Here is a 142372-nt window from a genome sequence, read left to right as displayed (position 1 = left end):
CATCTGAAAGATCTAGGATTAAACCTTGATCCATCAACTCATGTACTTCCTGAATCAACGGTCTCTTCTCTGCTGAAATGTGCGCCAAACTGCCAGAAGATTTTCTGCTTAAAGCATCTGCTACTACATTGGCCTTCCCAGGGTGGTACTGGATGGTGCAATCATAGTCTTCTAGAAGCTCCATCCATCTCCTCTGTCTCAAGTTTAAATCCCTCTGTTGGAAGATGTACTTCAAACTCTTATAGTCGGTGTATATCTCGCACACTTCACCATACAGGTAGTGTCTCCAGATTTTTAGTGCAAAGACTACAGCCGCCATTTCCAAATCATGGGTGGAATAGTTCTGCTCGTGCCTCTTCAGCTGCCTTGAAGCATAAGCCACTACTTTTCCATTCCGCATCAAAACACACCCTAGGCCAACTCTGAAGGCGTCACAGTACACGGTGTATCCTTCACCGCTCATAGGTAGTGTTAACACAGGGGCAGTGGTTAGACACTCCTTATCCTCATCATTATAACTGACTCTATCGAGCTCTCTTCCTGTCCTTTGCATCTTATCCACTTCCCTTTTCCTATTTTTGGTATTGTTGGTATCTTTTCAACCTGCTGTACTTATTCCTTAATTTTAGTCCTATCTCATCCTTACACCTTTTCCTTCAAATATGTCTATCCCATCATCAACTTTAACTTTCTTTTTATTTCTTAGTCTTATCTTGATTACTAGTTCCATTACTTCGGGGATTCTAACCTTACGATTTTCTCCTACCAGCACATTCTTCACCTTTTGTAACACTTGTAATTAACCATAGAAAATTCATTTTTGTAACCCCTTTCCCAACTTAACTATCAGAACATTATCATTCCCTACCAGCCTTAGTAGGAAATTGCTCATCCTGGATGGATAGGAGCTCCAGAAACTATAAGTTCCATCTGAACTAACACGGCTGTGGGAAATGTGTGTCATGCCTTAATTCTAAATAAGATACTTCACGTGTTTATTCTCCTTAATATAATCACATATACTGCCCACAACTTTCCAAACTTCAACATCAAATTACCCATTAGCACTAATTTCATCTATTGAAACTCATCCACAATTAGTATTTCCTCCAGCTCATAGTTTAAAACAGTTGCAAGCCTTAGTAGCTAACTCAATTTAACTCCTGTCATTACTCTGTTCGTCCTTTCATACTTAATACTAGGTATGCACTTACTGTCATTCTCATATCAGGAAATTATGTATGAATTTGTGCCTACCAAACTCTCAATAACTAGGTCTCCTTGACTCAGTTTCTGTTCCTTATATAACCTTCTAGAACCAAAAGCACAAGCTAAACTTGAAAAGAAAGAAAATATCCTCTTATATTCAACTACACCCGATTGTCCATATAATAATGTTTAACCTATGTTTCTTAGTTTTTCTCTTCAAATTTCATCATCTCCTAGCACAATTGTGCTCTACCTATAAGGTATCATCTGCATGAACCCTTTACCGTACCATTTTCCTTCTTGACATAATATTTTATAATTTATTAACTTTACTTATACTCGACCTATGATTCATATCTATCATCGTTTTTATTGTGCCCTTAACTTTTGTTGATTCCTGAAAGATTTCTCTCACTAATAAATTCTTCCAACACTAATTCCACCCTTATCTAGGGTCATTAACTTGATCCTTGAACTTTCTAGTGATTTATAACCATCCAGACTTGTCACTTTTCATTATACCCCTACTATTGTCCTGTCGTTATTGCTTCACTACAAAGTGATTCTATTGATCACACTAAAAATGTTTGCCTGACATTCATAACGAACCTCTAACTACCTTCTCACTATCTCAAAAGTCTAACCTAAAACCTATGTGTCATTATCTATCATTCTTTTCCTCTCATCATACCTATTTGATCCCTTAGACAGACTTTTATTCAACTTACTGCTTACTAACTTCTCTTTCTCTACCTATTTAGGTAGTCCGCAATACCATCGCACACCTTCTAACATTTACTCATTATTATTGTATTCCATACCTCCATCACTTTTCTCACTAATGTGGTCCCATTTTGGGTTTTCCATCCTTGTCATTCTCCTTGCCAAGAATAACACTTAGCCTATCCTATATCTTAACTTTGTTCCTTTTATTATACACTCTTTAGGTTGTCCTTTCATTTATTTCCTTTGTCTTACCCAAAATAGAACTTGACTATTCTATCCCTGGTTCCATTCTTCTTCCTAACATAATAGCTGTACTTGCTAACTATATCTTTCAGAGTTTCTATCGCGTTATCATATGTCTGTGCTACTCAGATTTGGTCCTTTGACCACTCTAGCTAGTACTTCCACTAGCATTTAGATTATATTGCATCTGCAATCAATTGTCCAAACTTTCATTCTGCACTTTCTTTATCCATTGGCCTTCTGTGATTTATCTTCACTAATTTATTACTCTTAACACTATTATAATTAGATTATACTATTGTTTTGAATAATTTGAAATTTGAAAGGAACTCAGCAAATTACAGTCATACTTTTATTGTATGATCTCTATTCTTATCCCTTAGCTTACATAATACCCTTACTACCTCGAGAACTAATTTTGCAGTAAATTTATTATTATTATTATTATTATTATTATTATTATTATTATTATTATTATTATTATTTTCCATGTTTACTCAACTAGCCAAAACTTAAGATTCCGGGCACCCAAACCTGTCATCCAATTCAAAGGATTTACATCCATCATGATCTGATTATATATGATTCCTATAATGGAATTTGTATCCTCTCCAGGATACCCGAGCCAACTACTCTCTACCACACTCTACAGTCCCATCTAGGACACTATTCCATAAGTCATCATTATCAATAATAACCTTTGATCCATTCTGAAAAGATAGGACTTTATCCTAACTTGCTGCAACAAAGGTACTACATCTACCACCTTGCCATAACCATGTCAAGTTAATGACTCTTTTATCATATCATAGCTCTATAAATCATCAATTCATAGTTTCGACCTTCTCTAGGTAGTAGAGTTGTACTTTATTCCATACTGATACACACAAGGTATACTATTCTCACTCTATAAGTGTCACCTTTACTTTGCAACTAGTCCGAAACCTCTGGTCTGATGGCAACTCTTGATGTAACTCTAGCTCATGCTGGGGTAACTGAGTCACTGACTCTAGTTATCACCCAACTGTGACCTTTCAATATTCTAATAGACTCTTAACCAGGAGTTCCCAACTCCTCTGCAAATATAGAACTCGCTCGCATAACTGCTTCAAAATGTAAGCCATCTCAAACACCCTCATTATGGAGCACCACGGGGATGCACGCACTCTACACAATAATCTCATGTCGATCAGTAATCTGCACTACAGAGCAGACATCGAGAACATTGTATAGTTACTACGATACGTCCTGTCAGACTAGGTCTCCTAATTTCTTATCTCTCCTGAATCTTCTATTATCACAAACTTATTCTGACAGGGTCATCTACTGATGACTGCCAGTAGTGGTATCCTCATCCTTATCTAGGGCAACTGTACTTTTAAGACTCACTTTTATGTACTCGTGCCTTACACGAAATGGGCACACCATTTAAACCCATACTGACAAAAATATAACATTTCTTGGAGTATGTATCCTCATGATAGACCTCACATGTCTACTAACTCTATTTCACATTTCTGTGTACTCCACGAAAATCAAGACACTAACTGAGGTAATCTTATATTTCCCGAGGTATAACGTAGAATCTAGAAACAAAGAATTACAGAAAAAGACGAAATGTAATCCTATACTGCATGTGACTCTAGTAGACTCTTCCCAACACTTAGATAATTTTTCCCTATGAATGGAGCCTAAGCTCGATACCACATTAGTAACGACCCAACCTATGGGCCTGACCAAGACTAGGACCTGGGCCAGCCTAAAGCCCCCGAGGCCCGTAGTAAGCCTAACTGTTCATTAACCCAACTCTAAGGCCTATTTGGGCCCAATTTCAAGAAACCAACCGGACAGAGTCCGGCCATAAAGTGGACCTTTCAATGGGGAGTTTTTGACTCACCCGACCTGTAAACAAAATATATCATCAATTGGGGAGCTCAGCTCACCCTCCACATACTCATATCAGCATAAAAATAAATGGGAGCTCAGCTCCCTCATCCAATCCATCAAACATGCATATAATTTTACAGGTCCACATGACAATTTATATTACAGACCCGAATCATTTAAATATTTCTAACACATGCGAAAATTCTAGGAGTAAATAAAATTACAAAACTATTGATAAACAACCTGCGAAGGAGAAAAGCAGGTTAACCACAATAAAATCCTCCTGTAGCCTGAAAAAAATATTGAACAGGAGTGAGCGTTCGACTCAGAGAGTAAAATATCAATTTTAACCATAATCTCTATAACTATCTAAAACTAATGCAACCTGTGGAATGAAATGCAACATCAGCAATAAATTCACATCATAGCATCAAAAAGGTAATTTGGAGCACTCACGCACCCTGTAGCATCAATCATAATATATGGGAGCTGATCCCCTATACAGCTCTCTTAAATCCAACCTGGTGCCAGCGAAGAACTCAGCTCGGACTTCCACTTAATAACCAAATCGAGGGTCCCAGCGAAGAACTCAAGCCGTGACTACCCCTCGAAGGATCGGGTCCCAGCGAAGAACTCAAGCCGTGACTACCCGTCCTATCCATAGTCCACACCACATCACACGCACGCCAACGCACGCACACTGCTCCAAATTACCGCAACAACATTCATGGCACTTTAACAGTTATCAATGCAACATAAATCGTGCCTAGAGTTTAACTACATAATTATATGCATATAAGTGATGCATGGGCATGCTGAACATATAATAATATCGAAATTACAATTAAAATTAATATTTTACTCACAGACTTGACGACAATCACTGTGGCGGCTGGGCGGAGGAAGAAGGCTGTCCCGGCTCACCTGACAATTTTATTACAATCATTTAATAAATTTGACTCAATACAAACAAAGAAAAAGACCAATACGTCCTAAGTCGTGCCGAAAATCCGGCAGAGTCTCCTCTATACCTAGGACCTACCTAACCTGCAAAAGGGCTCAAATAAGCTCTAAAAATTATAAAACTCTGTCCCGCAGTCCTTAGAAATATTAATAAGCTATCGCAAAAAGAATCGTAATTTTCTAAACTACCACGAATATTTTATGGATTTAAGCACTAGAAAATTACGAAAAAGCAAGGTTCGGGTTTACCTTTGCCGATTCCGACTTCGGGAACGCGCTCGGGATGCATGACAATGGTGGGGTAGCCAAAACCTCGATCCAATTCGGAGACTTTTCCGGTAGCTGGTCTGTCTGGCCGAAAATTCATAGATCCGGACAACTGTCGAATTTCCGCGAATTGAGGATACCTACACGAAGCCCAATAATAATATATAAAAAAAATCAGGGGTGTTACATTAATTTATATTAATTATTATAATAACAAAAAAACAAAATTAGTATGTGCTTAGAGATAAATATTTCGTCATAAAAAGTTATCAGTAACAATATAATATATAGTAGATTAGCTTTATAAAGGATTTAGTGATAAATTTTTATTACTAAAAAATTAGTGACGATAATATTTAAAAAGCTACTAAAATTATTAGCGACGAATTTCTATGACTAGCTATATGTTACTGTCTTTAATAAGTATTATTGGTAATAAATTATTTATTTATCATTATAAATATGTTTTTTTATATTTTAATAAATAATAGATAAATTAATAATATTTTATTTTTTATTTATATATTTCTTATTTGAGTAATTATTTTTTATAAAATTTTATATTTAATGGAAGTTAAGTATAAATAAGATTAAAAATTTTAAATTTATATAAATTTTAAAATTAATTTATATTATAAATATATAATTATAATTAATTTTAAAAATAAATAGTAATTTGAATAAACTCAATGTTTCCTCATTATACATACATATAGAGAGAGATAAACTAAATAATAGTGATAATGATAATAATAATAATAATAATAGCAGTGTTTTAAATAAATAAGACTGCGTGACATGAGATAATTGGTTAATTGATCAAATTTAAAACAGTAATGACAAACAGAATATATAAAATATTTTATTGTCCCTTTATTATAGTTTTATTATTTTACCATGGGATGGATTTTGAGCAGCGTTGCATAGTTGGGCAGCAGATAGGAGGTTGAAGTTAAATCTGAAATGGAGGCAAAGGCAGGTGAAGTCGCCATGTGCTTCCCAATCAGCAAAATAAATAATATGATTCCGAAGATTGTGACTTTTTTCGGTTTCCCCCAAAATTAGAATCATGATCATTAAAGTCTTAGGTTTAGTTAACTGCCAAGAATTGAGAAAAAGACATTGTCTTTTACTCCAGAGTAAATCTTGCTCCAACAACTTCCCTCTTCTCTATAATTATTTATTTATTTTTTAATATTATCTACAAAATAGCACTCCTATGTGCCTCTTAATTGGTTTTTTTTTTTTTTTTAAGATAGATATATACATATAATTTAAAGATAAATACACTCTTTAAAAAAATTATTATAATTTTATTAAGACATATTAATTTATATAAACTATACGTATACACTATCTAAGATCAATGTGAGAGTTTGAAAATTTAATCTTATAAAAAAATTTATGTGAGTTGAATTATACTCACACACACCGACTCACTTCTTTTCATTTTTCTTTTCAAAAATAAATACACATATAATTAAAGAATAAAATATATTATTAAATAAAATTATAATAATTTTATAAAAATATATTAATCTATGTAAATCACGTACTCACACTACCTACCGTCAATAGCAGAGCCCAAAGGCCCTAATTGATCTATCTTACGGGCTTGTTACGTGCAAATTTTACAGTGCAATTTTACTTAAAAAAATTACTTTTTAAATTTAAAAATATAAAATTGATAATTTTATAAGTGGTAGTGCACGTATATCAAGAGCATACTATAATTTGTCGTTATCACTAGGCATGCAAACTTTTAAAAAGCCTGAATCAGGGCTGGGAAACTTCTAATCAAATTGGCAACTTTTTATCACTAGGTCAAACATAAAATTATTATTCTTTGTTATTCGCTAAATATCAAAGTATTAATTTTCATATATTTTTAAAATTATAATTAAATAATATAAAATAAATTATTTTTATTATAAAATGTTTTTTTTTTGAAAAATGGTTTCTATATAAATATATTTTTTTAGTAAGTTATTAATTTTATTGATTAGTAGAAGAAATGAAACCATTCAAATCATTGATGTGTTGTAATAATTGTATTTAAAAAAAAAAACATGGGTTTATTACTTAAGACTTCTTGTTTTTGTTAATCGTCATTGCATATGTCATATCATCATCATCAGTACTAAGCAATTAATGATGTGGGAGACATGAAAATGACCTTTTCTTTTTTCAGTAAAGTGTGTAAGACTGTTAATTGTTGAAGTCTTTTTATAATTATCAAAATTAAGCTTCGATTAATCGTACAATTTTTGCGTAAAATTTACATTTTTTATTGCAACCAATAATGGATATATGCGTAATTTCAAAATAATAATAATAATAATAATAATAATAATAATAATAATAATAATGGATATGTGCTTCTCTCTTTATCAATGTCATCAATTGTTAACAAATTCCAACTGCATATATGAAATTGTGTAATTAAAATAAATTGATTAATTATTTAATAAATTAAATAATAGTTTATATCCTCGTGATTTTTACCTTTTATCTTTAATAATAATTAATATTTTGGTTTATCAAAAACATGAATTTTAGGAAAATTTTAAGAGAGAGATATTCCTCAATCTCAAATTGATTTATATGTAGCAATTAATCAAATTAGGGTTTTTATAGAGAGAGATAGAAATCAATTATACGTTGGTTCACTACAAGTAATTAAGATTTCACATATCCAACTTAATTAAGAATTCAATTCTAAACCTAGCTATGACCATAACATAGATGAGGAATAAGGAAAAAGAAGGGGTTTTGTTAATTAATATGTACAGCTAAGTAAAAGCGAGATTAATTTAGAAAAAAAAAAAAGAACAGATAGAATATGTTTTGTGGTAATGAAAAACAAGGTTTTCAATAAATATGAAAAAAAAATTAATGAGAAAATAAAAAAAGGAAATGAAAATAATTTAAATTATTAATGAACTAATTATTAATCCATTATTCAATTGAATTAAAAATAAAAATTTACAATAATCAATATATTATGAGAACACCATTTTTTCTCTTTATTTCAAAATTCAAGGTTTCATAGTCACAAAGACGACTCAAATACTATTTTGATATTCTCTTTTTTACCTCTTATTTGGATTACCATTTCGCTATATACCTATAAGAGAGATTATTTAGTGCATAAACTATTAAATTAATAGTTTATTTTAATTTAAATATTTATCTCAAAATATAAGGAGTACAAAAATTTTTAACAGTAAAAAATGGCCTCTAATAAATAAATTCTAATATTTTATTGTTAAAGACAGCAAATAGGTCAAGTGGAAAGGATTAATTTGAATTATTTTAAATAATGCAAATTATTCATTATATCCTTATAAAAAATAATATATTAAATTTAAACATATTAATTTTAAGTCACATTATTAAATAAACTCTAATATTAAGAGTCATTTATATTTGAAATATATTTTAATGAAATGTAAATTTAAATAAATTAGAAGTTGAGAGCAGATGGGTGAAAAATTACTTATAAACGGGCAAGTGTAATAGCGTGTTGATCTGTATATGTGCTGTTAAAGATATTTCACAGTGCATTACTGCAACCATGTGGAGAATTTATCAAGAGAAATCCTTTATTAGCAAACTATTGTATGCGCAGTGTAGTATTTTTTTCATTTACAAAAATATGAATTTTTCTTAAATTAAAAAGAGTGTATTTCACAGGGTGAAAATGCATGTGCATTGAGCACATTGAATAATTCATCTCCATGAATACAGTACTGGTTCCTATATATATATATGAGTAGAAGAAGAGAGGTGTGTCGTTTTGGGGTGGGGTTGATGATAATTATCTCGATGTGAAATAAGGAACAAAACCATCAATCCTTTCTGAGAAAGAGCAAGCAAATCTTTGGATTTTTATCACTTTATTCAGGCAAAACCATCATGTCTTTACTCTTCTTCCCTAACTTCCATCATCATCGCTTCTTCTTTTACTATTTACCACCCCCACCAGAACTACCTTCCACCTCAAACATAACAAGAACAAGAAAAAGAAAGAGGAGGAGAAACAAGGAAGTTAGAAGATGAAGAAGATGGCTTCGCTCAAGAAGAAAAAACCCTTCTCTTATTTTCCACCTCCAATAACTTCACTTCTGCTTTAGCATGATGAGAAAAGGGTCTTCTTCTTGGAAATAATTTGAGTACTATATCAGTTTCTTCCCTTTCTACGTCTCTCGGGGAATCGAAGCGTCATGGTCCGATTAATTGTTAATTTGCTAGATCGAGCACGTATCTATCCATATTTCAAAGGTTTTTATCCATATGGGTTTCTTTATTGAAGTAGTTAGCTAGTAATCTTTGCAGGCTTTGCCTTGGGTGATTGAAGATATTGGCATGATGTTGCTCGATTTGTTTCAGTATGTTGTGTTTTGTGTTGTATGACAAAATAATCATGATATGAGCTCTCTCTTTCTCTCCCTATCTTTCTTCTGTTGAATATTATCATGATATAGTTGAAGTGGCTGTTCTGTTTTGTTTGTTGGGAGACTGTATTGCTGCAGTAAGTTTCTGAAAGCTGAAGGAGGTAGCTGCAGAGATCTGGATTTTCTTCATAAAATTACACACACACACACATATATATATATATATATGTATGAATGGCAATAAATTTTGTTCTTTCAGAACATTTATATATAGATATGAACAACTGAGTCATGTCTATGTTAATATAAATATACATCTATTCCCGTGAAAACCATGTCAATCATACACTCATGCATACATGTGTGTGTGTGTGTGTATATATATATATATATATATATATAATTGAATTAGGGCTTGACTCCATGTGTGTGCTTTTGAACTCTGACATATGTCTCATCTAAAATATTTATTTCTTCAGGAACCCTAGCTAAGTTGTATTAAATATATGAAGATATGAAAGCACTTTCAGATGTTTTGTGGTTTTTATGCTGCAGAGGCTTCAGACATATATATTTATTTTTTTGTTTAAGCCTACGATATAGAAAATAATTTGCATGAAGATAAATTTTATTTGACTGCAATTTCAAGCTTTTTTTTTTTGTAATTAATGATCAAAAACAAATTAATTTTTTGTTATTTATATCCTTAATAATAATTTACTTCTTTCATTGATATTGAATTTCAGAATATAATTTGATCCCTCAAAAACATCAATCTGACAATATACAATAAACTTCTGATTAAAATCTTAATTCATATGAACACTAAGAAAAATTACTTAATAACTCCTTTTTATGCCTATATATATATAATCTTCTTTTAATTTTGTTGCTGTGATCAATCCTTTATTTCAACCCTTTTTTCTCTTTCAAGTATATTTTCAAACTCCCTTTTTGTTTAAATATATGATCATTACCTTGTGTCAAGCAACTCGCAGACAAGTCAATTTTCCTCTTTTCCCTAGTACTATGCAATAATTGCAGGATTCTTTGAGTTAAAGTGGTTAGTTTTCTATGTCTCTTGTTGCTACTTTAGTTTTCTATGTCTCTTGTTGCTACCTTGACTACTGCTATCTAGGATCACCGCACTCCTTGGATAACATGCCATGTGAGCTGGTAAGCATCAGGACACATGCATGTAGTCCATAATTAACCTATCACCGATTTAATCAAGTCAACTACATATTCTAAACTATAGCTTTTTGGTGTGCAATAAATAATGGTTAATGCATAACTTGAACCCAATAAAACTTCAGAAGTCGAGCCTTTGCAATTGCCAGTGATTTTATAAGGCCATAAAATGAACAATTGTACGTCAACATGTTTGAAAGTTTGATGTGTAGGTTAGATCTCCCTCCTGTAAGTAGTAGCAGAAGAAGAAAGGGCTTTGCTCATCTTTCATCTTTCACTTGAATGTTTAATCGATTGAGCTTATAAAACCTGTTGGTTGTGATAAAAAATGAAAAGAGCCATTTCTGTTTATGGCTTGTTCATCTCTAACCAGAAGTCCATACATAATATCTTTGCAACCTTTGATACTAAGCTTCATCGAGTGAAGTAGTATTTCAAAACCCACAAATTGTATCATTATTGATTAGCCTGCTTGGTTATAAGATGCATGGATCATGATATGAGGAAGCACATATTTCAACCTATTAGCTACAACTTTTATGTTAATTTATTGACAACATTACATAGACTGCTATGCAGAAGATCATTCAGAGATACAGGGGGCTTGACTTTTAGTATCAAAGTAATAATAAAAGGACTACTTAAATTAGGGGGCATAATACGAAAATTTCGGAAATATAAAATCAAATATGGAGTACATAGTTTTACCATTTACAATACCTTTAAGAGACAGTTAAGAAAACAATAAGTAACAGTTAGGATTAGGGCGTTTGAACTTTCAATCAAGGTGTAATAATTCCTGAACTTTTCTTGTAGGGTTAAACATCATCATATTTTAATAAAATATTACATTTTTAATAATATTAAAAATATTTATTATTTTTAATTTAAAATAAAATTTAAAAAAAAAAAATCAAGAACATGAAAATCAAGAGCACCTAAAATCATAAACCACCAACTCAAGAAAATAAAAAACTCTAATCCATCAATCCTGTGTTTAGAAGAACCCTATCCCAATCATTCCCAATAATTCAAATAAAAAATATCCTAACCCAGCAATTAAACACAAAAATGAACGCATTGTTTTCCCTTCAACCATTGCCAAAGCAAATTAAACCATAGCAACGTACGCTAAGGCTAGTTTCAATCTCTTCTCCCATCCGCTAGTCATACACAGTCCCCATAGGCTCTACTCTCTGCTTTCTTCTTCTCCTCTCCTTTACATAACCAAATCTTGTTGTTGAAATTTCTATACTTCACCACAATATTACAAAAAGTTATTCTTTAATAATTTGTAATATATAAAAATTACAAAAATAATATTTTATTAAGTTAAATTAATTTGGACTTATATAGAAAGTTGAGAAGTAATTTGGGGTTTTTTTCAAAAGGAGGCAAATGGAAAAAAAATTATCAAAAGGGTGACTTCAAAAGTATTTACCAAAAGGGGTTGTTTTAACTGGCGTGGAAGAGAGAGAAAGAGCTGATCCCTATAAAAAATTAAAAAAAAAATGACAATGGTTGAAAAGTAGCTAAACGCTATTTAGAATTACGTTTGGCTATTATACGCTACTTTAAGAAGCATCAAACTACTTTTTGGTCTTTAAAAATATTAATTAATTGCTTTAAGGTCCTTTAAAAAAATTTAATTACAAAATCATTCATGTATTTTACAAAATAACCCTAAATATTAATATTATTTGCAAATAAAACTTTACATTTTTGTAATTAATAAACAAATGAGGATTAATTTGTAAAATTTAAAAAAATTAATATTTATTGTGTATAAAAATTTGAAAATTGTGCATAAAATTAATAACTATATAATATAAAAATTTTAAAAATATAAATATTATTTATACGTACAAGAACATTAATATTTATTTAGCAAATTAATAAAATTATTATGGTGAATGAATTATATTAAATATTTTATAAATATTTGAAAATTGGTATTATTTAGTATTTATTAATTTAATAAAATATTAAATTAATAAATATTATTAATATGAATTAATAAAAAGCTATGAATAAATAATTGTTGAAATAAATTAATTCAAAATAAATAAAATAATAAAAGTAATATATATATATATATATATGTGTGTGTGTGTTATTTCTTTAATTTATAATTTATCAGATTTGGGCAATATCACAATCTTATGTAGGAGTTTAAATTATAATATAATTATAATTTCTATTAAAATTCTGGGACGAGGGGTAACTCAATGAAGCCTCATAATCACAAAATATTAAATTATCTTATAAATTTTAATATATATAGATTTGATGAAATTTGCATTTAAAGAAAAAAAATGGAGCATTTTTTATTGAATTTCAGGTGGATTTTCATACATTTTCATGCTTTTTCTTTAAAAGGTGATAACTTAAAAGAAAAATAATATAAGTAATATATAAATATTTTAGTAATAATATATTTAATCAGTAAGAATATAAAGAATAAAATAAACAAAATAAATTAAAAAATATAATTAAGTGCCACAATTCTATTGTCTTTTTTTTGCTAGAGGATGCAAAAAATTGTCCCACCTACTGTGTTAGTGATGTTCTGTTTAATATTGTCAGTATGTTCAAATTATTTATCTAATTTTTTATATTTTTACTTAATTTTTTGATAAATGAATTTCTTATGTTAATTGTGTCACATTTATTTATTTATTAAAAAATAATTAAATCTTAATATATATAAAGATAATTAATGTAAATATTTATTTATTTTGTTTATATTTTATTATCTAATTATCAATTTTTTCCTTCATATAATTCGTTGATTAATAATTATTAAAAGCTGTTTATTATAAATTAATTATAAAAATTTATGTTATTAAATATGGAAACTATATTTAAAATATTTATATATTATTTTATTTATTTTGATTTTTAATTTTAAATTTCACAAATATTAATTAATATTTATAAATTATTTTATTTATTTTTAATTAATTTATTTCAACAATTATTTATTCATATATTTTTTAGTAATTCTTATTAATGATATTTATCATAATTTAATATTTTGTTAAATTAATAAATACTAAATAATACTAATTTTTAAATATTTATAAAATATTTAATATAATTTATTAACTATACTAATTTTATTACTTTGCTGAATAAATATTAATGTTCTTTTATATATAAATAATATTTATATTTTTAAATTTTATATATTATAAAAAAAAGTTTAAAATGAACTTTTAAATCAAAATACTTGGCTTATTTTCTAAAAGGAGGTAATTGAAAATAAAAATTATCAAAAGGGGATAATTTGAAAAGTATTTTTTAAAAAAAGTGTTTTAGTTGACGTGAAAAAGAGAGAGATAGTTAAAAAAAAATTACTAAAAAGTAAAATGACGTTATTTAGAGTTACGTCTGACTATTGAACGCTACTCTAAAAAGCACTAACTTACTTGTTAATCCTTAAAAATATAAATTAATTACTTTAAAATTTTTAAAATTTATTAATTACAAAAATATTTAAATATTTTATAAAATAACCTTAAATATTATAAGTTTCTATAAATAAGTTATTATATTTATATAATTAAAAAATTTAAAAATTGTTACTTGAACTTATTTCGAAGAGAGAGAGAATCCACAACAGAGTTAAGCTTAAAAAAATAATTTATTTAATTTTAAGGTGTGACTTGACGTATTTGAATGTAAATACAATTAATATATATATATATATATATATATATATATATATATTTACATCATAGTTAGATAATTTTACAGGCTCATTTTGTGCAACTAAATTAACTACGACATGGGCAGAAAATATGAACCTGTTAGCCCAATCTAATTCAACTAATAAAAATAAATAAAATTAATAAAAATTAGATGCATTCTGTAATCACATTATTTTCTCTTTATTTGATTTGTTTTAGAACAATACATATCTTTTTTTCATTTAAAAGTAATTAATTGAAATATAAAATTTACTTTATAAAAAATAAAATTATCTTAGAATCCGCTGGAAATTAATTGAGATATTTCTTAAAAATAATTTCTAAGCCCCAATTGGAATTGCGAATTACATTAACTAAAGGACTTCTAAAAAAGAAAAACTACAAGTGGCATTTTTCCTCTCTTGCAAGTGACGGAGTAGAAAATTTTGGGGGAAAAAAAAAAAAAAGGAGGCGGTCTCGTGATCGGACGTCCGTCGTTGACCCTGATTATTGTTTAGCTAAATATCCAGCGGTTCTCTCGCGCATTTCCTTTTTCTTCTCTCTCTTTTATTTTTCTTTTCATTTCCTTCGATTTCTTTTTCTATTGTAAACGCAAAACTTCCACACGCTCTCTTTTCTCGCTTTTCTTAACCCATCTGATACCAATCTCTTATCTTTCAGTCTTCCATTATTTTTCTTCCTTTGTTATACTCAAGTTTCTATTCATAACGAGGTTAGGGTTCTTATTCTTGGGTTAAAGTTCGATTATGTATGGATTACCGCTTGATTATATAGAGCCTATTAGTGAATTGATTATCTAGGGTTTTGGGTTTTGTCATGGCCGAAGCTTCCAAAGGTCGGGTCACTATTACTCTTGGGCGTACTGGTCAGGTATTTTAGTATCACGATTTGAATCCTTTAATCCTCATTTTTTTTAATGTCAATTCAAATTGGAGTTTTGCTGCTTGTTTGGGATTTTTTATTTTTTTCGGTTGATTCCGCAGTTTCCTTAAATATTTGTTTGATTGTTTTTCTAATGCTGTTTGGTTGCGAGAAAGTGTAGGAAAGAATAATGAATTTATGTTTTGAAGACATCTACTTAAATTGAAGTTCATGTAAATGTTTGGCCTTGTGTTGGTGTCCTTTTCTTTTATTAATAACAACTGCTTATTTCTAGAATATGGAGTTTATATTCGTCTTTATTGCCAGATAAACCAAGTTTGCATTGACTTGTAAGTGTAATGTCACAGGTGGTAAAGAGAGCTGCAGCTGTATCAGAGGTTGACTATGCTGATCATCTGCCAAGTGCTGGCAATAAGCGGTCTGTAAGAGATAGATTAGGAAGTAGTTTGGATAGTTTCTCGTCGCATGGAAGCCTAGCTAACAACAAAAAGTGCGTTTTACTTTCATCTTTTTGTTTCAATTTCGTAACTTTGAATTTGATATGAGTTGAATATTGCCCTTTTTTTTTTTTTTCTTGGTGGTTCAAAGAAATTGTTAAAATATTACACAATCTTTGGTGGTTTGCTGACTTTGAAATGACATTTTACTTCCTTACATTTTCTAATTTTTTGTTGATTGTAGTAATTTTTGGAGAATTAGAGTGTTTAAGTCATATTAGCCAATTTGTGCGTGGGTGTAAAATATAACTGCTGTACTCTGTGATATGTTTCCTGGCATGATTTTGTGTCATTAGCGTATGTTTTTCAGGAGCATGCTTTTGTAATGACATTAGCTATGGATAATGTTATTGTTATACTTCATCTTCTTGCAGGCAAAGAGTAGACAGTTATTTGACAAGTTTGAGGGTTAATGGTGCAGAAGGTAATAAACTTGCTGTCCAGCGTCCAGCATTGAAATGTAATTATTTTCTCAGTTTTTTGGGCCCATTTTCGGAGAAACTGACCTTGGTGCCTTTGAATAATCTAAGGTGTTCGCATTGGTAAGGATGACCTTCGATTCAAACTCATGCAAAAAAATGATCGTAGAAGAGCTCAGAGTGATTATGACCAAAAAACCATGGACCTCCGTGAAAAGTTGTCTAGGGCAGTGCATCCTTCAGGCCCTCCACCCAGTAGTCTTGATGCATGGCAGCGCATGCCTGATACTAAGGACAATAGTATCTTGGGTCGAATTCCGCCTACAAGAAGTGCTGATAATTTACCACGGATAGATTCATCAAGAAATTCTTATTCTCCGTGGACATTGGATCATATACGAAGGAGATCTCCAGATAGAATTATAGGTAGTTCTAGGGGCTTAACCCCACCCAGAAATGTGGAGGAATTACAAAGAAGACAATTAAACAGTACGTTTGATGATGCAAGAACAGTTTCATACATGAATAAGGATGTTCTCGATGCTTCAAGGCCTGTGAACAGTTCCACAGCTTTCATGACTAAGTCTGTGTTGCCTGCAGCATCTACAAAGCCTGCAGTGCCTTTTGTGGGCCAACTTCGTCCTCCAGCAAGTGGGATTCTACATAAGAGCTCATATGCGGTACAATTTGCTGACCTTTTTCTTTCACATGTACGTAAATTAGCAGGCACAGAAGTTTGTTGTGTACATTATCCTGACATGCTTCAAAGTTCAATTCAATATTGATTTGATAAAGTTCACTTACTGACAGGGTTTTTTTTTTTTTTTCCTGCTTCTTTTCTTAAGTTTATTTCCAATTATTTATTATTTGCTGGTGAAAGTTCTTTCAATCATTAATGAGATATATTCTTTACAATTGTTGTCTAAGGGATGCACTGCTGTCATACATTCTGGTAGATTTCTCAAAGTTGTCAAATCAAGAATCGTAATCTTCATTTTATGAATCAAGAATCGTAATTTTCATTTTTGTGAATCGAAAATCATAATCTTCATTTTGTGAATTGAGAATCGAATTGAATCGCAAGATTCGATAAAAATTCTCAAGATTAATTAAAAATGATATATATTCTGAAAAATAAGTAAAAAAAATATCATAATGATATATTTAGATAAATATAGAACTATCATTTAGCTAATAAGCAGGATGCTTATGATAAAACAATATATTGTTATTATGTTATAAATTATGAACTCTTGAATGTAGACAATGATTACCATTGTGCTTGTACTGAAACTCTCATTTAAATTTGATCAAATAATTAGATAATAAAAGAGGATAGTGTTAAACTAAAAGGTTAGAATATATTAATATAAAATATCATAATTTGACTACTATAATTAGAGAAGTAAATTAAAAAAAAAAAAAGAAAAAGAAAGAAGAGGGAAGGGAAAAGAATTGCTAGTGGAAGAAAATAGCTAAAGGAAGGTTTTATGTGCACTTTTCACAATAAATTGAAATGAAATCTTAAATTTTGAAGCTATAGAGTCTAGCAACTCTCTAAAAAAAACAATCAACCAAATCGGTAGATTCATATCGATTTGTCCGATTTACTATCGAATCATAAGATTTGGTCACGATTTAGGTACATTTGAGATTCACCTCATAGATTCGAATCGTTAGGATGAGAAATCGAATCGAATCGAATCTCAAGATTCTAGCAACAATTTCCAGGATCGTTTAGTTTAAATACTAAGCTGTACGTATCAGAATGCCTGCTTGACGGAAAGAAGAAAAAGATCATGGGAACTGTCCTGAAGACCCTTAAATGGGGGAAAGCCAATTTTGGAAAATGGAAAAATATCAAAGCAGCAGCAGCAGATTCTGTTTCCCATGCTGTTGGCATTTATTTGATTCTTCAGCTACAAAACTCAAGGTCCATTTTTCTTCAACGAGGGGAGAATGATGTAGTCAAGGAAAACTAAATTTAGGAATTATTTTGATTTAATGTTTCATCTTAAAATTAAGAAAATGAATTCCTTTTGCAGAAAATTTGATTCTGTCAGATATTCTGATGCATTGTATCTTTACTATTGATTAGAACAACAGGGCAACTGATCTTTCTTTATCCTAAAACAAGTGGATTCTGCCATTTATGGATTTCCAGGGTTTTATTTTGAAGGTTGGCATTAGATTTGGTCATGGAGGTGCACATGCTTAAGTTGCAGAATGAATTTTATTACCTAGCAGAGATTATTGCTCCTTTAAGTGTTGCCAGCCTTCAAATGGAATATGATTATAAATCTATGATCTGTCATCTATTATTTCTGAGTCACACAAAGAAATTATAGAGATTTTTCAGTCAAAATCTTGCATTATCCATCCTTTACTCAGTTGTACTTTCTTTTCCAGCAGAAGCAACAAATGCAAAATAGAGATGGTATTCTGTTAGCAACTTCTGAATCTAGTAATGTAGTTGGATTGCACTTGCCAAGCTTAAAATAACCTTCTTAAGACCAAAAGGTAGTTAGGCAAGTGGGTTCATTCTATTCAGAAAAATTATTCAAGTGATGACTGGCAGATTGAGATGGATTTGAGATACACTTAAGGATGTTAATGGCATGACATGAATCAAACTTCTGTTCTGCAGATTTCTGCAAATGTCACGATTTGAACTTTTTTAACTTCTTTTAATAAAGTTTGTTTTCTTTATGCTTATTACTTAATATGGAATGATTTAATATTAGATTGCTTGACCCTACTATTTTGTGTCAGCTTCCTGATGGTTGATACGATATAGAAGAGTTTACATCTTCCTCTTTCATCCTTTATATACAGCTTTTTGTGTGTATGTGTTTTTGGTTCAATGATTAGCCAATCCCAATTGTGAGCTGATATTCATCTCAGGTTTTTGGAATAATGCCTGGAGACTTCATTAGTCAAGCTAGTTGACACCATCAGCAACTGCTAACTGCTGTATTTATGGCAAGCTTTAGGTGTCAGAACACTTATTTCATAGTTTCATAGAAGTTTGATAAACACTTATTTCATAGTTTCATAAAAGTTTGATAAGGGCATAAGTTAGATGGAATGTGTTTGTGAAGGGAAAAGGCCAAATCGTTTAGTTTTGTTTGAGCCAAAGAGTCATAATTCCGATAGGAAGCATCTTGATAGATCATTAGCAACCATGCTGCTTTTGTAAACATTTGTAGTTCTGTTTTACTCAACTTTTTTAGTTTTATAGTAGCGTTTCTTGTATTTACATGAATTCCATGAATCCATGCGACTTATTTATTGCTATCAAGTAAAACATAGAAGCTAATTGCTTCTTTCAGGAGAAACCTCTACCACAGACGAAGTGTGTGTGGTTGTATTTGACATGTGATGGAATGATCAAAATTAGTTCATTTGTGATTTAAATTTAATTGATTCCTTGTCTTTTGTTCTTGAAGAGATCCTCTTTCTCTTTGAGACCATCTTCAATTTCTATCTGAAATTTAGTTTTATGTTATTGAGATAGTTTCTACTTGACCTATATGCCTATGCTTACTGATTCTCTTTATTGCCCTTCCAATCACAAGTCTACCTTCTTTGATTAGTAGCTCATAGCATTAATAGCTCTTTTGCACTGTTCTATTAAGTGCTTATACATAATCAATTCCATAGTTTTTGTGTGTTACTGCCCTTCTTGTGCTTGGGAGACAATTTTTAGCTTCTTATGTATTTAAGATATTCATTCAGAACATCTGCTAACCTCCTTACTCATTTTTTATTACCATGTAGGGTGAAGAACAACAGACTGTTGAAAGCCTGTTGCATTCACTGGGATTGGGGAAATATGCCATTATCTTTAAGGCTGAGGAAGTACGTTAAGTTTTCCTTGCTCTAATGGAATTGCTCGGAAGGATAAAATTTGTTTCTTTCCCTTTATAATCTTCTTAAAAAATGTATTTTAATTTTGGTTGGAGCATGAAAATTTATGCAGTTTGACTGCTATCGGACTAAGGCTTCGTTTGTTGGATTGATTTCTGTTCTTTGTAGAGTTTTGTTTTTGTTCATCTTTCAGTTTCACACATGCATACCTGCGTAGCATATGATGCCCAGTACTACAGACTGTGATATCTGAGGAATTGCAAGATTCAAAATTCAAAATGTCAGAATATTTTCAAAGAGCATATAATAACATATAATGTGGATTTTTGTGTATGTGTGTGCGTGTTTGAGATGTCTCGGAATATAGGTTGTGTGGTGGCTGATATGCTCCAGTTATAAGAAAAAAGAAGGAATGGACATCCGTTAACTGTTATTCTTCATGTGTATATCTGCAAATATTTTTTTCTTAAGACGCATTCTCAAATTTGTACTTGGAAGTAAACTGAGCAGTAATTTATCACACCACCATAGCTGGATTTTCCTTGTGACCATTATTGAAATTTGTGAAGATTTGTTGGTCTGGTATTGATTGCTTTTTCCCCCTTCACTTGGTTCATGATATATGTGTTCTATTAAACAGGTGGATATGACTGCATTGAAGCAGATGAGGGAAAATGACCTCAAAGAGCTGGGAATACCTATGGTAATTTCCTCCCCTCCTGCTCAGTATTTGGTTGCATTTTCTATGATGTTGAACTCCATTTTAATATAGCATGTGCTATTTTTCTACTTTGTTTATCTACATTTATTTGATTTAGTGCACTTGACTAAATCCAGCAATCAGCATACTGTAAAAGGTTGAGGAACTTCTTTTTTAGAAAAAAGAATTTACTCTTTTTTTATTTTTTAAATTATTGGCCTCAGCTTTAGGTGGTAAATTTCTGTGATAGATATAAAATCTATCCTTCTCAATTTGGAGTTTGATTTTTCAATTTAATGCAGCCATTCATACTGGCTATTTATAGATGCATAAAGAGAATACTCATTAGAGTAGATCTGGTAGAATCTTCTTCTTCTTCTTCTTCTTCTTTGTCTTTTCTTCTTGGTGCATATCAGAAACTATAAAGGGCGTAGGGGTGAAGACGGTGAAATGAGAGATTGTAGAGGCTGTGGTACCGTATTGTGGCCCTAAAACTGCCTAGAGTTTATTTTCAACAAAATCAAAGCTTTCTTTTGTAGTTAACTAAATTCCCAATTTACTAGTTGCATGTGGTTTTCCTGGTTGAACAGCTGAGGGCCTGTGGTGTCACATGTGATTATTAATTGCGATTGAAACACTAATAAAATGGTTGGCGGTGTGTTTTAATGAAGGGTGTCTGAATTGCAGGGACCAAGAAAAAAGATTCTTCTGGCTCTCCCGGCTCGTTCCAAGAGACAACCTTGATGATTGTACTACCATAGCAAAACTGTGGTGGGGATTTAGGTCAAATTCTTTTTCTCGAAGTTCCACCCTGCATTTCTTCTCAGATTAGATTGGAAGTGCTCTATGAATCCGTAGTGAAATTTTTGCGTCCAACAATTATTCGGTTACTATTTTGAATTTGATTGAATGCGGCAAAATACTTTTGAGATGTAAAATATTGACTATTATTGTTAGATTGCTTTTCATGTATTCTTTTTTCACATACCCGATTATGCTTGTCGGTATTCAAGCTGTATCCGTAGAATTCGCTCATGATGTAAAGAATAAACTTGGATATGGATGTTGTATCAATTTTTAGGAGCATCTGAGTTGGATTTTTGTTCCTTCGTAGATTTTCCACATATTTTAAGCAAAGCTGAATTAGCAAAAGCCAGAGCGAAGGAGGATTTTTCATGTTTATATATTACTTTGATTGCCAGGAGTTCAAAATTGAATGATAAAATTATCTTTTTGCCCAATTGTATAATTTTTTTTTTTGGCTTAGATATCTGGAGAATGAAAAAGCAATTGAAATCATTGCTATAATGTCTGGCGTCTACAATTTAGTCTAAGCTCTACACTTCGTCTCCCTCTCCATCCAATCTTTAATAAATATTTTAAATGTTTTATCATAATTTATTGGAGAACATAAAGCGGCGGGGAGGCTGGGCAGCAGCAAAAAAACTCTCATCTCTCTGTGGATGAGTTACAGAGCAGCGAAGCAAGCCGGGCATGTATAGAGTGCGAACTTTAAACTTGTATTGGGGTCCATTTGAACAAATAAACCTGACCCATCTCTCTCATAACATTGCAAATCCAATAGGGTTTTCTTATTCAAGAATTGAATCAAACCGACTTTTGAATGATTTGTCAAAACGTGGTCGTATCGACGAGGCACGCCACATGTTCGACAAAATGCCTTGCAGGGACAAGTTTGCATGGAACACTATGATTGCTGCTTATGCCAATTCAGGGAGATTAACTGAAGCTAATCTACTTTTTCATGAGACTCCATTGAAGAGTTCAATCACGTGGTCTAGTCTTATATCTGGCTACTGCAAATATGGCTGTGAAATTGAAGCTTTTGAGTTGTATTGGCAAATGCAGTTCGAAGGACAAAAGCCTAACACATACACTTTAGGGAGTGTCATTAGGCTGTGCTCCACAATGGGCTTTCGTCAAAGAGGGGAACAGATTCACGGGTATGCGATAAAAACTCGACTTGATGGTGATGTTTTTGTTGTTACCGGTCTAGTTGACATGTATGCCAAATGCGAGAGCATTTTGGAAGCTGAATATCTTTTCGAAATAGTGGCTGATAGCAAAAATCATGCTACTTGGACAGCTATGCTTACTGGGTATTCTCGTAATGGGGATGGGTTTAAAGCAATCGAGTGTTTTAGGGACATGAGAACTGAAGGGGTTGAGTCGAATCAATTTACTTTTCCTAGCATTTTGACAGCCTGTGGAGCAATTTCAGCTCGTGACTTTGGGGTTCAAGTACACGGTTGTATAGTTAGGAGTGGTTTTGGTGCCAATATATTTGTTCAAAGTGCATTGGTGGATATGTATTCAAAATGTCGAGACTTGAATAGTGCAAAGAGGGTTTTGGAGAATATGGAGATTAATGATGTGATTTCTTGGAACGCCATGATAGTGGGGTTTGTGAGGGAGGGCTTTGAAGAGGAAGCTTTGTCTTTGTTTCATGAAATGCATGCAAGAAATATGAAAATTAATGATTATACATACCCATCTGTGTTAAACTGTTTTGTATCCGTGAAGGATATACAAAATGCAAAATCCGTCCATTGTTTAATTGTCAAAACTGGATTTGGGGCATATAAGCTCGTGAACAATGCTCTTGTTGACATGTATGCTAAACAGGGAAAGTTAGATTATGCGTTTATGGTATTTGACCAGATGCCAGACAAAGATGTTATCTCATGGACTTCCCTGGTTACAGGATATTCATACAATGGCTCTTATGAAGATGCTATCAAGTTGTTTTGTGACATGAGAATTGCAGGTGTATGTCCTGACCAAATTGCCCTTGCCAGCGTTCTGAGTGCTTGTGCAGAACTGACAGTTATGGAATTTGGGCAGCAAGTTCATGCAACGATTATCAGATCTGGTCTTGAATCATCCTTATCAGTAGATAACTCTCTTCTGACAATGTATGCAAAGTGTGGGGGCATAGAAGATGCCAATCATGTCTTTGACTCCATGGAAACTCGGAATGTCATTAGTTGGACAGCTCTAATAGTTGGATATGCAAAGAATGGTAGAGGAAAAGATTCTCTACAATTTTATGATCAAATGATTGCTACTGGCACAAAACCGGACTTCATTACATTTATTGGTTTACTATTTGCCTGTAGCCATACTGGTCTTGTGGAAGAAGGTCGCCAGTACTTTGGATCAATGGACAATGTATATGGGATCAAGCCAGGTCCTGAACACTATGCTTGCATGATTGATCTTTTGGGACGCTCAGGAAAACTTGATGAGGCCAAGGAATTACTTAATCAAATGGTTGTAGAACCAGATGCAACTGTATGGAAGGCACTGCTTGCTGCTTGCAGAGTACATGGGGAGCTGGAATTGGGAGAGACAGCAGCAAAGAACCTCTTTAAATTGGAACCCATGAATTCTGTGCCTTATGTACTATTATCTAATATGTATTCACTTGCTGGCAGATGGGAAGATGCTGCAAGAATCAGAAGATTAATGAAATCCAGGGGGGTTAATAAGGAACCAGGATGCAGTTGGATCGAGTCTAACAGCAAAGTGCACACATTTATGTCCGAAGACAGAAGCCATCCAATGATGAATGAAATTTATTCAAAGATCGATGAGATAATTATATTGATCAAGGAAGCTGGTTATGTGCCAGACATGAATTTTGCACTTCAGGACATGGATAAAGAAGGTAAGGAGATTGGTCTAGCTTATCACAGTGAGAAGTTGGCTATTGCTTTTGGGCTTCTCACTTTGCCACAGAGAGCGCCAGTACGTATTTTCAAGAATCTCCGGGTTTGTGGGGATTGCCATACTGCTATGAAATATATATCTAAGGTATATCTTCGCCATATTATTTTGAGGGATTCAAATTGTTTCCATCATTTCAGAGAAGGAAAATGTTCCTGTGGAGACTACTGGTAGGAGGTTGATGTTTTGATCCTTTATTATTCTCTCTGCACCTGTCTCTCATGGACTTGAAATCAAACAGATGATTCCTGATACTATTTTTGCCAGATTTTAGTAGTGCAGCTTCTGCACATTCAAGGTTGCTATTGTCAAGCTTATTTGTCATATTGTGTATAATTTAGAAAGAGAAGTATATAGCAGATAGTTGATCCAGAAGCAGATGTTTTCACAAAGATTTCAATATGATGGAGCTGTAACAACAAATAAGGAACACTGACATAACAGAAAATCCAACACAACCTTCTAGAGGAGTGCTTGAATAGGTTATTGAAGATATTATAGGATATAATGATAGCTGTCTTGGATGATGCTTCCTAGAGGATCTCCCCATCAGATGGACTGACATTCTCAGGTATTGAAGTCAGCCTTCAAAATTAACACATCATGTGTAAGATTTACTGATCTAGCAAATGCTGCAATTTTCTCTCTCTAATTTGTTGCTGTACAAAAGAAAAAAAATGTGGGATGCTTATTAGTGTTGAGACTCATCGGTACCTTTCAAACAAGTTGCAAGTGTTGCAATTGGTTTTTGTAATTGGACATGATTGATCAACTACATTTTGTTGTTACTTCTATATGAGAATTGAGATGAATTATCCTTTTGAGTTCCGCATTGTGCGTTAGAGAAATTTGTTTTGACTTTTCTATTTTTCTTATCATTTGGAGGAAATTGGAATACATGAAATTGAAACCAAAGCTAGGTATGATTAATTTCTGATTTTTCCAACTATTGGAAACTTATTACACATACAAGCCGCACCAGTGAATATTGATGTAGAACTGGTCTCAAGCAGAATTGAATGGCAAAAAATGATCCACATAGCAGGCCCCAACTAGTTTGAGATTAAGGCATTGTTGTTGTTGCCAAGAAAATGTAGGAAAGAGAAATGAACATATGTTTTAAATAATATATAACTAAGCAGATACAGACATCGACTTAAACTGAGGTTCATGTAATTGTTTAGCCTTGATTGGTGCCTTTTTATTTTATTAATAACAATTGCTTATTTTCTAAAATATGGGGATTATATTTTTTATTATTGCCAGATAAACCATGCACATCTGTCATTCTATTATTTAATTGTGTTGACTTGTAAGTGTAACATCACAGGTGGTAAAGAGAGCTGCAGCTGTATCAGAGGTTGACTTTGCTTATCCTCTGCCAGGTGCTGGAATTAACCAGTTAGTAAGAGATAGGTTAGGAAGTAGTTTGGATAGCTTCTTGTCACATGGAAGCCTAGCAAACAACAAAAGGTGTGGTTTGCTTTCATTTTTATGTTTCAATTTGGTAACTTTGAATTTGATATGAGTTGAATAATGTTCTTCATTTTTAATATTTCCTGCTGGTTCGAAGTCATTGTGGCACTAAAACTAACTAAAATTTATCTTCAATGAAATCGAGACTCTTTTTGAGTTAACTAAATTCCCAATATACTAGTTGCACGTGCTTTTCCCAGTTGAAGAAAGAGCTGTGGGCATGTGGTGTCACTTCTCTGTGAGATGTCACAATGCTTTAAATAATTCTTCTTAAATTTGTTTAATGTGATTATTACTTGCATTTGATACAATTATAAAATTGTTGCCGGTTTGTTTTTAATGAAGGGTGTCTGAATTGCAGCCAGAGACCGAGAAAAAAAAAATATTCTACTTGCTTTCATGAGTCATGCCTCATTCCAAGAGACAACCTTGATGACTGTACTTTCAAAGCCAAGCTGTGCTGGGAAATGAGTTCAAATTCTGTGATGGTTGGCTCATGTACTATCTTTTTTCAAAGTCCCACCCTGCATTTCTTCTCAGATTATATTTGAAGTGCTCCATGAATCAGTAGTCAAATTTTTGCATCCAACAAGTACCAAATTGCTTAATATTTTGATAGATTGGAGCACAAAATTTTTGAGATGTAGAATATTGGCTAATATTGTTGGATATAGGATTTGCTCATGGTGACATTATGCTAATGTAAAGAATTAACTTGGATATGGATGTTATATCAATTTTTAGGAGCAACTGAATTGGATTTTTGTTCTTTGGCAGATTTTCCCACATATGATTCATATATTTTTAACAAATCTTAATTCACTAACAAACGCCAGACGGTGGATTGCAACTTGGTAAAGAAGGTTGGCGTGTTTCTCCGTGTGGATCTAATTGTTTTTGCATTTATATATTTACTTTGACGGACAGCAGTTCAAATGATAAAATTATCTCGTTTGCCAATGTTGCCCACCAATTGTTTGATGAAAAAGCCAAGGAAATCGTTGTTCTAATGTCTTTGAAGTCTGTCTGGTGTCTCCAACCGAGTGTAAGCTTTACTTACTCTCTGGCATCTCCAATCTTTACGTGTATGTTTCCTTGAGTTCATAGACTGCATTATCAAATTCTATTCTGCTTTTTTGATATTCTGAAGGCTATTCGTGCTTCTCAGAAGCAGAGTGCCTCTTGTACTATTCAAAGTAAGAAATATATATCACGATATGTAATTGGTCCCTTGACCAGTGACTTTTTTATGTAAATGTATGAATGAACGTTGATATTGGCTCCATATGTTTGCAAATGGGTTTGATCGAGATTTAAATATCTTGATTTTACTGTGGGTTTGTGTCGTTGCATTTACAGTTCACAAAATTTAGACTCAAATTCATTTCTATAGCAAAATTGAGCCCCGATAACAACATAACAAAATCCAAACAGTATTAGTTCATGAAAGGATATAGGAAAAATTTGTGAATTTTTGTCCACCGAACTGAGAGCACAATTTGATGTGATTGCTGGTTAAGAACAATATACTAAAACATTATACCACTTCCCTTGTTCACCAGTAGGACATCAGCTATGAAATGTATAATTCTTGAATTTTGATGATATCTCTCACACCCTTGTTTCCTCATGTAAAATTGCCCTCAAGATTGGCCAAATTGGGTTGAATTCACTATTTACTAAACAATATTATATAGTCTTATCCATTCTCTAATATATGCACTTCTATGGGATGGTAGTAACATGTTCATACTACTTTTAGGTAGTTTTATTATATCCTAGGGTCCTGGAAGTTCATGGTGCCTCTGTAATCAGTAGAATTGACGTCTGCACTAAATGTTCGAAGTGGCAAGAGAGATGGAGAGTGGCTTTGTGCTGGGGGTCATATTCTTTCAAAATATATGCCTTTTCAATTCTGTTGCTATTGTAGGTAGCAATCATAGGATGCCAAGTCATTTTTTGTCTTTCTTTGCCAAAAAGAAGATGCTGGGATTGGAGTTTGGTAAATAATTATGAAAATAAAAGCCATTTGCTTCCCTGTTCTCTGATTTCTAAGAAACGGGATGGCCTAAGTTTGTCTTAGTCAAGATTGTACTACCATCTTTGCCAATTGCCATGTAGGCCTGGTGCCATACTTCTATGGGGTGCCTAGCTTTTCACCGTTTTCTTAATAATCAAATACGATTATTTGGAAGATTTATGTTTGATTTTTCCTCTAAAAATCAACATTGTCTGAGTCTATTGTTAATTTCTTGCGCAGTAATCAGTCACCAATAGTTTAACATAGTCTCCTTGTTTTACTTATGTTTGTATTTTCCAAGTTTCCTAGGAATGTGATGGTTGATAAATGAGTCAATATGGGTGTGTGTTGTGTTGTTGCAGGAGTATGAATTTCCTAGTTCCTTCCAATGTTCTTTTCCTGGTTTCTTCCACTGTTTTTGGCCTACCTGATATGACAGCATATTATACAAGTGATGTTTCGTGGAAGCTTTTTTTTTCTCCTTCTTGAATTGTCTACTCCATCTTTTCTCTGTGCTACCAAACAATATCTAACTACTAAGAGCAAAATCAAGACAAAAAAAATGATGTAACAACTCTAGTCACTGAAAACTTCCTCTTTATCCAAACGTTCAGCTAAACCGAATATGTTTGCATTTATTTTTCTGTAATAGTTTCTTTGCTTTTGCAGTTCTATTTTAGCCTAGGAAGCCCTTAGATGGAAATACAGTGAAGCAGGTACAGAAAGAAAGTCTTAATCCCAGACCCAGATATAGACATGCAGAGGAGGAGCAGATTGCTTGCAAACCGTCATATTTTGATCCACAGCAAGGTTGTTCAGATATGCCATAATGAGGTGTGGGAAATACATATATACATGTTAATCATTCCACAACAACCCAAGCCTTTCTTCCGTAGCTATGGTCATTTGCTTTAATCTTAAACAAATGATAAAATTATTTTTTCATTTTGGCTTAGTCAATCTTGGCATTCTCTGCGGTTTCATAATATGGTTAAAATTCCATTGGATTTGTCCTGAATGGAAGTAAAATATATATAAGATGGGAGGTTGGCTAATGGTAGGGACCACGTTTTGATCCTCTATCAACACATGGATAAATGAAATGAAATGAGCTAAAATCAATCAATCAATCAATCAACCCACCCACCCACCCACCTAGTCACCATGAGCCAATCTCCCATCTCTGGTTTCATTTTATTCCACATGTTAAGATGGAGAAATGCTTGATGACAACATGCCTGCTTGGAATTCTTCTCCTAAAGCAAGAAAATGATTTGAATAGATGAGAAAAAAAGTGGGAACTGATAAGCATGAGAGATCCATTGGTGCAAGGAAGTCCACCAATGGAAGATTTAGTTGGACACAATGGAATAACAACACAATCTAATAGTTTTTAACATTGTCTCCAAAGCTACAAAAAGTGGGGTCCAACTAGAACAACTGTCCAACACAAATGCTTTGCCTTTATATACAATAATATTAATTGATGACTTGATTCATCTTAAAATATATGCTTTTGGGTATATAATATAGCGTTTTGCCTGCTCTAAGAAGATATGCCTAGATCTTATTGAAGACCTTAATTAGTATATATGCTTGCATCATTGCCCACTTCTTTATATTCCTTTGTTTAGCAACTACTCTCCCCTACTATTTTAAATTAGCATTCCCAAAACATGGACAAGATAGACAATATTAAAGCATTCTTTTTTTTAATTGTAGGTGGGGGGATAATTACAGAGAAGCTTCATCGAATGCTGAATAATCACATTTCTACAGATCTCAACATTTTATAAATTTTATTTGGAGACTTGCAGTGATGGGACTGGGTACCCACAGCTATGATATATGGATAATTTTTTGGTATATTATATGATAGCTCGGGTAGATGACAATACGTGAATCCACTGACTCATTAGTTGGTTTACTAAAATAATCTTAGATACGCAGAGCCCCTCCCTTCCAGGTGATTTCATCCCTTCTTTCTTTGACTTTTTGTTCATTACAATTAATATAATGCCTTTATCCTCTCCTTAAGAATGGAATATTTGTTTTAAATATCCAAGTGGTACTATAATTGCATGCTTTTATATGTTTAATATTGCTTATAGACCATGGAATTCCTCGTTAATAAAGCACACTGAATCCTCTTCGATGGCGAACCTTTGATATGTATCTATTACAATATGGAAAATAATTTTTTTTTTTTAAACCAATATTGCATGAGACGGCTCTCTGATCTGACTTTTCTTTTCTTTTTTTCTTTAAAAAAAAAAAGGTTTTTATTATTGACCCTTGGGTATGTTCATGATTATAAAAATAATCCTGTTTTGAGATGCAATGCATCGTTGGAAACCATAGAGTTTACTATAAAAGGAAGAGAAGCAAAACAACTAGACGGTGTATAAGCACTGCGAAATATCCTTCTTTTCTCACTTCCAGATAGATGGATAAGGAAGCATCTACAATTCTTTCTTCCACATTGGATGGAGAAAATTGTCTTTCTGCTGAATCCTGTGTTGAGAAGAAGCTCAAATTATTTGGGTTTGAGCTGAATCCATACAGGAATGATGAGAGCTGCCTGAAAGGGTCTGCAGAAGGAGATGAAAGTGTGAATTCATCAAACAATGTTTCATCTGAAAGGAGGAAACCTGTCAAGGAGAACAGTTTCACAGGCGAGCCTGACGATAAGAAGTTTGAGTGCCAGTATTGTTTCAAGGAGTTCGCAAATTCACAGGCTTTAGGAGGTCACCAAAATGCCCATAAGAAGGAAAGAATGAAGAAGAAGAGATTGCAGCTTCAAGCCAGGAAGGCTAGCATCAGCTGTTATCTTCAACCTTTCCAGAACAACCTCAGTTACAATTGCCATGGCTCAACTCAATGGTTCTATGATCCCTCCTGCTGTACTCCTGAATTCACCTTCTATGAGGAGTCTCAGATTAGTTTCAATCCCTACGATCATGATTCCCATCTTAATGGGTCTCAAGTACCAAAGTGGTATGCTGTACCTGCTCAGGTCCCTTTCCAACAAGAAACTTGTATGTTCACTTTAACTCATCCTAGGAGATCCAGAGAGAACAGGCCTGTCATTAAGAAGCCTTCACCTTTGCCTGCTTCCAAGCAATCCTGTAAATCTTTGGATCTTCATTTAGGCCTTGGTTTGCAATCAAATAGAACTGGGATATAACATGTTCCAGTTTAGATTAAAAGCCCCACACGTTTCTTTCAACTCTCGACGGGTGGGAGACAATACACAAGAAATTCGTGATCTTGATTGGCTGGTAATTGATCTCAATGATTGCTGTCAAAGACATCAAGATGATTTTCTTGGATCATACACACATAATGTCATCTATAATTCAATTTCCCTTAATGAAATTAATCATACAAACATGATGTACTTTCACTTTGTGGATAAGGAGAGCTCGCAGATTGGATGGTGAGACATATTCAGCTGAAATCATTCTTGAGCTGATAAACGCTTGCTAGAATTTGAGCGCTTGAGCTTGGTCAGGACTTAGGAGTCAAGATTTTAATGTATTATACTCATAGTTATTCATTTCAGTTTATTTACAATTATATATTGACGTAAATTCTGCGACTTGCTAGCAAAATGAGAACTAAATCCCAAGATTGTAATCTCCGTGTGTCTCTCTTGTTGGTTAGAGAAGGAAAGACTTGAAATTACAACTTGTATGCTGGAGAGAGGTGTGACTGAAAATTAGTCTATGCCTCAGCAGTGCAATTGGAATCTTCATTGCCGAGCATGGATCAACAATGTACATCTACGCAAACGCACAGATTATTCCACATAATTCATGTTTGGTTGCGCAGGCATCTGCTGCAGGAGAGCTCCAGCCAACCTCCAGGCCCTAACGTTTTTCTTTCTGCCTGTGCCTGCTCCTGCACATCTCGAGACTTGAAAGATCTGCAAGGTTGTAATTAAGCTCAGACTTTTCTGTTTTTTTGGTGAAATTTTAGTCATTCTATACATGGGCATAGACTGTGCATGCTGAAAAAGAAAATATTGGAAACTTATATTTGTCATAATATTAACCAACCTAACCCCTTGAAGATTAAACGTATAACCTTTAAGAATATTAATATTAATAAGGTAAAAAGTTATAAAGTAATATTGATTTCTGATATGATAATTAATTAATATTTATTTAAATTTAGTTTGATAATTGGTGGCAGAGAATACTAGTCCAGTGAGAAAGACATGTCCACCCGTTTCTTTAAATCAGGTTTGATACTCTCATTCACATCCTATTATATATAATATCTAAATATAAACCCCATATTGACAACAATTTTGAAATTAAAAATTAATAATCGTTGTAATCCTATAAGAAATAATTTATTTATCAACAGTACTTAATTTTTTTGACAAATCTTCAATTAGGTGACAATCTTGAAATTTGTTGAAAAGTATAATGACTTTAGAATTAATTATCCCAATAAATATTGCCACAACTACCTAAAGATCAAATTGAAGAGTACAATCACTAAGAATGGAAAAAGTGGAAGAGTATGTCGATACTTGGATGAATTTTAAACATTTATATATTGGGAAATTAATGTGCAAAAACTTTACGCATGATTAAATTAGATTAAATTCATTAATTATTTGCACCCAAATGCAATGGTGCAAATGATCAATACTAGCATTAGTTTCCTAATCACAGAATAAAGCTTGATTTAGGTGGTAATGCTAAGGGGGGAGAATATTAGGTCTCAAAAAATTAAAAAGCATTTCCACTTTCTATCTCATGATGGACTTCTTCCAATATGACTTAAAAACCTTCATGAATTAATGTTTGGTGGTGTCTTCCACTGAGCCTTAATTGTCCAAAGTGCAAAACAACTAACTCATATCATCAAAAATTTTTGCATCAAGATTCGGGTTTTGACCTATTCATTTTATAATATTAATTGGACCGACCTTCCTTTTATAATCAAGAATCATAATCTTATTTCTATACATGTAAATCATTACCATTACCATTAAAAAAGAATCTCAAGTGTTTGATGACCCATTAATGAAAACATTTATTTTTATATATTAAGTTTTTCTTTTCCTAAGATTAATTTATAATATTATTAATGGATAATCTTTTTTCATTATTAGTTTGAATGATTCTTCATCAAGTACAAACTTCGGCCGATGGCTTTTTGTTTGGACTATTTGCCATATTAGCCGATTTTGATAGATTTGTTTTCCACTTTATTTACTTATCGAAGGATTTGATTCAGAACCGATTGAATTTTTTTATAAAAAATTATGATTAGTGTCAACTAGAGATAATCTCACCGATGTTACTTTATTTTTAAAATATAAAGAATAAGAACTCTTAATCGCTATTCACAATCAATGTGAAATTTTAAATAATTAGTTCAACTATATTATTCAAAAATAAATGGACATTGACAAATGAAAAACCTAACTCTTATTAGTAAGTTTCTCTGCACCGTGTGTATACACAATTTCTTGAAATTAATTTTAAAAAAAGAAATACAGTTGTGATGTGGATATGTGGGTGCTTTTGTAGTGTTCATGTTTTTGGTCTTGAATCCCACATAGCCTAAGTAGCGCGCGTGTGTGTGTGTGTGGTATATAAGCGTGTGCATAACTGCCTTCCAATCAACAATTGTCTGGAAGTGTAAGTATGCACAGTAAGTCTTCCTCATATCTTGTGTGTCCATTTTCTTGGAATTAATTTAAAAAGAAAAAAAAACCTAACTCTTATTATATTTGTTTATGAAACGTGACCCATTGATTACCCAATTGCACACGTGGGCACAACATCTATCCATCTCTAAACTACCATACTATAAGTTTATTAATATTATTAAACTTTCTTGTTTGTTCAGCATTCTTGGTACTTAGACAGGTCAATAATTCAATGTCTTTGCATAAATATATAAACATTCATCTAGGAAAAAAATAAAGAAAACAACATGATAGAAGAATGTTGTATTTAATTATATTTAATTATACATATGTTATTATTGCATGGATTTCAAAACCATGTTAATAAATTAGTGTTATATACTGCCATAAGTTATTGGTAGATCATGGACCTGGAAACTAGAGTTCTGCTAATATTAATGAAAATGAAAAGTATTAATTAATTAAAGATATAACACACGTGCCGTGTTGGAATGAGCATAATACATCATTATCGATTTTATTTTAGTTGAATGAATACTGGCTTGCTGTCTCCACCATGCAAAGATTATTGAGTTTTAATTGAATAATCTACGTCAAAGTTAAAATCCCATATTGAAAGAACACATAAAACAATAAATATTTAATATAATGTCTAAATCTTACAATTCATTAATTTAGACTTTATAAAAAAAGGTCTCATATTTTCTCAATTTTAAATCCTCTAAAATGGACAAAATTCTATGGCCCATTATGTTTCTAAGCTTAGGGCCTTATTTTCAAGGTTGAAATGGCCTCTTTCAGATTATACATATGATATATCCAATTGTCATTTTCAATGGCCAACACTGGTTGGTGTTGCTGACATGAAATGAAATGAATAAAAAGATAAAACTAAAATGAAGTCATTAGGAAGAACAATGAACAGGTGTTATATCTTTGTCATTTGATGTCAAGAACAGGAAAATCAGATCCCATATAGATATAGGGCTTGGTTAGGTGTTGAGTCACCTTCCTGCCCTAGTTTCAAGGCAAAAGCACTGTTAGAGCATGTCCATGCCTATTATCAATTCAACACCAGACAACAAAATTTAAGACAATGGAAAGATACCTCTTTTTTTCTATACTCCACATTGCCCCTTTGTCTCTATTCTTCGTTCGTCTGATCATAATCACATCTTACAAACGAGTCCAATTTTATTTAACAAAATCCCATGAAAGTTTTGATCATGATTAAACTTTTCTTTGATAATTCGATGGGGCAGGGTTTTAAAGTAAAATATTCACGTTTACATGATCTCTCCACCCTCTGTTGTGCTTACTTGGAGGAAATGCTGAGGAGCTGATACTTAGAACACACTTCAAATTAATATATGCACATAGTACCACCCTTAAATTGTTGTTTGCATACAATGATTTTTCCTTTTGGATTGCTTCATCTTCTTGACAATGACTTGATACTTTGTTAAAAGGGAATGCCCATCTTATCTACAAAGTAGAATTTGTCTTCCCACATTGTCAAGCATAATATTGCTTTAGCCTTTTTTTTTTTATGAAATAAAATTTTCATTGGTAGAAAAAAAATTATATATTTATATGTATGAGACTTTAAAATATTATTTTTCTAAATAAGGGAAAGTGCATTCAACAAAAAATAAATAAAAAAGAAGAAATTTATTTGCACAACGATGTTATAACCATGACCTAATAATAATAATACTCAATTGACATAATATTGCCAATTGAGATTACAGAATATTACATTTGGAAGAAAACAAATCAATCATCCAAGTTATTCTATTATATTTGTTTTAATGACAAAATTAACTTTTAACTTCTTTTACTTTTGAGCATTCTATGTATAAAAAATAAAGTGGTGATAATAATGATAATGATAATTAAAATGACCATCAACATCCTCTAATCCCCAACAATTAATTTTATTTTTATATCATTGAAGGTTTATGATTGAGGGATGAACTACCCAAAAGTTGGATTAATGAGAAAACATTAGTTTAATATTATGAAATCATTTTTAAGCAACATTTTCATAATTAAGATCCTAAACTTTACAGGAACACACTATCAATGCCTCCAAATTAATGCTTGTCAACATTGGAAGGGACAAATAATAACGGCAAATGCAAGGACTTATGCTATTTTTTTTTTTTTACACATATAATTAAGGAAAAAGCTTGAGGGATCAAGTGGATTCGCATTAAATGTAGAATAATGAGGTTATTTGTGTAATTTCATTTATTAAAAATTTGTGATTTTATACTATTATCCTTGTAGAGATTTTTCTTAAACAATGTGCATAATTTGAAATTCAAATTACAAATTCTCTCTCATCCATTAAGCATTATAACTCTCAATGCACTAATTCTCTCTTATTTATTAAGCATTACAAGTTTAAGATTAAGTTACTACTTTTTATACACATGCCTATTAATTTTGAATATTATGATATAGTATTATAAATTAAATAATGTGATAAATCTTAACCTATGATAATTTTTTATTAGCAATTAAATAATACAACATATTTAATTTTAAAATTTTATTAATTCATAAATCATATAAAATTTATTTGTTAACATATATTGAGAAAAAAAATACATCCTATTAATTTATATGGCACATACTCTTAAATTAAATTGATTTTATGTACTATATACTATATGTGAAACTTAACCTATGATTATATGGCATATACTCTTATATTTAATTGATTATATATACTATGTACAATATGTGAAATTTAACCTATGATATCTAGACATCAATTAATTAATATTATATATATATAATTATTTGTAAAAATAATATATATATATATATATATATATATATATATATATCACATGCTTAAATGTCTCGTTAAATTAAACTTGACTCTATAAACTACATGACACATACTCATCTAATAAAAAATTGACTATATATACTATACATAATATATGAGACTTAATCTTTGATCTATGTTACATGCCATAAAATCACTTATAGATTGACTCTATGTATTATAAACTATATAAGCCTTAACTTATGATTTATGTGACATGCCACATAATCAATTATAAATTGACTCTATGTATTATACACTATATGAGACTTAACTTATGATCTATGTTACATGCTATAGATTAAATTATAAATTGACTTTATACACTATACACTCATTATATGAGGCTTAACCTATGATATATGTGACATGTCACATAGTTAACTATTAAATTGATCAATTTAAAATCAACTATATCAGTTTTAACCTATGATATGCTACATAATCAATTATAAATTGATTTTATATATTACACACTATATGAGACATAACCTATGATCCATGTTACGTGCTACATAATCAATTATAAATTGACTCTATACACTATATACTATATGAGGCTTAACCTATGATCTATGTGACATGTCACATAGTCAACTATTAAATTGATCAATTTGAAATTAACCATATGAATTTTAACCTATGATCTATGTGACATGCTACATAATCAAATATTAAATTGATCAATTTGAAATTAACTATATGAACCTTAATATATGATCTATGTGGCATGTCACATAGTCAATTATTAAATTGATCAATTTGAAATTAACTATATGAGTTACATGCCACATAGTGAACTGTTAGATCGACTCTATGTAAAATTAACTTAATGTAATATAACCTATGATTATATTTACCATGTAATATAAATTGACAAAAAAATAATTAATTAAAAATTATAACTTATAAATTAAATTAATTATGTTTTAATATATGGTATGATTAAATAATTTGTTAATAAAAACCTTGTAATATATTTTTGATAAAAATTCTCTTCATATTATTAAAACTGCATCGTTTAAACATTAAGTGCACCGTTTTAAGACTAACTTGGAAAGTTTCAAGACTAAGGGAAAGCAAAATATTCAATACTAAAACACGTTTTTTCACACTCTTAAATGCATAAATATGAAAGATCACAAGATTGCAATAAAAGAATCGTTTCCTTTATTCATTTGACACTTTCTCTGTGTAATATCGATTCAATATACTCCGAATATCTTTGATTACATCTCTCTTCTATGATCATGTCAACTTCTTCTCAATGTTTAGATAGATAGAAACACATTAATCTGGTTGCTTTCTTATAGTTGACTTTGGATTAAAGTTCCTCATTCTTCTCTCTCTAGCAAAGATAACATCTCACATTTTAGAAACAATTTGAAGGTATGCTTAACAGGTATCTATATTTTAATATTTTGAAATCAATTACGTTCATAGTCATATTCTCATGACACTAGATATCTATATTTATACTTAATGGATAAACATGTTATAAAACCTTAAGCTAGGATAACTTTTTCCTCTTCGAGTAATAGATCATGAAAAGTATTCTTTTAACGATATTGGACTTAGAAAGCAAGATGTTTGTATTTGGCAGGCTTTGTACAATAGTGGATAACTTTAAGATCAAAGTAACAGAGGATGTCTATGAACAATTTATCATTATGAGTTATCATTTACACTTGAAGTTATATCGATTATAATGTTGGAGGCATATATAATCATGCTTATAATTAATACATTTTTTTTTGTACAAAGGAAATACCATTTCATATATTCATGTGGAGTACAATAGAAAATGAAGCAACTTTTCAGTTGTGTATACCGAATGGAGAAATTTGGGAGGTCTTTGTAATTGAAGAAGATGACAGTGCATACTTGATGGATGGGGTTTGGGAGTTTTTGATTCATTTTCAGATTGGATTAGATTATGAGATTGAATTCAATTTTGTTGGCCTGAAAAATTTTGCAGTGAAAATTTGCAATAATGAAGGACATGAGATCACTTACCCTTTATGCTCTCCAGGTATGTGTTTTTAGAATTTTTAATAATTTTTGTATTTTCATACATTAATTTTAATTATTATTTAAATACAAACTGAATAGGAATCGACTTACCTCTGTGTACTTGGACATTCACATTTGTTTGCAAGAATTATGACTAGAAATATAAAGTGGTAATTATTTACAAACTTTATATTAAATGAAATTATTTTATGATTTAAAATATTTATTATAATTTTTTCTCAATTTATTTATTTATTGTGGATTTTATAGTGCATTCCAATTCAGGAAGCACTGAGTCATCTTGGCATAAGAAATTGCATAATCAACCTTAAGCATGCTAAAAGATTAATTCCATTTCGAGTAGGGTATGTCTACAGGCAAGTTTCAATAAGAGCAACTGAATGTAATAAGTGGATGACTGGGTTTGAGAGTAGATGGATGTCATTTGTTCAATGGTATGTGTAACACCCCTATATGTATAGCCTAATATATTTCACTGTTTCGGTGATCGGTATCGGTTCGGATTAAGGGGATTAGAACTACATCTAAGACAACTAGATAAGCCCTGAATAGAAATAATTAGTAATTGCAAAATAGTTAAGTATATAGAAGAAAAACAGAACATAAAAGGTTAAATGAGCCGGGAATCACAGCGATGGGTGACTTTCCCGAGAAGTGACTGCGAAGGCCATCGTAACCCTAATTATGAACTGGAAAATGTGACGCCGCGATCCTTAGGACTATGGCGAACCTAGTGGAAAAGAGAAAATCACAGAAAAGAATTGTTAAGCAGGTCAAAAATTAGATAAGGGATTCGGAAGAAATATCAAATAACTTGCGAACCGGATTGAGCCGATGAGGGGCAAATTGGTCAATTCACCCCTAAAGCTGACTTATGACCTAACTGTTCAATGAAATCGGAAAAACAAAAATTTCAGAATTGAGAATTAAATTAAATAACTAATGGAAAAATAAATGCAAAAAAAAAAGAAAATTTAGAAAGTTATTACATCATGCTTATCTCACCTTTATGACATCATAATTGATATTTTTTATTACCCACCAATATTGACCAAGTAAAAAATTGTTTAAAGAAGAAAAATACATAAAAATTCAAAGAAAAAAAGTCACTCTTCTTCCTTCATGAAATCGGCAGCCCCTCTCTCTCTTGAAGATCTCCATAGCCAACCTCCATTAACAAGCTTTTAAAGCTTGAATTTCTTGATTGTGTCCCATAAATTCCAACCCTAAACCTTAAAAAGCTTTTAATCTACACTAGAGAAGGTGATTGAGCAAGAAAGAAAGAAGAAAAGAGGAGTAGAATTGAAAATTGAACTTCAAAGTTCAAGGTTAGTGAGTTAAATTGAAACTTTTAGTTTAATTCTTATGTTCTTAGCTCAATTAACCTATAAATTAACTTAAAAACAAAAGAAAATTATTATGGGGGATCAAAGAGGATTTTCCACCAGCTTATGGTAGGGTTTAGATTAAATAATTTTGATGTATTTGAATGGTTGTTTAGGTTGACTTATGTATGTAGACCATGAAAATATACTTTGATTGCATTGTATTTTAAATTTGTGTAATTAGGGTTCTTGAGCATGGGAAAAATTGGGAAAAATTTTGAGAATTGATCAATTGATGTAATTGACCTTACTTGAGTTGAGAAATGGTTAATTGTGACCATTTGTGGTGTGTGTGAATTGCTATAACCAAGTTACAATTCGGATTGCTTAGTGATCAGATTCTAGCAGCTTGACCTAGGTCCATTTCAGGGACCAAAACTGAAAATTTACCAACTCAATTGGTGTGAAACTAACTGGGAATGAAACTAGACACATAATGGATCATTTTTAGTTGAGGAAGCATGCCCAGAAAATAACCATAGCCTAGTGAACAATTAGGTCAAACTCGGGTGTAGTGCACTACCACTGTACCAAAATGACCAAATGAACAGTATTTGTTCATTTGGCCATAACTTGGGCTATACAGATCCAAATGATCTGATTTTTGTGGCATTGGAAAGGTATGACATAGCACTCCTAAATTCTATCCATAACCCAGTTATTTTGCCACTCAAAGTTAGTGATTCAAAACTACCTGAACCAAATTAAGTGCCCAGAAATTCTGGGTAGACCAATTCGGCCAGTCCTGTTCAAATGGCCATAACTTGGGTTACAAAACTCCAAATGGAGTGATTCAAAAAGAGAATTAAATTTAAGACAATAAGGAACAAGTTTTATGCAGAACTCTTTGCCAAATTCTAACAGCAACATAATCAATAGAACAGTACAAAATAGGACACCAAATCTGAAAATTTTAAAATTGTGCTTAGGAAACCTAAAAATCTAAGGTGCAACTAAAACCAACAAAATTGATAACTAAAATGTGGTATGTGAGTAACAGTGAAATTCCCATGCCTATTAAGCATAAGAAAGTCAACAATTTGACTTGAATAGTATCATGAATAGTAACCCCGAAAGGGAAAATTTTAAGAACGTTAATTTAAGCATATTATGACTCGAAATAAGTAATCGTGAAATTCTTTAATGGATTTATGATAAATTGTGATACTGAAATACTGTAAACTGTATATTCTTTACCCGGTGTAGGTAAAGTTAAGACTGGAGCTTCAGTCAAACATCTCTTCAATTCATCAAAACTCTGCTGGCATTTGTCCGTCCACTGAAATTTCACGTCTTTTCTAAGTAACTTGGTCAATGGAGATGCCAACATGGAGAATCCCTTCACAAATCTACGGTAGTATCCAGCTAAACCCAGAAAACTACGAATCTCTGTGACATTTCTGGGTGGCCTCCAATTAAGGACAGCTTCAATCTTGCTTGGATCTACCTTAATACCCTCTTCTGATACTACATGCCCCAAGAAAGATATTTCCTTCAGCCAAAATTCACATTTCGACAATTTAGCATATAGCTGTTTCTCCCTCAAAGTTTGCAGTACAATTCGCAGATGTCTATCATGCTCTTCTGCATTCCTCGAATAGACCAATATATCATCAATAAATACCACAACAAACTGGTCGAGGTATGGTCTGAAGATAGTGTTCATCAGATCCATAAAAGCAGCCGGAGCATTAGTTAACCCGAATGGCATGACTAGGAATTCATAATGGCCATAGCGGGTTACGAAGCGATTTAGGAATACTCTGCTCTTGTACTTTCAGCTGATAATAACCTGATCTCAGGTCAATTTTGGAGAACACAGCTGCACCCCTCAACTGATCAAACAAGTCATCAATGCGGGGCAATGGATATCTGTTCTTTATAGTCACCTTATTCAACTGTCGATCATCAATGCATAACCGGAGAGTGCCATCCTTCTTCTTTACGAACAACACTGGCGCTCCCCAAGGTGACACACTAGGGCGGATAAAGCCCTTGTCAAGCAATTCTTACAACTGCACTTTCAACTCTTTCAATTCTGCAGGTGCCATTCTATATGGCGTTATGGAGATTGGATCCACACCAGGCATAACATCAATCTCAAACTGCACCTCTCTTTCTGGAGGTAATCCTGGCAATTCATCAGGAAACACATCCGGAAAGTCACATACCGTAGGGATGTCCCTTAGTGCTGGACTCCCCACCTGGGTGTCTATCACATATGCCAAGTATGCTTCACACCCCTTTCTGATCATCCTTCTGGCTAGTGCAGCCGAAATGATGTTTGATGGCAGTAAATGCCTCTCCCCGTGTTACCACATCACCGTATAAAGGGAGACCAAAAGTGATCTTGATCTACGATCCAATCATGGCGTGATGCCTGGCTAACCAATCCATGCCCAAGATGATATCATACTCTCTGAAGGGCATTTCAATCAAGTCGGACAGGAAAACATGTCCTTGGATCACCAAAGGACAGTCTCTATAAATTCTGTTGACCCGGACCTCTTGTCCCAAAGGACTAGTTACTAGCACTTCAAAACCCATTTGCACACATGGAACAGCAAGTGAACTGATTTTGCTAGCACTAACATATGAATGGGTTGAACCCGGATCAAACAATACAAATACATCTTGACCAGAGATAGAGAATGTACCAGCTACCACATCAGAAGTCTCAGCCTCTTCACGCTGTCTCATTGCGTAGATTCTGGTTGAAGCACTTCCTTGTCCTGACTGACCAATTGTGCCTCGATCGCACAGGCGGTGCCTCTACCTCTGCCTCTTCCTCTGCCAACTGACTGTGAACCTCTGGGAGCAGGACTCTGAATAGATCCCTCGGCAGTAGTAGGAGCTGGGCTATATCTCGGAGCACCAGTACAGTCTTTAGCTATATGGCCCTTGCCTCCACAGTTAAAACAGGCTCCAGTGGCCCAATAGCATTCCCCCCCATGAATCTTGCCACAAGTCTCACAGGGGCGGGCAGAATGTGAACCCTCGCTGATCGGCCGACTGCACCTAGGGGGTCTTTGTCCAGTGAATCGGCCCCTACCAAATCTTCCACCTCGACCCCTGCTGGGTCCACTAAACTTCTTTCTCTTTCCAGAGGTAGCACCAGAACTCTGTTCAACTGATTTTTCCCCCTTGTCTTTTTCTAATTTCTCGACTTTTTCCTTCACTGGGTTTGCTTCTGTTTCAACTCTCTCCAGTTCAAGTGCTTGAGACATAAGTTCTGAGAAGTTGCTGTGTCGAAATCCCACAACTTGCATCCTTATGCTGGGCTTCAAACCCGTCTCAAATCTCTTACATCTTGCTTTGCTGGTAGTAAGGAGACTCTCCGCATAGTGACTTAGGCGGGAGAACTCCCTCTCATACTCTGCCACTGATCGATTTCCTTGTTTTAAGCTCAAAAATTCTTGCAGTTTCTGATCAACATATGCATCTGGGATGTATTTCTGTCTAAACTCTCTGATGAAGTCATCCCAGGTCAGCACTGGTGGTTCAGCCAAGCTGTGGGGGATGGTCTTCCACCAATCATACGCATCCCCTTGCAGTAGCGACACAGAATATTCAAATTTCAGCTCATCTGTGCAGTGCAATTTCTTAAACACTATGTCCATTCTCTCAAGCCATTGCTCTGCCTCTAAAGGGTCCACTGTACCCTTAAATTTTGCAGCCCCATACTTCAATAACTTGTCGTACTGTCTGGCTGAAGGCAGTGGTTGTGCCACAGGTGGTTGGGGTGGAGCTTGAGCAGGCATACACCACCATTTCTTTGAAATATCGCGACCATCTGGCGGCGAATTGTGCAGGAATCGCGGCATTTGTGGGGTGGTGTTCTGACCCACTAACATTCGGTAAAGCCGGGCTTCCTTGTGCCTCGGCTTCAACAGATCGCTGATCGAGCGATCCCCTTCTTCCATTTCAGTCTGAAGTTAGGGTATCTCCTGAACAAGTAACACATGGAGATTTCCCTCCGTTAGTTCATATTCATGATGTAATGCACTGTATGTAACAATTATGGACATTGAGCAGTTATACTTAACAAAGAAATACACAAATTCACAATTTAAAACGTACTTCAAAAACTTGCTCTGATACCACTAAAACATGTCACACCTTACCCCTCTGTAAGGCATAACATGATCCCGTAGAATACCTAATGAACTACCGAACTTCACCTACCGATAACTCATTAAGTACCCTACAAGGGATTTTAAAACAATTTTCTTATTTTTGATAAGTGGTGAGCATTTTCTAATAGGCATTTAAAACATTTAGTTAAAATTAAAACTAGTTAATATTTGTGATCCATTTTAGTTTTCCGCAAATTCTATAAAAATTTTGACAGAGTTTCCTCTGTATTTTGAGAAAACCGTTCTTCAAATACCTGTAAAAAGCACTTCTAAAAGTTTTTTTCAACCACTACTTCGGTTTCACAATCAAACTCAATCAATTTCTCAAAATTCACAAGTTCAATAGTTCTCAAAATACTGTCAATCAATATCATACATATTTCATTAAAAACAAAATAATTTATACACAACCTTACAAATTTATATCAAAAGAAACACAAACTAAACTTTATTACAAACTTCATACAAATTTGTGTACAAGCTGCTTAAGACCCATGTTTACATGTCCATATATTTATGTGTAATATATACATCAAAAGAAGTATTTACAGTTAGGGTATAAATTATACCCGAAGACTTCAAAGCAGAACGATCCTCAATTCTCAAGACTCGATCTGCTTCCTCTAGTCTCTCAGATTCTGACAAAGAATAAAAGCTATCGCTGAGTACTAGGACTCAGTGGTGCATAATATATTAAAATAATCTTTATGCAAAACTTAAAGCACATGCATTCAAAAATTTGGCTAAACATGAAAATTAAATACAATCATGCATTGTAAGATTTTTCATGTAAACCAAGTTCATTTCAAAGTATCAAATACATTTCATAAAACCCACAGTTAGATCACGCCATTCGAAATAAATAGAATCTCAATAGCCAGAGGCTAAAGAGAAATCACATGAATCTCAATAGCCAGAGGCTAAAGAGAAATCATATCACAGGCTAGCTAGCTCAAATATATGGATATCCATTCACATCCTCTTCTACGGGCACACCTCAACACTTCTCCAGAGAAGGAATCAAAATTCGAAACTAATTACCCCCACTAGTCGTGCTAGTGAGGTGTTCAAATATATGGTCATGACACTGTGGTTTCAAAACTTATCTTAACAATTTGCTAAACATTGTCATTTCAAATATACACAATAACTTTTACAATTTAAATCAAACATCATAAAAATACTATAATCCAATATTTCACATTATTCAAAACATTATGCAAAAGATGATTATAAAAGTATATGTTGTGCACAAACCTCAAACGAGTCGCCTGTTGGCCTTGACTCGACTCCTCGGGTTCTGTCCCGGTATTCTTTTCCACTGAAACACGAAATTTTCCAATGTTTCAGTACTAAAACTTAACATAAATCCAAAATAAACTTAACTTCACATTTACCTAGCTCTAACGTGTTAAATTCAACGTTCTCGAAATTTTTGTGTTTCGGGTTACTATTCACTGCACTATTCAAGTCAAATTATTGACTTTCTAAGGCTTAATAGGTATGGGAACTCCAACTTCACCCACATACCACATTTTGGTCACCAAACTTGTTGGTTTTGGTCATTTGTTTAAAGCTTAGGTCATTTTGGCAAAATTGCCAATTTTCAGTTTTGGTTCTCCGAAGTTGCACTGTTTCATTGGTCGGTCTACTGTTGGAATTTGATAAAACTTCCTTCATAGAAAATGTTCCTTATTATCTTAAGTGTATTCTCATTTTTGGATCACCTCAATCGGAGTTTTGTAGCTCAAGTTATGGCAAAAATAAGTTTACTGTTCACGCAATCGCTCATACTGCATTTTTGGGTTCTGGCAGATTTTGGTCCAATTTTGGTCAGTAATTTGATTAAGTTAAGTTCATAATTTGGTCTAACTTTCTTCATATGAAATGTTCTACTATGTCTTAGGTTTCCATCGGTTCAAGAATCGCCTAAATCCGAGTTTTCTAGAGGGAGTTATAGCCATCCAAACATTGCTGCTCAAATGGAAATTCTGGAAATCTCAGTACAGTAAATTTCACTTTGCTCAATGATTTGATTATGTTAATGACATAATTTGGATTGGTGTCCTTCATGAAAGTTTTAGATCTATATCTTATCTAATTACGGTTAAAATTTCAGATCAATTTGATCTACCTAGCTCGAGTTATGACCAAATGAACAATTACTATTCATTTGGTCAGTTTGGTGCAGGGGCAGCCTGCTATCAATTTACTTTGGTCAATTGTTTCACCAAGTTTTGGTCAGTTTTTGGCCATGGTTCCTTAATGAAAATTGTGCTCTTTTATGTCTATTTTCATCTCCAATTGGTGGCATATCCATTAGGCTTGTAAAATTTGAGTTTTGGTCCTTCAAAGTAGGTTTGGTCATGCTGCCAGCAGCATGACCATTGACCTACGAATTTGATTTTTATTCCAACAATTCCCACACAACTTATTTAGTCATAATTGACCATTATTTCATTTCACAATAGGTTAAACATGCCATTTATGTATTTCTCCAAATTTTGGTTCATAACCCTAGCATTGAAACCCTAACTCACTCATTCAATCACAATTGGTGCATTTCCATCTTAACACCATACTAATGTAAGTTTATTAACATCTTTAATTCCCTTTAAACACATCAAACCATACCAATCATACTCCCATCAACCAGGCCAAAATTTCAGTTTGTCCTTCACAATTTTTTTTTTTATTTCATTTCTTTAGTTTCTAGTTAATTAGACTAATAACACAACTAATTCAACAAAAAAATCAAATTTAATCTACTAACCTTAGTGCAGAATTTCTTTCCTTCAAACTTCTTCCTTTCTTTTTTTTTTTTTGTTGTTAAGTCCTCTATCAAGGCTTGAAATCAAGGTTTAATATTGGAGGTTTAACTTTCTATGGTGGAATTAGGGATTTGATCAAGCTCAAAATGAGCTTTAATGGAGGTTTTGGGTGAGGGAGAGGGAGAATGAAAGTGAGCTACGGGAAGAAGAGCTTTCAAATTTTTTTTTCTTTTATTTTCTTTTATAAATTTTTAGTTATGCAAGACCACAAAATTTAATTAAATAAATATTTAATTAATTCTTTTATGACATCATCTTTGACTTTTCTAACTTCTTTCCTTTTCTCTTTTTTTCATTTTTTTTTTCTATTTATTTTTCTATTAGTTCTTTAATTTAATTCACGATTCCGAAACTTTCTTTTCTCCGATTTTATTTGACAGTTAGGTCAGGAGTCAGCTCTCGGGGTCAATTGACCAAATTGCCCCTCGCCGGTTCATCCTGGTTTGCAAATAATCCAATATTTCTTTCGGCTCCCTGACCTAATTATTTGGTAGCTTAACGCTTCTTTTCGTGATTTTCTCTTTTCCACTTTGTGTTCATAAGGGTCCTAAGGACCTGCACGTCACTTTTACGGTTCGAAATTTGAGTTTGAAACGACTTAGCTGATCGTTCAGGAGGTCACTCATCGCTGTGACTCTCTGCTTTAACCTCTTATGTTCTGTTTTTCTTATTTATAGTTAACTAATTAAACATTACTAATTATTTGTATTTATGGCTTCTCAAGTTGTCTTAAGTGTGGCCCTAATCCCAATAATTGTCCGGACCGACACCGGTCACTGGAACAGTGAAATCTACCAGGCTATGCAACGGGGGTGTTACATTGATGTCATGCCTAGTGTGGACCGAATCTCTATAACCCCACACAGAATGGCACCAGCAGAACTGAAAGAATTAAAAGTGTAGTTGCAAGAGCTTCTTAACAAGGGCTTCTTAATAAGGGCTTCATTCGCTCTAGTGTCTCACCATAGGGAGCACCAGTACTGTTTGTTAAGAAGAAAGATGGCACTCTCCGTATATGTATTCACTATCGGCAGTTGAATAAGGTGACAATAAAGAACAGATATCCATTGCCCCGCATTAATGACTTGTTTGATCAGTTAAGAGGTGCAGCTGTGTTCTCCAAGATTGACCTGAGATTAGGTTATTATCATCTGAAAGTGCAAGAGCAGAGTATCCCTAAAACTGCCTTTAGAACCTGATATGGCCATTATGAGTTATTGGTCATGCCATTCGGGTTAACAAATACTCCAGCTGCTTTTATGGATCTGATGAACACTATCTTCAGACCATACCTCGACCAGTTTGTGGTGGTATTCATAGATGATATATTGATTTACTCGAGGAGTGCAGAGGAGCATGATAGACATCTGCGGATTGTACTGCAGACTTTGAGAGAGAAACAACTATACGCTAAATTATCAAAGTGTGAATTTTGGCTGAAAGAAATTTCCTTTTTGGGGCACATAGTATCTGCAGAAGGCATTAAGGTAGATCCCAGCAAGATAGAAGCTGTCCTTGATTGGAAGCCACCCAGGAATATCACAGAAATTCGCAGTTTTCTGTGTTTAGCAGGATACTACCGTTGATTTGTGAAGGGGTTCTCTATGTTAGCTTCTCCACTGACCAAGCTACTTAGGAAAGATGTGAAATTTCAGTGGATGGACAGATGTCAACAGAGCTTTGATGAGTTAAAGAGGTATTTGACTGAAGCTTCAGTCCTGACTTTACCTATACCGAGTAAAGAATACACAGTTTATAGTGATGCTTCTCACAATGGGTTAGGTTGTGTACTGATGCAAGATCGAAATGTTATTGCATATGCATCACACCAGCTGAAACCGCATGAGAGGAACTATCCGACACATGAATTGGAGCTTGTAGCTATTGTATGTGCTCTTAAGATTTGGAGACACTACTTATATACGGAGAAGTGTTACATCTACATAGATCATAAGAGTTTGAAGTATTTGAGCACTCAGAAAGAGTTGAATTTGAGACAGAGGAGATGGTTAGAGTTGATAAAAGACTATGATTGTCTGATAAACTATCAGTCAGGAAAAGCTAATTTTGTAGCTGATGCCCTAAATCGCAAGACTATGGCAAGTCTACGGGTTTCTCATTTGTCTATGGTACATGAGTGGAGAGTATTGCATACCAACATAGAGATTAATGATGAGGGGCAGACAGCAGTTGCATAGCATGTACAGTCAGTGTTGATTGATCATATCAGAATGGCTGCTCAGAATGATCAGAAATATCAGAAGCTATTAGAAGAAGTTAGACAAGGCAAGAAACCTGAGTTCTTAGTGAGAGATGACGGCCTATTGTTACACCAGGGCAGAATGTGCGTTCCTAATGATGTTGACTTGAGACAGATCATTTTGACGAAAACACATGAGTCTCCTTTTGCTATGCACCCTAGTGGCACAAAAATGTATAGATAGCTAAAAGAGTACTACTGGTGGATGGGTATAAAAAGAGATGTAGCTGAATTTGTTTCCAAATGCCTAACTTGTCAACAAGTGAAGGTAGAACATCAAGTACCAGTTAGTTTGTTATATCCACTACCAGTTCCGGAATGAAATGGGAGAGGATAACTATGGATTTTGTGATGGGACTTCCGAGGACACAAAAGAGCTATGATGCAGTATGGGTCATTGTTGACAGAATGATCAAGTCTACTCATTTTCTGCCAGTCCGAATGGATGATAGCCTGGAAAGATTGGCCAAATTGTATATAGAAGAGATATTGAGACTGCATGGAGTACTAGTGATGCGTCCCACATCAATTCCAGAGGGAGGTCTTGGGTGTTATATATATGAGTTTGCAAACCTCCCCTTGTGAGCTAGCTTTTGAGGCGGAGTTAGGTAGGTTCATATCATTTGGTATCAGAGCCTCACTCTGTATGGGTCGATGGGCCATTTACAAAGGTTCCCTGATGTTATTCGGGAGAGGTCGGGGTGAACAAGTCATGACCCCGGTTGCTTCACGAGGACGTTCAGTCTAAAAGGGTCGGGAATGATGCATCCCACATCAGTTCTGCAGGGAGGTCTTGGGTGTTATATATATGGGTTTGCAAACCTCCCCTTGTGAGCTAGCTTTTGAGGTGGAGTTAGGCAGGTTCATATCATTTGGTATCAGAGCCTCACTCTATATGGCTCGGTGGGCTATGTACAAAGGTTCCCTGACGTTTTTCGGGAGAGGTTGGGGTGAACGAGTCATGACCCCGGTTACTTCACGAGGACGTTCAGTCTAAAGGGGTCGGGAATGATGCGTCCCACATCGATTCTGCAGGGAGGTCTTGGGTGTTATATATATGAGTTTGCAAACCTCCCCTTGTGAGCTAGCTTTTGAGGCGGAGTTAGGCAGGTTCATATCAGCTAGTATCCATCGTATCAAACAGAGATCCTAGGTTCACTGATAGATTCTGGGATAGTCTTCAGAGAGCCCTAGGAACTAGATTGAACTTTAGCACGACATTCCACCCACAGATAGATGGCCAGTCTGAGAGGGTAACTCAGATCTTGGAGGACATGCTATGGGCTTGTGTAATTGAGTTTGAGGACAGTTGGGACACACACTTGCCTTTGATTGAGTTTGCTTACAACAACAGCTACCAATCAAGCATTGGGATGCCTCCATATGAAGCTTTGTATGGCAGAAAATGTAGAACCCCATTGTGTTGGGATGACGTGGGTGAAAGAAAGATGATTGGGCCCGAAATTGTTCAGCAGACTGAAGAGAAAATCAGATTAATCAGAGATCAACTCAAGGCTGCATCAGATCGTCAGAAGTCCTATATTGATCTGAAGAGGCGAGATATTGAGTATGCAGTGGGTGAGAAAGTATTCCTCAAGGTTTTATCTTGTAAGAAAATTATGAGATTTGGCAAAAAGGGGAAACTAGGTTCTCGTTTCATTGGGCCATATGAGGTTCTGGAAATAGTGGGTCCTTTGGCATACCGTTTGGCACTACCTCTAGAGTTGGAGAAGATACATAACGTCTTCTATGTGTCTATGTTGAGGAGGTATAGATTTGATCCATCGTGTTACCAGTGGAAGAAATTAAAGTAAATCCAGACCTCACATATGAAGAAGAACTCATAGAGATTCTGGTTTATGAGGTGAAGAAGCTACGGAACAAGCAGATACTATTGGTAAAAGTGTTGTGGAACCATCATTCGGGCCAAGAAGCTACTTGGAAACGTGAGAAGGACATGAGGAGACAGCACCCATAGCTGTTCAGAGGCTAATGCTAGGTAAAATTTCGAGACGAAATTTATTTTAAGGGGGGGAGAATTGTAACACCCCTATATGTACAGCCTGGTATATTTCACTGTTCTAGTGATCGGTATCGGTCCAGACAATTAAGGGGATTAGAACCACATCTAAGACACCTAGATAAGCCCTGAATATAAATAATTAGTAATTGTCAAATAGATAAGTATAAAGAAGAAAAATAGAACATAAAAGGTTAAATGACCCGAGAGTCACAGTGACTTTTCCGGAAAGTGACTGTGAAGGCCATCGTAACCCTAATTCTGAACTGGAAAATATGACGTCGCGGTCCTTAGGACTATGGCGAACCTAGTGGAAAAGAGAAAATCACAGAAAAAAATTGTTAAGTAGGTCTAATAATTAGGTCATGGATGTGGAAGAAATATCAAATAACTTGCAAACCAGATTGAGCCGGTGAAGGGCAAATTGGTCAATTCAATCCTAGAGCTGACTCATGACCTAATTGTTCAATGAAATCAGAAAAACGAAAATTTTAGAATCAAGAATTAAATTAAAGAATTAATGAAAAAATAAATGCAAAAGAAAAAGAAAATTTAAAAGTTATTACATCATGCTTATCTCACCTTTATGACATCATAATTGATTTTTTTTTATTACCCACCAATATTGATCAAGTCAAAAATTGTTTAAAGAAGACAAATACATAAAAATTAAAAGAAAAAAAGTCACTCTTCTTCCTTCATGAAATCAGCAGCCCCTCTCTCTCTTGAAGATCTCCATAGCTAACCTCCATTAACAAGCTTTTAAAGCTTGAATTTATTGATTGTGTCCCATAAATTCCAACCCTAAATCTTAAAAAGCTTTTAATATACACTAGAGAAGGTGATTGAGCAAGAAAGAAACAAGAAAAGAGGAGTAGAATTAAATATTGAACTTCAAAGTTTAAGATTAGTAAGTTAAATTGAAACTTTTAGTTTAATTATTGTGTTCTTAGCTTAATGAACCTAGAAATTAACTTAAAAACAAAAGAAAATTATTATGGGGGATTAAAGAGGATTTTCAGCCATCTTATGGTAGGGTTTAGATTGAATGATTTTGATGTATTTGAATGATTGTTTAGGTTGAGTTATGTATGTAGACCATGGAAATATACTTTGATTGCATTGGATTTTAAATTTGTGCAATTAGGGTTCTTGAGCATGGGAAAAATTGGAGAAAATTTTAAAAATTGGTCAATTGATAAAATTGACCTTACTTGAGTTGAGAAATGGTCAATTGTGACCATTTGTGGTGTGTGTGAATTGCCAGAACCAAGTTACAATTCGGATTGGTTAGTGATTAGATTCTGACAGCTTGACCTAGGTTGTTTTCAGGGATCAAAACTGAAAATTTACCAACCCAATTGGTGTGAGGCCAATTGAGAATGAAACTAGACACATAATGAACCATTTTTTGTTTAGGAAGCATGCCCAGAAAATAACCATAACCTAGTGAACAATTAGGTCAAACTCGGGTGTAGTGCACTGCCATTATACCAAAATGACTAAATGAACAATAGTATTTGTTCATTTAGCCATAACTTGGGCTTTACAGGTCCAAATGATCTGATTTTTATGGCATTGGAAAGGTATGACATAGCACTACAACTTTCATGAAGAACACCAACTCAAATTTTATCCATAACTCAGTCATTTTGCCATCCAAAAGTTAGTGATTCAAAACTGCCAAAACCAAATTAGGTGCCTAGAAATTCTGGGTAGACCAATCCGGCCACCCCTGTTCAAATGGCCATAACTTGGGCTACAAAGTTCCAAATAGAATGATTCAAAAAGAGAATTAAAGTTGAGACAATAAGGAATAAGTTTAATGAGGAACACTTTGCCAAATTCTAATAGCAACATAACCAATGGAATAGTATAAAATAGAATACCAAATCTAGAAATTTGAAATTGTGCCTAGGAAACCTAAAAATCTAAGGAGCAACTAAAACCAACAAAATTGGTAACTAAAATATGGTATGTGGGTGAAAGTGAAATTCCCATACCTATTAAGCATAAGAAAGTCAACAATTTAACTTAAATAGTATCGTGAATAGTAAACCCAAAAGGCAAAATTTTAAGAACGTTAATTTAAGTATATTAGGACTCGAAATAAGTAATTGTGAAATTCTTTAATGGATTTATGATAAATTATGATACTGAAACACTGTAAAATTTTATGTTTCAGTTGAAAAGAATACCGAAAAAGAACACGAGACATCGAGTCAAGGTTAAGAGGTGAGTCACATAAGGTTTGTGCATAACATAAAATGTTCTTTAAATTTTTCTTACAAAGTGCATGAAATGAATTGTGATTTATTTATATTACAAAATGATTATTGAAATGTATATTATGCTATTGACCTAAATTATTGAAAATTTAATTGCATGTATTTTAATTGTCAGTAAATGTTTGGAAATTTATTGGGATAGTTTTGAAACCACAGTGTCATGACCATATATTTAAATACCTCACTAGCATGACTAGTGGGAGGAATTAGTTTTGAATTTTGATTCCCTCTCTGGCTGAAGTGTTGAGGTGTGTGCCAGTAGAGGAAGAAATTGAATGGGTACCCATAGATTGAGCTAGCTAGCCTTGAGATTCCTCATAAGCCTCCGGCTATTGAGATGAACATTGTTCTGATGGCATGATATAACTGTGTGTTTTTATAAAATCTGTTTTGAGACTTCCTAAATGAGATTGTTTGGACTAATAATTTATAAATTATGTTTTGTATATGTTTTTCATGTTCAGTACCATATTTGAATAAATGTGATTTGATTTATGCATAAAATGTTATTTTAGTATTTTGTGCACCACTGAGTCATAGTACTCAACGATAGCTTTTTATTGCTGTCGCAGGTAAAGAGACTGGTAGAGTAGCTGAGTGAGCTGCTAAGGACTGCTGTGCTACTTTTGGATATTTTGTCGAGTATAAATTTTATACCCTGATTGTATATATTTATTTTGATATATGTAACTGTATGTACATTTGTAAAATGGTCTTGAGCAGTTTGTACAGATTTTATAATAATATTATTTTGAATTTTCTAATGTAATTTTTTAGATAGATGAATATAAATTAATTTTCCTTTAATACAATGTGTATGAAATTAATTATTACTAATTTTGGAAATAAACAAATTGAAATTTTGAGTTATGACCTATTTAATTGAAATGTGGAGTTGAGCTAAATTTGTGTTAATTGAGTTGAATTGGTGATTGAGTTGAATTGGTTGAAGTGTTATATTGGGAGTGTTTTCCACAAGTAAAATTTTCCAGTTTTCTCAAATACAGCCGGCACTCTGTCAAAATTTTTCTAAAATTTACTGAAAATAAAAATGGACAAAAAATTTTACATGACTTTTAAACCTTAATTAAATATTTTTAATTCCTACCAAAAATGCTCATAACTTTCAAAAAATAAGAAAATTGTTTTAAAATCCCTTGTAGTGTATTTAATGGGTTATCGATAGACGGAGTCGGTAATTCATTAGGTATACTACGGAATCATGTTACGCCTTACAGAGGGGTAAGGTGTGACAATATGAATTGAAAAAAGGTGATGTGTGCAACTTTAGTAGATCTGTAGTAGAGCCTACTACATTCTTTGTGTCTGTAAAGCGTCGTGGTCAAGAAATTTAGACATATTCTATACTTTTGAAACATGATTATAGCCCATATTACTATTGGTTGTTTAAACATTGACAGTTTGAGGTTTTTTTTTATTTTTTATTTAATTTCATATTGTTAATTGACTAACATATTTCTGCTATTTATATCATGATTGGATTTGTAAAATTTAGAATCCAAATTTCATTTATGCATTTATAAAGTTTGCATACAGGGTAAGAAAAACTACAAGAAAATTGAAATAAGAACCAGGATTGAATAAAAATAGCGAACATGCCTAACAAGATAAGACAATTATGAAAGTAGTCATTCCTTATTATGAAACTAGCTAGCTAAAAAATGAAACTAGCTAAGTAGAATTAAATATGCTCAAACTCGTTGAGTGATATGAATTTGGCTAATGTAATAAAGCATCAACAGGTGACAAATGCTTAAAGTAGTCATGAACAGTATGTATAGCTGTTCAACCTAATGTAAAAATAGGATGAAAATTAGTTAGCTAATTTAACAAACTACCTACACTATTACAATGCTTAAAGTTAGAGTATGGTGTGTCAAATTTACATTAGATTTCACTAACGTATATCATAATATACATATATATATATACATATATATATTATTCCCCTTTATAATCATCATAAACTTTATATAAACAACTGAATAATTGTTATGATGCTCATCTTCCATTTTTTTGAATTGCAACATTGAAATAACTTAAAACTAATCCAATTTTCGGTAGCTTGACTAGAAGAAACAAAAAACCCTAGCTAGAAGAAACAAAAAAAACTATCGTTGACATTCAATGTAGGATTTCTTACATCAACATTTGATGCCTGCAAAGGGGAAATGAAAGAAAAAAAATGTTACTAATATGTCTTTAAACTGTTAAAAAAATCTCTGAGTGAAATAAATATAAGAGTGTATGACGCATACTTAGTATTGAGATTATTAAGTTAAAGCATTATTTGAAGCTTGTCCACGACCTCTGCCATGCCCTCTGCTCGACCAAGACCACGAGCACCCCAATTAGGCCTTCTTTCAAACGTAGACCTAAAACGACTACCCTGTGGACGTCCTCGACTAGATGCAACAATTGGATTTCGGACAATCATTGCTTGAGTTTGTAAATCTTCATCACCATCATCCAGAGCATCACCATTTACATTGCCATTAGCATCATTGGATCGACCATCCCAGTTTTGAAATTCTAACTGATCCTCTAGACATGCCTTCATACGTTCAAGTCTCCAAACACTTTCCATAGCCATATATGTAGCTTCATTAAAACTTTTGTCAATTTCCTTGAATTTTTTGTATTCCTCTGTCATATGAGGGTACCCTGCATCACAAAACATCTTGCTGTGCCTATAGTACACATATTTCCTCCATCTCCTTAACACGTATCTTTCATGAATTTGTCTTATATCTTTAAGGGTAATTACCTTCAATATATGAGCGCATAATATGCCATTTGATTCAAATTTTCTGTAATTGCATTTGAACACAGAGCCTTCTTCATTAAAGAATAGTATAAACATGTTCCTTTACATACAAGCCATTCATCAAACTTCTTTCTATAATTTTATGCTCTTTAGACCCTGGCTCGATAAATTCTTCATCACCTTCATTAACATCTTCACCTGGAGCAGGTTGATACACATTGCAATACCAAATTCGTTTGATCTCATTGTGAACCTGTTTATACATGCTAGTAGTGTAGGCCTCTTGAAATTGTTACTCCCATTGAAAATCTGAAATGCAATTCACAACTGTGTTTTTGGATCTAAAATCAGCAAAGAACTCTTTTTCAATCTTATATCTTAATGCAATTTCGTATTGCTCAAAAAATTGCTTCAAAGTGCTTATGGAGTTAACATACCCATCAAAATAAGCGTGCATACCCTCACTTTTTGAGTTGATAGTATTCCAGCCCAGAAGATATGCCAAAACTGTCTTTCGTTGTAAAGCTTCAATAACCATTCGTTACCTTCCAAATTATACTTCACAACAAATTCATGCCAATATCTCTTAAACATTATATAACTTAGGCTGTCATATATGAGTGCAATAAACTCCTTCTTTGCCTTGTTATACCCTTGAACACCTCCCAGCTTCTCAGGAACCTTACAAAGAATGTGTTATATGCAAAACCTGTGAGTTGTATTAGGCATAACTTCCCTTATTGTGCTTTTCATGCTCTCACATTGATCTATCATGATTGCATTTGGAGCACGACCACCCATTGCTGTAAGCCACGTACTGAAAACCCATTTAAAAGTCTTAGCATCCTTATGAGAAATAAGTGCACTACCTAATAGAATTGCTTGGCTGTGATGATTAACTCCAACAATGCTTGCAAATGGCATTTTGTAATGATTGACGAGGTATGTTATATCAATGATTACAACATCACGAAACTCTTCATAAGCAGCAATCCTCCGAGGATGCACCCAAAACACATTAGTAAGCCTTTGATCCTCATCTGTATCAATCAAGTGAAAAAAAAATGTATTTGTTGTTGCATTCTTAAAAACATCCTGTTTATGTACTGAGCATCTCCATTGCCAAGCTTTCACCTTCTTGATATGTCAATAAAATTGCAACAATCCCTTAGGAGATAGCTTAACTTCTCAGGACCATTAGCTTGCACTTCTAGGAGTCTAACACTTTTGCTTGGCCTTATTCCAGCAATGTCATGTGCTTCAAACTTTCTTTTTATAGCCGAAGGTATACTGTTATGCGCTCTTCTGAACCTGGACATATTAGGGTCCAACTCATGATTATATTGGGTCTACAATTTTGTCACTTGCCAAAAACCATTACTTCTTAAAATTGGGCTTAGGCATGTGGGGCAATTTATTCTCTTTGATATTGATTCTGCATAATATTTTTTTCCCCTATCACAACTAATTGTTTGGTATTTACGCACATTGTCATTACCTTTTGAAGCAGACTTCTTAGCCATACTAAAGCCTTTCTCTCTAACATAAGAAAGGTATGCATCGAATAGAACGTTAACACTAGCATAATATATGCCAACACTAGCATAATATATGCCAACACTTGGAGGTTGATCATGGCCTGCTAGCTCAATTTGATGATTCTCATCATGAATCACAGAAATCTAATTGCCATTGCCATCACTAGCTTCATCTACTTGAGATTCCTCTTTTGCTTCATTTTCTTCGGATTTTTCTTCCATTATCTCAGTTCGATTTCCATCCTCATATTGACCATAGCTTAACTCATCTCCATTTGCACCTTCATTTACACTTTGGCTTTTGCTCTGGCTCCTTCCAAAAATATTAACAAGAACACGTCTAACTATACTGCTATTGCTTCCGCCCATTTGATCTTCATGTCTACTATTATTGCTATGGTTGGAGTGATCAACAAATCTGCTATTGTTACTACGGATGATTGATTCTTCCGTTCATGGAAGATGGAGAAAACATGTAGAAGGAGAGAAGAGGACTTGAAAAGATGTGTTTTCTTCAATGTGCATAGAGATAATAAGTGTGAGAAGAAGTTTTATTATTTTTTATTTTTATCTTGAAAATGAAAACATAATTTATTTTTATTGCTAAAAAAAAAAGAATATAGTTAGAGAGAAATTGTTAAAGGAAGAAAGAATAGGAGATTGAGGAAAATTTTACCTATAAAAGTGTCAAGGGTAAAAAGGATATTTTATATTGTTAAAAACCTTTTGATAGTCAATAAATGTTAGTCCATTTAATCCCTTAATTAAGGTCCTATAATTAATTATCAGCCTCATGAAAATGCAATAAAACTAACCTAATTATAACAAAATTTCATTATGGTCACCGATGATTAATTTGCTTTGCTCAAAATTCATTGTTAGTTGTAAGCTTTGGGTGGAATGGGTGCCACGTTTGGTTGAGATGAGCCCACTGACTACGACTTCAATAAATTGGCTTTTCAGCTTTGATTACGCCTGATCCCATCCCACCCTTCCCCTCCTCCTGTCTTATGTAAATTCAAAATCGCTCTTTTTCATTTCTACATTCCACGTACATTGTCACGGGACGGGAGTTCTAGCCCCGTGCGGCACCTAGGTCCCCCTTGGCCAGGGCCCCCAGGTCAGCCTCCCCCTATCTGGCAAGCTCGCATAAGCCCAAATAATAAGCATCTTCGAGGTTTACGCACGTTACTGCATGCATTCACACTAGTTAGCTCCATAGGGCAAGAGACAGCTTGTGACGGCCTTGCCAACTGCCAAGAATAGGAGTGGGGAACTTCCGAACCGTTACATTCTCCCCCACCCAATCCCGCAAACGCCCTCGTTTGCGTGCATTCGCGTCGCTTCCCTGCGCAACTTGATCACACTCCCTCGCACATAGGAGTCCACAAGCCATTCGTTGCGCTCGCCCAACGCAAACACTTGAGCAGCATATTGGCCACCAGTTTGCCAGTGCACTCACCCACTTCCGCACGCAGACATCCTCTAAATGCCTTTGCCAAGATTCATCACGTTGCTCGCCAGATGCATACCAGCTGCATGACAGACCGCACTTGTCCCTCGGATCGACCCCCTTCTTGTCCGATGTGGGATTGAGAAACCCATGTCTACCTCTGTCCCATTGAGGCCTGACATTCTCGCCCACCCGATTCTAGCAACACCCTTGTCGCCATCGGCACCCTGCCTACCCCTATCCCGTTGGGGCGCTTGGCGTGATTCGGATCGTCTGGGGCCTGCTCTGATACCAACTGTCACGGAGTAAGAAGCTTGCTCACCTCAAACTTACTTCAAACCGTGCGGCCTTAGTCTTCCCCCAAGACTAAGTCAGCCTTCTCACACACAAAGTCTATAAAGATAGACTAACAAGGGTGACAAAGGGAAAAATGGTGAGAGAGTGAGTGAAACACAAGGAACAAGATTGGCAAAGGGAAAGTAACTTTACTACTCAAAGAAAATTGATTTACAAGCCTAAGGCTCACAAGAGAGCAATAAAGTGGGCTAAATACACAAAAATACACTTGGAAGCTTTGAAATGGCTTGAGAGCATGTGGAGACTCTTGGTTGCCCAAATGAAGGCCAAAAACCCCTATTTATAGCCTTCATGCCGAGTTGGAACCCCTTTGGCGGCCAAAATTCGAAAATTGGCGGGTTGGCAAAATTCTGGCGGGGAACCTCGTTTTGGCCGCCAGCGGTGAACCTCGTTTGGTGGCAGCCACGACGCCGGGCCGCTCCCGCGCGCGCCCAGCGCTCTCCAGGCGCTTCTGGAACCTTCGGGCGAACCTCGTTTGCCCGCGCGCCTCGCAGCTCCCGCGCCCAGTTTGAACCTTGTTTGCCCGCGCGCGCGCCCAGCCTTCCCGCGCTGATTTGAATCTCGTCCGCGCGCGCGCCCGGCATTCCCGCGCGCCCGTTCCCGCGCGATGAACCTCGTTTCGCGCCTCGTCTGCCCGCGCTCTGCTCCCACGCGGCCCGCACGCCCGACGGGCCCGTTGTGCGCCAGACTTGGCCCGTGAACCTCGTTTTGGGCCTCCCATCGCCCGGCTTGGCCCAGCAAGCGCCAAAGACGCCTCCAAAGACTCTGAACCTCATTTTGGCGTGCAGTAGGCAGACTTAACCTCATTTTGGCCTGCTCCTCCCGGCAACTCTCCTGCTTGCCCGGTTGGCCTGTTTGCCCCGAAAATTGACTCCCGCAAACATTGCCTCCCAGCAATGCACTTTCCCTTCACCCCACAAGGAATTACACCTACTGAACCTCCCTCTGTAGGCAACCTCGCGGAAAAAAATTGGACTTCTCCGGGAGACCAAATTTGTGGGGTGACATTCTCCCCCACTCAATCCGCACGACGCCCTCGTCGTTTGGACCTCCTCCCATGCCTCCCGGCATGCACCGCAGATGTTGCCGGGCTTTCTAAGCGTGCTCCCGCAGCACTCTCCTCGTCCCTGTGGCTAAGTGCACCAGCTCTTCCCTCGGCTTTGCACTTCCGCCTGCTCTTCCTCGAGCGATGTCGCCTCGGACCCTCCTGCCTCGGCGAAGACTCCTTCCTTGGACTTCTGGCTACTGCATCTCCCCTTGCACAGTCCACCTTCTCCCTTGGTGGATGCCCCTTCTGCAACTTCGGAGTGTGTCCCCTCTTACACTCCTTCAGATCCTTCTTCGGAGTACCTCCTCCTTTCCCATGCTGCTTCTCTCCCTGAGCAGCTGACGAAGGATCTTGCATCTCAACATGCATGGTTGCAAGGGTGTTGGACGCCTTCCCTCGCAACAACGGCACCACACATGTACCACCTCCCGCCGTGATACACATGCTATTGGCGAATATCATCGGGATGGCCTTAGCTCGGTCCACGAACTCGACCCCAAGTATGCATGGAGAATCATCCATAGAGACAACAAAGAAATCTAAGGTACCTCTCCAGTCACCAATGCGTACCTTAGTGTCTCGGGCTACACCGTGAATCAGGTTGGGTGTGGAGTTGACTGCCTTCAACCATCCCATCTCCTTCTCATACGGGATGCCCAACCTCTTAGCTTCCTCCACCGTCAGGAAGTTGTGGGATGCCCCGGTGTCCAACAATGCCCGCAGCTTTTGTCCTCCCACCTCGATCTGGACAAAAGGTCGCCCCTTCTCCACATTCACGGTCCCTTTCTCCTGGACCTTCAGGGCACTCAACTGCAAGGATCCCATGGTCGCCTCCCTGGGTTGGAAAGGTCTCTCCTCCCTTTCCTCGACCAATGCCGAGAGCTTACTCTTCTTCGGACACTCTCGAGCTCTATGGGGTCCGTCACAAAGAAAGCACGAAAGAGGAGGGCGTTGCATACCTCGGTCTTCCCTCTGACTCCTAGGATGCACCTCCTTCGGCTTGGAGCTTCCATCCTTGCCTCTGCTGTCACCTCCCTCGCTCCTGTCCTTCTGTGGACTGGTTCTGCTCCTTTCACTCCTCTGGAACTCCACGAGGGATTCAGCAATGGAGATGGCGGTAGCTAGATCTCGTGCTCCACGCCTCTCAATCTCCATTCGGGCCCAAGTCTGCAGGCCATCGGTAAAGGCAAAGAGAGCTTCCGCATCTGGGTAGTCCGGGATCTCCAACAAAGTCTCCATAAATTCCTTCACATACTCCCGAATACTCCCCTTATGTGACAGACGCCTCAATCTGGCCCTTGCTTCGTGCGCGGCATTCTCCGGGTAAAACTGCCTCTTGAGCTCCCTCTTGAACTCATCCCATGAGGCAATGGTGCAAAGCCCTTTCTCCATGTCGCCGTGCCTCCGTCTCCACCAAACCATCGCAGTATCCACCAAATACAAGGGCGCATGGTCCACCTTCTTGGCATCATCCGTTATGCCAATCGCCCTAAAATACTGCTCCAAGCTCCACAAGAAGTTGTCAATCTCCTTCGCATTCCTAGCGCCACCATACACACTTGGCTTCGGAACCTCCACTCGCGAAGGGATGACCAAGCTAGCCCCGGAAGTAGTGGCAACTCCACCACGTGCCACGGCCATAGCAACAAGAGACACTTGCTGCTCTACTTCCTTCAACTTCCCCATGGCCCATTCCAACTGTTCCTTTAGGGACCTATTCTCATCCCTTAAGGCAGCAATTTCCCCCATTTGAGAAAGGCGTAGGGACTCACCTTCACTAGCCAGCTTGTCGAATGCAGCGTTCAAGGCACCCTGCATGTCCCCTCGAAGCTCTTCCATCCTCTCATCGAGCTCCATCAAGCGGGTGTCCATCTCCTCGAACCTTTCCTCTCCATCCACGAGGTGCAATTCGACCTTGGCGAGACGTTTCTCCAAGTCTCCCAAGTCCTCCCTTGCTCGGCTAGGATCCCTTGACTTACCACGGCCTTTTCTCCTGCCGCCTTCATGCTCCACAACCGTAGGAGCAACACCCACACCAAGGGTGATCTCACTCTGGTCCGCCATTGTCACCTTCAAGAGCAACCGAAGCTCTGATACCAACTCGGCTCTGATACCAACTCGGCTCTGATACCAACTTGTCACGGGACGGGAGTTCTAGCCCCGTGCGGCACCTAGGTCCCCCTTGGCCAGGGCCCCCAGGTCAGCCTCCCCCTATCTGGCAAGCTCGCATAAGCCCAAATAATAAGCATCTTCGAGGTTTCTGGCACGTTACCTGTACAGATTCACACTAGTTAGCTCCATAGGGTAAGAGACAGCTTGTGACGGCCTTGCCAACTGCCAAGAATAGGAGTGGGGAACTTCCGAACCGTTACAACATACACCGGCGCCCAATCTTGTCTTGCTACCGCTATGCACATTGCGCACCCCAACCTCAACTCCAGCTTCTGGCCCTCATTTGTTGCACGCGCCACACTCACGCCACCACACTCTTCTGTCGTCCGCTTGTAACATTAAATTGGATCAACAATTATTTAAATTATTCACTGGACGTCTCAAAATATATATTTTTTTTTCAAATTATTATTTTTTATCACATCTAAAGATTATTTTGTTGCTATATTTTAAATTTAGAAATAGTAGCGCCATATCAACACCACACAAATCAGAAGTAATCATGTTAACAAGCAGAACCTCCGCGTGCAAGTACGCGCCCTGTTGCTTTTTATCGAAAGGGTATCGTTTTTTGAAAATTTTGAGGAAGACTACAAAAATAACAAAATTTCACACCTAATTTCCCCTCCATTTTCTCGTTCGTTTGTCTCTCTCAAACCTCCAGCTCAGGAGGTCCCATGGAGTCTTTCTCTCTCTAGGGTTTATCTGCTCTTTTAACTTTCTTTTCTAAATCAACCATTTTCTGGGAAAGTTTGTGGGAATTTGAGAGTAGTTTTGAGGATTTTTTTCCCCCGTGAAACTTAAGTTGTTTGTGGAGATTTTTAGTTTTTTTTTTTAATTTTTTGAATTGAAATTTTAACGTTTGATTTGGAAATGCCGGCTCGCCGGTCGAGGCCGGAGAAGCAAGATGAGGCAAAGCATCTCCGGCGGGACCCTTACGAGGTCCTTGGCGTCTCCAGGAACTCCTCCGACCAGGAAATCAAGAGCGCGTACCGCAAAATGGCTCTCAAGTATGCCATTTTTTTTCGTCTTTCCTTTTTTGTGAGCTTTTATTTTTATTTCTTTGCTTTTTAGGTGTATTTGGCCTTCTTTTTTTTTTTTAACTGTTGAAAGGTTGTTATTGAAAGTATCGGTGTTGGAAATGAAATAGGCATTTGTTTGTATTATAGAAGTTGGATGTTTCATCGAGATGAAAAGCTATTTTAAATTTTTTGGGAACGAAGAAGTTGATTTTAACAAATATGGTAACTTCGTAGCTGTTCTTCACTCTCGAATTGCTGACTACAATTTTAAGTTAAAAATTGACCTGGCGAGATATTGAGAGTTAAAATTTGTGCCCTATTTCACTCATTTGCTGGAAATGAAGCAAAAGGGTAGTTGGCCCCTACTGTTCTGGGATTTGGCAGTTTGCGCTGAATGTGGAAAGTAGGAAATAGAGTTTGCTAACTGTGAAGGATTAGAAGGGAACGAAGGACTCATGTTGGGCGGCCTCCATGGGTGTGGAAGACTAGTTTTAGAGTATTGGATGTGTTACTGATGTGGTGCATTTTGGAGAAGCTTAGCAATGATAACAGTGGGCTTATCTGCCAAATTATTTTGTGAGATTGTTAAACTCAAAAGTGTGATTATTATGAAAGCTATCACAAACTATAAGAGACTGCAAATAGGGGACGGGTAATACAATTGGTCTTTTACTTTCAAATGAAGCTTGATTTATCTATAATATCAATGACTAATTTAACTGAATATGGTATGTTCGCAAGCCTAATTATAGCATGCAAATAGAAAAGTTAATTTTTTTACATGATGAAATAGGTAGAAAAAGGCCAAAATTAAAATTTACAGTTGCATTGAGATAAGGTTATGTGATGAGTGTTGATGCAGGAGCTTGTTGCATGATGTGGCTAAATGCAAAGCAAAACCCACACAACTTATATACTGAATAACAAGTTAAAAAGTGGGTTGTTGCAAAAGATATAGCTAGATGAGATATTACACGCTTTACTAGCTTATATGACCGCATTTTCAGTTAGTAGTTGATAGATTGTCATGCGGGGTGTTAACATTGTCAATCTATAATCCTTGATCAATATCTTTTTCACATACCCAATGTTGTAACATTATGGAGTGTCAGTGTGGCCATATATAATATCTCTAGCACTTGAAATATTGGGGTTTATAGGTTCAAATGACTTGGTTGAAATTTTTATTGTTTTCAGACTATTTGATGGATCTTGAGTGAAGTATTTTAAATCTTTATATGTTTTGTTTTCTTTCTCATCTTAAGGTTCTCCCTTTGTTAAAAGGTTCTGAGTGTTTTTAAATGCTAATAATGTACTATTTCAGATACCATCCTGACAAAAATGCAAATGATCCTGAAGCAGCTGATATGTTTAAAGAGGTTACTTTTTCCTATAATATCTTGTCTGATCCAGACAAGCGGCGCCAATATGACTCAGCTGGTTTTGAGGTGAGGTATCAGGGCAGATGACTAACATTTAAAATTCTGATGATAAGGTCATTTGTGTTCTTTCTGGAACTGCATGGTTATGGCTTCTGACTCCAGGTTTCAGACAATGACATACTAATTTCTGATAGCATTCGTTAGTGTGTGGTAGAATTCAGATCATTTAGTTTGATATATGTTTTATGTGACAGTTTAGTTTTAAGCACGATCTTATTGCTGTTAGCAGGCTGTTGAATCAGAAAGTCAAGAATTGGAGCTAGATCTTTCAAGCTTGGGCACTGTGAACACTATGTTTGCAGCACTTTTTAGGTAGATTAATATGAATTTATCAATCGGATTCTCTCCCCCTCCCCCTCCCCCTCCCCCTCCCCAATTTTCTTGTTTGTATTTATTGATTTCTGAGGTTCACTGTTCTATACACAATAGTAAACTTGGCGTGCCTATTAAGACCACTGTATCAGCAACTGTCTTGGAGGAGGCACTAAATGGGGTGGTCTCTATTCGTCCACTTCCACTGGGGCAACCTATTTCAAGGAAGGTTAGGTATTTCAATTCTGAAACGGTTATTGATTTTAGTAATGTGCTAGGGCTCATCGGAAAATTTTACATTTTTAAGCAGGTTGAAAAGCAATGTGCTCACTTCTATTCTGTCACAATAACAGAAGAGGAAGCAAGGGCAGGCTTTGTCTGTCGAGTGCAATCCTCTGACAAAAGCAAGTTCAAGGTTCGCATGAATTTAAACATTTTGTATAAACATTTTATCAGAACTGCCTTCACAACACGAGGTGGATATGCACAAAATTGATGTCTTTCCTACTTTTCTCGTATGCCTTAAAGATGCTCTATTAGAGCAAGGGATTTTATTATCTTTGAGAGGAAGGAGGTCTTATAGTTACTCGGTAGTTCTTGCACATAGTTTATGTCACTCTTTCAGAGCATGTTACATGTCCACTCTTGAGTCTTTTTTGGAATATTGGAGTTAGTTAAGTGTAAGCTTATGATTGTAAAGTTGTGATTAAAGTGTAAGCTTATGATTGTAAAGTTGTGATTAAGAATATCATTTTGAGGATATGGCTTGTGAGATTTGGAGGCAAAGTTGTGTTGTTGTATGGTTGCTTTCATCGTAGACCTCCGTGAGCAATTAAGGATTATTTTATTGGAAAGCTACTATGAAAAATATTATATGGCTAAAACTGTTGGTTTATGATTTGAGTTCTGAAAATACATTTGACTATGGGGCAGAAAATTTATTTTTGGCTGCTTACTAGGGACTGTCAGCCTTGTAAAATTAAGGCATGTAAAGAGATTTAGGTGCTTTTTATTCTGGGTTTTTGGTGAATTTGAACCTTATGTTTGATAGTGGAATATCTTGATAAGTGGGAACTGGATGGTTAAGATAAAGCATATTGTTGGATGTAATAGTGAGTTTGGACATTAGCAGTGATTTTCCTTTTGATCCTTTGAAAAAGTTTCCACTATTTTTGCTTTTCTTTTTGTCCAATGAGCATTTTTCCAATTTTTTTTTCCTGCTGAGGGAGAAATAAGACTTCATGTTTTATGGAATGTAGCTTAGAATTTTGAAGGACACATTATTGTCCTTGGTAGCTTAGTTTTCCAGGGCCTTCATATTGTGAGAGCATATTGTATTATTGTTTTTAGTCTGTTCAGTTCATATACTTAGATTATGTTAATCATGAACATCACATTGATCCAATTTATATACTTAGGTCCTGTTAATCATGAGCATCACATTGAAAACATGGAAAAGGGAGTGGGCAAGAAAAGAAGAAGAAGAAGAAGGGGGGGGGGGGGGGGGGTTGTGGGGTGAGGAATCCATTTAGCCTCTCTCGTGTATAATTTTGGTTCTTCTGACTACTGGTGCATTAATTGGCTGTACCTTCTTAATTACCAATTCCATCAATTTTCAGATACTACACCCAAATGATTTTTCTTCCATTTTCAAATGTTTTCTACTACAAGTTTTATAAGTGTTGAGTTCTTGACTGATCCTTTAATGAACATACTGATTGATTGTCTATCTGTGGACAATGACCATTAGTCTTACTGATTTATTTTCTTTCCACAGTTATTGTATTTTGATCAGGAAGGAAATGGTGGACTGAGCCTTGCTCTGCAGGTACAAAGCACTCTCTTGTTGGTTTTAGATGTTACTTTTTGTAGTCGAAATCACAATTCATGTATTTTGACTTATTCCAGTACTAGATGTATCTTAAAAAATGTCAGGGGTCTTTAGTTATCTCTATATCTCTTCATGTTTTTAAAGAATGGCATTGGTCTTCAATTCTTCAAGATATTATTTGTAGGAACCTTTTGACTGCATTTGGTCTTTTGCATGCTTTATCTGATGGTTTTGCTCCTTAACTTGGAGATATGTTTTGTTCTTTCTGTCTCTTTCTACTAGTCTCCATATTGAGCAGGAATTTCTGTTCCTGCATTTTTTTTTTCGAAGGAAATAAACTTTCATTACTCAAGCAAATCAGAGTTAACAGCAATACAAAAAGCAGATGGTTGGGCAGAACCCCAATCCGTTAGGCCAGACACAGAACTTGCCCACGTAGCAAGCAAATGTGTGACTGAATTTGCTGACCTGCGAACAAAAACAATAGAAACCTGCTCAAAGTTTCTCAAGAAAACCCCACAACCATCAACAAGGGAGCCAAAGTAAGAAGCATCCGATTGCCTAGCATGCAAAGCCTGGATGAGAAGCAAGGAATCAGATTCAAGCACAGCCCTCTGAAAGCCCTTCTCCACTACCCAGCTCAAACCTGCCCTTAGAGCCATTGCCTCTGCTACCATGGGAGCCCACAAGCTATCGAATGTTAGTTGACAGCATGAAAAAGAGCCCCTTCATCATTTTGGATAACCCAACCTGCACCCAATGTCCTGCATATTTGTTTACTTCTCTTCTATGCAAAAAATGTGAAGCCCCAGCATAGCTATACACTGACAAAAAATTGCGTGGCATTTCTTTTTCTTGGTTCCTCAGTTAGAATTTGCATGTGGCTTTTTTCAAGGTCAAAATTTTCCACTTCTATTTGGCAAACTGGAAAAGTTCTTTTATGTTTTTGGAATAAGTATCAATTGGAGCCCACATGGGCTACTACCTTACAATTGGGATGGCCTAACTATAAGGGGTGTAATCAAGCTTAGTTGAGTCAATATAGTGCCAAGCTCAGCTTGATTATAAAACTCAAAGCTTAGACTCAACTCAGTCGAGATTTATTTTTTAGAGCTCGAACTTGGATTGATGAAATACTCAAAATACTTGAGCTTGACTTAATGACTGTAACTAAAAGTTTAAAATCTCAAATTCAAGCTCAAATAAGCTCAATTGAGCTTAAACTAGATATTAATATATATGTTTTTAATTATATATCAATATATAGGAGTAAAAGTGCAATTTTAGATAAGTTTGTTAGGCTCACAAGCCACTCAAGTCTAGTACTATGGTACTCAACACGCGAAGCTACTCGAGCTTGAGCTTGACTCCATTTAAATCAAGTTAAATCAAGTCAATTTCGGGCTGCTCATGAGTAGCTCAACTTATTTACACCCCTATTGACTATGGCCCAAAAGTCAACTCCTGGTTGGTAGTAGTAGCTTACAAAGGCTCATGTACATGGATGATCTCAATGGTCCCTTTATCTTGTGGGATTTGTGGCATCACAGTAAGAACAATTACAACATTAAAAATTTTTCATTAAAACGATGACATGTCCTGAGATGACTCTAGACTTGTGTCCTAGGTGTCATAGCACATTTAGATTAATTATGTTGACCTTTTCTTTATAATTTTTGGTTTTAGGAGGACAGTGCCAAAACAGGAAAGTTTACATCTGCTGGAATGTATTTCCTTTGTTTTCCTGTTTATCGGTTGGATCAGACAGTCAACGCGGTGAGCTGAGCTGGTGATATTGTAAATTATCTTTTCATGTTATGATTCTAAGTTGCTTATTCTTTTCCATTTGGATTTGGAATTGTTGTGGCTTAAGATTGCAGCCGCAAAGGATGCTGATACTGCCTTCTTCAAGAAATTGGATGGGTTTCAGCCATGTGAAATAACGGAACTGAAGGCTGGCACCCATGTTTTTGCTGTCTATGGTCAGTTTAAGGTTTTATTGCTCTTTTCAGTCTTATGTGTTTGTTGATTTTGCATTTGGATGAAATTGGTTGCAGTCTTCATATTCTGGCTCATTTCTTCCAGGTGACAATTTTTTTAAGAGTGCAAGTTACTCAATAGAAGCTCTCTGTGCTGCACCTTTTGTGGAAGAAAAAGAAAATCTTAGAGATGTTGAAGCTCGAATTCTTACAAAAAGGGTAGAGATATCCAAGTTTGAAAATGAATACAGAGAGGTCTGCACATACTTGAGCAGTGTATGTCCATGTACAGCCATTTTCATTTTTGCTAATGTTCACATGGAATGTTGACAGGTGTTGGCACAATTTACAGAAATGACCAGTAGATATACGCAAGAAATGCAAGAGGTGAGTTTGACCAGTGAATATTGTGTTTCTATTTGCTGTAGGAGTGAACTGATCGTGTCTGATCTACAATCTTTGTGGGTTTTGCAGATTGACGAGCTGCTTAAACAATGGAATGAAATTCATGCCTCGTACACAATTGCTCCCCAGATGAAGCGGAGTACAAGTAAGAGCAGGAGTAAGGGCCTCTTCAGGGAGACCAAAGAAGAAGGACAATTGAGAGATAAGAAAGCTTCAATGAAGGATAGAACTAAGAAAAAGAAATGGTTCAATATCCACTTAAAAGTTGACAAGAGAAAGCCTTGCTAAATATGGTAAAATCTTGGATGTATTCTTTTTGTCATTGTATCTTCTGTTTATGCGTTTAAAAGTGGTTTATTTTTACTGTTTTGGTTTCATGTAGATGGATGTGGGAAGCCGTTCCATACAGATGGGATAGAGATAGAGTGCGTCATCTATGTCTGCATTGATTAATTTGTTCTGATGGTTTGATGCTCTGCAAACAAATTATGAGGTCAAGCTATTCCTTGACCATGTTGCAACTTTCAATTGATGACAAAGTACAAATCGTTGTTGCCGTGGAAATGCTCCATTTCTCCAGCTTGTTAAAGGATGACAACAGTTCATTGCTATTGTAAAATTCCATTTTTTTTCATCACTTTATCAGTCACTGTCTTGTTTCTTTTTGCTCAGATTGTAAGCAAGCATATCTGTAAATTGCATAACTTGTTCTTGAAGATCCTTTCATCAGCTAATGGGAAAAGTAAAGCGTGGCCACTTTTTGCATGTTGACAAGTTTTGTGTTGTTGGAGCGCTGGACAATGATCTGTTTGATAGTTAGGGCATTCACTTCACATTTGTAGCAATAGCATTATTAATGCAGTCACAAGAAGTGACAATTTTCTTTCTTTTCCTTGTTCTGGTTTTGTTACTCAACAGCATTGATGTGTGATTTGCCATTTTCACAAAGCCAGTTTTTTACCCTCGTAAGAATTCAATCATATTGTTTTCTTATGTCAATTTTATTTTAATTTTTTAGTGGGTGTTTAAGTTGTGCATTTTCATTTATAAGAATTTGATGTGAGGGAAACATGGGATTTTCATTTTTTCCCCAAAACGGGAGGCTAATGCACTAAGCCCTATAATTGGACAACGCGCAAATAAGAATGATCAAGTTAAGTTGCCGTTAGGAGTTTCAAATTCATGAGCTTCAAGAGGAGGATTATTCTCATAATTGGCAAGCTAATCAGCTAATTTGTTTGCTTCATGATAAATGAGTTAACCTTAACCTCCCAATTCCTTTTCAAGAGTTGATAGATGTTGTGAATTAAAGCCCAACTTCCATAGATGTCTGATTTCTTCCATGATTAGATTAACAACACTCAGGCTATCGGCTTCCATATTGCACTTCTTGAAGCCTTTCTCCCATGTAATTTGTAGGCCTTCGGTGGGTGGACTCCCAGCATCATCTCTGATCAACCTTCCTGCATACACCATTCTATACCAGACACATTAAAATCACCATCGGTGTTGATTTTGCACCAGCCTAGATTGGGAGGATACCAATCTATAAACCTCAAAGCTTTCACATTTACTAACTGAATTGATTCTACTGAATGAATTAATTGTAACTTTCGAGTTTATAGCAGATTGATGATTAATCTCAGTGCTATGAAATAATTAATTGTATTCAAGAAGTAACAAATTTTCTTATCTAACCACAATTATCTTTTGAAAATATGAAAAGAAGGAAAAAATAAATAAATAAATAAATAAAAAGAGTACACATTTTTCATGCAAAATAAAACGTGGAAACACTCGCCCATTTGCATATAAAACTTACCTAATTAATTGATCTCCTAGCATAATGATTCTCTCTCTATCTATTTGGATTAGTAGTTTGAATTTTTTTTTCTTACTTTAAAAAGAGTAAAATACTATATTAGACTAATAAATTAATAATTTTTTTTACAAAAATTATTAAAGATATTTTCTATAATTACTATATTTTAAATTTATTTTATTTTTTTAATTATAAAATTAAAATTTATCAATTCGTAATTATTGATAAAATAAATTTTATTTTATAAAAAAATAAAATTATATGATAGAAACTCCCGTGAATTAATTAATGGCATTCAAAATACAATCCACTTAATAATTTAATTTTAATTATAAGAAAATTTTAATTTAGTTGTTAAATGAATTTATTTTTCATATATTGTATTACAGTCAAACAATCCATTCATCTTATCCATGAATTACATGATAATAATTGAGATGTGCATGCACCAGCATACTTTTCTGAAAAGAAGGTGAGGAGAAGTCACGTCAGATGTGATGATTCAATAGTTGGCAGCACAGCTTGATTTCAACGTATCTTTTTACCATCCAGATCGTTTTGGATTTCGATGGAACCTCTTTTATTCCTCATTAATTCATTTCCATAAATATATATGCTATTAGGGATCCATTTACATTTCATAGCTTTTGTGGATTTACATTTCAAATTAATGAAATTTGATGGTGGATGCTATTATAGCTTGAAATTTTGAGCTTCATTTGATGCATGAATGCAAAGAGTAACCTCAGCCTCAACCTCACTAAAAAATAATAATAATTGGGTCTAAGATTAGTTGGGGAGGGGGGGTGTTCATGAAGAGAAGAATATATATATATATATATAATTTAAAAATATATTTGGTATGCAGATGCAGAAACATCGAACATATATATAGATAGGCAACAGTGATTTGCAGATCGCATTAGGATGGAGTGGAAATGCAGATATGGGGTTTGTGGATGACTTCGTGTCCAAACAGAAACCAGTCAATTCAATAGAAATATATATGAAACACGAAAACAATATGCGATATTCAGTCACGCTAATAATGTGTGAACTGTGAACCCACCACCACATGGGGATGGGTGCGACGTTTGAGATTGGACGTCACTTTGTAGGCTCCATTTTCAAATTTTTTTTTTTTCAGTTTTGGAGAAACATGGTTTCCATATCAAAATTGTACACTTTCTATATCCATTGTGATCCACGTGCCTATATATTGCCTCTCTCTCGAATTTTATTTGTCGTGTTATTTTCTTTGGGAGACTAATCATAGCTTTTTTTTTGGAGGAAAAATAAATAAATAAATAAATATTTATTTATTCATTTATTTCTTAACACTGACTAAAGAGTTTCTAGTTTCCAATAAAATTTGTTCAAGTGAGCCCACCCAATCCCACCTCCATGGCGACTTCGTTTTTCACGATTAGGGTGTGTTTGTTTGTTAAGGAGCTATGCGTTCACTTTAATTTTGTTTTTTTACTTTTCTTTTTTTTTTAAAAAAATAATTTAAAATTAATTTTATTAAATAAATAATATATCTTCAATAATAATGGAATGAAGTTAAACCATATAAAACTCTTTATTTCTCTTTCAAATTTGTTTGGTACATTTTAGGCGAGGAAGGGAAGTTTTTGAGGTGACCTTTACATCCTTACAATCCTATGTTGCGTAAGGCTACACGACGACTTGATAATTCAATTAGAACAAGAAAAAGGAAAGATCGTATTAATTTGTCATCTACCTCTAACATATGAAATCCACTTGACTAAGCTAACTATTAGTATATTCTATTTTTAATACAAAATTTGACAATTTATATAAGTATCCTAATATATGTATAAAATAATTTTTTTTTATAAGAGAAAAAATAATATAAATATAATCTTTATGTAGCATTATCATTTTCACAAATTATTATTTTTATAGTCTATAGAAGAATTTAAACCATTAAATATTAATTGATGAACAGATTATACTATTAGACCTTATTAATAAATGATCATTACTAATATGAGTGGAGAATAAAGTCACTTTTAAAATTGCTATTTACTTTGGCATAGGTTTTTTTAAAAAAAAAATGAATTAAATAATTTTCATTCATGATGAAAATTTAATATAAGGTAATTAATAATGTTAATAAAATATAAAAAAATAACAATATATAAAATATATTAACGCCAACTATATTGAATTTGAATAGAAATAACTTCTATTGACTTGGTTTCAACTTTGAATATTGAAGAATCTGATAATGACTCCACCCATAATAAATGTATACATTTTTTTTTAAATTTATTTTTCAATAAGTAAATAAATAGACGAGCTGTTCATCAAAGTGAGATGTGAAAACAATGGTTACCAAAAACTTCAGCCAACATATTCTCGAATATAAAATGTCATTAAGGGCCTGCTTGGGTTGGCCCGATTGCTTTTGTATTTATTGAATTGAAAAAAAAAAAAAAAAAGAAACGACATTTGAAAATAACGTGAAATTAAGGAGCTATTGTTAGCGATGACAGCCTAAAAAACAAAGAAGGAAAAAAGAGAAATTTAGAGTGAGAGAGGGAGGAGGAAGGAAGGTGCGGCGGTGCCAGTAGGCAAGAAATTTCAACTTTGGCATGCACTTTTAATTCCCCATAGAACTGCCACTAGATGTCATTAATTTTACAATTATTTGATTATGATTTTTTTAATGAGTGTAAATACGCGTGGATTAAAATTAATTTAATATGATAAATTATATACAAAATTGTGTTATAAATTATATTTAATAAGTACTTCTAATATGAATTCTATTTTATATGATAACCAGTCTAATAATGATTAAGTTAAATATTAATATTGAGATTTGTATAAAATTAATTAAATTATATATAATAAATATATAAATCTAAATGTAAATATTTAATATAATCCGTTAAGCTTATTTTTTATAAACACTGAATTTTTCATAAGCACACAAATTGTAATTTCCTATATGAGTATGCATTAAATGAAATTCAATGATGCATATTTGCATCGATTAGAAAAATTATTTTATTATTTAAGTATAATTAATTCTTTTTTCACATGCATTGCACATTAATTATTTTTTATTTTATATTAATAATAAAACTTATTTAGACACCCTCAACAATCCCTCACCCTGCACACCATCGGGATTCGAATATGCGATCTGCTCTGATATCAATTGTAAAATCGAGAGTAAAAGCATAACCCAATTTACTTATTGCATAGCAGCCAGCGTTATATTTCGAATATGACTCGGCTTATCTGGCCTCCGTCACGATAAATATGCTGGACATCATCAACAAAACATACTTCAAACTATTACACTTTAAATTCCTCATACCTCGTACAACAACTTATTTATTTGTAAAATATTCGAATTCATCAGAATATTTCATTAACGATGAAAATTTTAACGTTAGAAAATGGTGGATATTACAATCACACTGACATTTTGTTAATGTTAAAGTTTTTAATTAATTATATTACATATAATTTAAAGTTGCATTAAAATTTTAATAATTGTAAGGTTATTAAAATCAAATTATATTTTTATTTCTTAAATAATTATTAATTATTTTTCTCTAGATATTTTTCCATCGAAATGTAACAAAATAATATCTTACATTTGTAAGAGCATTTGATATATCTTTATATTTGATAAAGACTACAAATATGTAAACCAGTTAATTTTAAATTTTGAAATAAATTTGTAAGTTGATTATTGGATTATTTTTGTTTTCTTAAATTATAGTAAGTTAAATATTTAATGACTATCATAATTAAATTATATTTTATTCCTTTAATATTTTTAATTATTTTTTTCCAAATATTTTTTTATAAGAATATAACAAAATAATATTTTTATATTTTGATGACAGTTAATATAACTTTCTATTTGATAAAAGCTATAAAGTTATATACCATTTAATTTTTAAATTTAGAACTAAGTTGACAGGTTTATTAATGGATTGTTTTTATTATTTTTAAATTATATTAGCTCAAGTCTTTTAATTTTTATTTCTCAAATGATTATTAATTACTTTACTCTAAATATTTTTTTATAAGAATATAATAATATCTTATATTTATAATAACAGCTAATATAAATTTATATTTGACAAATGATATGAAAATATATATCATTTTAATTTTAAATTTTGAAATAAGTTGAAAAGTTGATTAATAGATTTTTATTTGTTATTTTTTAAATTATATTAAGTCATGTCTTTTAATTGTCATTGATTAAATAATTATTAATTTACTCTGAATATTTTTCATAAGAATGTAACAATATCTTATTTTTTTAATAATAACTAATATAACTTTATATTAAGGTATATAACATTTAATTTTAAAATTTTGAAATATGTTGGTTAATAAATTATTTTTATTATTTTTAATTATATTAAAAAATTCTTTTACTATGCCATGTGACAATTTCTTAAAAAGACAAGTGGCTTATTTTTGTAAAGCATTTTTTATGGTTTAGCTTTTTCATTATATCAATATATTTAAAATTTTACTCTTTATAATATAATTTTAAATTATTTTATTTATTTAAGATATATAGTTTTAAATTTTTATAACTCGAAGTGATATTAACAAATTTAAAAACAATAAACAACAAATTTAAAAAAAAATTAACAATTAAATATATCAAATTTTAATTTTATTTAATTATCTCTTTTTAAATTAAATTATCAATCTCTCAAAAATTAGTTTAATAAAAAAAAAAGATTCAACTGACATTAATCAAAATCTATTCATCAATTTTATAAAATTAATTTATATTCGATAAATACATTAAGGAATTGAAAAAAAATCCATGATAAAATATATGCATATTGTGAGATGTATGAATATTAAAGAAAAATAATACTTATAAAAAAACAATATTATTGCTATTTTTCATAAACTAAAAAAACAAAATAATAAAATTCTAAATAAATTTAATTATGAAGGTATTGAGATTTGACAATCAGTTATTAAAGAAAATAGTCAATTAGTCATGAAAATTGAGGCAACAATAAAAATAATAAAGAAAATTAACAAAAGAAAGAATTAATTACATACTTAATATAAAAGACAATAACTATTATAATTAATTAAATAAACATTAACTAAGTATATGAGTATTTTCATAAACGAAACATTTTCATCAATTATAATAATTTATAAATTCTAAAATTTTAGTTCCAATTTTATTTAATTATCTTATTTTAAATTATCAATCCTCAAAAATTTGTAAAATAAAAAAATAATTCAACTATTGTAAAAATCTATTCATCAATAATCTTATAAAATTAACATATAACATTCCATGAAAAAAAAAGATTATGCATATTATGAGATATTTGAGTATTAAAGGAAAATAGTATTATTGCTATTTTTATAAACCAAAAAAACAATATAATACCATCTTAACTAAATTTAATTATGGAGGTATTGAGATTTGACAATCAAATTTTAAAGAAAATAGTCACTTAACCATGAAAATTAAAATAAGAAAAAAAAATACTTAAAAGAAAAAATAAAAAAAATTAAATACTTAATATATAAGACAATAACTACTATAATTATAAAACAATCTCTATATGACAAGTGCCTCACGGTAACATCAATGAAAATTTTACCACATAGCAACACCAAGAGAACTCTATATAATAATAATAATAATAATAATAATAATAATAATAATAATAATAATAATAATAGATATTTGAGCATTAAAGAAAAATAATATTATTGATATTTTTGATAAAATAAAAAAATAATATAATAAATTATTAGATAAATATAATTATGGACTCTCTGAGATTTGATAAATAATTGTTAAAAAAATAATTATTTAATTATGAAAATTGAGATAATAATGATATTTAAAAGAAAAAATAAAGAAAATTAAATAATGAATATAAAAATAATTATTATTATAATTGTAAAACAATAAGCAAGTGTCACAGATAACGCCAATAAAAAATTTGTTACTTGGTAATACGAAGAAAATTTTGCCTAATATTTTATATATATATATAAATAGATTTTTTTTTTAAATTTTTTTTATTTTTAAAAAGGTAGTAGTATAATTTTCAAAACCCACAACAGCAAAGTGTCAAAATAAAAAAAAAAAAAAAAAAAAAACGTGACAAAATTTAGAAGATGGATAGGCGTATATAAATATCGAGTGGATCGGCGGATGGACGCATGGGCATTCATAAAATTAATCCAACCAACGACTTTGAACTTTGAACAAGCCATATGGCCCCTTTCTTCTTTCGCTTTCTCCTAATCTCCATAGCCATACGCTTTTCGTTTTCTTTCCATTCTCCGAATGATAACTCCTTGAATTCTCTTAAATATGCTTCCATTAAAGACCGGATTTTTGAGCTTGCTAATGATCAAGACACATTGAATTGGATGAAGAATATCAGGAGAAAAATTCACCAGAACCCTGAACTTGCATTTCAAGAATTCGAGACCAGTAAGCTTATTCGGCAAGAACTTGATCAGCTTGGTATTTCCTATCAATGGCCCGTCGCAAGAACCGGTGTCGTGGCTGCAATTGGGTCTGGTTTGCCCCCTTTTGTCGCTTTGAGAGCTGATATGGATGCTTTGCCTATTCAGGTCAGTTCAATTCTGTTTTATGAACAAATTATGTATGAGTTGGGAGGGAGATTTAAGATGCATATATAAAAAGACCCACTTTGGTTTTGGTGCTGATTTGTTTCGTTTACCTTCATATGTTAGATTATAATTTGTGAAAGGCATGCAAGAAGAATTCTTTGTTCACATTTGGAACACTACTTGGCAATTCTTTATTGTAACACCTGCTGCAGCAGAGTATATTAGAGGAAGAACAAATAATGTTGTTCACTCGATTTGATTAAAAGAAATTTTCAAATGCTATAACCGGCAAGGAAATTAATTAGAAGTTATTGACTAGGATTATACTTGTTGCCTATAGGAATTGACTGAATGGGAGTACAAGAGCAAAGTAGATGGGAAAATGCATGCCTGTGGTCATGATGGGCATGTTGCGATGCTTCTTGGTGCTGCAAAGATCCTGCAAGAACTGAGACATGTGTTGCAGGTACGAGTGTGCATTTCATTAGGTGCTGATCTCAATAGACTTGATGAGTACTGAAGCAGTGACTCTAAATGCAGGGAACTGTTATACTTGTATTTCAACCAGCGGAGGAACAAGGGCAAGGTGCAAAAGGCATGATTGAAGAAGGGGTGCTTGATAATGTGGAGGCCATTTTTGGGTTGCACTTGGCTCAAAGGTATCCCACCGGAGTTGTTGCTTCTCGGCCTGAAGAATTCCTTGCTGGCTGTGGGAGCTTCAAAGCAAAGATAAGTGGCAAAGGGGGTCACGCAGCCAATCCTCAGCAATCTATTGATCCAATCTTGGCGGCTTCAGCTTCAGTAATTAGCTTGCAACAAATAGTTTCAAGGGAGACAGATCCTCTAGATTCTCAGGTACCATAATATATCAGTTATATATATATGATAGAATTCAAGTTCTAATTCTCTAAATTAGCCAGATTCTAAATCCTTGCATTTCCAGGTGGTTTCTGTGGCCACGATCCATGGAGGATCTGCATTTAATGTGATACCGGACTCAGCCACAATAGGCGGAACTTTCAGGGCTTTCAGCAAGAAGAATTTCCATGCACTGAAAGAAAGAATAGAAGAGGTAATTAAAGGGCAAGCAGCTGTGCATAGGTGCTCTTCTGAGATTGATTTCACTGGAAATGAAAACCCCACAATTCCTCCAACCATAAACGATGCTAAAATCTATGAACATGCACGGCGTGTTTCAATTGAACAAGTAGGAGAAGAGAACACTCAACTAGCACCTACCTTCATGGGGAGCGAAGATTTTGCTTTCTACCAGGAAAAAGTACCTGGATCCTTCTGGCTTTTAGGCATAAGAAATGAGAAACTTGGATGCATACACCCTCCACATAGCCCTTATTTTACCGTGGATGAGGATGTGTTTCCCATTGGAGCAGCCATACATGCAGCCTTTGCGTATTCTTACCTTTCAAATTCAACAACAAATTTGAGTTCCTTCTGATTACGAATCAAGGTTACAAATTTTGATTTATTGTTGCTAAATTATTTTAGATTTTGATTGCTGTAATCTGTTTAGAAGACGCACAATTCATTTATCTTCATGTGGGGTTGGGGGTGGTGGTGGGGGGAAGGGTCTTTACATTTTACAGACTTTGTAGATATATAATTGGGGAAACAAAGTTAGAGCAAAGAAAAATTACTTTATTGTTCAACCTTTTTGTGTCACTTTTTTACCTCTTGCATTGAAGGTAAATGAAAAATTGTCAATTTAATTCAAGAGAATGCTATTATTTTTTTCTCCTTGTCAATTCCGAAATTAATGTGATATCATTTGTGTGTCCGTGATTGATTGCAAACATTCTTTCATTGACATAAAATTTAATTGTTTGTCACATATATCAATTTAATGGCGAGTGGTCTAGGTTTATCTCATTTTAGTCATGTTTATTAATTGCCATCATAACGACCATAATCACAAATCTAACATATCAAAAACTTGACAAAAATGACATATTTTAGAGAATAATCATGCAAATTTTTATTAATAAAAATATGATAACACATTTACTAATCATAGAAGATTAATGACAGAAAAAGATCAGGATACGAGTGAGACGCAACTCAAACCAGAGCAAACCTTAATAGGCAACAAATTAAATATACAATCAAGGTGTACAGCCATGGAAAATGGAGCTAGCTAGCTCACACCCGTTCTCTAACAACAAGAAGGGAAATAACGAAAACAAAGAATCCAATCACCATTGATGGAGACACAATAGTGCTTGAATTTGGGGCAGGAGCCGGGGACATTTCCATGCCAGGCGTGTGGTCATGGCCAGCAGCAACCATAACCAACACAGCAAAACAGGCAGCGAGCATCCTTGTAGCCATCCCAAAACTTATATATATTGATCAGATTTTAATTAGAGAATTGGGCATACAGATGAATATAATGTGAGATGGTGATGTTATATCGTGCAGTTGAATTATATAGCAGTGGCAGTTGACTGATGATTGCTAAGCATATGCTTGATATGCGTTGGCCGGCTGGCCTCTCCTGTGGCTCGTTATGGTCAAGGTGGTACAAGTTGTAGTACAAGCCTTTAAATATCGTTATTATCTATTGTTGATGCTAATTTAATTATCATCCTTAATTTCCAAGAAAGAATGTGAACGATAGAATATAAATTTGTACTACAAACATTCCAGTTAGTCATAGTGATTGATCGAGTCATTTAATTCTCTATATTGTCCTTACACCATATCATCATTATGTACTTATTTTTAACTTTAATAAAATATAATATAATGAATTAATGCAAGATATCTCTCGGTAAGTAACCAAAGAAAGCCCAATAATCATTTGGGTTAGAGAATATTTTATATTGGCCCCAGTTGAGATTACATAGTAAGGCCGCAAAGATTATTTCGATCCGTCGGCCCAAACAAAGCCCAATTAGATAAAACCGCCAAGTCTAGTGATTTCAGAACATACCCTGAGACTCGCCGCTTTATCATCCCTCCGTAGTCTCCGCATGAGAATTTGCACTTCCTATGCACATCTAAACTCAACTTACGCCTATGGGCTCCGCTTCCGTTCTCTCTCTCTACGTTCAACCAAAGGTAAAATGTATTTGTCGTCCTCATCTCTCTCTTCTCTTCTGACTAACAATCCTTTGTTTCTTGAAGATTTCACTTAGCCTACAATACGAAGCCTTTGGCTGCTACATCTCGCGCTTTCGTGCTCACGGTGTGCTTTTTTCCTTCCCTAACACTGCATCGTCCTTTACTAGTGGGCCGAACATGTTTCAGGTTCAGGACTTTGGTTGTGAGGGCGGCAGACGGTGGTGCAAGGCGGCCGTCCAGTGGCCGAATAGTGTACAGACAGTCTCAGGGAGAGAATGTATTTCCTATTGCTCCGGTCCAGAAGATTGCGTCCTTTGTCGTGCCCGTTGGCGCTTTTATCGCCGTTACTTTCGGTATGGAAACTTTACAGGTCACTATGAAGCATTGCCTCCATGATTTAAGTGAACACTATTATAATGATACACTTATTTAATTCATTTGTATTGATATGATTATTCTTGAGTGATGATAATCATTCTAGTATTTAGCCTATGATCACTGAATATGGGATTGCAACAGTGGACACTGGACACTGGCCAATTTAGCCCTTTTGTTTCTCCAAGGATGTACTAATTTATGTCTGCAGCTGACAGTTTTGTGGAAATTGGTGGAGAAAATATGATGAGAAAGCCAAAAAGGCCAACATTGTTGGAAAATAAATCTCCTGCTCCTGTAAAAGAAATGAATTGGTCTTTTGCTGCTGGCACGAATTTATTTCCTGGTCTCACTGGAAAGATTGGCAGAGAGTCCAAGCAAAAGCCCAATGAATTTGCCAAGGAAATTAGGTCATTCAGCATTGTTGACATGTCAGGTATGCTTGCTAGATTGATTTGAGCAACAACAGTAAGGTTTATGTAGCATGTTTCACTGAAGGCTTCAGGATGGAATTTCATTTTCTAAATGTTTGCACTGTCTTCTGCTGTATTATTCTTTAATATTCTCTTGTAAATGGAACGTTTCAAATATTTTATTGCATTTTTTTTAACCATTTTGAGTTTGATTAATATCCTAAGCTGATGAGCAATGAATGGACTTTGTCAGGGTTTTCAGGGATTTTTGAGGATAATAATTGATTCGACACTAGTATGATATTCTGTGAAAAAGGGTTAGGGTTTAAATTGAATGGAAATGACCTGGCACTGTGTCAGTAGTTTGAAAGGTACCGTCTATCAGGAAGCAATATGTGGGCTTTGATTCTCCATTGTTGCTAGCTAGGCTTAGAGCTTTAAACATATGATGGATAAGATGCAAATGGAAAATCAGATCCAAATTTTGTGCAGATTTGCTTGCAATCAAATAATGAATTTTTTTAGAAACTGTCTTCTCTGTCATGCCTAGTATTTGTTATATATTACCTCCACTGTCTTCTTGATGTCATGTTTGGAGTTAAAATTGTAAATGATAATCCCAAAGACAGCTACAGAGCTTCTGAAAAATCTTTAAAGCACATAATGAATTGGTCCCTTTGATGAAATTTTATAGAACAATCTGAAAAGCCTAAAACATAATTACACTTAATAATTATGAAGCTGAAAACTTTCAAATAAATTGGACTGACAAAACTAATGAAGACAATGCTAATTCACACCACAGTCTTTGAATGTCCAAAGGCCCATCATTGATAATAGAGCATAATCCAAGTCTCTGTGTTCTGCATCACTTCGACATTTCAAATGCAATCAGCATTTTTTTTTCTTTTATGTTTAGTCCTTTCTTTTGTTTGGTTGGCACTATTTTGTTCAATATTTCTAATTTATGACTGTAATATAAATTATTGTCTTCCAATATTAATGTTGAACTTCCAAGTATTTATCAGGGTGTAACTTTGGAGATGAAGGACTATTTTTCCTTGCTGAGAGCTTAGCATACAATCAGGTTAGACTTCTTCAATGGTTTATTATTCTCTCCTTTTGGTTCTTATAGATTTAGTTATAAATTTGGTTTTTTTTTTTTAATTTTTAAATTTTTTATAGTACATTTAATAATAGTTTGTTACGAATTGACTGGATGTATATTAGTTGCTTTCAGACTCTAGAGGAAGTGAGTTTTGCTGCAAATGGAATAACTGCAGAAGGAATGAAAGCCTTTGATCGTGTTCTTCAGTCAAACATTGTATTAAAGACTTTAAACTTGTCTGGGAACCCTATTGGAGATGAAGGAGCTACGGTCAGCTGTCAGCACATGTCCACTTTTATACAAATGACTAGTAGTTAAAGATTTGAAGTACAAAGATGTTAGTGGCTCTTTTATGTTTATTGCTGCAGTGTTTTGGATTTCTTTCTTGAATTTAGGATTGTGTTTTCTTTTGATTTTTGCTTTTGCATTTCCATTTCAATTATACTTGTAAAGATAAAACTTCCTTTTCTTCTTAGCTCGGGTTATTAAGCTATATCATTTAGCTTGTTCCATTCTTCTTCAAAGGATACATGCAATTGATAATTTGATAGTGGAAGTTTGAATCACTTTCCTGTTGAATACGATCATTCTTCTTTTTCAGGGTCTTTCAAATATTATTTCAATCATTTAAAACTACAATGGCCATCCAGCATTGATTACTTGGACATGCATTTTTGGGTGATTATCATGCACAAAGCTCTCAATGCAGACCATGGTAACATAGCCAGAAATTTTGCAAATACCTTTTAGTTTGGACCTATTTATGGCTATAATTCAATTTGGTCATTGATGATTGAACGCAAATAAAGCTTTCTTTCGATTAATTTACTGGCCTTGTGATAAGAAAAGAAATTAAGAGAGATTCCATTTGTAATCTCTGGTTTTAGTATTGAAATTTGTGTCATCTTTGACTTTTGGACATATGCCAAAATCAAATATTTTGTGATATCTCTGTGTTGGTTTCCTTTTCCTTGCCAGAAAATTACTTAGATAAGGGATTTTTGCAACAAAACCAGCAAAAAATCCATATGAAGATTTTCATTTATTGATAAAGACAATAAAGTGACAAGGATCACTAATAAACATGATTTGTAACTCCTTGACAGGGATCAGGGGATCTTTGAGCAAATATATACCAAATATATACCAGATTATAGTTGAGAAATGTGTGTATATATATGTGTGTGTGTGTGTGGTGTGTGCGTGTGTGTTGCATTGAAATGCGCAAACTACTCCTTATCAAAGAGAAGAGAGGAGAGGAGAGGGGGGGGGGGGGGGGGGGTGGGTGGGTGAGGTGTATTGAGGAAAATTGACCATACTGGTTATTTGATTTGTCAATAATATTGATTAAGCTTTTCAACATTTTGCTAATCTAATATCTAGTAACCAGTCCTATGTTCTAGGTAAATTTATTTTTTCATGAGGTTTTCCCATAATCATGTATATTGCTGAACAGATTTCATCATTGCTACAATATGACTCTTGATATAATGATATTATGACTTAACAACAAAAGAGAATGCTGTGTGAAAAATGCTCAGCATTTTCATCGCATCACTATCTTTATACATTAATGAGCATGTCATGTAAGAGTTACTTCTGGGTTTATTTTATCATTTTTGCTTTCCAATTATGGTTCAAATTTTTCATGAGGATTTCCTTTCTATCATGTGCATGACTAAACTATTGTCATTGTTGGTAGTTGGCACTATGTGACTTGTGATATAATGCCTTAATATTGAAGTAGCATGGTGAGCATAACCAACCTAAAGTGCTCCTTGTAGTTCTGAGCATTTTCACACTTAACAATCTAAATACAGTAATGATGAAACTCAGTGTGCGTACTTTCCTGATTGCAATTTTTCATTTCTCTTTTCCATCGATGTTTAGATTGTTTCATCTGATCTTTCGCATTCAGGTTTACCTGTTGTGAATTAATTTTTTGCTTTAAACTGAGTTTATGTGATATATTAGTGGATAATGCTGGTATTCAAAAGCTCCAGCTGAACAGTGCCAACCTGGGTGATGAGGTGGACTTACTTTTGGCTTGTGCCTGAGGAGTACATTCTAATTCAGTGAGCATGTGCCTGAAGTGTTTTTCACTTTCTGTGCAGGGTGCAAAGGCAATTGCAGACTTGTCGAAGAAAAATTCAAACCTGCGTGTGGTTGAGCTTAACTACAACATAATTGATTATTCTGTATGCACATACATCGACATTTGCTTAAGATTATAGCTAAATTGGCAAGCCCCTCTATGCCTATTAAATTAAAAGGTCAAAATTTTAAATTGATATTGTTATATGATTTGTTTTTGGAAATGGAAGTAGGGATTTACAAGTCTTGCTGGAGCATTTTTGGAGAATGCCACTGTACAAAGTATATATCCCAAGTGAGTATAAGTTCTCAGATTAACATATCCAGTTTATCTATAAAAACCTTTGGATTTAATTGATTGGGTTTTAGATAAATATTTTGAATGGTGCACTTTCTTTATGATTTTTTTGGAAAATCTTGCTGACATTCAATCACTGTCAAGTGGCAATTATGGCGGTGCTTTGGCTAAAGGACTTAAGGGAAACAAGTCGTTACGGGCGTGGTTACTAAAGGCGCGCCTCAGGCACATTTCTGACTTAAGCTCACCAGGTTCAAATCTTAGCGTCTTATACGCTTAGGTGTGCACCTTTATTTCAGACACAAAGTTTTAAAAAGTTATCCCTTCTTTATTTAGTGAGCACTTTCATTGGTAAAAAATATTAGCACTTAAACTTGATATTTGTTGATGTATAAGAATCCTTTATAATGACGCACTAGGAAGTTTTTAGAATTAATATTGCTGGTGCTAACTAGTTATCAAAATTTCATCAAACCAGTACACTCAAAATCGCAAACCTATCATATTTTCATTTTCAACACTATCATCTATTATCATCTTTTTTGAAATATATTGCTTCTATACCTATTTCAAGATATATGTGCCAAAGGAAAAAAGGAAAAGTATTACATTTATTTACCTTTTATGGATTTTTTAATTTTTTTTTTTATTTTTGTGCCTCATTTTGTTCAATCATGCACATGCGTCTTGCGCTTAGACTCCAAGACTCCTTGACACCTTAATGCAGCTTGAGCTTTTAATAATTATGATTGCGGGGACACGTCACAATACCTTTTAATTTCCTTTTTCCCTCCCTTCTAATCGTCTCTGATCCAAATCAAGTGGATTAATGACTTCTAGATTTTTACCAATGATGATGAGTGATGGAGTTTGGCTTGACCATCTGGCAATAGATTACACAATCTAATTAATGGTGATCTATTTAGAAACAAATCCAGCAACATACATGCCAACTAAGTTACATATGTCCAGTAGAATATGCTTGATATCTGATGAAAATGAAAGCATCATGTGATCCAGCTTTGTCAATGTTTTTGAAGGATTAATGATGTCGGTCAAACCTCCATAAAGATTTCTTTCCTCCACAGCAGTATGAATGGGTTAAAATGGATTCTGAGCTACCCATAGATTATGTAGACAGATGATTGATTATGAATTATGTGGACTCAATAAGTCATGGCACGTAGCAATGGTTAGATATGAAGGTTTTATGTAGTCTTGATAAGCAATTTGAAGTTCTATTGAGTGTGACACCATTATCTCAATGCTGCGAAGCATTGAACTTTATTTTTTAGTTTCTTATATTATGTGTCAAGATGATTTGGTTTCAAACATATCTAAATGACAAAAAATATCTATTTGCTAACTTTAATTAGTTTGAAATTAAGACTTAGAAAACATTTGATATAAAATTAAAAATTTAAAGGTTAACTGTTATTTTTGTAAATTTTAAAAGAGTAATTGTTTAGGGAGTAAAAAATAATAAATATTATAATAAATTAATAATTAATTATATTTGGTAGGAGGTTAAAAAAAAAACTTAGATAAAATATAGTGTTAATCCATTTGTTAAGTTTTGTTTACCTAATCCCCTCAAGATTAATATTTAACCCCTATTATGGGGTTAAATGTTAAGGAGGTTAAAGATTAATATATTCTCTTCTAACATTTAAATAATATTAATAAAAGATTAAAATTCATGTGGGTAATAATTACCCTCAAATAACCTTGTACCAAACGCCATATTAGTTGTTGTCACTGTATATTATGTGCCAAGATGGAACAATGCTACATGCATAGGGTTTTGAGTATGCTGGCATGATTGGATATAGGATTCACAGTAAAGTTATTTTAATTCAGGAACTTCATTTGCAAGGGAATTCAATTAGAGACGAAGGAGCTCGTGCCTTGATGTCAGGTTTATCTTCCAGTAAAGGTGTGTCTATTACTCAATCAATTACCAGTTTAAGTCGCCAAATTCAATCGATTTAAAGAACACCAAACTTCATTTAGTAAAACTAATTTGCATGTTTGCTCTTCAGCAAAACTTACCCATCTAGACCTTGGAAACAATTCAATTAGCGCAAAGGGAGCCTTTCACGTTGCTGAATATTTAAAGAAGAGCAAGAGCCTGTTTTGGATGAATGTGTATATGAATGACATGGGTGATTGGGTGCTGAAATTACTGAATGATTATCTGCATTCTCTATTCAGCTTCTTGGCTACCTTTAATTCAAGTTAATGCCAAAAGATGGTTCTAGATTGGACTTTCATGTTGTTGATATTTTTTTCCTGAATATTTATCAGGTGCTGAAAAAATTGCAGATGCTGTAAAGCAGAAATAGAGTATGACAATAATAGACTTGATGAGAAGAGAGTACTTATCATCCCTTGCATATGTGCTTTAATTGCTCCCTGAATAGCTGTTTAACAAATGAATTCTATCAACTCGTCTGGGTGGAAATAACATCCATGCCGAAGGGATAAGTGAAATTGCTCAAGTTTTGAAAGATAACTCTGTCATCTCAACAGTGAGTCCTTTGTTTCTTATGACGATTTAATCTGTTTCCTTTTTCTTCTCCATTTTAATCTGGTTTCTGTCTGTCTCTCTTACGGTTGGAAGTTGGCTATAATCCAATTGGAGTTGATGGAGCCAAAGCTTTATCTGAAATTCTTAAGTTTCACGGAAACATAAAAGCATTAAAGCTTGGTTGGTGCCAGGTTAATCCACATATATGCGTACATTTGTGGATCACTTGCTTAATTATTCATAATGTGGCATGGAAATGTCCTGCTGATAGGAGCAAAAGACGCAGAGTACATTGCGGATACTTTGACATGCAATAATACCATATCAATTCCAGACTTTCGAGGAAATGGACTTAGAGATGAAGTTGTTCTCAATTCAGATCCTTCTTATGTGTTTTGGCTACTCTAATCAGTCAATCTTATTTTTTTTCTGCCTCATTTACATAAAATATTTGCAGGGTGCAATCTGCTTGGCTCGGAGCTTGAAAGTGGTGAATGAAGTTCTTACTGAACTCGACTTAGGATTCAATGAAATAAGAGTAAAGAATCGTTCTTTTATTGAATCTTTGTTGACAAACTGAAAACATCCTGCACTGTTTCATGTTGATCTTGTGTACAGGATGATGGGGCTTTTGCTATTGCTCAAGCACTCAAGGCTAATGAAGAGGTGAAAATTACCTCTTTAAACCTTGCAAATAACTTCCTCACAAAATTTGGGCAGGTAAATACTTAGCCTCTTCTCTATTTATCACATGGAAATTTTGCTTTCCTATTTTGTTCACTTGTGGTGCATTTTCATGAATATATTCATTCTATGCAGAGTGCTCTCGCTGACGCAAGAGATCATGTATTTGAGATGAATGAGAACGAAGTGAACTTTGTTTTCTAGAAGAATTAGATTCACTATACAGGGAAATAGTTTTTTTCATATCTTTGAGCATGAGCTATATTTTTCTGCTTACTTCTTTTCCGGCGAGTATAGGTAAGAACTAAAACACTAAAGATTTTTTTAGCTATAGCTAACTCATCAAGCTAGGCATTTGGAATTTTTGACATTGAGAGATCACCACTTACAGTTATGTGTCACTGTAAAATTTTTCCTGACTTCATAGAGTTCAAATAGGTACAAGCTTCCTTGTTTCTTTCTATCTGTTTATAGTAATGACTGACAAAAGTATGATTTGGTTCAATCTGCATGTTTTATGCTGTTAGCATAACATCTTAATCTTATTATATTACCTAGTTCTTAGTTCAGGCTTTTGTTATGAGTTTTTATAAGTTTAGGTATTAATAGGTTACTATTTTAATTCGATTTTAGTTTAATTTGAAGTAACAGAGCCAGTCATGCTGACTATTTTAGGTGGCATTCTACCCAATGCCTGCTGAGATCAGAGTCTTGGGAACCGGAAGTTCATACTTGGATCGCCGGCTGTTCCAAATGCCTCCCCGGAAATAGATGCATAGGTGATAATTCCTATGCTTTAACCTAAATCATGCCCTCCATTACAAATTTTCAATGAACTGGTTATAAATTTCGTGGCAAATGGCTCCTCACTGCAATTAATAGCGTCAAGGGTTTCTAACATATAATACGCATGTAATGATAGGAGTTTGTTTTTTCATTAGATTTTTCAAGCGTTTAATTTTAACCTTTAAATTTATTACGTTTATTACAATTTTTTTAGGGTAAATTATAAAAAGTTACTACTTCCATATGTCTTTTATTTGTCACATTTGAATTTTGGGATTGCATAACTTTATTTTTATAGAAATATATTAGTAATTAATTAAATTACTTTTTATTTTGAAGATTAAAAAGTAAAATTGAAAAAAAAAGATAGTTAATGTTATTTGATTTTTTAAATAGCATAAATAATTTTAGATAAGAAAAATTTAAATATGATAAATAAATATGGATGGATGTAATATTATATGGTTTAGTTAATTTTTAATTAAGATTCTCATATTAATTCTTTAACAAAAAATATTTTAAGTTTATACGTCAAGAAAATTATTTAGATGTGGTTAAAAAAATATAGTAAATTATAATTTAATTCTTAAAATTTAATAAAATTTAAATATTAGTATTTGTATAAATTTATTTATTTAGTTATTAATATTTTAATAAATAAAAAAAGTTAATCTTAATATTAGATTTATTCCACAACGATTGATTAGTTTTGAGTGTGAGTGTATAAGCATAATAGGTATATCATTCAATATTGTTTGGATGTATGTATTTATATAGTAAATTATATATGTATATTGAAAAAAAAAACATAAAATCATAAGATGATTTTTTTTTATGTTCATTTTTTTTAACCTTCGCACCCAAATTTGACGTTGCTTAGTTCATATGGCCCGTGGCAGGGGAGGTATTGTCGGGAGGATATAGCTCAAAATTATTAAAGCTTTGTTTGATTAAGGTCTCTATAAAGTTGTCGAGTTTATTACCTCCAACCAAACAACTACAATAGCAAAAGCGTAAGCACCTCGTAGCTTGTGTCATGGTAGGCAAGTGCAATCCCAATCTCTTTCTCGTATGCCCGTGAGTCAAGTGAGTGACGTATCTCATCTTCTCTCTTATATCATTTAGCCAACTGTATTTTAGCTGTCATCGATCTGCTCGGTCAACATTATTGTAGGTTTAGGTTAGCAACCCAGTTTTTTCCTTGTCTCATCCTGTCATCACGATTAAAACGAACTCGTTTCATGCTTAATTAAAGCGGTGCACGGTGGCTTCGGAAATTGTGACAGTGGGATACAGCTGTTTTGTTTTGCCGAGTGAATGACCTATTTTATCCTCTTGCCTACTACACTCAGACCAAGAGAAATAGAAGAGCAAAGAGTTGGCCTTTCTTGGCCTTATTTATTTCTTTTCTCCGTACACTGACCGTTTCCTTGTTTCTTTTGTTGTATTTTGCCGTATGAAGACGAGAGTATATTTGCATGTTAACAATAGTGATTAATAATTCTTTAGGTTGATTTGGCCTATTTCTATTGTCAAGGCCTAATAATTCGAAAGGTGGTAAGCTGGCAGTATGGTCTTGTCTGCCATTAAGCAGAAATTCTACTGTATGTTACTCGACTGTATGGTCTTTTCTGCCAGTGAGCAGAAACTCCTCGTCTGCCATTAAGCATAAATATACTAATTTTACTCTTCCAAAACAGTATTATAATGCATTACCACCTTAAGTCTCACTATTATATATAGTATGCAATTCACTCAACAGATGTCTGCAGGATTTTGCCACTGTCATACCTGCTTATGCTTTCATTAAATACATGATCAGCTTAATTTTTACACTGATTTCATCTCATGAATCAAACAAGTTTCTATTTTAGTGGAACATGCATAATTCTCTATTTGCCTGTATCTAGTACGTCCAAAACACTGGTAATTCGCATTTGAATTCTTATAATTACCAGATTCAAACAGAATGGGAGTTGAGAATGGCTCTAAAGCAAATTAAATAACTTGTTATTTTTCAAAAAAATGTTATACTAGAATTATCTCTATACTTGTATTTAGACAAGAATCAGAATGTGATCAAGATATTATAAAATTGTGTCCCCTTGGCCAAAAAAGTAATATAGCTTCACAAGTACTGCAACCAGAGTACAAACAAAGCCCGTGGGTGAATTGGTAATTGAGCCAACTATACTATAAATAAACTACCAGGCTCGGTGTTCAGTATCCCAACACACTCTTAACAAAGCCCATTGGTTAGATCACGTCAACACCTTCAGACTGGTAGTACTTTTAAATGGCTTTACGCTCTCTTCTTTTGGTGGCAATCCTTCTTTTCTGCATAGCCCAGGTAGAGAATTCTAGTCTCCAAATTCTCCTCTTGAAAACTACTTCTAATCCTAAAATAATACCTTCATCACAACCCTCATGGAAATGTTGCAGGTTTCATCTGACATCGAGATTGAAGAGCAAAGCACCGAGTTGGTGAAAGGAGCTAACAGAAGGCTCTTGCCATTCGTGGGTTTGTCCAAAAGCCGTAGTTTTTTCAAGTTTTTGTGTTGCTGAAAAATCTATATCTTACCACCATAACTGATAATAGTTAATTTTGGTACGCAGATTGTGGAGGGTTGTGCAAGGTGAGGTGTAGTTTGCACTCGAGGCCTAATGTTTGCACAAGGGCATGTGGCACCTGTTGCTTTAGGTGCAAGTGCGTGCCTCCAGGCACCTCTGGAAATAGAGAACTGTGTGGGAAATGTTACACTGACATGACTACTCATGGGAACAAGACTAAGTGCCCTTAGAATGGCATTGGCACCTATATCGTATATAGTGTATACTATAGGAACTTCTCTTTTGTTAATGTGCTATTATATAATAACCAGTTGGGTTTATGGATGTTCTGTTGTGCAATGTTAATGTAAGGAAGCTTCTCGATGCAAATTAGTCTCCGTTGTCCTTGCTGTTTTTGAACTGAAATTTTCTCTGATTTTCATAGAACTTCATTCTAGTTACATGCAGGTGTCAAGCCCATTAATTATACTTATTACATAAAGCCATTTTGGCTTCAATGACGCTGACTAGTTCTTTTCAGGCCTCACCGTTCTCTGCTCGCGTGCCGTCTGGTAAACAGTTCCACACAACATAATATTTAGCTCAGTTTTAGTTCTATCGGAATTTAATCCATCGAAAAATAAGATGGTTTTTTGGGCTTGGCCCATTTAGACTTTTTACGTGAGGCTTTTACTTCTTGTGCTAAGACGTGATCTTCGCTTCATGGCCTATGGATCAACACATCACAAAATTTTTCTTCATTTTCAACTCTAATATATTCAACATTAGCCATCCTTCCTTGTCATATATTAATTGAACTCATTTATTTAAAAATTTCATTAATTATATGTTGAACTTGGAATGATAACAAAAAGAAAAAAGGAATAAAATATCATACGCTTGTGTATTTGCCAAGTGAAATATTAAAGGGTAGATAAAAAAATATGAAAAATGTCGAAATTTGATGGCAAAGAGGGGGGAGCTGAGGTTGAGGAGGACAACTCAAGTCCTTAACACTGTTTGAATGGAGGGAATAAAGGAAGAAATTATATATATATATATATATATATATATATATATATATATATATATATATATATATATATATATATATATATATTTAAATCCAAGGAAGGAAAATAATTTTATTTTAAAAGAAAATATGGATGGATAAAATTTTAAAAGGGAAACAAGTTTTAGATTCGAATTTCTTTCTTTTTTTTTTCTCTAAATCAAGAAAGAAAATAAAGAAGATAATAATAACGAGTGAAAATAAATTTTTATTTTAAATTTTAGATTGTTTGATTCACAAATACTATGGCTGTCTCTCTTTTTGTATTGTGTTTGATAGGAGGAAAATAATAAAAATGAAATTAATAATAATAATAATAATGGAAGAAATATTTTTTTCATTTTAAATCTTATAATAATTTTATGCTACAAACACATTCCCACAGTCTTTTTTAGACTTGTTTAGATTAAAGAAAGGAAAATAATAAAAATAAAAGGACAATAATGATAAAATATAACTTTTTTTCTTTTTACGTTTGGATATGAATATGAAATTATTTAAGGAAATGTATTTTATAAATAATAAGTTTATAATTTTGTTTATAAATTGAAAGAAATTTCAAAAAATATAAGAATATATTTATAATTTTAACATTTTTCGAACACTTCCCTTTTAATTAAAAAAAAAAAATTCTAAATTTTCTTAGTCAAATAAAAAAAAAATATATATTTTTTTTTCCTTTGCCCTCCTCCATTCAAACGGAGTACAAGACCCAACACACCAAATTTTGTTGTGATCTCAGTCGGCCGACATGAAATTGATCACGTTTCAAGCTAACACAAGAAAATTTGACCACGAGCCAACCGCCCGGAAAGAAAGGTCGCGTTATATGCAAATAACTCAATTTGTGAGTTGACCAATTGTACATACTCATAATCGTAATATATATATTTTTTTTAAGTTTTAATTTTTCTAAAAAAAAAAAATTAGGTAAAATTTAAATTCAACATTTTACACTAAAATAAACACTAAATCACTAAATTATTACTTGAATGAGGAACCCTTCTTCCTCCATGATTTCATTTACAGCCGCCCAATCAATAAGTCAACCAAAATGTGGTCACACTTTGACTTTATTTTTTAATATCACGTAACGAACTTTCACTTTCTTTTACATTCACCACAATTACGCAATCTTAATTCAAATTAATTAAATCATCAACATCCAATCAACCGTTGCCTTTTTTCATACTAACTAATTTTCTGATAACTAATAACTGGATTAGCCATTGAGTCTTTATGGCAAAAACTCGGTGAGTGAATCAATAGTTCAACAAATAAATTATTAAAAAATAAATTAAGTATAATACATATTAATATAAATAAATAAAATTAATTAATTAAATTATTATTATTATTATTATTTAAAATAAAATTTTAACATTTATTAAATTATATTTACATAAATTTTAATAGTATTTTCTGATTTTATATAAAAGTATTCAAGTAATATAATATTTAAAATTTTTTTAAAAATATATAATTTTCTTTTTAATATTTATGAAGTATTAAGTATATGTTAATAAAATAAATATATTAAAATAAAAAACACATAATAATTATCAAGCGTGGTAATTGATTTTAAATTTAAAAATTTCTTATATTTTGAGTTTAATTTTCCATACCAATATTTAAAAAAAAAAATAAGTTGAATAATTAAATCGGAGGGGTCACACTGATTTACCGGTTCAACAACCAGGTTGACTGGATCATATCAAGTTACTTTTTTATTGATTTAATTATAAATTCAAACAAATTTGAGAGCCGATTCATTAGTTCTTTGGTTTAATTCAATCCGAGTTTAATAACTATGATATTTACTCATGAGTATACAAAAATAAATTTAAGAAAATTAAATTAAATAAAAATTAAAATTTATGTAAATAATTAGTAATTAAATGGAAAAAATAGTTAGTGTTAACACTCTAATTCACTCGTTTAGTCATGAATAGAAATTGATCAGATTCTGACCATTCATTCATTTGATAATCATTTGTTTCGCTTGTTTGAAAACTAAATTTATATAATAATTTAATTTAATTTAAATTTTTTTCATTTGTTATATGCACATATAACCTAATAATTAAAAGAATTAATTATTTTTAATTCAAAAAATCATTTTAAATGAACTAAAAATTATATCAAAATGATTTTCGAAAATACATTTGAATTCTCTTTTTATAAAATATTTTTTTTTTCAAAGGAAGCCATTAATTTTGAATTAAATTAGGAAAAATATTTGTGGATGTAAATTGTAGAATATGCAAAATGATGGATAAACGTCCAAATCTAAAATTGAAAAGGTTTGAGATTTTGCAAGCTTTTAATTATCTAAGCCGACGTATATAACAATTGCGTCATTGAGATGGAGTAAGCAGTGACGCATGCAGTCGACGTATGATACGTTAGGGGTGGCAAATTTAATTTACAGCCAACCATCTTTTTATTGTAATAATCTAATATAGTTTCATTTAATTTCATACCTTGTTAGGGGTCCTATTGATGGTTTCCCCCATCTGCACGTAGTTAATTTGCGTGTTTCTTTTTTTATCAAAAACTGTGTTAAAACGAATTTTCTAAACATTTATCATAAATTAAATTCAACCATAGATATAGATAATTCAGCAAAACCCCACCAACTTAGACAGTTTGATTATGATACAATTTTTTTTTTCCTGCGTGCTCAATGGTATTACGTCTTTTCAAAAAAACTATAATAAATTATATTATTATATCAAACCAACAAAGCAAGTGTTGTAAAATAATCAAGGCATATTTCAATTATTCGTTGGTTATATAAATGGATTTGATCTATAAATAGGGGCATCTTGATGAGTGATGAACAGAAAAAGCCACCGAAAAGAAATGAGGGGAACAGAGTTCAAAGGGCACGTCCTGCTGCTCCCTTATCCAAGCCAGGGCCACATTAACCCTCTTCTCCAATTCGCTAAGCGTTTAGCCTCCAAAGGTCTCAAGGCTACATTAGCAACTACCCATTACACTGTCAAGTCCATCTGTGCCCCAAATGTCACCGCTGAACCCATTTCCGATGGCTTTGACGAAGCTGGCTATGCTCAGGCCAAGGACGTTGAGTTGTACCTCAAGTCCTTCAAGGCCAATGGCTCCAGAACTTTGTCTCTGCTCATCCAAAAATTCCAGAATTCTAGTGTTCCTGTCAATTGTATTGTGTATGATTCTTTTCTGCCATGGGCTCTTGATGTGGCCAGGCAACATGGCATTTATGGAGCTCCATTTTTTACTAATTCAGCTACTGTGTGTAGCATTTTCTGTCGCATACATTATGGGCTACTTACCCTGCCCCTGGAGTTGGAGGATAATAAACCTTTGTTATTACCTGGCCTGCCTCCATTATACTATTCTGACTTGCCAACTTTTCTCAGGTTGCCAGAGAGCTACCCAGCTTATTTGGCTATGAAATTGAGTCAGTTTTCTAACTTGCACATGGCTGACTGGATTTTTGCAAACACCTTCGAAGAGTTAGAAAGCAAGGTGTATATATACGTTAAACATCGTCATTGTTTAGTAGATTTTTATTTAACTTTAATCTTAGCCTCTACACACTGTGATCCACTTCAATTAGTGCTGACAAATTTCATTGTATGTTCAAACAGGAGGCAGGAGGCATATCAAAGCTTTGGCCGGCGAAGTTGATCGGTCCGATGGTTCCATCTTCCTACTTGGATGGCCGGATTGAAGGAGACAAAGGATATGGAGCAAATCTATGGAATCCACTTGGGGAAGAGTGTTTGAGATGGCTAGAAACAAAGGCACCTCAATCAGTGGTGTACGTATCTTTAGGAAGCATGGTTTCCTTAACAGTAGAACAGATGGAAGAACTTGCATGGGGCTTGAGAGAAAGCAACTTAAACTTCTTGTTAGTTGTGAGAGAATCTGAAATGAATCAACTTCCAACTGGGTTCGTAGACTCAACAAATGACAAGGGTCTAATAGTGACATGGTGCAACCAGCTTGAAATGCTGGCACACAAAACCATAGGCTGTTTCGTGACACACTGTGGGTGGAATTCGACCCTTGAAGCTCTGAGCCTTGGTGTACCAATGGTGTGCATACCACAATGGACTGACCAAGTTCCTAATGCCAAGTTTGTGGAAGATGTCTGGAAGGTGGGGATTAGAGCAAAGGAGGATGAGAAAGGAGTTGTGAGGAAAGAAGAAGTGGTTAGATGTTTGAAGGAAGTAATGGAAGGAAACAAAAGCTATGAGATCAAGAAGAATGCGAGAAAATGGAGTCAGGAGGCCAGAAAAACAGTTGGTGAAGGAGGCAGCTCTGATAAGCATATCAATGATTTTGTCCAGCATTTGGAACTTGCTAATAAGAAAGAAGAGGCAAAGGTTTTGAATGGCTATCGTTAGAGTCATCAGATTTCACAAATCTTTTCCCCTGGATTAGGCATATTCCATAAATTACCAGTGGGTCTTCTGATATTGTCTTCTTTTTCCATATTCTTGGTTAATGGTTTTTTTTTTTTTTTTTTTTTTTTTTTCAGTAGTAACCAATGAATGTAATCTATTTATAGATCAGTAACAGGTGTTTTCTTTTACCAACTCTGTTTTGTTTGCCAACACGCTTGAGAAAGTAGAAAATATTTCCGTGTAGCCAAGCCAGAAGCCACAGCCCACAGATGCCAAACACTTCTGTTGAGTCATGGCTTATCTTATGGCACGTTCCCTGCATTACCCAATTAAAATCTCCACGCAATTAACTTCAATCATTATCGCTAACCACCAATTGGACTTTGGTTTAATATGCTCACCATTGATTTAACCAAAATTTTATATATAAGATAATTAAGAAAATAATCTTATAATGTTTAAAATTACATTAGAAAATTTGTACAATCAAAATATAATAATAAAAAGTTAAATGAATTTATCCATACAAATTAAACATAGTGACTATGCTCAAATGATTATATGTCCAATGATAAAAAAAGAAATTAATCCTACAAAAAGCAGTTGGAAAAACAAATAAACAGATAATAGAAATGAATGCAATGGCCTATTTATTCCTCTCGAGAAATGAATGCAGAAAGCAAAAAGATACCAGAATTTGCAAATCGCACGGGAACCACCAAATTGTTATCAGCGAACTCCAATCGCTCCCTATTTGATCTCATGAGGCGAACGAAATTCAGATGAAAAACCTCAACCAACTCTTAATTTTCATTCATCTTCGTTAATTTATTATTATTATTATTATTATAATACTAAATTAAAATTTATTTACATCTTCATTCATTAATTTAATGCATTAAAATAAAAGAGAAAGAGAACTATAAATAGCTTGCCAAATTCAATCCAAGCAAAACTGGAAAGTAAAATCTAAATGTATTTCCATTAGAAATTCCCATTATAGAATTTATTTACCTTACGAAACAACCTTCCACAACCATCATTATCCCAAATGTTTTGACGTGCAAATTGAAACCAATCCATTACATGGCCCTCTGGGCATCAAAATACGTAAGGCTCCCAACTGAGCCGGTAAATCTATTAACCAAGTACAAGGCATTTGATTCTTGAAACACAGAGTTGCAACCCAATGGGCAACTGTATTTGCCTTCCCTCTCACATGAGAGAACTGAATAGAATGGACAAGAGGATAAAGATTCTTAATGATCTAACAGCTGCATCTATTTCCCAATTGCTATTATCACAAGTATTCAAAAGAGTGGACATCACTATTGTGAATCTGATTCCACTATAGTCGATGCAAATCGCATATTGAAGAAAGGCATTGGTGGGTTAGCGACATGACTCGCAAATTTCGGCAGTCATTATTGTTCCCACACGGCTTACCCACCAAAAATTGGTATCCCTCGCTATGATAATAAAATTCCTCCCTCCCAATTGCACTGTTCTTTGTTCTCAAATCCTAAATTATCTTTTAGTCTCCCTCTGCAGACTCCAAACTCCAGCAAAAACTTGGCTTTTTCCCGTGCTATTTTTTCAGTGTAAAAAAAATGCTACCTTTTTCTTGGAAATAGATACAGGCCAAAAGTAAAACGGTAACGGTGGCGTTTTTTACAATAGAAAAAATAAAGAGAAAGCCAATAATTATTAAAACGTTGAGTATTGGCTTTAAGTAAAACAAAGCGTAGCAGAAAAGAAGATGAATTCTGTTATGAAGATAAATAAAGCTGAAAAGAAGGAATATGCGGCAATGAATGAATGATTCTGTTATGTAATTTGTCATAGTAGTTAGGAAATTGAATCTTATAGGCTGAGCAGCTGTCAATGAGCTACGAGCTAAATATAAAGACATTCGTTTGCACGGAGGAGCTTATGAAATGAGAATTATCTTCTTGAGTCTCTTCTCCTATGATTTTCTCCTCTTCTCTCTAAATCTTGCTCTCTTTTCTCAATTTTTTCTGTTAAATTCTTAGTGTTGAATCAGAAATCAACTAATGTCTTTGCATATTCCTCCAAAGAATTGTCTTTATGATAACTGTAACATTCAATCCCTGCTCTCTCCAATATTTTAGCAACTGCTTCAACAGCATCAACAGTGTTTGCAAAAATCATAATTCGACTAACACCAACTCCAGATCTAGATACTTGGTTCACAGCACCTATGAGTGTATCCACCAGGGTATCAACTGTAACTTCAACCCACTTCTGTTCCAATCTGGCAGAGAAAGCAAACAATTAGTTAATCAACAAATCAATTTGCTCTATCATGAAATAGGCCAAGCAGCAGAATCCAAAATAATGGCAAGTTGTAACAAATAGCAAGCACCATAGAATGTGGCAGCTGGGGTTGTGACAGTGAAGATAGTTTCCACTAATCCAAATGGCACCAGGAAACGTCCGTTCCAACACAGCTCCAGCAATTTTTTTCCCATTAATGGGAAGGGTGGCTGCGACAAAGATGTACTGTTTACTGCACACATAATCTTTTCTTACTCTCCTCCAGTATTTTCTGTTGATGGACCCAGCCTCATTATCCTCTTTTAAGTCCTCAGCTTCAATATCACCTTCAAAATCTTCATCCTATTCTGAGATAGTTTCACTCTGTAGTTCCTCATCATCTTCCAAGCCAAACTCTCCGGGAGAATCAGAACCTAACTCTGCAGTATTCTCAGGTGCAGATTTATTTACTTGAGACAACTGCTTCTCATCAAAATGGAACATATTTATTAGACAGATAACCTGATTATGGAAACTCCCACAGAGAAGCATGTCTGCTTCATCGAACACCTGCCAATTACAGTACAAAATAATTCAACAGAAACATATGATTTCTTAACTAACCAATCTCAATGTCATGGTTCAATTTGCCAACAAAACAACAACGACACAGGTTGTGAAGGAAAGAAAAATACCACATATTTCACATCACGCACAAAATTCAACATTGCTGTTCTTTTGGGTCAATATTATTAACTGATTTAATATCTGGTTAATTAACTGGCCATCCCTGAAGTCAAAATTTCTTAACTGATTTAATAAATATCTAGAACGTTAAAATGAACATAGGAATCCATCAGAAAAAATAACTCACAACCTTACACTAAAACAACAGAAAAACTTTCCACCAATGCCATGCAGACGCACATTTGTAATTAGATAATAACAATGAGGGCATCAATACCTGTTGGCCACAGACAGCTGTGACTCTGAGAAGTGGTTGACCATTATCATCACAAAGACCACTAGCAATTCGAACAACTTGTTCACATAACAATACATTTGGACAAAGAACTAGAGAAAGTCTGTTGGAAGGAATCAATCCTTGATCAGAATCAGAATCCCTTGATCAGAATCAATCCTTAACTTATCAATTAAGGAAATCAAGTAGGTGTGAGTTTTACCACTACCAGTCTCCGCTGCTACTACCACGTTCTTTCCTGGAGTATTGATGGTATAGAGGCAGCCCAAAATGCAAGATCAATATAACATTATAGAAATTTGATTCAAACAGGAGCAAAATGCCATTAGCAATTTCAAATATAGAAATAAAATAAATTACAGGTTTCCTGGACAAGTTTAGAGAGATGTGATACTCAAATTAAGGAATGTTTGGGCATGACTAGATACCATTTGGGTATGACTAGATAGGACAACTATTAACAAGAAGTTCGTTTTATTTGTAGATTAAACGGAAGCTAGCGTTCAAAGAAGTGGTTTCAATTTGCCATAGCTTTGGTGTTCATACAATTACAAACTCAAAGACTTGCACCTCATTTATCAACACAAGGACAGGTTTCATGATATTTTCCGCAAACAACAATTGGGATAGCGAGAGTTAGAAGACGAGTATGTGAATTCCAAAAAACCTTCCAATGGAGCATGTAAACCTTTTGCTGCTGTTTATTTTTTCTTTTGTTGTTCCTTTTGACATGAAACTAAAAAACGAATTTTCTTTTCTTACCTTCATTTCTGGAGACCATAAATTTATCTCCCGTGTTTAAATTTGCTTTGAAATAGCTAGCTATTCGTTGAAAAATGAACATACATATTGATATATGTGAATTTTATGAGACTCCCCCGAACTAGAGGCGGTCTTTCGAGTCCAAGATTAGATATATAGCTCGACAGAGCCGATCAGACAAACCGAGAGAAGCCCACGAAACATCTTATAAGCGAAGAACGTGTCGGCTCCCCCTTAACGGAAACAACAGCAGCAGCTAATGTGGAAAAGCGCCGATTTCTTCTTCCGTATGACTGACTGAGACAAAGGTAACGGATTCTGGACGAAGAAAATGGAGAAGATGAAGAGGATAGACGAGAATTAGAGAGATATGAATAGGAGTGCTTCAATCCCGAGAGGAGTAGTTAAGCGGTGATGAGAGTTTGAAGAAATGGAGCACCGAAGTAGAGCGATAGACGAGCAAGTGTGTTGTAAGTGGAAGTGTTTGCTCTTTTCCGTTTTTAGGTTTAGGCGGAGAAGATAGGAAGGTGACTTTAAGGTACGGGTTTTAAGCCAAAACGCTTCGCCGTTGCTATGCACGGAGCGTTGATTAAAAAACGACGACGTATAAAAGCCGCTGTTTTATCCCACATCGCAGAAAGAGGCTTAAGATTAGGGACGAAGATGCTAATAAAAGGAACTTCCAGAAACTGTTTGAAGCATACCTTTCTCGGCCTTTTGGCTAAGATCAAGTGTAGTATCTGTTCTTATCAGTTTAATATCTGATACGTGGGCCATTGGCTCACATGATATTAAATTAATTTTTTTATGGGGAGGGCCCATTACGGTAGCTTGCTGCTGGGGTTCTCGAGCGTCGCCCATGCGTTGCACTACTGCAAGGGCCCGGCGCACCCACCAAAGCTTAAGTCAAATGTGTTTTAATTGAACAACTGTTTATCAGAATGTCAGCATTAATATTGTTGCTGGAGAAATTTAAAACCCACATTTCATAGGGTTCAAGAAGGGCATTAATCCCTTAAAGGATGACGTTGATAATCTTATATATATAGCATATTCTTTACTTTGTTTCAAAGTACTTTGATAAGGTTATTTTTACGATAAGCGAATTTGTAATAAAGCACTTTGTTTTATACTTTGATAAGGTTATACACTTTGTTTCATATTTTAATAATGTTGTAATAAAGTTACTCATTATATAACTCGAAAGACATTACATGTTTCACATTTTGTTTTTTATTATATATTTCAGTATCGATTTGTAACGGGTGAATTATCCACTATAGCTCAAAAGACATTATATAATCAAAATTTTATTTTTGATTATGTACTTTAGTATCAATTTGTAATGAGTGCAGTGCTAACGTAATTTTTCTTAATTGAATTTCTATCTTCGTGAAAAAAAAAAACATTAATCATGATGTAGAATCAATGCCCCTGGCGGCACCGTGGCTGAGGATAACCATTATCCTGAATTTGTTCATTTGAACATTGGGTTTGACCTGAGTTATCTATCACTCAAAAAATATAAAATATAAATATTAGAATATGATGTTACTTTGAAGAAAATGATAAATATCCAGAACTTTTAATAATATTGTTATATTTAAATAATTTAAATTTAGATAAAAAATTTTCATCATCACTATATATTGTTATTTATTCACTTTCTTTTTCAAATGAAATAAATATAATATATTTTTTTAAGTGAAGGATTAATTTTCACAACAACATAGAGTAAGTTATTTATTTATTTTTTTAACAAGAAAAAGAAACTTCATTCCAGAAACTGTGGATGAATACATCCTATCAGAGTTGAACAATCTTTGTAATTGGGTTGAAGGATTTGTAATCCATCCAGAAAACACATCACCCAATCTAACAGAGTTGGCTAACCAATGTGCACACCCATTAGCAGCTCAAGAACAAATTAACAGACCAAGAAGGATGATCAGCTAACAATCTTTGCAAGTCATGAATGATGATCTCAATAGCCCAGGGAATAAAATCTGCAGAGTTGCAAAGCAGCTGAACAATAAAAACGAGTGTCAGATTCAAAAATAACATCTCTAAACCCTTTAACACTTGCAAAAAGCATCGCTTGTCTCAAAGCCAACCCTTCGGCAGCCAAGGTAGATAAACACATAGCAGGGAATGCAAACCTATTCACCACAGCTCCATGATGGTTTCTCACTATAACCCCAAACCCCGAATTAGAGGTTTCACTATGGCAGGAGGCATCCACATTAACTTTGAGGAAGGGCTGCGGAGGGGGAGTCCAATGTGCAGGAGGAGCCCTGTGCAAGACTAACTGAGGCGAAGAATGATGTTGTGGAGGCGCTAAACTTGCATCTCACCAACCGCATTCTGGGCCTTAAGAAAAATCACTAGAGGGTCTGGCTGAAGGGACTCATAAATCACAGAATTTCTAGTCTTCCATATGTACCAACATAAGAAAGCTACTAAACAAAGAGTGCTAGAATCATCACGAGTTAACATATCAGTCAAACTTTGCCAGGAGCTGAACCCATTTTCTCTCGGAATAAAGCCAAGCATCGGACCAAACCAACTGGCCTTGGCACGAGGACAAAAGAACAGCACATGTTTTTTGGATTCCAAATTATCAATACAAATAGAACAACCAGGGGAATCCACACACATCCTACTGAAAAGCTTCACTCTTGCAGGCAAAGAGTTAGTGCTAGCCCTCCAAATAAAAAGACAGATTTTGCGAGGAAGGGGCAAAGACCACACACTCTTCCAATAAGCAGAAGTACGGTTATGAGATGAAGATGGATTTACATTTAACAAAGAGCCAGCCTCGCATTTTTTTAACATGAAGTAAACAGATATAACAGAAGGAACACCAGAGCGAGAAAAGTGCCAAATTCTCCCTGGTTCTTACGGGACTATTCCAAGAGGAATTTTTTGAATTTCTTGACACTCTGCTGGAGGAAACAACTCCCTTAGAATGGGGATATTCCATTGAGATGATGCTGAATCCATAAAGTCGACCACAAAAAATAGGACAATCAGTAGGCCGAGTACTACTAACCTTAAAATTCAGAGAGTAGGTTATTTAAGTAGTTTAATTTCAGTTTCATAATATAATGTGTGAAGAGATTAAATAATAACAGTCTACTTAAAAATTTTTAATTATTAAAAGAGAGATAGAAGTATCATGACGTAGTCGATGCTCCACAACTCTCTCCCACAACTTCATAGTATGGCTCATGAGTTTAATTTCCCTATAGTTTGAGCAACTCTGTATGTCTCTCTTATTTTAAAAAATAGGTACTAAAATACTATTCCTCCATTCATCAGGCATTTTCTTTGAGTTTAGAATCTTATTAAATAATTTAGTTAACCATGCCACTCCCAGTATTTGGGAGATATGGGAGTGGCATGGTTAACTAAATTATTTAATAAGATTCTAAACTCAAAGAAAATGCCTGATGAATGGAGGAAGAGTATTTTAGTACCTATTTTTAAAAATAAGGGAGACATACAGAGTTGCTCAAACTATAGGGGAATTAAACTCATGAGCCATACTATGAAGTTGTGGGAGAGAGTTGTGGAGCATCGACTACGTCATGATACTTCTATCTCTCTCAATCAATTTTGTTTCATGCCTGGTCGTTCAACTATGGAAGCGATCTTTCTCATTAGAAGCTTGATGGAGAAATATAGAGATGGGAAGAAAGATCTACACATGATTTTTATTGATTTGGAGAAGGCTTATGATAGTGTTCCAAGAGAGGTCTTATGGAATGCGTTAGAACAAAAGAGGGTATCTATTAGGTATATACAAGTATTGAAAGATATGTATGAAGGAGTAACTACTATTGTGCGCACAGTGGGAAGGGACACAAGAGATTTTCCGATCTCAATTGGATTACACCAAGGATCAGCCATAAGCCCTTACCTTTTTACATTAGTTTTAGATGAACTGACGAAACATATACAAGAGAGTATTCCTTGGTGCATGATGTTTGCGGATGATATTGTTCTGATAGATGAGACACGAGAAGGAGTCAATAGGAAACTAGAACTTTGGAGAAGTACTCTAGAGTCAAAGGGTTTTAAGTTAAGTAGAACGAAGACAGAATACATGCATTGCAAGTTCAGTGAAGGCCAAACTGGTGATAGGGAAGGAGTTAGTTTGAATGGAGTGGCACTGTCCCAAAGTAATCACTTTAAATATCTAGGCTCGATCCTTCAAGTAGATGAGGATGTGAGGAGGATGTTAGTCATAGGATTAAAGCCGGATGGTTGAAGTGGATACGTGCCACGGGAGTTTTATGTGATCGTAAGATTCCCAATAAATTAAAAGGAATATTTTACCGCATGACCATACGACCGCTATGCTATACGGTAGTGAGTGTTGGGCTTTGAAAGAGTCGTATGCATCTAAGATAAGAGTTCTGAGAGATGAGAATGTTAAGGTGGATGAGTGGCCATACTAGACTAGATAAAGTCCGTAATGAAAGTATTAGAGAAAAGGTAGGAGTGGTGTCAATTGAAGATAAGTTGAGAGAAGGGAGATTGAGGTGGTTTGGTCATGTGAAGCGTAGACATACGGAGGCTCCAGTTAGACAAGTAGAGCATATTAGGCTAGAGGATAGAAAGAAAAAAAGGGGTAGACCTAAATTGACTTGGAGGAGAGTAGTACAGCATGACTTAGAAGCATTACACATTTCTGAGGATTTAACCCAAAATCGTTCAGAGTGGAAAAAGCGAATCCATATAGCCGACCCCAAATTTTTGGGATAAAGGCTTAGTTGAGTTGAGTTGAGTTGAGTTGAGTTATTAAAAGAAATTATATAAGGTAGTGTCCCATTTTCTTAGTCACTTGTGTGGTTATGGTACAAGCCTGCAAGAGTAGTGAGAGCAAAGTGGAAAAATGATCCGAAACGAAAATATCGAAGACTAATTAATCTAAAGGTTGTTTAAACATATAATAGGCTAATATAGGTTTCTTATGCCCTTACTTAATTGGTTGTTTTCCAGCGAGACGAGGTGAAATGGATTTTGAGCCAAAGAGGGAAAAACTGGTGAGTTGAAATGAAGAGCTAGAATCCCTTATCGAAAGGAAGAGAGAACCAAATGAAGAGAGACCCCTACAAAATAAGAGTAAATCGCAACAAATCGATATCTTTGCGCTTGGGGCAATGACGCAGCTAATGAGGTTCTAACCGAGGCGCGTCTATTGCTGGTTGAAAACTATTTCCAAACCCCCTCTCTGGCCTGTGTCACGGAGTAAGAAGTCTGCTCACCTCAAACTTGCTTCAAACCGTGCGGCCTTAGTCTTCCCCCAAGACTAAGTCAGCCTTTCCACACTCAAAGTCTATAAAGATAGACTAACAAGGGTGACAAAGGGAAAAATGGTGAGAGAGTGAGTGAAACACAAGGAACAAGTTTGGCAAAGGGAAAGTAACTTTACTACTCAAAGAAAATTGATTTACAAGCCTAAGGCTCACAAGAGAGCAATAAAGTGGGCTAAATACACAAAAATACACTTGGAAGCTTTGGTATGGCTTGAGAGCATGTGGAGACTCTTGGTTGCCCAAATGAAGGCCAAAAACCCCTATTTATAGCCTTCATGCCGAGTTGGAGTGATTTGGGCGGCCAAAATTCGAAAATTGGCGGGTTGGCAGAAAACTGGCGGGGACCCTCGTTTTGGCGGTCCGCAGCGGTGAACTCGCTTAAGTGGGCTGGCACCGCGCCTGGGCCGCTCCTCCCGCGCTTAGCGCTCTCCAGGCGCTTCTGGAACCTTCAGGCGAACCTCGTTTGCCTGCGCGCCTCGCAGCTCCCGCGCCTAGTTTGAACCTCGTTTGCCCGCGCGCGCGCCCAGCCTTCCCGCGCTGATTTGAACCTCGTCCGCGTGCGCGCTCAGCATTCCCGCGCGCCCGTTCCCGCGCGATGAACCTCGTTTCGCGCCTTGTCTGCCCGCGCGCTGCTCCCACGCGGCCCGCACGCCCGACGGGCCCAGCGCCGGGACGGCCCGTGAACCTCGTTTTGGGCCTCCCATCGCTCGGCTTGCCCAAAGAAGCGCCAAAGACGCCTCGGCACCTCTGAACCTCATTTTGGCGTGCAGTAGGCAGACTTAACCTCATTTTGGCCTGCACCTCTCGGCAACTCTCCTGCTTGCCCGGTTGGCCTGTTTGCCCCGAAAATTGACTCCCGCAAACATTGCCTCCCGGCAATGCACTTTCCCTTCACCCCACAAGGATTTACACCTACTGAACCTCCCTCTGTAGGCAACCTCGCGGAAAAAAATTGGACTTCTCCGGGAGACCAAATTTGTGGGGTGACATTCTCCCCCACTCAATCCGCACGACGCCCTCGTCGTTTGGACCTCCTCCCATGCCTCCCGGCATGCACCGCAGTGTTGCTTCGGGCTTGCTCTAACTGTGCTCCTGCAGTACCTCCCTCGTCCCTGTGGCTAAGTGCACCAGCTCTTCCCTCGGCTTTGCACTTCCGCCTGCTCTTCCTCGAGCGATGTCGCCTCGGACCCTCCTGCCTCGGCGGTGACTCCTCCTTTGGACTTCTGGCTACTGCATCTCCCCTTGCACAGTCCACCTTCTCCCTTGGTGGATGCCCCTTCTGCAACTTCGGAGTGTGTCCCCTCTTACACTCCTTCAGATCCTTCTTCGGAGTACCTCCTCCTTTCCCATGCTGCTTCTCTCCCTGAGCAGCTGACGAAGGATCATGCATCTCAACATGCATGGTTGCAAGGGTGTTGGACGCCTTCCCTCGCAACAACGGCACCACACATGTACCACCTCCCTCCGTGATACACATGCTGTTGGCGAATAACATCGGGATCGCCTTAGCTCGGTCCACGAACTCGACCCCAAGTATGCATGGAGAATCATCCATAGAGACAACAAAGAAATCTAAGGTACCATGCCAGTCTCCAATGCGTACCTTAGTGTCTCGGGCTACACCGTGTATCAGGTTGGGTGTGGAGTTGACTGCCTTCAACCATCCCATCTCTCTCTCATATGGGATGCCCAACCTCCTAGCTTCCTCTACCGTCAGGAAGTTGTGGGATGCCCCGGTGTCCAACAATGCCCGCAGCTTTTGTCCTCCCACCTCGATCTGGACAAAAGGTCGCCCCTTCTCCACATTCGCGGTCCCTTTCTCCTGGACCTTCAGGGCACTCAGCTGCAAGGATCCCATGGTCGCCTCCCTAGGCTGGAAAGGTGCCTTCTCCCTTTCCTCGACCAACGCCGAGAGCTTACTCTTCTTCGGACACTCTCGAGCTCTGTGGGGTCCATCACAAAGAAAGCACGAAAGAGGAGGGCGTTGCATACCTCGGTCTTCCCTCTGACTCTTAGGATGCACCTCCTTCGGCTGGTGGGATTTGGAGCTTCCATCTTTGCCTCCGCTGTTACCTCCCTCGCTCCTCTGGAACTCCACGAGGGATTCAGCAATGGAGATGGCGGTAGCTAGATCTCGCGCTCCACGCCTCTCAATCTCCATTCGGGCCCAAGTCTGCAGGCCATCGGTAAAGGCAAAGAGAGCTTCCGCATCTGGGTAGTCCGGGATTTCCAACAAAGTCTCCATAAACTCCTTCACATAGTCCCGAATACTCCCCCTATGTGACAGACGCCTCAATCTGGCCCTTGCTTCATGCGCGGCATTCTCCGGGTAAAACTGCCTCTTGAGCTCCCTCTTGAACTCATCCCATGAGGCAATGGTGCAAAGCCCTTTCTCCATGTCGCCGTGCCTCCGTCTCCACCAAACCATAGCAGTATCCACCAAATACAAGGGCGCATGGTCCACCTTCTTGGCATCATCCGTTATGCCAATCGCCCTAAAATACTGCTCCAAGCTCCACAAGAAGTTGTCAATCTCCTTCGCATTCCTAGCGCCACCATACACACTTGGCTTCGGAACCTCCACTCGCGAAGGGATGACAAGACTAGCCCCGGAAGTAGTGGCAACTCCCCCACGTGCCACGGCCATAGCAACAAGAGACACTTGCTGCTCTACTTCCTTCAACTTCCCCATGGCCCATTCCAACTGTTCCTTTAGGGACCTATTCTCATCCCTTAAGGCAGCAATTTCCCCCATTTGAGAAAGGCGTAGGGACTCACCTTCACTAGCCAGCTTGTCGAATGCAGCGTTCAAGGCACCCTGCATGTCCCCTTGAAGCTCTTCCATCCTCTCGTCGAGCTCCGCTACGCGGGTGTCCATCTCCTCGAACCTTTCCTCTCCATCCACGAGGTGCAATTCGACCTTGGCGAGACGTTTCTCCAAGTCTCCCAAGTCCTCCCTTGCTCGGCTAGGATCCCTTGACTTACCTCGGCCTTTTCTCCTGCCGCCTTCATGCTCCACAACCGTAGGAGCAACACCCACACCAAGGGTGATCTCACTCTGGTCCGCCATTGTCACCTTCAAGAGCAACCGAAGCTCTGATACGAACTCGGCTCTGATACCACCTGTCACGGAGTAAGAAGTCTGCTCACCTCAAACTTGCTTCAAACCGTGCGGCCTTAGTCTTCCCCCAAGACTAAGTCAGCCTTTCCACACTCAAAGTCTATAAAGATAGACTAACAAGGGTGACAAAGGGAAAAATGGTGAGAGAGTGAGTGAAACACAAGGAACAAGTTTGGCAAAGGGAAAGTAACTTTACTACTCAAAGAAAATTGATTTACAAGCCTAAGGCTCACAAGAGAGCAATAAAGTGGGCTAAATACACAAAAATACACTTGGAAGCTTTGGTATGGCTTGAGAGCATGTGGAGACTCTTGGTTGCCCAAATGAAGGCCAAAAACCCCTATTTATAGCCTTCATGCCGACTTGGAGTGATTTGGGCGGCCAAAATTCGAAAATTGGCGGGTTGGCAGAAAACTGGCGGGGAACCTCGTTTTGGCGGGCTGCCAGCGCGGGTGAACCTCGTTTGGGCGGGCTGGCAGCCCGCGCGCGCCCAGCGCTCCTCCCGCGCGCGCCCAGCGCTCTCCAGGCGCTTCTGGAACCTTCGGGCGAACCTCGTTTGCCCGCGCGCCTCGCAGCTCCCGCGCCCAGTTTGAACCTCGTCTGCCCGCGCGCGCGCCCAGCCTTCCCGCGCTGATTTGAACCTCGTCCGCGCGCGCGCCCTGCATTCCCGCGCGCCCGTTCCCGCGCGATGAACCTCGTTTCGCGCCTCGTCCGCCCGCGCTCTGCTCCCACGCGGCCCGCACGCCCGACGGGCCCGTTGTGCGCCAGACTTGGCCCGTGAACCTCGTTTTGGGCCTCCCATCGCCTGGCTTGCCCCAGCAAGCGCCCAGCACGCCTCCAGCACCTCTGAACCTCATTTTGGCGTGCAGTAGGCAGACTTAACCTCGTTTTGGCCTGCACCTCTCGGCAACTCTCCTGCTTGCCCGGTTGGCCTGTTTGCCCCGAAAATTGACTCCCGCAAACATTGCCTCCCGGCAATGCACTTTCCCTTCACCCCACAAGGATTTACACCTACTGAACCTCCCTCTGTAGGCAACCTCGCGGAAAAAAATTGGACTTCTCCGGGAGACCAAATTTGTGGGGTGACACCTGGGTTTGGCCCAGGCCATTGAGAATTTCTGGAAGGGCTCCCCTCGGGGTAAAGCCCTACAAATCTTAGTGCTAAAGCTTCCGCTCATATTAAATAATGCATTCAAGTGTGTAATTATAATATTAATATTTTTAAGACAAATTGTGAGACTGGAGGGCTGGAACTTGTAGGAGAAAACTCTCAAAGCCTAAATGGCGCCGAAGCCAGCTAAAAATAGGTTGTCTCCCGAACCAGATGGAATGTTCACTGGAATGGTTGTCTTCTTGGTTGAAAACGGGGTTCAGTCACGGCGATTACAGGTTTCTCATCGTTTATCGATGAAATATTATCACTAGCTTTCATTAATATAATTGATTTTTGTTTTTGGGTGATCTTTAAAGATTTGGAAACAGAAACTGATACAAAACGGGGCCACTATTGAGACTCGCCTGTCGAAGAGGGTCACGCTTGTTTTTGTCATGAATTCGAACGCGCTTCTCCAGCAAGTGGACAAAGAACGGTTACATCGACTTAAAGGAGTGAGTTTCTTAATTTCTCCTACAAATTCCTCGTAGAATTTGATACATCATTGATCAGTTTCACTATGAGAACAGTTTTATGTGGTTGTTTATGCCTTTTATTTAAATTGCAATTACCAGTGCCAATTTGGTATTTTTATCTCAAGTGTATGTGAGAATTGTGCTCCTGAGTTTGATGTTCACTTTCTTGTTGTAGAGAGTTCTCCTTTTTCAGTGGCTAGAGGACAGCTTGAGATTAGGGAAAAAGGTTTGTGAGGATCCATACAGTGTAGAAGTTGATTTGGAAGGAAAAAGTGATCCAGACAAGTCTTTAGTAAAAGAATCAGCTGATGGAAACACTTCTAGTAGTGATGAACCATCGCCTCAGAAAAAGATGAGGTCTTCTCTTGAGGGATTAAAAAATTCCAGTGTAGTTGACAGAGCAGATAAAGAAAATAATGCTGTAAACATTGCACCGAATAGTTCCAGAAGTTCTGACACCTTACGCCTCGCGTTAAGCCCTGCAATTACGAGTCCAAAGGCTCCCAGTACACCAAGCGAAAATGTAAGATTCAATGAACAATGAGCTAGATTTCTTTGCGGAAATTCTATTCTTTTTTGTTTTTTTTCTGTGTTTGCATGTACACTTTTATGCATTTAATTTTAATCGATCAAAATTGGCAACCTTATTGCTAGGAGGGTAGATAAAGATTTATAAACCACAGAATTATAATGGATGATATACTACAGGCCCTTCTTTTGGCGAAAGAGTTTTGGTATGTACTAATCTGGTCCAATTTGTTGCAGTCATCCTTGGCATACTGCCCACCTGATCTAAACAGGAATATCACTGACATATTTGGAAAACTAATCAACATATATAGGGGTGAGACTGATTTTCTCTGCTAATGTATTTCTAGTATGCATTTCCTTTCTTTTTTTTTTTTATCTCCTTTTCAGTGGTCTGATGTGATGTGTTCACTTTTCGTTGGAAAGCATTGGGTGATGATCGAAGGTCATTTAGCTATTACAAGGCTATTCAAGTTATTGAGAAGTTGCTATTCAAAATTGAAAGTGCAGAACAGGTCAAAGATCTACCTGGTATTGGGAAGTCAATGCAGGATCATGTGAGTCCGTGGCTTTAAGATTAAGTTGCTACATGGATAAACTATTTTACTTGTTTTGTAAAGTTTCATATGCTATCTAGTTTCTTGCCTACCTTCTCTCATTTTTAAGTAGATATGGTAGTGACTTGATATTCTTCTTCTTCTTCTTCTTCTTCTTCTTTTTTTCAATTATTAGGTCCTTTTTTGAAAATTTTTTACGAGTAAGTGCATTCATTGTATCATGATTTGCATTGTGATATTCTCGTATAATTTTAATTTGATTTTGCTCATATGCTCTGCAGATTTAACTCATGCTTCACACATTAAAGTCTGTCATTCCCATTTTAGTAATAATCAATTCCATAGACTTGAAGTATTATCTGCAGAACTTTTTAGTTGATGTAATCTAAATTGTGGGACCTATGCAATAAAATTATGCATTTGTAAACACAAACTTTTCCTCTTTTGATCTCCTTGCATTGGATTGTACTTGCAGATACAGGAGATAGTGACTACTGGCAAATTGTCCAAGTTGGAGCATTTTGAAACAGATGAAAAGGTAATTCGAATAACTTCAGAGGCTAGAGATATTACGATTACACATTTCACATTTATAGAATTGATTTGTGCCCGTGTCCATGCACACATTTATAATTTTGTTGATTTTCATTTGTTCACATTGCACGCACATAGATTTCCATTCACTGTTTCACACGTACACACAAATACATGCATACGCACATTCATAGATTTTCATTTGCACAGATTGCTCTCAGAATTTATGTTTACCCAGATTCAGACATGAGCATGGTTGCAATGTGTTGGAATCTCATTATCCCTGCCTTCTTTTATAGGGACTGATTTTATTTTCCTCTTATGTATACTCTCTTCCTTTTTAGATCAGTTTCCTATTGTATTTAGGATTCCCTGTAAAAGTAGAATTCATGTGTATAAATAGATAGCATGTATGAGATATTGTACACGGTGAAATATAGAAACCTTTTCCCAAAATACCTATTATTTCATCACAATGTTTGCATGGACAGATTTATAGATTTTCATTTAGGTATGTGTATGTGCACAGAGAACCCACATATGCACTCATACAACATATGCACGTACGCATACTCTTGCATAGAATTGTCTTTGTTGGGTGCATTCATTGCTTATCACCCAAATGGGGCCTGCATGATTAATGTGATCATTGCTCTGTGTGTGTGTGTGTGTGTGTGTGTGTGTATGTGTGTTACATGCACAGATACGTTCATGCGCACGTATGCATGCATTATGTTTAGAAGTTTGACTTGTGCCTTGTTGGTTGGTGCATTGTTTACTTGCCAAAAAAAATGAGGGTTTCATGCTTATTATGCTAATAATTTCCTCAAATTTTCATATTTTAGAATTTTTCTGTCAGCATTTTTGTAGTGTGTAATTGAGAAGATGACTTCACAGGTTTAAAGATGTGATTGTAAAAAAAAAAAAATGGAATTCAATTGTTGATTATAGTAGTGTTCATACTGTATATGAACAAATGATGTAATAGCAAATCTTTAATTTTCTCCAATTAATTCCCTCACTTAACTTTATTTCTCAACAAGTGCAGGTACGGACAATTAGTCTATTTGGTGAAGTTTGGGGTATTGGTCCAGCCACTGCCCTTAAATTGTATGAGAAAGGATATCGCACACTAGATGATCTTGAGAATGAAGATTCATTAACGCACGCACAGAAGTTAGGATTGAAATATTTTGATGATATTAAGACGAGGGTTCCACGCAATGAGGTATGGTTATCTTGCTTTCCTTTGGACTGACTTTTTTTCCATTGTGTATTTTAGGTTGCTTGCTCCTGAATTTCTGACATTAATTTTTGTGTGCAGGTTCAAGAAATGGAACAACTCATGCAGAAAACTGGGGAAGAGATATTGCCTGGGGTGAGACACTATAACTTCTGAGCTGAACTGGTTTATAAAAGAAAAATCAGAAGACTACAAGGGGTTAGTTGAGTGATAAGTTGTCTTGGATTCAAGTACCAGAGGTAACATTAGATATGGTTTGAGTCACTCACTAACACATTTGGTGGCCATCCACAGTGATATTCTCTTTGTAATTTTCAACAGTGCGAGGGATAAGAAAGCCAGGGTGTGATGCAAGACAGCCTGCAGATCTGAGAATTAAAGTCGGATTTGGGGCTTATTTTAATGCTAGAATGAGTTGGAATTTAGTTGGGACAGTTAGGGTTTGCGAAGATGGGATTTATAAACACTATTAAACAAGAAGTAATCCTTTCTTAGGCATCACACCTGGGTTTGAATTGCGTCACACAACTCAGAGAAGCATAGTTTCTAAAATTCTTATTGATCATGAACTGAGAAACAACATTGCAAACTTAGTTATGTATAGACTCAAAAAATAATCCTTAATAAGGAATTGGACTCCAAAAAGAACTCTCTTAATAAAGACTCCTACAGAAATCTAGATAATGCTCCCGCAATTCAGAAATTACAAAAATATCCATGTGACTTCAATAAATGCCAGAAGCTAACATATATGATAGACACAAAAGTAAAACCCTAAAAGAACTAATAAGTCCTCTATAATTTCCCCAATAAACTCTACATTAAAATTGAACCATAATCCTTAGCCTCTTGAATATTTGAATGTGAATTTTCTTGAATTCCTTGGTCATTAGGGAGGGAACTTCTTAGCTGCTCAAAGAGCTCTGGATGCTCCATTGCGCAGAAAAAACATAAAAGCAATACCAAAAGTTAATCTAAACTTTAATAAGGTTTGTGGATATTATACAGATTGCTTGAGTTTGTTGTTTCCTTTATTGAACCTGTGATGCCCAGAATTGGATGCATGGGTGCAAATTTTGTTGAATTAGCATAATGTCCATCTTCTAGCTCTCTCATCTTTAGGGTGCAAAATATGGTACCAATGCTTACAATAAATAGATGCCTGGGCCTTTATGCATGTCTTGGGGCAAGTAAATTCAGGAAAATGATGTTTCATATAGAGTTGCCATTTTTTTTCTGGAGTATCTTTGGCCACTATTGTTACCTTTTTAGTCATGCCATACAAATATTTACTTCAAACACAATGTGATTCAAGAAGCTGTTGTTGAGGCCCTTTTTCCCTTTACTTAGGCATGCCTTTAGGATTGTTTTTGGACCATTTGTGGATTACTCATATTTTGATTGTTAGTTGGATCATCACTACCATAAAACTTTACATATTTTTGGAAATGTGAATGCTGGCAATTTGTAATTTACAAACTGATTTTCCAAGTGAAATCAATCTGTAATGTGAGTGAATAATTGTTGATTGCCATAAAATATGGACAGACATGTTGTATGAAAGGATTGAGATCCAGATTGATAATGGTAAATTTTTATAAAGATATGTTCGGAATGTTTCCAGCAAACCCCATTAATGTCTGTTTGGGTGCAGGTGAAATTGTTCCTTTGAGAACCATACCTGTAGGTTTAAGAGTTAAGGGCACGACTTTGACATTCATGTAGGTATAATTCCTATTTTGATTTTCTTATATCTATTTTGAAGGTGGTTATCATATGTGGAGGATCTTATAGACGAGGAAAAGCATCTTGTGGGGATTTGGATGTGGTAATTACTCACCCTGATGGGAAAAGGTAAAAATCCCTCCCACCACCGCACATATGTTTCATTCCTATAGAGCATTTGTCCCTTCTGCTTCATCAGTATTTCATAGATTTGTCCCAGTGTTGTCAATAGGCAAGGCAAAATCCAGGCATCTCGCCCAGGAAGCCTCCAGGCGAGGCGCCTTCAACTAGGCACCCAGGTGAGGCATCACCAAGCGCCTCAAGGTGAAATATTGAAAAAAAAAAGGAAGGCATCTGCATGATGACTAGAGAATTAGTATTTTGAGTTTGCATGACATAGTGAATGAAATTGAACAAAGGATCTAGAAGTTCAAATTAGGTTATGTGCTTTATGGTTTTTTACTTTAACATTATGTGTTATTAGAGGAATGTTTTTGATCTTAAAGCTTAAAACATATAATGTATTATGAAATATGAATATGAAATTTGACAATTTATTGATTGTGTAATATGTTAGACTTCTTTTACATTGTATATTTAATTATTTATTATTTTAGAATAAATTAGCTCCTCACTTCGCTCGGGTGAGCCCTAGCATCTCGGGCGTTGGAGGACCTCCTTGCCTTAAGGGCGCCTTGCACTTTTGACAACATTGATTTGTACAACAGTAAATAGAATGTTTTCCCATAAAAAAATAAAAGTAGAATGTTAGGCTCTTTAATGAGTTCTTACCTTGCCGTACGGTTAGGAGAATGATAAAGTGGTCATCCAGTAGGTTATTATTCATAAAACATAATTTCGTGGTCATTTGCTAATTCAACATAATTTATGCTATGCTAAAGAACATATTTTCAAGGATCTTGTGAATCCCCGAAGTCATTTATAATGTCTGATCCTATGTAAGGCAATTTAACATATTCTGAGAGTTGGTTTCTCATCTTGAAGTGACCATTAATAAGCATCGGCATTTTTGAGATTTTATGACGTTGTTTGCTACTTCCAGTCATAAGGGTTTTTTACCAAGATTCGTGAAGCATTTGAAGAATATGGAGTTCTTAAGAGAGGATTTGGTATTTAGCATTCACAGCGAGGAGGTATCTTTTATTGCTATTGCTGCGCTTTTCTTTTATATGTTTTTGAATTTTTAAAGTGCTAGTATCCTGGCATCATATGCCAGGACTAGTAATGCCAGGAATGAGTACCTGAGCTGATAATAATTGTAAAGCTTTAGCATATTGCTATGTTGAAGAAGTCCTCTTGTTTTCTTAATGTGACTATATTCACGAATTTTAAATATGCTAATCCATTTATGTAGTTTGCTTTCAGTAAGTTGAGATAAGGGTATCTATACCCTTGCCTTGAAGGTCAATATAAGCTAAAACTAGCAATCTGTTGCACTTATTAAAGCTTGCCACTTGGTTCCTTAAGTACATTGAAGTCCATCATGCGGGCTAACTTGAGGGATACACTGAGGTCATAATTAAATGCATAGTGGGAATTTTACAAATTAATCCTTAAGACCATTATTATGTGAAATATTTGTGTGATCTTTCCTAGAACTCTAATGTGTATGCTAATGTTGCTGCTACGGTACAATTGAAGTTACCAACTGATGAAATCTTCTAGTAGCCTCTTGACTTGAGGCCTTTCAATCCCATTTAGAGGCAGTTGCTGAGAATTCGAATCATGCAAGTTTCAAATTAGTTCACTGCACTACCATTCTCATTCGTCTACATTAGGATACATCATAAAACAGTAATCTACTTGCTAAGAGAACTTAACAAGGAAAAGTTACTGAAAAGTAATTGCATGAGATACCATTTACTGTTAATTTTGTTTTGGGATCTGAAATTAAGAATTCACATGTCATATTTCCTGGCGTAGCTTTTTTCTTCGGTTCCTTATTAACCAGTTGGGAAGATTTCTCTGAATTCATTGCTACACATATCTTCCTGAGCCTTCCATCTGTTTCCTCTGGATCAATTCCTGTATCACATGCTCTGTATGGATTCCATGCCATGGGTTCTTAAATTTTTGCCTAACCTCTTTCCATTTGCCAAACATGACAGGGCACTGATTCAGGTGTTGACACATATTTTGGTCTTTGTACATATCCTGGAAGAGAACTGAGACACCGCATAGATTTCAAGGTAAACTTGATAGTTACTTTTATCATCCAATCATGTTTCTAGAGTTTATATATATATATATATATATATATATATATATATATATGGATTGTCCCTGCATGGTATCTTGAATTCCTTTAATATCTGACACATGTAGAAGTTAATTTCTCTCACCATTTTGACTTTCACATCCGTTACAAGAGATTCAGTTAACTCTATCTTTGGTCTTAAATTCGTCCCTGCTAGAGAATGGGTGTTGGAAATTCTTTGATGATTTTCACCAGCCTCCACTAAACACCCCTCCCTCCAGCCCCATCCCAACCTCCAAGAAAAAATTTGAAATGATGGAAGCTCCCATTCTGATATTTTATTTTACTTTCAGAACATTTTAATTATTACTAGTGTTTCCAAGTAATAACATCTTCTTTTGATTGATTCTCCTAGTTGTTTTGTTAATTCAATTATTATAGCCATCTTTTTCTGATGCAGGCTTCTATTCTTAGATTTAAGAGTTGTCTTTGCTGTTGTGCAAATAATTAATATGACTATATGTGTATTCCATTTTTTAGGCATATCCGAGGGATATACATGCATTTGGTTTAATAGCATGGACTGGTAATGATGTATTAAACCGGAGGTATGTTTGTGTTAATTGATCATTTATGTATAATTGTTAATTGAAGTGTGATATTTTCTAAACTAAACTCCAGTCATTATTTTTTCCTAGTTCTAAAGTGGGCGTTCTTATTGTACTTCAGGGTTCTACGAAAGAACTCTGTTGGAGTAGAGCATTGGGAATGCCAAATAAACCATTTTTAAAGTTCTTCAGTTTCATTTTATCTGATGAAATATTTAAACCTTTTTATGGACGTATCGACAACTTGGCAATTTGATTGCAGGCTGAGATTGTTAGCAGAATCCAAAGGATACCGGCTTGATGATACAGGACTATTTCCAGCCACTCAGGCTTCAGGTGGCAAAAGGGTAATGAGTTGACTTTCACCATCTTCTGTGTACCTAGGAGTTTTTATCGTTCTTTTCTTAGGCAGGAAGAGTTGCTTTTGTTTCAGGGTGTAAGGGCTAGCGCAAGCCTAAGGTTTGACACTGAAAAAGAAGTTTTTGATTTCCTGGGGTTCCTTTGGCTTGAACCTCATGAAAGAAATCTCTGAGATGTATATAGTTTGCATGAGGATCTTTTATATGTGAACACATCTAGGAGGAGCCAACAAATTCGACGATGCACAACTAAGAAGTGAAAGCTGGATCATTTTTGGCAGTTAAAGTGAGACCTGGCTCGTTTTTGCTGGTTTTTATCCTTGAAGGTGATCCCAAGACTGGCTTCCGAGCTGTTAACTCTTTTGACTTGTGTTGTTATGCATCCTTTGTAACTTATATTCTGGTGTACATAGCTTTTGAATCGCCAACGAATATCCCTAGTCTTTTTGAATGAACTGGATTTAAATCCAACTCACATTACAGGGATTTGCGTGCTATCTACTCGGTGATCTCTCATCACTACCTTTGCGCGCCAAAGATTGTGTGATTGGTTAATAGTGTTGCCAACCGAAAGCTCCGCAGGTGGTTTCATTTGGGCAATTCATTACCATCGTGACAATAGGGATTTGCGCAATGGAGTTATGTCTTAATTCTCAAATATCATATCCAGCAATGGGGCATCAGAACATCCTACTGGAATTTACACCTAAAGTCAGAAGGTGATTAGACCTCCATTGTTGTAAGGGGGGAGGATTTTTCAATTCCTCCATATAAGGCTGACCGATTAGTAACTGCACTAAATTTTGCTATATGTAAAGCCTCCGTATGAAATGAAAATGGAATAGTTTCAGCCAAAAATGGCCTAATTTATTTATTTTTATATAAAATTATAAAGCGGACATGAGGGGTAAAATCTAAAAACCAAATGTGAGAGCTTGAAAAAAAATAAATGAGAGAGATGGTGAAAACTAATTTAGCATTTTTATAAAAAAGTTGGTCATATATTTCTTTCTTAAGGAAAATCATAAATCAACGTATAAAATTGTCTCTGTCACGTCTGTTAGCATGGTTTTAGGGATTTAGGAATATTGTAAACTTGTGGCGTATAAAATTAATTAAAGGATGTTGTTTATTTTAGAAAAAAATTAACCGATATATAATTCTAGATAAATATCAAATATAGTCTCTTTTTTGCAATACATAATTATGAATTCTTACGTTTTACTATGGCGGCTGAGCTGCCATCACAATTTAGTGTTAAAACCTCTTCTTAAACCCAGAAGAAACCCCCTTGAGGCAAAGTTCGAAGATAAGGAATACAGAGATTAAGAGACTCAGAGAAGCAGAGGTAGGTATGGCTTCGTGGTGTCAAGCTCTTGTTCCTTTGACACTTGACTCGTGCTCTCTCTTCTCTTCTTCCACCTCTCGTCCCCTTCCTTTTTTCCATTATACTTCTTCCACTAACACTGGACTGGTCGTGGGCTCGGGTTTCTCTGCACCCAGTTACTCAACTAGTATCAAATTGACAGAGTCTTACTTATACCCTTCAATCAGCAAGAAAAAGGGAACAACAGACATTTGCAGAGCTGCCGAGTACAAATTTCCGGACCCAATTCCCGAATTTGCTGTTGCAGTAAGTGGACTCTTAATTTTCCTGCACATTTCACAGCCCCTCGCTCTCTCTCTCTCTCTCTCTCTCTCCGCTTAATCTTAATTTTCTAATAATTAATTGCTTTTGTTTTCCTTTTTCTTCATCTTTTGTCTAGGAGACAGAGAAATTTAGGACGCATCTCCATAAGAAGCTCTCAAAGAAGGACATTTATGGAGATTCACTTGAAGAGGTGGTCGGAATCTGCACTGAGGTGCTTCATTTCCCTCAAAACTATGTTATTTTCGCAGATACACACCTGTTAGTAGATTTCAACTATGACTCTTGTTGGTTTTTCTTATCATCATTTAGCTTCATATAAGCCTAATCTTGTTGTTTAGCGTAAGTTATCATGCTAGGTAAGTTTTGTTGCTTTTGTTTTACACATAAGTAGCACTAATGCTTTGTTGTAATCATGCAATAGTTTTCTGAAATGCATGATGAATGCAGTTTCAAGACTGCAAATTTCACATTGGGGCATGCTATCTTGAATATGTTGAGTAAAAGTAATTGAGTTGATTTTTTGGTTTTAAAATCCTCAAGACATCTAAGAAAACTGTTTCAAATTGCTTTTTGCAACATCTAAAATGGTGCTTCTTCCAAAAGTGGATTTTAATCCCACTACCAAGTCCAAACAGGCTCATAGTCCCTCTGCAGCCTGCAATTACCATCGAATTTTGACAAACGATGGTTGTGTAGTAGGACTATTAAGCCAACAATAGCACTTTGGCATTGTTAATCTGGCCTATTAAGCCTTAATCTAATTTCAGAAACACCCAGCCACATGCACTGATAATCACAAGAATCTTCTTGACATATTAGTTAGTCTTATCCTGCACTATAAATGGTTTAATTAGAAGCACTGAAACAACCAACAGGTAAGGAAGTTATAAACTTGTGAAGATTGGGAAGTCGATGGAGTGGTGATTTTTACCATTCTGCCATAACTTTTACGGTTTAAATGTGCATTTATGACTTCTGACCATTGACTGCCAAGTTCCTGAGTGGTTTCTCAGCTTGATAACATCATCAGGAAAAAAAAAAAAAAAGGTGTTGAGGAAAAAAATATAGCTTATGAACTTGTATATGGCTTAAGACTGCTTCCACCCTCCAGTAATATGGTCAAGGATGTTTATACTAAGATATGCTATAAGAAAAGTTAGAAACATGGGAATGTTCGAAAATCATGAGAAAATTGTATCTACTCAAAAACAATATGAAAACTGTGAGAGAGAAAAAGAGGAAACGAAGAAAAGGAGTTTTATTGGGGGGGGGAGAAGTGGTGTTGGGGTGTGTTGGCTGAGTGGGTTTATTTAGTTGCTTCAGTTAAAGAATGTCAAAATGCAACTATTGAACTTGTGGCTGTTGTCCGGCCAAAAAAAAAACTTCTGGTTGTTGCTTATTTACTTAAGTAGGCTTTCGAATTTCGAGTTGCTGGATACAGTTGCTGTGAAAGTATAATAGGTTTTATGATTCTTATAATTCTCTACAGATTCTCGGTAACTTCTTGCACAAAGAGTATGGCGGTCCTGGAACTCTCTTAGTCATACCTTTCATTGACATGGCTGATACTATAAATGAGCGAGGTTTGCCTGGAGGACCACAAGCTGCACGTGCAGCAGTCAAATGGGCCCAAGATCATGTTGACAAGGACTGGAAAGAGTGGACTGGTGGTGATAGTAATTGACAGAACAACTCCCTAATCATCAATTTGGCGGGAGATTCTGTTTAACTGTTGTACTGTCAGCTGAAGAAGAACATCGAACAGTTATGATTCTATTTGTGCATCTCTGAAAGGAAGTGATTATTGAAAGAAAACTGAAATTTGAGAATTTTTTGTGGAGTGAGGGGAGAATATGTATATCTGTACTATCATGGGATTGTATAATGTCATCACATTTGATAGGGCCTTTGATTGGAATTTAGAAGCAGCAAGGTTAAGCTGTTCAAATTTTGCTGGAAATGTTCGAGAATTTATCCCATATTCTCTTGCATCTCTATTTCAAGCTCTTTCTATAACTGCTAGTTATGAGAGTAGCCTCGCCTAAGGTTGAAAGGAGAATAAAGATGTATATGATCTATTCTAATTTGATTGGGGTTAAGACTTGGTTTGAATGGAGAAAAAAGATTGATTTTATTTGAAATGAAAGATTTAATTAATTTCAATAGAACTGAGGTAAGTTTTCATCAAATATCAGAACATGGTGAAGTTTTATGATCTAAGATCAATGTGTGTGAACCAATCTTCAACTGTCGTAGAAGCACAAAGTGTTGTACAAATTACTCATGGATGTACTTGAGAATTTAGAATAAACAGGCCCACACCAGCTGAGGGAGCTTGGAGCATTAGTTGAACAAGCTGGGCCAAGAAATGAACTCGAAGCATAACTTGAGAGATCCCACACCGATAAGGGGAACAAAGTGAACAAAGGAGAATAGCTATACAATAACCTCTAACCCACGGTAGAGATCACGCAGCCACGCGGTGAGCACAAAGCGAACTATTCTTTCGCCTTTTACTAAAGAATACCGTGTGCTCGCCGCAATTAGTGGCATACGCTAATTTTTGGCGGGTGAGCCCCATTGGGGCTGCGCCCTACAGTTCTTAGTTGAAAATATTCTTAGGCAGCGAAGATCATTTAAGGGTCTAATTGGTCCCTCTTTAAATGTTATATATGCAGACATAAAATTTATTTATATTAAGAATTATGTTATTAGTGGTGGAAATTAGAACTAGAAATTACAAGGAGTAATAATCGCTTATCAAATTTACAAATTGTGAATATTCAATCAAACATATAGCAGTAATATCAATTATATATTTAATGCGATTGATAGATTCAAATATATATATATATATATATATATATTTTAGGATAAAGGGAGAATTTTGATGAATTATAAAATTAACAAGTTAATTTTGGAATATAAAATGTTAGGAAAATGCATCATTTAGCTAAAATGATGGATTTTGAAAAGAAAACCATATAGGGGGTGGGGTTTTAAAATCCTATAAAATGAGGTTTTAGAAAACAAAAGGTTCCTTTCAGTTAAATAAAGAATTTATTATGTCTTTGCGATACCAATTGATTGTAATATTAAAAATAAATAAATAAAGTAAATGCCTTCATTTATAATCCTTATTTCAAACATAGTCGAAGTCCATTTTGAGTAACGATAGAGAAAGCCATTATGAATCATATGCAGAATTGAGGGAGCATCCAAACAAATTTATGAGCCAATCCCTTATTTAGATGATCTAAATAAACACCCTCCAACTTGGTGAGGTATTTAGAAAAGGCCATGAAATGATGGTAGTAAAATGCCCAAAACTAGAAATAATTCTTTGGTTTTTACTTTATTTTTTTCTTTGTTCTTTTTTTAATGAGAGTGAACACTAACAAATGGAAATTACAACATTAAGTGATTGTGGCATAATTTAAGTAGTGTTCAATTGTTCATATTCACCGACCGTCATCAATACTTCTGCAACTTTCACCATAGTTACTTTAATTTCCAGTTGATAACAAAAAGCTCTACCAATCTAATCTTCTTTTGAAGTGTTTGGCGTCGATGTTGTCTACACCTTGTTAGCAAAGATACATAAATGGCAAGGTTAAATTACTATGACTGCAAGTAATTTCACTATTGCCAACTCTATATTTACACCAAATATGTGTAGATATTGTCCACATATACCATTCCTCAACCATCCATAGCCAAGTTGCAATTTACGCATGTAATCAACTTCTATCAATCATCTCATCCCTGTCTATGAATCGCTCAAGCAAGTCTTTATCTTTCAAAACCAAGCAATTATCAGCTTTCCCAAACCAATCATAGCGTCGTTTGGCAACATAGTCATAAACAGCATCCCTGAGGGGAGTTGGAATTATCAAGAGTGCGCTTAAAGTAGAGTATGGCAGAGGCAAATATGAAAGTACTCTCAGTGCAGCTGCAGGGACACAAAATCTGAATTAGTTCAAACTCAAGTTGTGTCTCAAAGAGGACAAAAAAATTGAAGTGGAAGAAAAGCAGAGTCAATAAAAATTCTCACTCATCACGTCCTTGTGCCAATAGGCAAAAAGAATTTGGAAAAATCATCCTGATAAACATGTCCAGAGTATTGAAGATTCAAGCACAGGTTACTATCGTCTGAACCTTCAAAACAAATCTCATCCAGGGTTTAACTATTTAAATGCTCCTCCCAACCCAGAGGTAAAAAAAAAAAAAAAAACTTTCACAAAGAACTTACATATGTAGTCATAATGTACCAAGTTTGGATATGCTACTAAGAAGGAGGAGGGGAAAAAAAAAAAAATACCACACTAATATCCTTCTGAAAAAGGAAGCATGTAGAGTTGGGATATTCATAATCTTCCCTTGATTTATTGTGATGAAAGACTATCAAATAAGCAGCTATTGACTGTATTATGACTAAATTTTGGATACAACTAAATGGGGATGAACAATCAGTCTGTTTGGTTCAGAACCAAACCAAACCAATCAAACTAAATAGAACAAATCATTTGAATTATATAAAACCAAAAAGCAACTATTTTAGTAAAAACTAAACAGAATTATTTCAATTACGAGGCAATAAAGAGCATGGCAGAATTCAAAATTGTTGCAAATAAACAATATCAATCCTTTTCCTTTTCTCTCAATTCTCAGTCTAAAATCACAATCTCGATCCTCAAAATCAAAATAAAGAAATTAATTATAAGATAAAACAACAAACAAATCTGATTAATAATCAAATAAATATCATTAACCATGGTTACAAATGCTTAAAATCAACAGTTAATTACCTAATTTTACAATCACCCAAACACTCACAACCTTAATTAACCATGGTTATACATACTCAAAATCAGGTGTTCATCCATGATACTTCAATACTCATAGGTCACAGCTTACACAACCAAGCACGAAGGCAGGAATGGGCAGATGGCAATATGATGGCAATATGATGGTGGCGAGGTTGCATGCAAGAGTGGTGACTAGAGATGAAAATGAACTTTAGAAGGTTTGCATTCACAGTTTCACGCTAAATCAGAGGGCTTCCACTAGCAAGGGGTTTAATCAAGAGCAGAGCTCCAGAGTGCCAAGATTGCTTAGTCTCATCTCTCTAGCTCTCTTGATGGAATTTTGGGCTTTTGGCACATGAGAGCTGGAGCGAGGAGGAAGGGACAACGGTAACAGCTGAACCACCAGTAAGGAGAACGGGACTAAGGGTAACAAACAGAATCAAGGAAGAAAAAGCGAAGGCTTGATTGAGAGAGAAGAGTGAGGGAGAAAGTATGGAGGAATAGATTGAGAGAGGGTCAAAGAGACAGTAGTAAGAAAGGAGAGAAAAATTAGGATAAATTTCAACAACTGTCACTGAACTTATATATTTGTAACACTACAGTCCTTTAAAATCACTCTAACTTTTAATCACTGATTTTTCAGTTAGAAACTGATGTGAATAGCTCCCGCATGGCACGTGGTCAACATTTCTCTCTTCTCTCTTATGCAAAGTGTAAAATTATTCGTTTACGCATGAAAAATTATTCTGTCTATAGAGAGAAAAAGAATTCAATTTACACATAGCTTAAAAAAAAAAAAAAGAGAAATACTGACTAAACTCCATGCTGGAACTATCCAGGTCAGCGTCTAACTGAAAAACCGGTAATTTGATATTAAAGGGATTTTACTATGCAAAATTTGAAAGTTGATAGGGTTTTATGTTACATTTGCAAGTTGAAAGACTATAATGTTACAACTAGATAAGTTCTGGGACAGTTGTTAAAATTTATCCACAAAAATTATGAGAGAGAAAGAGGAGGCAGGAGAAAATGGCTAGGGTTGCTTAGTTAAATGACGTTAAAAATCTATGAAATAAAAAAAGGAGATGATGGCAGGGATTGAATACAGAGGTCTTGTAAAACACAGAAAACACTTTCTACAAGCGATATAGTTGTAAAATGAATTTGCAAATGTAATTTATATGAGTTCTGTTTTCCTAAATTTCCCATTCAAAACCAAGCTAAATATGCAAACTTTTTAACATTTCAAACGAAACCAAATCGATTTTTCAAAAAAACCAAACTGAATTTTCAAATTAAATCGGTTCAGTTAAGTTTTTTTCAAGGAGTCGTATGCGTCTAAGATAAGAGTTGCGGAGATGAGAATGTTAAGGTGGATAAATGGCCATACTAGACTAGATAAAATCCGTAATGAGAGTATTAAAGAAAAGTTAGTAGTAGTGCCAATTGAGGATAAGTTGAGAGAAGGGAGATTAAGGTGGTTTAGTCATGTGAAGCGTAGACGGAGGGTCCAATTAGACAAGTAGAGCACATTAGGTCAGAGGATAGAAAGAAAAAAAGGGGTAGACCTAAATTGACTTGGAGAAGACTAGTACAACATGACCTAGAAGTATTACACATTTCTGAGGATTTAACCCAAAATCGTTTAGAGTTGAGAAAGCGAATCCATGTAGCCGACCCAAAATTTTTGGGATAAAAGCTTAGTTGAGTTGAGCTGAGCTGAGTTGAGTTGAACCGAATAGTGTTCATCCTTATAACTAAATCACAAAAAGCAAACAACATTAAATGTAACTATCATATAGTCTAACTATCATATTCCAAATGGAATATTTCCTGAATCCTATGTGTGAAATTCACTAATTGAAACAGACAAGACTCTACCTTTCTTTCTATGGGCAGAGGTTCTTCTGTAAATAGAATTCGTTAAGAGTAACCAATGTATGGTTTATGAGAGAATATCTATGCGGACAAACTCGATGTATGTGATAAAGCTATAGGTCATTTTTTGAAGTTATCAGTGAACATTAATTTCCAGAGAAGCTCATAAAAATTAGCAGAAAAATAAGTGCAGAGCATATGATACAAATTGGAAGTAAAATCCTAAGCATCTTGGTCTAGTATTCATGTATTTTTATACCTTCAAGAGTGACTAAAATTTTTAGAAAGAAGCATTGTACATATAAGTTACACGTGATTAACGAACTAACCAGTGGATGCTTGGTGGTATAATTCAGGGCCTTCAATGAAAATAAAACGACGGAGAACATCCTCTCGTTCAAGACCGCATAATCTCAAGTACGGCTCAGCAGTCTTAGATTGGAGGCAACAGAACTTGATCTTTCTATATTTGTCTGCTTCAATCACCCACTTCACCCCTGTAAGATTTTTTTTTGTTTGGGGGGAGGGGGAAGGAGGGGAGGGAATTAAGAGCATGAAAAATACTAATTTACACTCATTATATTGCATGCCATAATTGCAGTTCAAAAAATCAAACAAAAAGCAATGAAGAGACAAGCACAAGAATGTAAGTTAATGAAAAAGAGAGCTAGATAATGATTTAACGCTAGGAAAACGGAAATGGATTTTTATGTCAAGAACCCTAGATAAAAAAAATTAAATAAAATAAGCTTTTAAGCTCAGTGTTTGCATGATAATGGGAAAGCATCTGTTTGTCTACAAAACTTTCGGTGATCATCTTTGGGTATTGGCAATTTCAAGGAATAAGGTCATAATTAAGCAGGAGCGGAAGAAAATACTCTATATTTCCACAATCATTCTCCATTCATGCAACTAGTTTGGGATTAAGGCCTAGTGGTTGTTGTATTCTCCATTCGTGCAAGCGTAATCTTGAGAGTCCAATTAAACTACAAGATGAAAAGGTATTCTAAAAATGAATCATTCCAAATCTCCATTCCATGAAGTTATAGTTTGAACCAAAAAAACTAGGCTGGGTTATTGGCATATTGGATAAACCCAAAAGATCAATCAACTACAGAATCAGTTTTTATCTGCAATATTAACCGCCAAGGCGACAATGAGGATCATTTTCACGCGTTATTAAGAAACACAGATAATGAAACCCTGAAAAAATTACTAGAGACGAGTGAAAAATGCGAGTAAGTACCTCGATGGCAGAGATGGCAGACCCCATCGTAAACGACTACACGTGGCTGAAGGAGAGAGGGCATTGTAGCCGCCTTGACGGTGGAAGAAATAGATGCACCTGTGTAGGGCAGATCCTCTTCCGCAGCAACGTCGGCAACATCAGTCGCAGTATCTGAAACGACATCGGTTGGTGATGGAGAAGCGAATGGAGAGGTAGAAGAAAAGAAGCGATGTTTCAATAAAGAAGAGGAAGAGGAAAATGGAGATATTGCAGTCAAGTTTCGAAGCCTTGCGATCAGCATTTTGGTTGCTTTATTTATTTTGGCGTAATTGGAGATGTCGTCTCGACTCTTCGGGGGAAACAGTGAAGTTAAGTATCTTTTTGGCACTAGGCGCAGCCAGCCATACAACCGAGCCCGGGTCGGTTAACAGGAATGGATGGCGGTCGGGCTTTTTCTTTTTAATATATATATATATATATATATATAATTCACTCTGATGGAAATATAAACTCAAAATTTTATAATTTTAAAATTAATTTTAATACTAATAAGTCAAAGTTTATTGATATTCTGGCAATTTTTTCATTTACAATTAAATCCTATTGAAATGAAACTTTTAATCAAATTTAAAATAAATTTAGATTTTAAAAAATAATATTTATATTTATTTTCATTTTTTATTAATAAAAAATAAAAAAATAAATACAAATTAATCATTGTACCAAAAAAATTTAATTCATAGAGATTTTTATAGTGCTTGTTTAACATTGAAGGTTCAAGACTAAATTATTATGAAGGAAAAATATTATTTAAATATTATTTTATTATTTTAATATTTAGTTAATGCTCTTAACTAATTTATTTTAAAAAAAATAGCTGTTTCAATAATAATAAATTAAATAAAAAATGAATTAAATTAAAATTTTTCGGATGTAATTAGAAGTAGGAGACATTTAGCTATTGGAGTTAAAGTCGGCATTAGAAGGAAAAAAGAAAATGAAAGAATTGGCGGTCGAGGCGAGGATGGTGGGAAGACGTTGGATTGCCCGCCAAGGCACCACAGTTGGTTCTTTAAATTTCTGGTCGTCTCTATTCTATTTAATTTGTTCCTCTAATCCTTTTTTTTTTATGTAACGATAAAGTTAAATTTCAAAAATTGCTTAAAGCGAGGTGTCGTGGTGTAGTTGGTTATCACGTCAGTCTAACACACTGAAGGTCTCCGGTTCGAGTCCGGGCGACGCCATTTTGCACTTCAAATATTTTCTCATCAATACCATGTGTTTTGGGGCACGGCCTGCTTTCTACTTTTGGGATCCAAACCTGTGAGCCCAACTGATTTAATTGGGTTTTAGATTGAGCGTCCATCAAATGAAAATATGACTCTCAACCTTGTTCGACTCAGTCCATAAACCAGCTCTGTATTTTTGGTCCCATGCGCATGTGGTGCCTCCATCATCTTGAAGCCATTCAACAGCAAATAATATGTGAAGAATGGCAGAGGGCATACAACCCTAAGTCCAATACTGGGGAATATGTTGGCTGGTGGTTGGCTGTGAAGGGATGAAGGTTTTTCGCGGGCTTTTACTTTATTCCCGGTGGTTCTAAAAACCCAAGGCCTAACCAAATGGGGCCACTGACAAAGCCTATTCACTGCAATAGTTTTTTGGAGATTTCGGAGCAGAAATAACTAACGTTCCAAGTTTCCTGTGGATGGGAATGCTGAAAATCATCAAATAGGGTGCCCTAGTCTTTGGGACTAGGGAGATGCAATCACTGATGTCCTACAACTATTCTACGTTACTGTTCCTTGATGAATATAAGCCGAGACCCTACCAACGCCCCTAAGAAGTCTTGTCTTTATCATTCTCTAAAATTAACCTATATTTTTTTATTTCAAATTTATTTTTTACTTCAGCTAATTTTGATTTTTACAATTAAATCTCCATGTCCAATCTTAAAATCTGCAGCTTCATCATCATCATTTTTAAATAGAGTGCTGTAGCCTATGAGACCTGGGAGATGCAATCACTCGTCTCCTATTAGTAGTCATTGTTACTCGTCCTTGATGAATATAAGCCGTTTCGTGAGGGGTTGGAAAGTTGGATTCAAGACCCTACCGACACCTCGTCAGAAGTCTTGTCTTCATCATTCTCTAACATTAAGCCCTATATTTTTCCTTCAAATTTATTTCTGAATTCAGCTAATTTTGATTTCTACAAATATATTATTATGTAAGTTTCGTTCAAGTGAGATTTTGAGTGTAATAAATATCAATTTACAAGCGATAATTAACCCTCGATTTTAACTTTAACAATACTATTGATATTGTCAGGAGAGAGGATAATTCAAATCACTTGGCTGCATAAAATAATACTTGGGATAATGTAATATGTACAAGGACCACATTCAATTCCCTGTAAAACTCAAAACCAGGAATACACCTTACTTAGTCCATTTAGGAATTCAAAAAAATATTTTTAAAAATAATATGTAATTATTTCTAAATTTAAAATTAAAATATATTAAATTTAATTTTAAATTCTTATTTTTAATATATTTTAAACAATTTTTTTTTCAATAATACTTTTAACAGTAATATCACACGTACCTTAACCATTTTCCAAAAATCATTTAATCATTTCAGGTTCTAGCATATATTCAGGGATCCAAAATCAGCCTCAAGGACTCAAAACCTGGGTACAATTATAGAATATCTGAACATTCCAACCAATTATATACACATTACACATCCTTCTCTTACAGTAGACCTTTATATATCCAGCCCACAAAAAAAAAAAAAAAAAAAAAAGCTGGAGTAGAAGCTAAAAACATCAAAACATGATTCCTGATGAAATTGGTACTTGCATTTCCTTTTTCCAGGACAATTAACACTAACAGGTAAGACATGTGGTGAGTGATCACACTGACTACCCCACCAAAAAAACTGGCCATCTACTAACCAATGTCTGGCAGTTGAGGCCCAAATCTCTTAGCTGACAACAACTTCCAGTCCAATTTTAATCCTATTTCATGTTGAATGTTTGCTTATATATCTTATTTAAAACAATAATGCCAAAATACCTGATAGAGAGTCTAATATCATATTAATAAATAAATTAATTAATTAATTTAAAGACTCAAATTTATAAGTCAAAGACTTTTCAAGAAATGATTTTATATCTCTAATTGTCTTCCTCTCCGCCTGCTTGGGTTAAGCATAATAAAGTGGTCAGCAAGCTAGAGGAAGAAAAAAAAAATAGTGGAAATAAAAACCATGGGAATGGCATTGTTGATAATGCTTAGATGCTAGGCTGTTCGTGCCCCACAAATTGTCCAGTTTCCTTGTGTCTTACCAATTGCTAGTTGAATTTCTATAGCTAGGAGACATAGAGTAGGTTTGGTATTGCGATTTAAAGAATATTATTTAAAAATAATTTGGAATTTTGATTAATTATTTTGATATTTTTATAATTAAAATATGTTAAATTTAATTTAATTTTAAAATTAATTTTAATAAATATTAAGTAATTTATTTAAGATGGTATTTTTCATAATAAGAGTTCAAATAATTATAATTTCTGAATTGGTCGAGTAGCGCTTTCCACAAGCCTCTGGGCCCTATAATCTATAGTCTCTTCATTTGATTGACAATCTAAATCATTCAAAGGTTGAGGACCAGAGCAGCATTTTAGTCTCAATTCCATATATATATATACACGTAGGTGGTACCCAGATGTTGGCATCAATTGACAACTGTGCTCTCATATTTCAACTTCATTGAGTAGATTTTGGTAAAAGAAATAAAATTCTGGATTTTCAACCTTCTAATTTCTTTGCTTGCACCCACTAAATTACTTTCCCTTATCCGGCCACCTAGGCTGTTGAGACTTCATTTCATACCTGATGGATCATGTATACATACGATAACTACTGAGTAATGATATAAACAATTATCCCTAATTAAGCAAAAATCCATGGTAGAAAAGAGTTCTAACCATGGACAATAGCCGGTTTTTTAGTTAGGTGGGTGGGTGGGTGAGCATGGCAATGGCACAAGCCAAAATTGAGAGACTTGGTTTTTGTTCAAAATTTTAGGCATGTTTTAGTTGGGGCATCAATTCATATATATATGTCAATGAAGTTGACCGTATGAAAGAAAAAAGGTTGAAGAGGACATAATATAAATTAAATTTTTTAAATAATAATAATAATAACAACAATCTATTTAATTATACACATACATACATATATTATTATATACGCATGTATTTTTGGAATTATTTTGGACACGACTCTTGGAACTAGAAAAATAGTGATGGGGGAGCATAAATGTTCACAAAACCCTAACAACTTTGCCGGCTGAGCTGAATTATTAATGCTTCTCATTCTAATCACATCACTGCATGTGCCACACCAAGAGACTACAGTCAACAGGAGCAGTCATTAAATAATTAATCAATCATTTTGTTTTATGTATATACTAATTGATTTAGATAGGCAAAATTAAACTAAGAAAGATCAATAAGGTAGTAAAAATTTTATAAATTACTATCTCGTGTATTTTTGGTATGATTAAAAAATAATGGCTTGGGTAGAATGGTCCATAAACTAAGCTAGCTGGCTAGCTAACTCCACTTTCAGAGGATAGATGCACATTATTTTCTAGAGGAATTTGATTAAATAAATTGGCTACCAAACGACTAAAGCATACTAAAGAAGAACCTAATATGTAGATATTGGCATTAATTTATACCCTAAGAAGAAGAAAAAGTCAGTATATGGCATCATTTATTCAGTGATACTTTCTCTAACACCATGATTATTCATCAGTGGATTTTTTTTGTTGAACAAACTAATGCACTTTAATGGAAATAGAGATCATGAATTGAAAATGTACTCTGATTGAACAAGTCTCAACCTGCTCATCGACCAGAACACAAAAGGTGAAATTGGGTCCTATATATATAGATCTCTGCATGCATATTTTAGTGAATAGAAGCCAAGATAGGAACTGGTACCTGCAGAATCCTAAGGTCTTCAACAGGACTCATCTTAATTAATCTCTATTTGATAATAATGAAGGGGAGTCACTTCAGATTTATACTTCACTTTGTGACTTTGTTATCCGGGGAAAGAGGAAAGGAGGGAAAAAGATAGAATTAAAAGAAAAAACATAAAGAAAGAAAAATGGTGAGCTCTTTTTTGATAGACTTTTGTCTTTGAGAAGCAAATAATACAAGGCTGAAGAAATAGATAAAAAAGGGGAAAAACAGTGCTGAAAATGATGTTCCCACTTTGTGTCTTTAAGTGATTAAAGATCCTGCTAAGGGACAAATTTTGGATGGCTCCTCTCAGGCTGCTGTGGCCTTTTCCAAATCCAATCACTGGTAAAAATCAAATAATTATATAATTATTTCTTTAAAAAAAAAAATCCACCGAGCATATCATATCCGTTGGATATGGGCAGTTCTGCTTGCATCTTAAATTTGAATATATGTTCATTCATCACAAACTCATACATTGGAGGATTACATTTATATGTATCCTGCTCACTCCACAGTCCTATAATCTCTCTCAAGCTATAGCTAATCTCTGGGTTAGCTTCTATATATTCTCCATGATCATAATCATCTTCTTCTCGTCATCTCATACAATTAATTTATTAGACATTCTGGGTTTTCAGTATTAAATACTCTATAGACTTAAGCATTTGAGTGCCTCTAATAACCTTTATTGTTGTCTTTTGTTTTATCAATTGTGAAGGTGACACATCAGGTATTCTCTCTTTTATCAATTAAAAAAAAGAGCTATAGTGCAATAGTGAATATATATATCATACTTGAATTAATTAATGTCCTTATAGTATGCATAATGTGACAATTAAAATTGTTGTGGCAATTAATTTTGTATTTCATTTTTTTAATAAATAATAACATAAAAAATCTAAATAAAATAAATTTAACTCTAACATTTGTTAAATATGTGAGCAAGGATGAATAGATCAGTGCATGCATTTCTATGCTCTCTATTAAAAGGATACTGACCCCTCCCTCTTTCTTGCAATAATATTCTTATGCTATTAAAGTTTTAAACTTTAATATTACAATAATATTACTATTATAATAAAATAATAATTTTAACATTATACTTTGATATAAGTTATTTTTTATATTTTTTTAACAACAAAATGAATCTCTTAAAAAAGACCAATTTAATTAGTAAGGTGTGTTAGAGGCAAAAATTATTATTATTTTTTTATATATTGATGATGACAACACTTAGTTTATCTCTATGGCTTATAAAAGTAAAAGATATAAAAACGACATATATAAAAAATTATAATTTACCTATAAAATAATTTATCAATAACTTTAGCAATAATATTTTGTTGCTAATAAAAAATACTTATATAAACAAAAAAAATTTTGTCGATAATTTTAATTAGAACGAAATATAATATTTTGTCGCATTTTTTATTTTCTTTCGTTGTATATAATTGAGCAATAATACATATACACAATGTTTGGGTCATTGTTAGCTACAATTAATAAAATGTTTGTTCAAAAGAAAAACAAAACGAAAACTGATGGTGATTATTTAGCCAAATAAAGAAGAAAAGGAGTTATACTGTAAGATCAGCAGGGGAAAAACAAAATTAAATAGATAAATTTGTCTCACACATTATATATACTAACCATAAAAATAAGAAAAAAAAAAGCAAAGAAATATATAATTATAGCATTCTTTTTTAGCTTCAGTAATTTGACAATGGAAGTAGAGATCGATCATAGATATTATTTCTATTTGCAAGATTTATGTGGTGGACATGAGGGCATCTCCCTTTCCGACAACAGTTTAAATTGCCCACCCAACCAAACCATTCAGTACATGTGTGTGTGTATATACATATATATTGATGTGTTGTGGGAAATCAATCTCTTTTCTCTACTTTTTTAACTTCGCTTCGTTTTATATGTATACTTCATAATCTTCACAGCATGCTTGCTAATTAATTAAGTTTTTTCTTTCAACAAAAATAATTAATTTGGGTGTTCATATAGAAATATGTCTTATGTTGTTTTATTAGTGAACTCGTTACAAAATTCGCTATTATTATTATTATTATTATTATTATTATTATTATTATTATTATTATTATTATTATTATTATTATTATTATTATCCATTAGAAGTCCATTGCTGCAAAGACTTTTGAACGCATAAATCATTAAACATATGTATAAGATTCATCATTCTTGAGCCTGGAAGAAGAAAATTCCAAGAGTGAATTAATTTGTTCAAAGTGAACAGCTGGGCAGTTGGCATTTATTTTGCTGTAGACCATAAATTAGATATACTGTTGCATAACAACTAAAAGGTTTCTTGATGTACATCCCCTCCCACCCCCTCCCCCCACCCCCCAAAAAAAAAAAATAAATAAATACCTGCTGCATTCTTTATTGTTTACCTGTAATTTAATGATATATATATATATATATATATATATATATATATATATATATATATAATGCACTGTTACGAATGGCATAAATCTTTAATTATGTAAATATATGCCTCCACTAAGGGTGATGGAAACATATTGGAAGACAGTAATAATAGCAATGGTGGCCTTATTTAAGGTACAGTGTGGCTTTGTTGGCTTCACTTTAGGATTCAACTTATTGTAATGAACAGAGCAACACCCACGTTTCCTTTTGGGTTCTCGATTACGGAAAAAGACCTTCAGTTAATTAAATTTGTTTTAATTACAACTCTTAATTAATGTATACAAAATAATTAATTAATATGAAAGAAAATAATTTTTACAGTTGGGTATAGGATGAGACAAGCATGCAATCATCGATGTAAAAAGGTAATTTAATTATTTCTATATTAATTGGGGCATACAAATAATAGATTATGTAATTTTTGCGGGTTCAAAATGTTAAATCATGTTCAGAATAGGACATAGAGAGAGAGAGAGAGAGTCTAAACAGAAGATGATTGGGCTACTTTATTATATCATTTCACAAAATATATATACAAAAGCTTTTCCTTATGAGATCAATATGTTAAATCATCACCAAAAGCTAAGAACTTCTGGGCAACTTTCATCATTTCACAAAAATTTGTGTGTACTTCCTTTTCAATGATACCTACCATGTTTTAGTAAAAAATTTAAGGATTGTTAAGATTTTCTCTCTTAATTTTCTGCAATCTCAATCATTAAATTACTCTAATCAACTTTTACTCTCTGTTGGATGGAAAATCATACACGCTGGGTAGGATCTAACTCCATTGTGGATTCCAGACAAGTTTCGTCAAATAACCAAAAGAAGAAAACAATTTAAAAAAAAAAAAAAGAGTAGTGACAATAAATTTGCATCATCATGTATGTCATAAATTAAAAACTATTTGCAGCAATGAGAGGTCCTAACAGTTGTTCAATGTTTTTCTTGCAATAATAATAAAAAAAAAAGGTTATTTCTTTTAGGAAAACCTAAAAAATCGGTGGAGAGTATGAGAATGAAACTTAGATGTGATTGTGGAATTGGAAGTGAGCAATAATTAAAGCGTAGAAAATAGAAAAGATTTTCACATTATCATTTCCATATGCGAAGTGCATGATGTGTTGCCATTGCAATCATTTGGGTGCTCTTAGTATCAAATGCCTTCACTTCAGTCTTCACTGTGTGTAGGTTTTTCATATATTCATATTTCCTAATCAGGCAGCTCCAAACATTTGACACCTAAACATACTTATAAAGATAAAGATGGCTTACGAAGTAATTTATTTCCTTTTGTCTGATAAATTACTACTCATTAAGAGTTTAGCTTAGCTGGAGGCTGTGGAGTTATAAAGAAAAAGATGGCATCCTCCCAATCCCCAAATTTAGCGCCAAAGATACCATTGAGTTGTCCTAGTCTGGGTTTTTTTTTTTTTTTTTTTTTTTTTTTTTTTTTTTTTCAAAAAGAAAAAAGGCAATAGAATTTGATAGCGGATAATTCCAAAATTGAATGGTACATTAATCATGTGGTTTCTCATTTCAATTCTCCCCGCATTGACTAATCAGTTGATACGGAGGGAGGGAAACACATTTATATACACCGTATGAGTAGTACTGCACTGCACATTTCTCCACTTGGATTTCAATTTATTAGTGTTATAAACGGAAGGACGAAATTAAATTATTATACACAGTATTATTCTACTGGAATTATTATTATTAGAAATACATTGTAACTCGAATTTTCATTTGAAGCCCAAAGTAAAGGCTCAAAATATCCCTTTTATTACGTCAAATTAATGATTAAGCATTTTGTTTTGTAATATGAAATGTAAAAAAAAAGAAATATTAATAATTTAATTAATTTTTTTTAAATTATAGAAAATGTAATATCTTAATCCAGTAATAAACGACAGAATTTAATCTAACTAATTATAATTTTTTAATGAATTTTTGGTCAAAACTTCATATAATATTTTATTATTATTAAAAAAAAAAAATAGTAACGGTGGAATTCATCAGCACGAGATTCCTTGACATGGTCCCAAAAAGGTCATTCAAAGAAAAAGAGATGGAAACTGGGAGCAGCCATAAACCTAACTTAGAAGTTGGAAGCGTAAGGAGTAAACTGTTTACTTATGCGCTAATCTTCTAGCTTCTATCTAACATAAACAGTAAACGCACGCTCCTCCACCGCTTTCGTCTCAATTTGGAAATCCGTTTTCCCGGTTAAATCTCCAACATCAGCCCCACACTACCTTTCCATTTCGACTTTCCATAAATTAAATCTAAAAAAACCATCAAAATTCTTTAAATTACCAAAAATTAAATTATATTTAAAAAAAAAAAAATCACATCACCTCATATTTATATCCCAAGAGGAACAGATTGATAGACATTCATGTATAGAGCCTTCAAAACCACCAACACAAAAACAAATCTCTCTTGCTCTTCTTGTTCCGGTCACTTCCCGGTGACATCTCCGACCAATATTTCGCCCATCGATTTCCGAAGTCTTTTTTGGCTTCGATACTATTACAAAATAAAGATGACCAGAGAATGAGAAACCATCGACGGCGATCATGTCACTTCCGTGCTCCGATTGCTTCACCGACCTTCTCTGCAGCGAGGACTCATCCGAAATTTTCTCCGGTGAATCGCCGGAATGCTCGTCGGACCTCGAATCTCCGGCATGTATCGAAGAATCCATTGCCAGTTTCATTGAGGATGAAAGGAACTTCGTGCCTGGATTCGATTACTTATCTCGGTTCCTATCCCGCTCTCTCGATGCATCGGCTCGCGAAAAATCCGTTGCATGGATTCTCAAGGTAAAAGGCAGTAAGTTTACTGATATTTACTATATTACCACTACAGTTCAGCATGTTTAATCAATCAAAAGTATTTTATAGAGATCTGAGCAGTCTAGCTGGGTCGCAGTGTCTAGTTAGCCACCTATCATACGGCGGAATATTGATTGAAACTTGAAGAAAGGTTTATCACCCGTTGGATCCACAGCTACAGCTCATGGATTGGCAGCGGATGCACATTCCATAAAATCTGTCTACTTTATTGTATTATTCATCCTTGCTTGGTTTGTTTTTACAGGTGCAAGCATACTATAGATTCCAGCCATTGACGGCTTATCTCTCCGTCAACTATTTGGATCGGTTCCTTTATTCTCGTCCATTGCCGGTAAGCTTCTCATCAAACATCTTACAATTATCTAAAGATCATTTAAAAAAACAAAAAAAAAAAAAAGAAGAAAAAAATCGTAAAATTTCATCCCGGTACTTAAGTAAACAATTCTGACTGTAGGGATTACTTTGTTTGACTTTTCAAACCATGAAAACGACACGGGTACCTAACTACAGTACACGTTGTGTATTTGCCTGAGTGCGCTAAGAGGCGATGCATATTTTATTTTATTTTATTTTTCAATTTAATGATCGAGATGCAGAATATATTTTTTTTTTATTTTGAGGATTAATTTTAATTTTATTTATTAATTTATATTTTTAAAAAAACATTAATTTTGGCGATGTAGTGAAAAAAAAGAAGGGGATGGGGGGTGGGGTGTACTTGTGCCTTGATTTCGAGGGAATAGGCAAGTATTCTGTTGGAAACATGATCCGACCGAACAATTATTGTTAATCTGTTAGGGTTGCGTTAGCAAACTACAGTGAAAACTTTATTGGAGTATTTATTATGCACTCGTAAAGTTGTGTACTATAAATTAATTAACTCCCTGGCACGTGGCCAGACTATCGACATTTTTGGGTAAAAGTAAGATATCCTGGGATAAATGAACCCTAGGGACTAAAATTATCATCATTAACTTGATTTTAATCATTGCTATTATTATTATTATGAATGAACATGATGATAATTTTCTTTTGCTCCTTTTTTATGGGTTGTCAGCAAACGAGTGGATGGCCAATGCAACTTCTATCTGTTGCTTGCTTGTCACTAGCAGCTAAAATGGAGGAAGCTCTGGTTCCTTCTCTATTGGATCTCCAGGTATTTGCTTCTTTTGATCAGTAACTTTATGACAGCGTAGCATACAAATACTTAAGGTGTCTAACCTCATATGATTGGCTGTAGGTTGAAGGTGCCAAATATATATTTGAACCCAGAACAATCCGAAGGATGGAACTTCTCGTTCTCAGTGTGTTGGATTGGAGGCTACGATCTGTAACACCATTTAGCTTTCTTGGCTTCTTCGCTTGCAAAATCGATTCAACTGGAGACTATATTGGGTTTCTAATTTCACGGGCCACGGAAATCATTCTATCTAATATGCAAGGTAATAATTCGGATATATGGATATCCATGCGTGCATGGATGACGTACTTGCATACAATTATGTACGTATCTATAGTAGCTAGATGAATACTGAAATGAGTTTTTTTTTTTTTTTTTGGTTAAATCTTTATCAACAGAAGCGAGCTTTCTTGAGTATTGGCCATCAAGCATTGCTGCTGCAGCTATACTTTGTGCAGCCAATGAAATACCAAACTTGTCTCTTGTTGATCCTGAAAACGCTGAATCATGGTGTGATGGGCTAAGCAAAGTAAGGAGATACATATATTTACACACAGTATATATAAAATGCTTATGATTGCGATTGGGCGTGCACTACATATTTAACAATTGCAAACTCGTATCCCAACTCCCAAGTATATCCAATTTTTGCAGGAAAAAATCATCAGCTGCTATCAGTTAATGCAAGATCTTGTGCTTGACAATAGTCGGAGGAAACCCCCAAAAGTCTTACCACTGCTAAGAGTAACAATCAGGGCCAGAATGAGGTCCAGTGACTCATCTTCATCTTCATCCTCATCCTCATCATCATTTTATAAAAGGAGAAAATTAAATAAATGCTTATGGGTGAATGATGACAAAGGAGTCTCCCAGTGAGGGCAAATAGGATATAATAAAATGGAGGAAAGAAGGGAGAGACAGAGGAAAAAAAAATAAAGGAAACAAATTAATGGTGGTCTAAGTTATCTAGAATCCTCAAATATTTTTCTTGGAGGGTTTTGGGGCCAAATTGACTCGTGTGAAGTAGATTATTTTGTGTATATATGTGTGTGAATTAGAGTTTGGTGAGTTTGGAGATTTATTATTTTTTTTTTTGGTGGGGCTTGCCTTTGATTATTAATGGCATTGCAGATTCCCAAGTGAGAGGGATTTGTTAATATTTTTGTGTGAGAAAGTTGGGTGAAGAAAGAGAAAGCTTATATGTTTTCAATAGTAGAGCCATAGAGTGTGAAAGAAGTGGAGTGATGAAATTCAATGGTAGCATCGATTATTGAATGAAAGGAAGGAGATGGTGGGACCTTATTAAGCGGCAAAGAAAATAAAATGGGTTATAGCGGAAATAAGGGATTAAACTTTGAAATTTGAGTTGCTCATGGAAAACAAAGCAAGGCTACCTAGCTAGCTTCTCTTGTATCTTGGCCACCATCATTTTCATCGCTCCATCTTTTGATGGAAAAACCGAAAACCCCCAAACAAAATGAAAATAATGACATGGCTCTGTCAACACATGATATGAT

The 142372-nt window shown here is 34.8% G+C and overlaps 11 protein-coding genes, 2 long non-coding RNA genes, 4 other non-coding genes and 1 pseudogene across 27 annotated transcripts; 15 read left to right on the top strand and 3 right to left on the bottom strand.

The window, feature by feature from the left end:
- Positions 1-4094: 4094 nt before the first annotated feature.
- Positions 4095-5462, bottom strand: LOC131183358 (uncharacterized). The gene is made up of 2 exons (XR_009151475.1): positions 5278-5462; positions 4095-4989 (listed from the first exon to the last, which is right to left on the bottom strand). It is a non-coding gene; the product is annotated as an uncharacterized LOC131183358 (long non-coding RNA).
- Positions 5463-14955: 9493 nt separating this feature from the next.
- LOC110632048 (uncharacterized) lies at positions 14956-22070 on the top strand. 3 transcript variants are annotated; one of them, XM_021780142.2, is made up of 7 exons: positions 14956-15466; positions 15826-15896; positions 16350-16399; positions 16506-17104; positions 20175-20255; positions 20905-20967; positions 21652-22070. In XM_021780142.2, the coding sequence occupies exons 1-7, from the start codon at positions 15413-15415 to the stop codon at positions 21706-21708; spliced, it is 975 nt and encodes a 324-aa protein (XP_021635834.2). In that variant the 5' UTR covers positions 14956-15412; the 3' UTR covers positions 21709-22070. The 3 variants fall into 3 exon arrangements, with proteins under 3 accessions (XP_021635834.2, XP_021635832.2, XP_021635833.2); XM_021780140.2 differs by having other exon boundaries at positions 14960-15466; positions 15826-15968; XM_021780141.2 differs by having other exon boundaries at positions 14963-15466; positions 15826-15968; positions 16506-17074.
- Positions 22071-22200: 130 nt separating this feature from the next.
- On the top strand, positions 22201-27465 carry LOC110632047 (pentatricopeptide repeat-containing protein At2g03880, mitochondrial). Of its 2 annotated transcripts, none has more exons than XM_021780138.2 (3): positions 22201-25285; positions 26045-26187; positions 26552-27465. In XM_021780138.2, the coding sequence occupies exon 1, from the start codon at positions 22459-22461 to the stop codon at positions 24886-24888; it is 2430 nt and encodes an 809-aa protein (XP_021635830.2). In that variant the 5' UTR covers positions 22201-22458; the 3' UTR covers positions 24889-25285; positions 26045-26187; positions 26552-27465. The 2 variants fall into 2 exon arrangements, with proteins under 2 accessions (XP_021635830.2, XP_021635831.2); XM_021780139.2 differs by having other exon boundaries at positions 26536-27465.
- A 2262-nt stretch (positions 27466-29727) lies between these two features.
- Positions 29728-32201, top strand: LOC110632030 (zinc finger protein 5). The gene is made up of 2 exons (XM_021780119.2): positions 29728-29796; positions 29933-32201. Exon 2 carries the CDS (start codon positions 30657-30659, stop codon positions 31395-31397), a length of 741 nt encoding a protein of 246 aa, XP_021635811.2. The 5' UTR covers positions 29728-29796; positions 29933-30656; the 3' UTR covers positions 31398-32201.
- Positions 32202-63512: 31311 nt separating this feature from the next.
- On the top strand, positions 63513-70792 carry LOC110632056 (chaperone protein dnaJ 16). Its single transcript, XM_021780158.2, has 12 exons — positions 63513-64046; positions 65383-65506; positions 65730-65812; positions 65930-66041; positions 66123-66227; positions 67590-67640; positions 69330-69419; positions 69517-69625; positions 69729-69877; positions 69956-70009; positions 70097-70320; positions 70410-70792. The coding sequence occupies exons 1-11, from the start codon at positions 63910-63912 to the stop codon at positions 70313-70315; spliced, it is 1233 nt and encodes a 410-aa protein (XP_021635850.2). The 5' UTR covers positions 63513-63909; the 3' UTR covers positions 70316-70320; positions 70410-70792.
- A 7224-nt stretch (positions 70793-78016) lies between these two features.
- LOC110632076 (IAA-amino acid hydrolase ILR1-like 2) lies at positions 78017-80243 on the top strand. The gene is made up of 4 exons (XM_021780188.2): positions 78017-78488; positions 78829-78954; positions 79029-79343; positions 79432-80243. Exons 1-4 carry the CDS (start codon positions 78123-78125, stop codon positions 79942-79944), a joined length of 1320 nt encoding a protein of 439 aa, XP_021635880.2. The 5' UTR covers positions 78017-78122; the 3' UTR covers positions 79945-80243.
- Positions 80244-81524: 1281 nt separating this feature from the next.
- Positions 81525-90099, top strand: LOC110632034 (uncharacterized; annotated as a pseudogene).
- A 1950-nt stretch (positions 90100-92049) lies between these two features.
- Positions 92050-92797, top strand: LOC110632043 (snakin-2). Its single transcript, XM_021780133.2, has 3 exons — positions 92050-92207; positions 92300-92378; positions 92474-92797. Exons 1-3 carry the CDS (start codon positions 92154-92156, stop codon positions 92656-92658), a joined length of 318 nt encoding a protein of 105 aa, XP_021635825.2. The 5' UTR covers positions 92050-92153; the 3' UTR covers positions 92659-92797.
- A 3438-nt stretch (positions 92798-96235) lies between these two features.
- On the top strand, positions 96236-98065 carry LOC110632036 (UDP-glycosyltransferase 74B1). Its single transcript, XM_021780126.2, has 2 exons — positions 96236-96989; positions 97112-98065. Exons 1-2 carry the CDS (start codon positions 96318-96320, stop codon positions 97871-97873), a joined length of 1434 nt encoding a protein of 477 aa, XP_021635818.2. The 5' UTR covers positions 96236-96317; the 3' UTR covers positions 97874-98065.
- An 837-nt stretch (positions 98066-98902) lies between these two features.
- Positions 98903-102583, bottom strand: LOC110632035 (uncharacterized). Of its 4 annotated transcripts, XR_009151195.1 has the most exons (5): positions 101895-102581; positions 101335-101370; positions 101115-101235; positions 100260-100720; positions 98903-100148 (listed from the first exon to the last, which is right to left on the bottom strand). It is a non-coding gene; the product is annotated as an uncharacterized LOC110632035 (long non-coding RNA). The 4 variants fall into 4 exon arrangements; XR_009151194.1 differs by having other exon boundaries at positions 101115-101370; positions 101895-102583; XR_009151193.1 differs by having other exon boundaries at positions 98904-100148; positions 101335-102578.
- Positions 102584-102594: 11 nt separating this feature from the next.
- Positions 102595-102790, top strand: LOC131183521 (U2 spliceosomal RNA). Its single transcript, XR_009151571.1, has one exon. It is a non-coding gene; the product is annotated as a U2 spliceosomal RNA (small nuclear RNA).
- Positions 102791-107044: 4254 nt separating this feature from the next.
- LOC131183616 (U4 spliceosomal RNA) lies at positions 107045-107176 on the top strand. The gene has a single exon (XR_009151658.1). It is a non-coding gene; the product is annotated as a U4 spliceosomal RNA (small nuclear RNA).
- Positions 107177-111433: 4257 nt separating this feature from the next.
- On the top strand, positions 111434-120617 carry LOC110632045 (DNA polymerase lambda). 3 transcript variants are annotated; one of them, XR_002490616.2, is made up of 15 exons: positions 111434-111728; positions 111810-111947; positions 112144-112491; positions 112734-112812; positions 112923-113053; positions 113529-113591; positions 114636-114815; positions 114912-114965; positions 116596-116684; positions 117619-117709; positions 118685-118765; positions 119314-119381; positions 119644-119728; positions 119815-120066; positions 120224-120617. XR_002490616.2 is itself a non-coding variant. In XM_021780136.2 (14 exons), exons 1-14 carry the CDS (start codon positions 111621-111623, stop codon positions 119911-119913), a joined length of 1602 nt encoding a protein of 533 aa, XP_021635828.2. In that variant the 5' UTR covers positions 111434-111620; the 3' UTR covers positions 119914-120226. The 3 variants fall into 3 exon arrangements, 2 of the variants coding, with proteins under 2 accessions (XP_021635828.2, XP_021635827.2); XM_021780136.2 differs by having other exon boundaries at positions 111822-111947; positions 119815-120226; XM_021780135.2 differs by having other exon boundaries at positions 119815-120226.
- Positions 120618-120875: 258 nt separating this feature from the next.
- LOC110632046 (protein PLASTID REDOX INSENSITIVE 2, chloroplastic) lies at positions 120876-123351 on the top strand. Its single transcript, XM_021780137.2, has 3 exons — positions 120876-121373; positions 121507-121602; positions 122881-123351. Exons 1-3 carry the CDS (start codon positions 121095-121097, stop codon positions 123073-123075), a joined length of 570 nt encoding a protein of 189 aa, XP_021635829.1. The 5' UTR covers positions 120876-121094; the 3' UTR covers positions 123076-123351.
- A 513-nt stretch (positions 123352-123864) lies between these two features.
- Positions 123865-123980, top strand: LOC131183628 (U5 spliceosomal RNA). The gene has a single exon (XR_009151668.1). It is a non-coding gene; the product is annotated as a U5 spliceosomal RNA (small nuclear RNA).
- An 835-nt stretch (positions 123981-124815) lies between these two features.
- On the bottom strand, positions 124816-129746 carry LOC110632068 (uncharacterized). Of its 3 annotated transcripts, none has more exons than XM_021780181.2 (4): positions 129324-129643; positions 128407-128574; positions 125446-125549; positions 125202-125343 (listed from the first exon to the last, which is right to left on the bottom strand). In XM_021780181.2, the coding sequence occupies exons 1-3, from the start codon at positions 129604-129606 to the stop codon at positions 125449-125451; spliced, it is 552 nt and encodes a 183-aa protein (XP_021635873.2). In that variant the 5' UTR covers positions 129607-129643; the 3' UTR covers positions 125202-125343; positions 125446-125448. The 3 variants fall into 3 exon arrangements, with proteins under 3 accessions (XP_021635872.2, XP_021635873.2, XP_021635874.2); XM_021780182.2 differs by having other exon boundaries at positions 125446-125543; XM_021780180.2 differs by lacking the exon at positions 125446-125549 and having other exon boundaries at positions 124816-125343; positions 129324-129746.
- A 729-nt stretch (positions 129747-130475) lies between these two features.
- Positions 130476-130549, top strand: TRNAV-AAC (transfer RNA valine (anticodon AAC)). Its single transcript has one exon. It is a non-coding gene; the product is annotated as a tRNA-Val (tRNA).
- An 8460-nt stretch (positions 130550-139009) lies between these two features.
- LOC110632078 (cyclin-D1-1-like) lies at positions 139010-142091 on the top strand. Its single transcript, XM_021780189.2, has 6 exons — positions 139010-139642; positions 139920-140006; positions 140733-140831; positions 140916-141117; positions 141254-141384; positions 141510-142091. Exons 1-6 carry the CDS (start codon positions 139397-139399, stop codon positions 141729-141731), a joined length of 987 nt encoding a protein of 328 aa, XP_021635881.1. The 5' UTR covers positions 139010-139396; the 3' UTR covers positions 141732-142091.
- Positions 142092-142372: the final 281 nt, after the last annotated feature.

This window comes from Hevea brasiliensis, chromosome 9 (assembly GCF_030052815.1).
Source record: "Hevea brasiliensis isolate MT/VB/25A 57/8 chromosome 9, ASM3005281v1, whole genome shotgun sequence".
Lineage (NCBI taxonomy): Eukaryota > Viridiplantae > Streptophyta > Magnoliopsida > Malpighiales > Euphorbiaceae > Hevea > Hevea brasiliensis.
Note: the sequence above shows the minus strand (reverse complement) of the source record. Positions and strands in the feature narration are given on the sequence as shown.

Bases quoted from the DNA above. Each gene is read 5' to 3' on its own strand.
- LOC110632048 (XM_021780140.2), top strand. From the start codon at position 15,413: ATGGCCGAAGCTTCCAAAGGTCGGGTCACTATTACTCTTGGGCGTACT. The intron at 15,969-16,349 runs GTGCGTTTTACT...ATCTTCTTGCAG, and splicing joins AGCCTAGCTAACAACAAAAA to GCAAAGAGTAGACAGTTATT. The intron at 20,256-20,904 runs GTACGTTAAGTT...TCTATTAAACAG, and splicing joins TTATCTTTAAGGCTGAGGAA to GTGGATATGACTGCATTGAA.
- LOC110632047 (XM_021780138.2), top strand. From the start codon at position 22,459: ATGTATAGAGTGCGAACTTTAAACTTGTATTGGGGTCCATTTGAACAA.
- LOC110632030 (XM_021780119.2), top strand. From the start codon at position 30,657: ATGGATAAGGAAGCATCTACAATTCTTTCTTCCACATTGGATGGAGAA.
- LOC110632056 (XM_021780158.2), top strand. From the start codon at position 63,910: ATGCCGGCTCGCCGGTCGAGGCCGGAGAAGCAAGATGAGGCAAAGCAT. The intron at 64,047-65,382 runs GTATGCCATTTT...GTACTATTTCAG, and splicing joins TACCGCAAAATGGCTCTCAA to ATACCATCCTGACAAAAATG. The intron at 70,010-70,096 runs GTGAGTTTGACC...TGGGTTTTGCAG, and splicing joins ATACGCAAGAAATGCAAGAG to ATTGACGAGCTGCTTAAACA.
- LOC110632076 (XM_021780188.2), top strand. From the start codon at position 78,123: ATGGCCCCTTTCTTCTTTCGCTTTCTCCTAATCTCCATAGCCATACGC. The intron at 78,489-78,828 runs GTCAGTTCAATT...TGTTGCCTATAG, and splicing joins TGGATGCTTTGCCTATTCAG to GAATTGACTGAATGGGAGTA. The intron at 78,955-79,028 runs GTACGAGTGTGC...CTCTAAATGCAG, and splicing joins AACTGAGACATGTGTTGCAG to GGAACTGTTATACTTGTATT.
- LOC110632043 (XM_021780133.2), top strand. From the start codon at position 92,154: ATGGCTTTACGCTCTCTTCTTTTGGTGGCAATCCTTCTTTTCTGCATA. The intron at 92,208-92,299 runs GTAGAGAATTCT...GAAATGTTGCAG, and splicing joins TTCTTTTCTGCATAGCCCAG to GTTTCATCTGACATCGAGAT. The intron at 92,379-92,473 runs GTTTGTCCAAAA...TTTGGTACGCAG, and splicing joins AAGGCTCTTGCCATTCGTGG to ATTGTGGAGGGTTGTGCAAG.
- LOC110632036 (XM_021780126.2), top strand. From the start codon at position 96,318: ATGAACAGAAAAAGCCACCGAAAAGAAATGAGGGGAACAGAGTTCAAA. The intron at 96,990-97,111 runs GTGTATATATAC...ATGTTCAAACAG, and splicing joins TCGAAGAGTTAGAAAGCAAG to GAGGCAGGAGGCATATCAAA.
- LOC110632045 (XM_021780135.2), top strand. From the start codon at position 111,621: ATGGCGCCGAAGCCAGCTAAAAATAGGTTGTCTCCCGAACCAGATGGA. The intron at 112,813-112,922 runs GTGAGACTGATT...TTCGTTGGAAAG, and splicing joins ACTAATCAACATATATAGGG to CATTGGGTGATGATCGAAGG. The intron at 113,592-114,635 runs GTAATTCGAATA...CAACAAGTGCAG, and splicing joins ATTTTGAAACAGATGAAAAG to GTACGGACAATTAGTCTATT.
- LOC110632046 (XM_021780137.2), top strand. From the start codon at position 121,095: ATGGCTTCGTGGTGTCAAGCTCTTGTTCCTTTGACACTTGACTCGTGC. The intron at 121,374-121,506 runs GTAAGTGGACTC...TCTTTTGTCTAG, and splicing joins TTCCCGAATTTGCTGTTGCA to GAGACAGAGAAATTTAGGAC. The intron at 121,603-122,880 runs GTGCTTCATTTC...AATTCTCTACAG, and splicing joins TGGTCGGAATCTGCACTGAG to ATTCTCGGTAACTTCTTGCA.
- LOC110632068 (XM_021780180.2), bottom strand. From the start codon at position 129,606: ATGCTGATCGCAAGGCTTCGAAACTTGACTGCAATATCTCCATTTTCC. The intron at 128,575-129,323 runs GTACTTACTCGC...AAAATCTTACAG, and splicing joins CTGCCATCTCTGCCATCGAG to GGGTGAAGTGGGTGATTGAA. The intron at 125,344-128,406 runs GTTAGTTCGTTA...GTGTCCCTGCAG, and splicing joins ATACCACCAAGCATCCACTG to CTGCACTGAGAGTACTTTCA.
- LOC110632078 (XM_021780189.2), top strand. From the start codon at position 139,397: ATGTCACTTCCGTGCTCCGATTGCTTCACCGACCTTCTCTGCAGCGAG. The intron at 139,643-139,919 runs GTAAAAGGCAGT...TTGTTTTTACAG, and splicing joins CCGTTGCATGGATTCTCAAG to GTGCAAGCATACTATAGATT. The intron at 140,832-140,915 runs GTATTTGCTTCT...GATTGGCTGTAG, and splicing joins CTTCTCTATTGGATCTCCAG to GTTGAAGGTGCCAAATATAT.